The following is a 113,517-nucleotide window of genomic DNA, read 5'->3' on the forward strand; positions in this document are numbered from 1 at the left end:
AAAAGAATTCTACAAATATTTAATGGAAGAACTTTCTAGACAAAGGAATCCTAAAGTCTTGAGTCAACAGCAATTCATGCTAAATCGATTTATCAAAGTCAAGGCTTAAAGTGACAAATCCAGTAACTGAAAAGCAACTGAAAAAAGACTTTTTACCATTTAATCTCCAGCTGCCTGACACTCAATGTGGATAGATTGAGAGTTGAACTTCTTCAGCATCTCTCCTTTATTTCATTTGGATAAACTTCTGAAAATAATTAGTCCTCCATCCTTTTCATCAAAGTCAATATCCATTATCTAACGAAAGTCACTGGCCCTTCATCAAGATCTCTTGATGGCTTGATCCTAGATCCTAAACTGAGGGTATTCTGACTCATTGAAGGAGAATTGCAAACAGGTTCCAAAGTCCCTAGAAAGGATGATTATAAATAAAAGTTTACTATCCGTAATCAAATCTTTTTAAATGACTAAAAATATATATTCTCAAAGAAAGAAATATTAAAAAAAATCCATAGAACAGAGGCCACTTTCTAAAAAGAATCGTTTCCTAAAATTAGCATCTTACATCAACTAAACAATTTCGTGACTAAGAGAAAAGAAAGGGCCTAACAAAAATAAAAAAATGACAATAAATTGTCAAACTTGCCAAGAAATAAGAGTCGAAAAGAATTCTACAAATCTTTAATGGAAGAACTTTCTAGATAAAAGAATCCTAAAGTCTTGAGTCAACAGCAATTCATGCTAAATTGATTTATCAAAGTAAAGGCTTAAAGTGACAAATCCAGTAACTAAAAAGCAACTTAAAAAAGGCTATTTACCATTTAATCTCCAGCTGCCTGACACTCAATGTGGATGGATTGAGAGTTGAACTTCTTCAGCATCTCAGTTTTATTCCATTTAGATAAACGTCTGAAAATAATTAGTCCTCCATACTTTTTATCAAAGTCAATCTCCATTATTCAACAAAAGTTACTGGCCCTTCGTCAAGATCTCTTGATGGCTTGATCCAAGATCCTAAACTGAGGGTTTTCTGTCTTATTGAAGGAGAATTGCAAACATGTTCCAAAGTCCCTAGAAAGGATGATGATAATTAAAAGTTTACTATTCGTAATCAAATCTTTTTAAATGACTAAAAATATATATTCTCAAAGAAAGGAATATTCAAAAAAATCCTTAGAACAGAGGCCCATTTCTGAAAAGAATCGTTTCCTAAAATTAGCATCTTAAATCAATTAAACAATTTCGGGACTAAGAGAAAAGAAAGGGTCTCAAAAAATTATCATAATGATAATAAATTGTCAAACTTGCCAAGAAAAAAGAATTCAAAAGAATTCTACAAATCTTTAATGGAAGAACTTTCTAGATAAAAGAATCCTAAAGTCTTGAGGCTACAGCAATTCATGCAAAATCGATTTATCAAAGTCAAGGCTTAAAGTGACAAATCCAGTAACTGAAAAGCAACTGAAAAAAGACTATTTACCATTTAATCTCCAGCTGCCTGACACTCAATGTGAATAGACAGAAAGTTGAACTTCTTCAGCATCTCATTTTTATTCCATTTGGATAAATTTCTGAAAATAATTAGTCCTCCATCCTTTTAATCAAAGTCAATATCCATTATCTAACGAAAGTTACTGGCCCTTCCTCAAGATCTCTTGATGGCTTGATCCAAGATCCTAAACCAAGGGTATTCTGACTCATTGAAGGAGAAATGCAAACAGGTTCCAAAGTCCCTAGAAAGGATGATAATAATTAAAGGTTTACTATCCGTAATCATATCTTTTTAAATGACTAAAAATACAAATTCTGAAAGAAAGAAATATTCAAAAAAACCCTTAGAACAGAGGCCCCTTACTAAAATGAATCGTTTCCTAAAATTACCATCTTACATCAACTAAAAAATTTCGTGACTAACAGAAAAGACAGGGTCTCACAAAAATAAAAATGAGAATAAATTGTCAAACTTGCCAAGAAAAAAGAATTCAAAAGAATTCTACAAATCTTTAATGGAAGAACTTTCTAGACAAAAGAATCCTAAAGTCTTGAGGCTACAGCAATTCATGCTAAATCGATTTATCAAAGTCAAGGCTTAAAGAGACAAATCCAGTAACTGAAAAGCAACTGAAAAAAGACTATTTACCATTTAATCTCCAGCTGCCTGACACTCAATGTGAATAGACAGAAAGTTGAACTTCTTCAGCATCTCACTTTTATTCCATTTGGATAAACTGCTGACAATAATTAGTCCTCCATCCTTTTCATCAAAGTCAATCTCCATTATCTAACGAAAGTCACTGGCCCTTCGTCAAGATCTCTTCATGGCTTGATCCAAGATCCTAAACTGAGGGTATTCTGACTCATTCAAAGAGAATTGCAAACAGGTTCCAAAGTCCCTAGAAAGGATGATAATAATTAAAGGTTTACTATCCGTAATCAAATCATTTTAAATGACTAAAAATAAAAATTCTGAAAGAAAGAAATATTCAAAAATATCCTTAGAACAGAGGCCCCTTTCTGAAAAGAATCGTTTCCTAATATTGGCATCTTACATCAACTAAACAATTTCGTGACTAAGAGAAAAGAAAGGGTCTCACAAAAATAAAAAATGAGAATAAATTGTCAACCTTGCCAAGAAAAAAGAATTCAAAAGAATTCTACAAATCTTTAATGGAAGAACTTTCTAGACAAAAGAATCCTAAAGTCTTGATTCAACAGCAATTCATGCAAAATCGATTTATCAAAGTCAAGGCTTAAAGTGACAAATCCAGTAACTGAAAAGCAACTGAAAAAAGACTATTTACCATTTAATCTCCAGCTGCCTGACACTCAATGTGAATAGACAGAAAGTTGAACTTCTTCAGCATCTCACTTTTATTCCATTTGGATAAACTTCTGAAAATAATTAGTCCTCCATCCTTTTAATCAAAGTCAATATCCATTATCTAGCGGAAGTCACTGGCCCTTCGTCAAGATCTCTTGATGGCTTGATCCAAGATCCTAAACCAAGGGTATTCTGACTCATTGAAGGAGAAATGCAAACAGGTTCCAAAGTCCCTAGAAAGGATGATAATAATTAAAGGTTTACTATCCGTAATCATATCTTTTTAAATGACTAAAAATACAAATTCTGAAAGAAAGAAATATTCAAAAAAACTCTTAGAACAAAGGCCCCTTACTAAAATGAATCGTTTCCTAAAATTAGCATCTTACATCAACTAAAAAATTTCGTGACTAACAGAAAAGACAGGGTCTCACAAAAATAAAAAATGAGAATAAATTGTCAAACTTGCCAAGAAAAAAGAATTCAAAAGAATTCTACAAATCTTTAATGGAAGAACTTTCTAGATAAAAGAATCCTAAAGTCTTGAGGCTACAGCAATTCATGCTAAATCGATTTATCAAAGTCAAGGCTTAAAGTGACAAATCCAGTAACCGAAAAGCAACTGAAAAAAGACTATTTACCATTTAATCTCCAGCTGCCTGAAACTCAATGTGAATAGACAGAAAGTTGACCTTCTTCAGCATCTCACTTTTATTCCATTCGGATAAACTGCTGACAATAATTAGTCCTCCATTCTTTTCATCAAAGTCAATCTCCATTATCTAACGAAAGTCACTGGCCCTTCGTCAAGATCTCTTGATGGCTTGATCCAAGATCCTAAACTGAGGGTTTTCTGTCTTATTGAAGGAGAATTGCAAACATGTTCCAAAGTCCCTAGAAAGGATGATAATAATTAAAGGTTTACTATCCGTAATCAAATCATTTTAAATGACTAAAAATAAAAATTCTGAAAGGAAGAAATATTCAAAATAATCCTTAGAACAGAGGCCCATTTCTGAAAAGAATCGTTTCCTAATATTGGCATCTTACATCAACTAAACAATTTCGTGACTAACAGAAAAGACAGGGTCTCACAAAAAAAAATGAGAATAAATTGTCAAACTTGCCAAGAAAAAAGAATTCAAAAGAATTCTACAAATCTTTAATGGAAGAACTTTCTAGATAAAAGAATCCTAAAGTCTTGAGGCTACAGCAATTCATGCTAAATCGATTTATCAAAGTCAAGGCTTAAAGTGACAAATCCAGTAACTGAAAAGCAACTGAAAAAAGACTATTTACCATTTAATCTCCAGCTGCCTGACACTCAATGTGGATGGATTGAGAGTTGAACTTCTTCAGCATCTCACTTTTATTCCATTTGGATAAACTTCTGAAAATAATTAGTCCTCCATCCTTTTCATCAAAGTCAATATCCATTATCTAACGAAAGTCACTGGCCCTTCGTCAAGATCTCATGATGGCTTGATCCAAGATCCTAAACTGAGGGTATTCTGTCTTATTGAAGGAGAATTGCAAACATGTTCCAAAGTCCCTAGAAAGGATGATAATAATCAAAAGTTTACTATCCGTAATCAAATCTTTTTATATGATTAAAAAAAATATATTCTGAAAGAAAGAAATATTCAAAAAAATCCTTAGCACAGAGGCCCCTTTCTAAAAAGAATCGTTTTTTAATATTAACATCTTACATCAACTAAACAATTTCGTGACTAAGAGAAAAGATAGGGTCCCACTAAAATAAAAAAATGACAATGAATTGTGAAACATGGCAAGAAATAAGAATTGAAAAGAATTATACAAATCTTTAATGGAAGAATTTTCTAGATAAAAGAATCCTAAAGTCTTGAGTCAACAGCAATTCATGCTAAATCAATTTATCAAAGTCAAGGCTTAAAGTGACAAATCCAGTAACTAAAAACCTATTAAAAAAGACTATTTACCACTTCATCTATAGCTGCTTTACACCCAATGTAAAAAGACAGAAAGTTGAATTTTTTCAGCATCGCACTTTTATTCCATTTGGAAAAAATTCTGAAAAGAATTAGTACTCCTTCCTTTTCATCAAAGTCAATCTCCATTATGTAACGACAGTTACTGACTCATTGTCACCATCTCATGATGCCTTGATCCAAGATCTTTAACTGCGGGTATTCTGATTTATTTAAGGAGAATTGCCAATAGGTTCCAATGTCCCTAAGAACGAATAAAATATATTAAAGTTTGTTATCCGTAATCAAATCTTTTTAAATGACCAAAGATATATCTCCAAAGAAAAGAAATATTCAAAGAATCCTTAGAACAGAGGCCCCTTTCTAAATAGAATTGTTTCCTAATATTAGTATCTTACATCAAGTAAACAATTTCTTGAATAAGAGAAAAAAAGGGTCTCACAAAAATATCACAAATACAATATATGGTGAAACTTGCCATGAAACAAGAATTAAAAAAAAACTTACAAAACTTTAATGGAAAAATCTTCCAGAAATAAGAGTCTTAAAGTCTAGAGTTAACAGCAATTGATAATAAATCGATTTATAGGAGTCAATGTAACTTTTAAGCTTATGACAAGAAAAGTTACAGAGAAACAACTTAAAAAAGACAATTTACCATTTCATCTCCAGCTGCTTGACACTTGATGAGAATGGGCTGAGCGTTTAATTTCTTCAGCATCTCTCTAATATTCCATTTGGATATAATCCTGAATTGAATTAGTCCTCCTCCCTTCATTTCATCAAACTCAATCTCCATCATCTAGCGACAGTCAGTCACTTTTTGTTTCAATTTTATGATGTCTTGATCCAAGATCACAAACAGGGGATATATTAACTCATTGTGAGGGAACTTCAAAGATGTTGCAAAGTCTCTTGAAAGAAAATGTAATATTTAAAAATTTTTCAAAAATAAATCCTCTTTTATTAAAATTAATACTTATAATAAAAAGTCCTACAAGTAGAGGCCTATATCTGATTTAAAGTCTTATTCAAGAATGAGGAACTCCCAGTAAATCAATGGCTTCACAAATATATGCCACCACCATTAATTTTTCAATTAAAGCTGGTTACCAAAAAAGGGTGAAAAATGCAGATTATGCCAAATAAAGTGCCATTTCATGGCTCTTTATAGGTGTCTGAACCCTCTTGAGGGTATCTAAACCCTCTTGAATGTCTAAACCCTCCAACAACCCCCTTAGAACCACCCACTGAAATTTTCTGTAAAAAATTATTGCTGGACATGCAATCATCCCTGTAAGCTCATCCATGGAGGCAGTTTGTTGTCATTGTAAAAATTTCTGAATAACTGCTTATAACTCCAGACAGCCCCAAGCATTGTGCTGCAGAGCTTGATTCTTATTGGTTTCTGTTGGCCAACCAACAATTAATGAAAACAGTCAAATACACCACCATCTGCTATTGATTTCTTAATTCATGACAATCACCAAGTTTGCAGGGTAAGCATTCAAAAATGGAATTCTCTGTCAACAATTATTGTTGGACATGCAGTCACCCTCAAGAGTTCATCCATGGAGGCAGTTCCTTCCCATTGTGAAAATATCTTCATGAGAAGGCCTGATGTTTGCCCAAAATTTTCAAACCAAAATTGTAATATTGGTTTCAAACCAAAGTTGTTAGGTTTATAAATCTTTGTAAGATTTCCACAAAGGGGTCAGGAAATTTCAGCCCACAATACATTGCAGGCTTTCTGCCAACGGGGATGCCATTGCGGGGAAGATTTAGAGGGATATGTTCCCCATGTTCTTGGCATGATGTATTTTGTATTTTGGTATCGAAATGTTTGGAGAGGGAAAATATTTTGGCAAAGTTTCCCTGTGATGTGATTCATGATTTTGAAAGGAGGTTTACATAACCAAAGTTGGTCATGGATCTCGTTATCGGTAAAATGGGCATTCTCTTTTAATTTTCCAATGGTTAAACAGCAGAGCTTTCCTCAAAATCTTTTGCTATGATTGTTAAAGTTTCCTTTGCCCCCCCCCCCCCCTCCCACTTTCCAACCTGCGTTGGGGCCATGTTTACTGGGCAAATCATTTCATATCTTTTGCTAAATAATGTCGTGAAATCTGTTACTTTTAGCACTGAATTTTTTTCAATGACATGGTTGGCCGTGTCACAAGGGGCATCTTGTGTGGAAGCACGTTGTTGAGCAAAAGTTGTTTGGTTGAAACAACTGGCGCTTAATAGGAGAAACAGCTTAACAGTGTTTTGTATCTGTGCACATTGCATGAAGCTTTCACATTTTTGTATGTTTCACCAAAGGAAACGGAAAATAAAAATTCTTTCTTCAGTCTTATCACCATATTTCTATGGATAAAGGATGGCAATCCAGAAAAACAAGGCTACTTTGCAGCCTTGATACAGCAACTCGAAGGGAACACTTAATACACCTTTTCAATATCCGCGCGCTTAAGTTGCATGAAGAGACTTCAGCGAGAATTCGGGTGAAAAAGTTGCCACAGACCTTTGTTTACATATAGATATGACATTTACTAGCCAATAATCACAGCATGAATTTACATCAAAAGTATTCAAAATTTTGTGGTTTGATTCCTATACATCCTCTGTAGTCATTATTCTCGAAAATAGCTTTTTTAAGAGCTTTTGTCAGGTGTCGTGCTCTCAGAGGCTATGCAGGTTTAGGCCGGTTTCAAAAATGGTCAATGGAAATTGCGACATCTTTGGAGAAAACAGATTTGCAACATTCATGAAGTGTTTACAAAGAATGATTGCTAGTGCTTACATCCATTTCACCTCTTCACCTCTCCGACTTTCAAGTGAATTGATTAGAAGTTTTAACAGGTACAAGATGGCTACCTCAATGCAAAATAGACCAGCAGCAACATTAATGCATATTTGGGACATGCTGAAACAATTTTCCTTGATTTTTTCTCTTTGCATATCCAAAGCTTATATGGCGCATCAGAGATTCTTTGCGATGGTCTGCATGAAGATTTTAAAAGGCAGTACTTGCTACTGTTTCCACAACTGGGGCCTTGTTTTCATAAGCGATGAGTGCTGTTGCAGCTAACTCGTGTTTACTTCCTATAATTTTGAATCCTCTCAGGTGCAAATTTTGTCAGGTGCAAAAAAAATCTACCTTACTGGTGCAAATTTTGAGCAAAAAATTGTTTTAAAGTTTGCAGGACAATTTTGGAGTGATAATTTTGTTGTAAAATGTCTAATGCCATCGAAATTCACCAAGAGAAACAAAATATATTTGCCATTGATTGAATGAAGATTTATTTCCTTGGCCTAGACCAATTCCTTCACACACTTTGTGTCGATAGACAGAACAAATGTGGAGATATAGAAATTGTCCTTTCCATTCTCAGTAAATACACTCATTAAAGACAAATTATCAAGCTTATTGAAGCACCGAAGCACCATCTACCATTATTCCAATGTGCAAAAACGCACAATGTCCCGTGTATTTAGTTTCTTTTACAAAACAGTGACACAGCCCCTTTAACCCCAATGGTGTTGCTAAAAATCCCTTGTTAAATTAAAGTTTAATTTTCCTCATTGCAGACTTAAACCAACATGCCAACACTCCTCCAATATATTGCAGGAGTTTCCCTATATTTTCACTCAAAAATGACCCCCTGCACGCTACCATCATATTCGAGAAAAACTCCCCGAGTTTTTAGCATTTTTGAATTTCTTGTTAGAGAGATATTGAACTAAGGGCCTACTATCTCTACCTTAAGAAACATGCACTAACTGAAAATATTTGCCAAAAAATTAATTAAGTGGTATAAATATAAACAGACTCATTTTTTATAAACTGGCTATAAAAAACGTGTACTGGACAATCAGAAAAAATTAAGAAACTTAAGTACTAAAAGCAAAGAGAATATAAAATTTTGATAATACTGAGAACAAGGAAATCCCACATACAACATCAGAACGGAAGGGAATCTCTTGACGTGATAAAAAAGGTCATGAACATTTCATAACATCATTCACAACATCATAATTAAGAAACTCTTAAGATAGAATGAGTATTGAAATTTCCAGAACAATAAGAAACTGGAGTACTCAACATTGACCTTTGTTTCTTATAAAAAAATGAATGTATTTTTGTAACACATAAATATTTTCTACACTTTGAAACTTTTTCTAATACTACACTCTAACACTCTAATAAAGCTCCCTCGATCTCATAGGAGAATGTTGACATGTATGAACTAATGGTTGGTTCTAGACGTTTTAGAGTCTCCCTCTCCCCCTCCCCTTCACCGCTAAAGGTCATAGGTCATCCTTGCTTTTAGCACCCTCTTCTTTTCCAAACTTTCTTCGACGCTAAAAAATTGAGAATGCACAAATTTTTGTCTTGAATTCATGAATAAATAGCACATTCACTTGACAAAATTAATTCCAAAAGCTCGAAATAAAATTTCCGATTCAAGACAACAAACAGCGCGGGGCAGTGCTCTGCGACCGTTTCTGTGTTCCTCCAGGAAAAAATAGGAAAATTTTCCCTCTCGTTAACTTATAAACGTGAAAAAATATTTTAAAAGTTTCACAATAAATATTAAATCAAAAGTTATGCCTTCCTCATACCTTTAGAGTTGATAAAATTTTCAAAAACTCGTCGCCATTTTCTTCAAACCAGGCCATGCTCGATTTTCGCAGTGGTTGCCGGGATTTCCTCCTCCTCAGCTGTTAGATGAAATTGCCTCTTATTGATGGAAGATTTTAAAAAAATAAAATAAAAAAATAAACAGAATTTAAGGCGTGACAAAACAATCAATTTTTGATAGGATTTTCCTGCCCAAAAGCGTCTAAAGCAATTCATGGGACTTAATCCGTTTTACTTTTCAATTCTCATTATAGATTACATCTGGGCTCTTTGAATATGGCTTCAAAAATTGGTAAAAAAATAGGCATTAGGTGTGTCAGCATTGGTTCTTTTTGATGGGAGATTGGTCTACCCATTACTCGCCAAAAAGGCATTACATGAACGAATAAATGGGGCTTTATCGGTTTATTCTCATTACTTCTTAATTCTCATTATACATTTGGACCCTTTTAATGTGACTTCAAGTTTCATTAAAATGTAAGACAATAGGCTAAACAAAATTGTCTTATTTTGATGGGAGATCTGTCCAAAATCATTTTATTTTCCTTTTTACATTAAATACTGACATTTTCTGTCCAGGCTTCTTGCTGTTTTCCAGTTATCATCTTTACGTTATTATTATTTCGTATTATTTCCAGTTATTATTTCATCTTTACGTTCACTTTTTATAGCCTTAGTATTATTAGATATTGTAAATTAGGTTTGATTGGTAAATTTCTTTTGTTACTAGTATTTCAACATAGTTATTAGCTCTTATTTTATTCTTTTAAACAGGTCAGGTTGAAAAACATATGTATGAACCTTTAACCTGTATAAATATTATAAAATGAAAAATGAGATCATATTCTGCTATGATAACGACACATTGACAGTGCTATGATAACGATGCAGACAATTGACAGGGCCTGATCTTCTTTACATTTTTTGGAATTGATTCACTTAACAACTGCATTTCCTACAGAATGAGCTTGTTTTCTCCTTTGGACTTCAGTGGTTAATATTGCTAAAGGTATGCGGTACTGATTTTACATCTACACCGGTCAGGTGCTTTTGTTTTCTGACTGGCCTATTTCTATCTACAAGTTGGTATATATTTATATATACTTTCCATCTTGAACTTTTCGACCCTAATTCTGTTGTTTTCAGGGCCAACAAAAGCAGGAGGCCGGGCGCCATGCCCCCCCCCACTTTTCTGCAGAGCTGAAGAAAATTTTAGGCAAAAGTGGAAATAAATGTAGTATATCATTCTGCAAGTAACTGTGCCTAGTAATCCCTTAAATATGCCTTCAGCTTTACCTTTTTGCTATATCTTTACCATAGAAGAAATATTTAAAATTGAATATGGGAATTAGATCGAAGAAATCGGTCATTGTCATAGTTGTACAACGAGTAATAGCTTGACTTAGGGAATAAATCGAGAAACCTGATCCAGAATAACTTAGTGTCAGCACAAATTGACGAAGTTTTTTTCTTTTATATCGCCAAAACTTGGCTCACAAGGTCTATTTGTTAACCACAAATTTCTCAGGAATATTACAAAAAGAGAGAAATTGAAGGTAGAGAAACTGATGAAAAGAAAATTTTTTAGGATATGAGAATGAAAGAATGGGCAGATTTGTTCTTTAAAAGTTTAATCAAGAAAACTTCAAAGTTCGAATGTATCGATAATCCATTCCTACTAAAAAAGATAAAACCTAGACTTAATTATAAATTCTATCAAAACTCTTTTTGACCAGCGCAGTTTGAATGTTTTAAAATCCAGATTTTTTGTTTAAAAGCACCAAAATATTTAAGATCAGATGTTACAAAACAATATCCCAAGAGTACAAATTGCTTAATTTGCTTTTATTTTAAAGCATCTTTTAATTTTGTACTGCTAATAAATTATTCACCATAATTTTTCTAAATTGCTTTTAGGTCTTTCAATTTAGGAAATATTTCTTCAAAAAGAGTCGAGATCAGCTTTCATCCTCTGCTGATATTTTGCTTTTCCTGTTGTTAGAATTTGTCTTTCTTTTTTGTCTTTCTTTTTGTCCTTCGATTTCGATTAATTGTCTTTCGATTTCAACTTCCAATGTTAAAACGATATTCCTGCTATAATCATTTGGAGAGTAACAAACTGTAGGTTTATCGTAAGCGTAGAGAATGAAGCAAGAAAATTTTGCAGAATCGACAAAAACACTAAATAATTACAAAAACAATTTAATTCTACCACCAAGAAAACAGTAAGAAACAATAACTATTAATGTTTAGTTAATTGTAACTAGGAATACAATTTTATCTCCGAGATATACCATTGAGTTCTAAAAGAACCGTAAAAGAAAAATGTTCTACAATTAATTCAACATTCGTATCGTACTTTACCTAAACAACACCAAGCTAAAATTTAGCCACACATCATTAATGGAGTGCAGTGCCTAACTGTGTTCTAGAAGTGCAGGCCTAAGACGATTGGCTCCTGGTTTTTGGCATTTATCGCCGGTGAAAAATGCTTGCAGGAGGGGAAACGTTTGATAAATGAAGCCATTTCAAAGTAACATTTGAATTGACGATTTCATCGTAAACATGCAATTATGCTTTTTCAGCCATCACAGGTAACGCCTTTCAAGCGAACGCCATAAGTATTGAAAAAAAATGTTTTGATTCTCGCTAGCATAGACGTTTGTGTTTAGAAAACTGCTCCCTCCTTCGTCACCCCAAAGTGCCCCATATAATGTCTTATATTAATACTTCATTGCTAAATATTTAACAACTGGTGCAAAGCTACCCAACCAGACCCAATGTAGCTAACAAAATAAATAAATAAAGGGAAAAGCTCTAATAAAATAGTAAAACATAGAAAATATCGCACATTAAAATGTCTCACAAAGTTTACAAATTTACTCTAAAAACGTTTTCGTTCACAAAAATATTTATTCACATAATTTAAACATGATATCGGTTTCTCTCTACAGAAAATGATGCATTTTGACAAAAAGACGAGAGATGCCATGACTAAAATGCTGCAACATTGAAAATGTTGCAAGCACGGGGGTCCATTTACTGAAAATGTAATCAAATCTTATATTGATTAAAAATTTCAAACATTTTTGAAGTAGACAAATTAGCACTGCTAATTTGGTTTTTGTAACAGGGAATGTAACAACAAATTGCAGCTTTTGGTACATTTCCTAATGAGACCCAAAATTTGGAGAAAACTTTTAAAGTCGACTTGCAGCCCCTCATCTTATTTCATTCCCAGAAAATTTTTAAAAGAGTTTCATCCCATTATCTTGCGAAACATACTTTATAACTAGGCCGTTTTTCAGTTTTTTTTTAACTGCACTGATTTGTGAGGAAATTGCGGCCACCCAAAACTCAAATGACATCACTTTTACTGCCCCCTAAAACCCCCAATATTGAGCACAACATAGATGAGAAAGAAGCGTTTAACAATGGAACATACTGGGATAGTTACCAGGATAAGGAAGATAAGAAGGACTGTTTGCACAATTCAAAAATGGCTCATCCACCGTCTACCTACAGCTCTCGTCTTTGTAAGATGCATTCATTTTCTGCACAACAAAGATCATAAGATACCTATGCGATGTGCGTGGCTGATCTTGTCGCAGGCGATGCGAATATTCATGTTACCTCTAAGTATCTATTGGTATATTCTACTTTTAAAATTTTTTACCACATGTGACGCAACAGCTCCTCTTTGCCCACTCAAGCTTGCAATATCCCTGTGCTATGACGAGACCACAGTACTTGTAAACATCTTTACAGACGTCTGCAAGAGAAAAGACAATCTATGTATACAAGTATGATATTTGGTGTATAGAACAGGACGGTTCTAAGTTGCTGCTCCGAGTTTCACGCCTAATGCAGTCAACAGCGTACAGCTCTGCCTATAAGGTATCTGGCACTTTATGACAGACCAGTAAACAGTAATTTTCATAAGTATACAAGCAAACAAAAAAGGCCTAAAGTTAAAAATATACAGTGAAGCATTATTAATTTAGAATACACATAATCAGGATCAGAAACACGTGCAATCATTTTCTTAAATTTACATCAAACTTTGTGATACTTCCAAATAAGATAAAATCTATATTTGTTTATGCTCAGAAACACCAAAAATTGTCTTGAACATTTCTGGTTGAATTTTCATTATTAGATAAGTCTCCTTATAAAACTTACGTTTAACGCATCTAATTCGATTGCAAGGTTCTGATCTCCGTGGTGTTCGCTTTGTAATGTGTCGGCAATGCTCATCTTTGGTAATTTTTGAACCAGCCATGAACATGCATTTGACGACTCGCTTCCTAAAGCCACTATTCCCACATGTAGAAGAGCACTGGAATTGAACAAATCTTCTTTCAGTTCAAACAAAAAACACTAGCATGGGATCATAATGTTATGATTTTAATCATATCCACAACATATTGCCATCATTATGGATGCATTTTCTTAAGAAGTAAGGTATTTATAAACTTCAAGATGATGCAAGAAATATCGATGTAGTTTCGAACCTTTCCTTAAGGGACACGGTTGCCAAATTTTCCAAAGGCAATTTTCCTTTAACGATTTTTGCGAAGATTTTCCTGTATCTGGCTACTCCCGTAAAGGAAGACAGGGACAAAAAAGCAGAACGTCTGGCGGAAGATTAAACCAATTCTCTGAGACATTACCATGTTAGTTTCAAGAGACAAAAACGAATGGTAAAGTCTACTTACTTCTTCCCAAGGGCCAACTTTCCAGTTTGTGGCACATCGTTTAGTTTTGCACTCCCTTGTTTTAGCTGGTTTTTTCTTAGGATCACAGTTTTCTGCTGAAACCTCTTTGCCTCCAAATGTCAGGCATTGCATCTGTAAACTTCCCATAGCATAGAAAGGCCTGACACATTCGCCGTCGCAGCTTTCCAGCTCTTTAGTAACCCAGACCCCGGTGTCTAAAAAATTAAAATAAAGGTTTAATAATAAGTAATTTCAGCAGTTTGACCGTTATTGTGTCGAGTTCAAATCCGCTTTGGAACGATAAATTTTTTTTGTAGATCTTCTCTAACTTTCCGCGGGTAATACGCATCATATTGCGGGTAAGACGCATCATTCTGCGGGTAATACGCAACATTCTTTTTATTAAAACGATCAGTTTGACTGAATTCTATACGAAAGATAGAGCTTACACTTTTATGCTTCTACAGCAGTAAAAAAATCAAGGCTTTTTATAGGATTTAATAATGCAAAAACTAGAAAACTCACAAGGCGATTTTGGCGGTGCGTGATGGTGTAGTTTGATTTCGGCCATCGATTTTCCTGAGGGATTTTGAACTTTGCATCCAACGGTGTACACAGACTTGGAAACCTTCATTGTGAGTGCAGCATAGACCCTGCCAACAACCTTATTTCCTTTGTTGACAATGCTACGTTTTTCTGACAATGAAACATCGCCTGCATTTGACTTTATTTTATGCATATTTGTTAACCATTCAATCTTTGGCATCGGATATCCTTCAGCGACACACATGAGTTTTACGGTTTCGCCTGAAATGGATACGAGGTATTAAAGACATCGAAAAGCCTTATAGATTTTCACTAAAAATTGATATGTTTTGTTTTTGGAGGGCTCAAGGGCTTAGAAACGCCAAGATGACAAAGCAAAGCAACGGGAAAGATGAGCCTGACAAAGCAATGCATTCAAGGATTTAGAGTACAAAAAACTATATACGGTGCATTTACGGAATGTCATCGTATACGAAGAGGAATGTTAAGTTCAATAATTATTTTTATACCTTGTATGACATCAACACTTTTCACTTTGGCTGGATCAAGCAAAATATTGACATGTCCATCATTGTCACCAATGTCTTTAGTATCCAGGGATTTAACAGCAGGGGGTTCTGCAAGTATTGAGAAATGGGAGTTTGAAAGTATTTCACATTTATTCTCTTCAGATACTCCAGATTAAAGAACTATCAATCATTACTCGCATAAAATAAATTAGAAAATCACGAAAAAATTTTCAGAAGTTATAAATGCCACAAGTAATAGTCTTAGAGATAGCACTCAATCTTTTACGAAAAGAGACAAAAATTTGCCAGTTTTTTTAGCGTTTTTTCAGCCCAATCTCCAGTTAATTCCCGTTGTTTTCTTGAACTGCTTACACTCTACTTTTTCATAAACTTCCAAATCATAAACAGCCAATACTAAATATCTGAGAGGCATTTTACAACAACAAACGCTTTTTCACCGGCAACAGACTAATGAAAGCAAAAATTTAAGGAAAATCAAGCTACATAGCTTTCTATCAGATGAAGCCATTGGTAGAGATAAGAACAGGCGCAGCCTTATAGTAACTCAAATTAAATTGGCTAAAGGCTAAAAACTTTTCTGTGATCTAATTGATTTTCGAAATTCTAGAGTTGTGCTTGGCTGTTTGTTAAAATTCTGAATATGCCATGCACATTTTCATTGATGTTGATTCCTTCCTGAATACGTTGGTACCAAATGCAACATCCTATACAAATTTGTTCCTAAATTTGATTCCTTCTGAAATATGTATATGCAAAATGCACAGATCCAGTGACACTTCAGCACGAAAAAGACGCAAATATTTTCTTGTTATTATTATTTTTTTGCTCTTACCAACAACAACAAGTTCTGAAGTGGCTTGATCTGATCCAAGGTCACTTTCAACCATGCATGTGTAGTTACCAGCATCGGCATAAGAAACGTCTTTAAGCAAAAGAATCTTGTTTTCTTCAACCTGAATAATGAAATCATGCATAAGTGTATAAATATTTAAACTGCCTTTTTTAATAACAGTTTTTTAAGTATAATTATCAATGAAAATCTCCCAATAACGGACATTTTCTAATACTGGACACCTCTTTATACCGGATACCTCCCAACAACGGACACTTCCGGAAATAGCTGAAACTCGAAAAATAACAAATAAATCTGGCTTAACATTTTTTTTTGTAAAAGTGGAGTGTTGAGGTAGTCAGTGCCTTGTTTAAGAAGCCTTCAGACACCGAGCAGCTCTTTATAGCGGATACTGCCTTTGCCCTAACAGATGTCCACCATATGATGCCTCTAACATGATTAAGCAAAGTAATAAGTTTTAGCACAAAACGTAGTATTTTAGATTGAAATTCTTAATAATCAATTCATAATGAACAGATTCATAGATTGTTTCATAGTTATTCTTCTATCGACAAGCAGCTGAATACAATAGCAGTACTCATTTGTAGGTACTATCATTTAGAACAGAACGGCAATATGCTGGTGGAAAACTGTTAATTAATATCTGCATGATGAAAAGGGAAACAGATTGGGGTTTTGTGTCAATGATTCGTAGTGGCAACGAACGCTGGCATTTATTCTAGCCTGTATCTAGAAACTTTTCACGGCAAAAACTTTCAGAAAGAAAGCCAAAAGTTCGTAATTGAACTACAAGCAGAAAACCTTACCATAAGGCTTCGGTCGACTTCTTTTCCATTCTTGTTCCAGCTGACGACTGGAGAAGGTGTTCCTTTAACTTGACAAAAGATCATCAACACTGAATGATGGCGAATGTAAATTGACTGACCAACAATAGCTTTCAATGTCGTTGCCGAGTGCTTAAGAACAACCCCTTTGCCTTTCACTATCCGTGGTGCATCTAGAAGTTAAACAAGAACTTTTATTTGCACAGCATATCTGTGAAACAGTACGTAATCAAAGGTATTGGTGGGGAAAATAGGATCGTTCTCAAACGCAGATCAGAGCTTCACAGCCAACTATTGGACGCGTCCTGTATACAACAAACAGGTGCAACTCTGCCTATACTGCAGCTCTAGCAGACGATATAACTTATAGCAGTATCAAGTAACGAAGGCAAAAAGTTGGTTCCAGCTCAGTCCGGATAGGACATTCTGAATGATCCCGTGTCATACATGTCAAGAGGCTTTTTACACTATTTTTTCTCAATCACTAGTCGCTTACAAACCTGGCCAAAACTCGTATAACTGCTTCAGAAATGCAATCCATTTATCATTTAACATTGATATAAAGAGAGGGGGGGGGGGAAGGATTGATATGTCCCCATTTTTCTTGGAAACAACTAATAGCATGCCAGATTTTTAAATCAGTGTCAGTTTTTGACCACGATTGTAGGGTTAGGGGAATGCTTTTCTGCTAATATGACATTCAACAAAACATCTATCCGGATTTGCTATGTCTACCGACAAAATTGGAGACAACAGAAAATATTTTACCTCCGACAATCAAGTTAAATGTTGCACTGTTTTTGCCAGCCATGTTCTCAGCAACACAGCGATATGTGCCTGCGTCCTTCATCGTCACTGCTTTTATAAAGAGCTCATCTCCTTCGCTGTGATACTTGGTTCCATCAACGTTTATCTCTACCCCTTCTTTGAACCATCTGATCAACGGAAGTGGTGTCCCTTGCACTGTACAAATGATTGTGACACTCTTGTTTCTCGATACTACAATTCGGTTCGTTGAATCAACCGAAGGAGCACGAGCTCTGAAGTTTGTCGACAATTTCGCTGATGGTGGTTCTATAGAACATAATTTCTTGTTACTGATGTCGTTGTACGAAAATTGTAAACAATCCTTAAAACTAATATATCTAGCTAACAAATCTAGATTTGGCATAAATACTTGTATCTTTGCGTCTAAATATTCAACAAAAAAGGTTTACGTAAAGGACTAGAAAACACTTGCTCAACTGAGGCTTCATTTTCTGTAGGCACGCACACATAAGCAAGGAAAACTTACCAGCAACAAGCACGCGCAATTGCGCCGTATCCTGACCAGCCTTATTCTTAGCAATGCAGACATAGGTACCCGCATCAAACGAGCTAACATCGTGTATCCTAAGACTGTGGTCTGCTGTGATGCTGACACGGGGGTCGATGTTGTGATAGGCATTAAGACGCTTCCACAGAATGCTAGGGGTTGGTATACCTTTCACAGGGCATCTGACAATCAGCTGTACACCCCGTAGGACAGTAATTGTCTCACCAACTATAGCCTCAATAAGGTTGCTCTTTGATTTGATTTCGGTTCTGTTTCCACGACTGCCGACGATCCTTGGTGGGTCTAGAAAAGGGACACTTTGTAAATACTCTAAAGGAGACGAAAATTGCAGCAAAGAAAGAATAGAATTGAACAAATACATAAAAACAGGATTTGTAAACAAACTTCGTAAACGTTCTTAGAATCATACTTGTAGCTGGATGTACTCATATTTAGGCCAACATTCAATTTCTGAATTATAATGAAACAGTGTTATTTTATGGTCTTTACCATTATTATTTCTTTAGTAGTAGGCTCAGCTTATAAAAAGCAGGGCAGCTTCTAACCATCGTAATTGTGATCATCATTATGATCATAACGAGCTTGTTCTCAAGGCATCGTTTAGTGTACATCAACTGTTAGATTTGACCTACCTACAACTATCAAAGTTGCTTTGGCTTTCTTTGTACCAAATTTGTTCTTAGCAACACAAGTAAATGTCCCATCGTCTAATGCGGTAACAGATCGGATTTCAAGCATGCCATTGATCAATGACGTATAGCGACGATCCACATCAACAAGGTTGCCGTCTTTGTACCATTTGACTAGAGGCATTGGAATGCCATGTGCGAAACACTGTAGCACTACATTTGTCGTTGTTTTGACAACCGATCTTGCGCCAACTGGTATTGTTACAGAGTCCTCTGCCAAGGCAGATATTTCACTCTTAGCAAGTGATTGGATGTTTGGTACCAATCCTGTATAAGAATTGAGAAACGGGTTAGGTTGGTTCTCAGACAATTGGCTTTTTTATAGTAGCAAATGCCTCAACGACATATTAAGGCGGTTCTGGATACATTTTGAGGTAGGAATTTGTTCAGGAAATGAGACAATTAACCCTTGTAAGAGACACAGAGGGGGTGGGAATGAGCTTCCGTGTAAGAGAGATATGACATAGCTTTCGCAAGAAAATTGCAAACGCAGAAATGTCTTCTAAATGCAGAAATACTGCCAAAGGAATCCCCTCAAGGCTTTATGTAAAGAACAAGATTTCCCTAATCTAGATATTCCCGCACATCTCACTGAGAACTATTTTGACTACTTTCAATACCGTAAGAGCACTTGGGTGAACTTTCAAGGGACAGAAATATAGTGGTGACAAAGACAAAGGGCAGAGACAGTTGGTACTAACCGACAGAGATGTAGGTAGACGCTTCTTGGCGCCCGATGACGTTTTCCGCAATGCATGTGTACATGCCAGTGTCTTTTAAAGTCAGCTTGTTGATGACGTAGGTTGCTGCTTCACTGTCACTCTGCATCTTAGTCTGGTGCACAAGGCGCCCGTTGAAGAGCCACTTCACATTTGGCCTAGGCACACCACTTACGGGGCAGGCGATCTTAACCAAAACTCCTGCAGGCGCTTCAAGATGGCCTCCGATGACAATGCCAACATCATCCTTGCCCATGGTAGCGGTAACATTCTCCATCACGGGGGTTATCATCGGCTTCAAGGATTCTATTTCAAAACAGAAGAATATTCACCACGTTACGGACATCAAAAACTCACATTCCTAGTTTAAAGCAACGATATTTGGGAACAAGATAGAATAACAGTGACACCTAGAATGGCCAATCAGACATAAGACATTGAACAGAGTTGCCAAAAGTTTACAAAACTTTATGTTTTACATTACCGAGTATACAATCAAAGATACATACAAGGAAGTTCCTGCAGGAGATTTATCAAGGCATTCTGGCTGCAAGGCTGACAAACATTAATTCATTTGACTTTTACTCATATACGAGCAAGGTTTATTTTGATCAGCTGACATACCTACGACAGTCAGTCTTGTCGTTGCATGATCGCTGCCAAAAACATTGGATACAATGCACTTGAACAAGCCATTAAAGCTACTGTCAACCCGGGAAATCTTCAAGGTGAATCCCTCATTTAACACTTCGAAACCGTCACTGTCCATGCCATAATCGTTTGGACCGGACCATATTATAGCACCTTCCGGTTGTGCTTTGTGTGGACAGTTAATAGTCACTTCGGATCCTTCTAAAACCACAGCATCCTCGCCAATTGCTATGCTGGCTTGCAGTATTTGAGATTCGTCCCGAAGCCCGGAACTCTTTTCTATCATTGGTGCAACCGGATCTAAACGTGAAAAAACATTTCTATAAGTCCTGTCTGCCTTAAGCAAAAAAGCTATCTAGGAAATAAAAATATTCATTGAAAAGATTGACAAAAATTACATTAAAATATGACAAAGAAGAAATATTCTTCTTTGAAGGAAAGAAATATAGGTCATACTATAAATTAAATAGACAGATAATAGTTAATACGGACAACAGTATGACAAAATATACCTTAAGAATGATTTTATCATTTACGATTGATAAAATGTAGTGACTCACCAGTGACTTTAATGGTAATATTCCTTGCATATCCTCCACCCATATTCACGGCTAAACACACATATGTACCTTGCATTTCGCTGGTCAGATGCGGCAATACAAGCGTGCCGTTGCCTCGTATTTCAATGGGGTCGTATTCCGGGTTTAATGGTTTACCGTCCTTCGACCAAACAACCTCTGGTGGTGGGAAACCGGACACAGGGCAGTCGATGAAGACTTCAGTTCCTGGGAACGATGAAACATTGGCACTGCCAACTGATGCTTTTAAGACGCCTTGGCTCTTTAGAATATTGAAATTGTAAGACGCAGCTGGAACTTCTTCCGACATATGAGGTGCAACCGGTTCTGCAATGGATTCAATGGGTCTCATCATAAAAACTTTACAATTATCAACAACTCAATGTACAGTTAAACCTCCTTTTGCTATACCAATTGATAGTTCCAATGTTTTAGAGTAGAAAAATGCTCGATTAACACAAGATTCAAGATTCATCTATCAATCGTCAATTCACCCCTACAAAAATAGCTGATTTGCCCCCTTTCCCCCAAAAGATGTTAGACATACACATCAGCCATGCTAATTTAAAAAAATATAATTTAAATTCAAAAAGTGTAATAAGGAGAATAATCCAACATTATTTCAAAGGGGAGAAAGAAAGCTGCGAAGGTTATTGACAAAAACGCTGTTGGTGATCAAGAACAGGAATTGTAGTCATGTTCTATATATACATACATTTGTTCACTTGAGAGCTATACTATGAACTACTCTTTGGTGTAAAGAGACCAGGATGGTATAAAGTTGCAACTCGAAGTTTCACGCTTAATACGAACATAAGGCAACCAAATGAATGCTTAGCAAATAGCGTTGTTACGTGAAATAAAGCACACACGATGTTCAATTTGCAACAGAATGCTAATTCAGTAGCTTTGGTGTGATTCGAACTTACCGATGAGTTCAACAACAGACGAAATGTTCGAAACACCAGCTGAATTCTGGGCTACACAAGAATACAGACCACGGTCTTTAGCAGTTGGTTTCTTGATGGTCAGGGCACCACGTTTAAGGTCAACTTCAATGTCATCGTTTGGCTCAATCTGGGCACCATCCTTGTAAAAGGAAACTGATGGCGCTGGTATTCCTATAGCAGGGCAACTGAAACAGATTTAAACAGTTATTGATTGCAAATAAGGGTAGACTATTTGGATGGAAAAGACATTTAGTGAGATACAGAGCGATTCATGAAAATTCTGGAGCAAAAATCTGTTACGAACTTGTCTGCGAGGCCAAGCAAGCTACCCCTCAATCTTCTATTAAGAAAAAGATAAAGTGTTGATTGGAAATGTCAAACTATGATTTTAATCAGCTTTCTTTTGTTACCATTATCATTGTCGAGTTTTAATTTGTAAAGTTTTTGACAGGGCCCCCTTATAATCAATCATACAGCCATTTTTTGCATGGAAACTCACTTTATTGTAAATTCTGTACCAATGAAAGTCTTGAGGTCGTCGCCAATGTCGATATCAACTGATCCTTTGCCAGATATGGCCGTGATTATTTCAGTCTTTGAGTCTTTTTTGGCTGGGTCACGTTGAATTTCTGGTTTTCTTTGCTCTGAAAGATGCAAAATTATCTTTCATGTACCAGAAAATAGAGTATTAGCAATGTAGGCTCCACAAAAATAGACATTTCATTGAACTGAATTGAATGGGCACGGAACCGAGACCAAAAATTGAATAGCAGGAAAAGGAGGCGATTCGAAGAGAGCGAGGTAGAAGAAAAGACGTGGGAATCGTACGTCAAGAAAAATGACTGTTTTTACATGTAATCATCGTTCGATTTGATTTGAATGTTCACAGTGGATAACGGAGAATTTATTGTGTGGCTTCTGCCAACAATGGCAATGTAAAGTTGCTTGAACACGCCAGCAGGCAACAGTAACATACAACAATGGGTACAGAGGCAACTGGTGGGTACAATGGTCTGAAGGGTTTAAGAGTTTGGGATTTAGTGCCAATGGTCTGAAACAAACAACCATGCTTATAACAAAGAGGCCAGCGTTCAGCCGTAGGGACAGGATAACAGTTGGTTGTGTTCCAATTGCTAACAACTTTTTAAAGGGGGGTATTAGCAAAGATACGGTACATTAAAAAAACAATTAACAAAAACAACATACCCATAACGCTGACTTTGCTTTCCATCATCTGAGTACCAAAAGCATTAGTTGCTTCACAGACATATATACCACTATTTTCAACAGTTGCTGAATCCAACACGAGCGTTTCAACGTTCTCTGCAATCGGCTCGTTGTCTTTCTTCCATACAATTTCCGGTTTCGGATCTCCAGAGACCGGGCAGTTCAAAAGCAACTGCATACCGGCAAGGATGGAGTAGTTTTGCCCAATGCTTCCGGTTTTATTCTCTTCTTTGATGATTGTAGGGAAATACTCATCTTTGAGGTAAGTTAGGGCAGCTTGCTTTTCAACCGGTTTAACTTTAATTGCAGCACTTTCCGGCTCTATAAGTTAGGAAAATTGATCCATGCAAAAACCTGATTTAAGAATTGAACAACGAGCACGCAGGGCTTTTAAAAAAATTTGATTGTTTGTAAAAATATCCTTAGCTGGAAAACATAGTTGGCAAGCAGTTTGTTCTCTTACATTCGATACTTAACCTTACAAGGACTACATTATGTATAAATTACTTTAGAAAATCATACAGGTTACTTTACAAAATAACAAGGACGAAAACAAAACGAAGAAGAAGATCATGACTAGCCCAAAGCCATTACATGAAGAATAAAAAATACAAACTGAAACAAAAATGCTACTACAATAAGCTACTGACAAATACTGGAACCTTTGCTTTAGCAATTGCTGTCAGGTTACCAGAAAACTTAGCAACGATTTTTGTTTAAAGAAAGTAAAAAAAATGCAAGAAAGTACGATTCTAGCTAGAGGAACATCGCTAGTACAAGATATGTTATGTTCTGCTAGGGTGGTAAAATTCTGTATTTCACAAAAAAGTAATATTGAACTCACTGAAAACACCAACAAACATCGTTTCCAGTGCTTTCTTTCCGACACCGTTTGACGCTTCACAAGCATACGAAGTGTTATGGTCCATTTTCACAAATGGAATGCGCAGAACACTTCCTGACCCTTTGGTGACAACACCATCCTTGTCTGTCACTGGTCTTCCGCCCTTGAACCATTTGACATTTGGGGTTGGTACTCCGAAGAAGGGACATTTGATGTCAAGTTGACTACCGAATTTGATCTTGATGTTACCTCCGATGTCAATTCGGATCTTCTCATCTGTTATGATTTTATCCTTCTTTGTTGAATGTATCTTAGGCTCGGCAGGGTCTAAATAAAAAGGTTAGCCGTTCTAACTAATCAACACGTAAATCGGTACCAGACTTTTTTTCCTAGGCTATATTTCCAAACAAAAATACACGAGCAAGTGAGAGAAGGTAAAGGAAAGGATTAACTGGGATGTTAATGACGACAGGTGTGACAAAACAATTTCAAATCGTATGTAGCTAAACAGTGGCAAAACTGGGTGCATTTTACGCTTAACATTGTTTGCACATTTAGCTTAGTGGCAAGAAGAATAACAGTGAGTGGAGAGAATATCCTTTCGATACAATATTTATCATGATATTATTGCTACAAAATGTTTGCACATTCTACATTATAACCCCTGAAGGTAATATCAAAGTGTACAGTATTCAATAATATAATGATGATGACGCAATGAGTATGACGTAAGAGTGAGATATGAAGATGACGTAGGAGTGATGTAATGATTATGACGTAATGATCATGACGTAAGAATGATGTAATGATGATGAAGTAGTGACAATGACATAAGAGTGATGTAACGATGATGATGTGATGACCATCAGGTAACAATGACAAAACAAACTCCACGATAATGAGACGACAAACCTATGAACCGAACGTTGGACTGCATTTCTGATGATCCGAGAAATGTTTCTGCTCGGCAGGTGTAAATATAATCGCCGGCTTTTTGGTTTCGAATTGTAAGCACATTGTCGTCTATCCCGTAGATTTTGCTTGGCTTGATTTCTTTTTCCTCAAACAGCCATGTAATCTTAGGCTTCACTGACCCTTTCGTTGGGCACTCAATATGCACCGTTTTGCCTGACAAAACATCTCCAAACATACCAATGTCCAGTTTCACTTTCTTTGACACAGTTGGCGGGCGCAAATCAGAGCTTTCTGGTTTTTCTGGGGAGACTATAAGCTGATCGGGAAGAGCTGAGGAAGGAGAAACGACACTGTTGTTAGCCAGCATCTATCATACCTTAAGGCGTTTAGAAAAGCAAATTTGCAAGGAAAAGAGTTCTACGATCATGTGAAAGAGCTTACTTGCAACGTTCAAGATGCTTGACATTTTGTCCCTGCCGAATTCATTTTCAGCTACACATGTGTATCTCGCTGCATCTTCATAGGTAACTCCCTTAAACACTAACTCTCCAGCTTCCCCGAGGCGAATCTGTGTCGTTGGCTCCAACTCAACTGCGTCCTTATACCAAGTAACCTTAGGCTTCGGCTTTCCGATCGAGGGACAATTCAGAGTCAGCTCTTTGCCAGGCAGTGTAGTGATGTTGGTGCCTACATTGGCTTCAACTGTAGGCTCTGAAGGATTGACTTGGACTTTTTCTTCCAATTGCTCGGCTGCTGCTACCATCGCTCTACCCTTGCCTAAAATTAGATGCAGTAAAATTTCTAATACCGTTTATAAGGCACTCTCATAAAAATACAGTCAAAAAGCACAACGTGGGTTCCTAACGCACACAGTTAGATTTACTAGAAAGTCTAGAGAAACCTGTAACGACGAAACTAATGACTTTTTCTACTACAACCAGCGAAAAAGACTGATAGATATATTTCCCTATAGATTAACAAACTTGGCATTTTACGAGACAATTTTTCAACGGATGAACAAATTTCTTACAAAGATACTATTAGAACTTAAATTTTCTTTATTTCTAAATATTTACCTTCCACGATAATCAACTTGCCAAAAAGAATAACTGATAGCTCTTGGTAGGTAAGACAATACACGCATAAATGAACGATTTAAAATTAACGCCAACTACACAAATTCTAATTGTTGGTTTATACCCCCATACTGACCTAGGATTTTAAGCTCTGATGAGAATGTTTCTACTCCTCTGTTATTGATAGCAACACAGGCAAAATTCCCAGTGTCTTCCTCTGTAACCCCTTTGACCAAAAGGCTGCCATTTTCATAGATTGTGATACGGTCACCAGATACTAAATCGTTTCCATCTTTTGTCCAAATGATTCTTGGTTTTGGGACACCCGTGGCAACGCAATTAATCATGACATCACGGCCTTCATTTGCCTTCAGCTGGTCTCCTATGTTAATTGACAGTAGTGAACCTGCTTCTTTCGATGTTGGGGTGCTATGATCAGTGAAATGGTTTAATGATCTGGTGATGTCGGGACGTACGCTGACTGTAAGAAAACGTTTTGTCAAGGTTAATGTGTAGTATGAAACAAAACAATGTTTTAAACATTCTAGCAAGGTTATCGTGTGTTTTAAAACAAAGTTGAAACAATGTTTCAAGAATGGCTCACTGAAAGAATATGAGACTATGTAAACAAAAATAAACTGTATTCATAGACGCTATGATTCTATCACAAAAACATTAACCAAAATCGATGCTTATTCTGATGAAAGCCAGGAAAAATCGACCAATGAATCAATCACAATCAGGATGCGCCATCAAATACTATCACTGATTCATTATGACTGATATTCAATCGATCACTAAATCAGTTCGATCTATCACCTAAGTAATCAACGATAAATGATTGCATGCATTAACTTACACATGATCATGACATGAGTTGAAGCTTCATCCGTTCCTTTCATGTTTTCAGCAACACACTTATAGACGCCTTGGAGTGATGCATCTAGTTTGGGAATCAACAAATCATTGTTCTCTTTAACCGTTGCATAGACACCGTTTGAAACGATCTTTCCGTTGTTGTGATACCAAGTTATACGAGGTTTCGGTATGCCAGCAGAAACTCGGCATTTGATTTCAACAGTCAAGTCTTTGACGGCGAACAATTTATCACCAATTGTTATTTGTTTTGTTTTCGATACATCATCTCCAGTGACGTCACTATTACTCTTGTAGATGATTGGTCTTGTTGGAACTGATTGAAAGAGAGAGATTAAAGTTGTTGGGAACTTAAAGGTAATGTTTCCAGCTATAGCAAGTGACTCTGCAGGGGTTTTTAGAAACATGTGATTTTTCATGTCATCGCTCCAGTCATTACGGTCGTTCTGTTTATCTATCCTGCTGCGAGGTCAGCTTTTCATGTGAGCAGTTTCGCATCGCAAGAATACTAACCAATCGCAAATTGTTATTTTGATGTTACTTGACATGTTGGGTATACGCAGTCCTTTTATGTGGACACATTACCTTTAAACAGCATTGTCTTGAGACGGGACGGTTACTGGCACAAGAGATGGAGTAGCGGATAAGTTTCAATGTTACCTATACATTTCTAATTGAAAGCTATTCTAAAACATATTCACGTCAAAGACAATGCAGCAAATCTATAAAAATATGTTGATAAGGTTGGTAACATGGCTGTCTCCATTACAAACTTAAGGCTTTACCAAGATGCTCTTTTAGACGTAGGATAGCACAAATGCAATGACTTAAGCTCTAGCTTGTAAAGTTATTAAGCTTGCAGGTAATGAAATACTTTTACAAAAACTTGCAGAAACTAGCTGAAAGTCATTTTAATGTAGCAATTGGTATCATATGTAATTTTGCAAGGCCTTTGAAAGCGTACCTATGACGGTGAGATGGGTGCTTGAATTGGAAGTGCCAAACTTTGTTCTTGCGAAACATGAATATGTTCCAGTATCGTCTTTACCCACATTTGTAAGCAACAACTGCTCTCCTTCTACTGAAACATTTTCACCAGATTTGATTACATTGTTTCCTTTCATCCAAGTAATGACCGGTCTTAGGACACCACGAACTGGGCATGTAATGAATATGTTGTGTCCACTTGTGACTGTCAAATTGTGACCAATGACGACATGGAGATCTTCTTCGGCAGTGTATGACACAAGCTTACTAACCTTGTTTGAAGCCTTCACGATTTGGTTATGTGGAGCTAAGGTTAACAAAGGAAGAAATGTAGAAGAATTCTAAGCTTAAACAGTACAAGAATAACAGTAACATATTGAGATAAACTGCTGAGATGTTACAATGTAGCCAGTTGCCAAAAATCTATATCAAAAGAGTATTGGCCAAATAGGTTGCTCGCTGCAAGGCTTCGGGTGTTACATAAAAGCATTGGCTTCAATGAAAAGCTATAGAGACATGGAAAGAACAAAGAAGATCTGTGTCTATTAGAAGCCATCTGATAAAAGTAACAGGCAAGTAAAATACTAGTACAACTTTAGTGGAGCGCCATATAAAATCCTTTATACATATGTGGACAAAAGAATGACGTTAGTTGAGGCATCTTGGGTTAACGTCTTCAAGGACTTACAAATGAAGAAGCTTCTCTAGAGAACATACAAATCAGTAACACTTTCTCTTTGTACTGAAAGTTTACTTCTACATAAATCTTTACATTGGAGCTAAGGCTGAACGAACAACTAAATAATCACCTGCGATTCTTATCAAACTCTTCTCTGAATCATGGCCCTCTGAATTCCAGACTTTGCATTCATACACACCATTGTCGAAGAAACCAACGTTTTCTATTCTCAAAGCATTGCCTTCAACTAAATACACCCTTTTGCTAAAAACGACTTGTTGCGAGTCGACACTCCATATTACACCAGTGTCGTCAGTCCCATCGAATGGACAACGAATTGTCAATGTGTTACCAAGTAGAGATGTCACATTTGTGCCAATGTCTACTTGCACGTTTGTCTTCTCCAAAAATTTTTTCGTCGTTGGTACAGATGTTATGATAGGTGAGTTTGGTTCTAGAAATGATTAGACTGGGTGTGAACATTTTTAAGCAAGCATCAAAATTTCGTGAATATACCATGAGATGTGAATGTGGTATGTAGCATTATACGAGCTTAGGATTAAACTAAAGAACTTTCAATTTCTTTGAATAAAATGTTTTAACCAAAGTTGCATCACTAACTGGTACCAAATGCGCTCAAAACACTGAAAATATCAGATTCTTTTACAAGATGGCAGTTGCAGCCTTCTCATCTTCAAAGAGCAATGGAGGAGTCATTTTGAAATTTTTAGCGATAGTTCCACATAAAGCAATTTTTATAATTAGCAACTAATTAGCAAAAACAGTGGCTCGGCAAAGCCAAGATTTAATTGGAACTATCCGTTACAATTGCTTTAATGTGAATAAATCTAGGAATATTTGATATTCGTCCCCTTCAATGATTATGAGAATCTCCTGAATAAATAACAAGTAACACCGTGTACTTAAACCATCTATAATCTTACCAAGAACGGTTATTTCTGACGAGCTCATAGCCACTCCAGCTGGATTAATAGCATAGCACGTATATGTGCCCCTGTCTGATTCTTGAGCATTATCAATTGAAAGTACGGATCCTTTGGCGACACCACCCATCATTTTACTTGTGGGCAGATCAACCGACTTGCCATTCTTGTTCCAAACGACTTTTGGCGATGGCCAACCTGATACAGGACAAACCAGTTTTATATTCCTATCCCCAGATGTTTTGATGTCATTGCCAATCACAGCACTAACGGGCACAGCCTTCTTTCCAACTCTGACATCATTTCCGGTCGAGATTATTTTTGGTTGTGAAGAGCCTGTTAAACAAACCAATAGTAAATAAGCACAGGCCATTGAAATGAATGGTCATAAAGTACACCGTTTCGTTTTTACAGTCAGTTAAAATAAAAGAAACTTTGCAGCAAAATCTCATTGCCAACATCCTAGTCTGAAACCGAATGCTAACATAAATCGATGGGTGTGGCAATCACAGAGAGGTTGCAGGTTTTAACATATGACGTAACACTTCCATGAAATTCACACGATAAAAAACTTTACCTTGTAGTTCAATGCGAGAGGACATAGTCACTGCACCAAGAACATTTTCAGCCACACACGAGATGCTACCAGCCACTTTTCTAGTAACTCGAACAATCATCAACCCCCCACCAGATTTGTCGACCATCATATTGACCCCTTTAAGCTCTTCTATGGGTAGTCCCTCAAATTTCCAAGAAATGTCTGGCTTAGGAAGTCCTTTGGCAGGACAGTATACAGTTAAAGGTTTTCCCTCGAATACTTCCGCCTTTTGTCCAATGGTCACTGACTGGCTGTCCTCTTCTCCAGTCACTAAGATAGTTCCACGTCTGCCCTCTATTTTGGGACGGAAAGCGCCTACAATAATGAAATAACGAAAATCAGTTTGTCTGATGCAATCCAGAGTAAAAATCTTGATTACTTTTATGTGTGTGGTGTCGTTTCATCTGGGTTGATAATTGGCATTATGATAAAGTATCTTGCATTATCAGCTGATCATAGACAAAGATTGTCAATTCAAAACGAAAAGAAACAAATTTTATCATTTGCAAAATACAAGAAAGTCCATACGCAAGAAATCAATAGAATCTGGATCTCGTTTACACAATAACTAGCACAGTGTTTCGAGGCTTCTGGGCTGATAGCCTGCTCGAAAAGATTCAACGAAAAATCCAAACGATGTTGAAGATTTGTGATAAATGACCTCAGTAAGCTTTAAATTGATATATCTAAATATGTAACTGATTAAGTCTGGTTATAAGCAGTTCGTGTACTGCCTTTATGTTACGTAGAAATGGCTATGCCTTGGGAAAAAGACGATGGATATAAAAGGAAGGTTTTAAGAAATCTTGGAGAATAAAGAAGCAATATTTTAAAGGGTTTATCAACCATTTAGAAATCCTGTAAGTCTAAAAGGTTTCTTAACCACAAAGGCTTTACAAAGTTGACGTTGCCCTGCTTATGTAAGATTTTGGCTTTACAATTATCGAGGTAAGTTACCTGCAGGAAGAACAGTGATTTTTGAGCCAACCGACTCTTGCCCGGCCACGTTGGTTGCAACACAAGAATAGGTGTCTGATGCATCGCCCTTCATTTCTCGAATCACAAGAATGGAACCATCCTTCTTTGTGAACATGTTAATACTTGGAAACATAATTGGCACTCCTGAAAAATGATTGATAAAGCGTCTGACGAAAATAAAAGGCACTCTAGAACGTTGAGAAAAGTGGGGGGAGGGGGGGGGGGGGGTTAAACAGAGTAAAAAAACCTTCTCTGGTAATTCATTGGTTCATTTTTTGCAGTTTTGGCAAAAAGTGGGCGGTTAAAGTCACCAGCCCCCCCTGCTCTGCCGTGCCTAAATAAGGTGGGATGGGGAATGTTAAAAAATAGGCCATACGTAAGGGTAGGTACAGAGGGTCTGGAGTAGATGTACTAGGGAGGGGGGTCTAAGTAGATGCACCCAAAAAGTAATAAGGATCATTTGTCGAGTGATAGTAGACTAAAAAGATGTGATTGTCTGTTAAAAAGCATCGACCTCATTTATCAATTCGAAAGAGTCCTCCAGCTTAGGTCATCGTATTTTACTGACAAATATTTCAAATAAAGCGGTCTTTGTAATTTATTAAACATTGTATGATGTGATTCATGCTATCTCACTGACTGGAATAACAGCAATTACTGACCAGGATTTGATATCTTTGTACAAGAATGGGAAAAAACAACTTCTTAAGCTTGAAACATAACGGATAAAAATCGTGGTTCCATTGAGGTCGGACGGTTTTGAGTTACCATGGGTACAAAGACGCTATCTGTGTTATCTTTGTTAGGCCAAATATGTTCGTACGAAAGTCAAAGAAAACCAAACTGAAAATGCCTGACAACGGAATCAAGGTTGGTGGCAGTGTGAAATTAAAGATTTTCAAGGAAGGGAAAGCTTACAAATTTACAATTACTTTTCACAAAACATCGTTTTCCAAAAGGTTAGACATTTTTAGAACAGTCGCAATAAGTTCTAACAATGTTTTTAGTTTCCATAAAAAACCTAATCAAAAACCTTATCAAAAATCTTATCAGAAATTCAGGAGTGTCTTTACCACGATAGAAAAGGAATCATGAAAACACTGAACCAAGTTGTCATTGCTTGATGATTCATCACTAACTAAAACCTCAGAAAAAATTATAGAGTTCTGCTATCTCTCCTTCTAAATTCAATTTGGTTAGTATTTGGATAGGCTGAAGATTTGGAATAAAGCTGCCAGGCTTCCAAAATGACCTTGAAGGCTTCAAATACTGTTTGATCATCAGGGACGGATTTGAGCGGCAAATATTGGGGATGGGGGTGTTAGATAATTTTTGGATTGGGTGCCACGCCCTCTAGGTGACAGGAAATAATAAAATTCAGTTTTTAACTTTAAGATGAAGAAGTTAGATAACTTCTCCGCATCAATTTGGTACTACTGACTACAAAAAATACTTTTTACCAAATAAAAGCAGAATTTACCAAAGGACAAAAAAATATTGGGGGGGGGGTGTCTCACAATATTTCACCCCACACCCCCGGTAAATCCGTTCCTGTGCGAGGCAAGGCAATATTGTGCTAAATAAATCCCTATTACACAAAGAAACCTGCGTTTACATCTCATGTAATCACACATTAACCTTTGATCATGCAAACAAAAAAAAGCCGCTATATTCCCAAATTTTCCCTGCAAAGTCAATTCATATTAACCAACTGGAAATTCACCATACCTCTGCGATGCCATATTATCTTCGGCTGTGGTGAACCTGTGGCAGGACAAACCACCTCGATTTGGGCTCCATTTTCTGCCACCAAGGTGTCACCAATTGTGATATTCACAAACGGATATGCATCAGCTCGCCCATACACCTTCTTGCTACTTTTCTGGATCTTCGGGGCGACTTTAGCTGAGGAAGAATTGGGTAAATTTTGCATTAGAACATCAGAAGTCTTAAGCAGAACGCACTTAAAGAAATGTCAAATCAAACTTAAAATAAACGAGATATCTTTGATAATGACTAACACTAAAAGAATAGTATGCATATAAAACTGCATAATAAAACTACCATTTACTGAACTTAAGACTTAAGATAATTTTCAGGTAATTTAAAGCGCAATATAGGATGCTGTATAAGTCAAATTCCTATGGCTTTTTCAGATGTATTTCACAAAACTATATAGGGTGCAACACAACAGAAAAATACCACAAAACAACACAATAGTATAAAACAATGCAATACAACACAGCACAATGCAACGCATCGCAACAAAACACAACAGCACAAGAGAACATATGAAAACACAAGAGAACACAACAAAAGAGAACAAAATAGAAAACAACACAACACAACACAACACAACACAACACAACACAACACAACACAACACAACACAACACAACACAACACAATACAATACAACAAGCAACCAATGCCTACATACCAATAACTTTGATAGTTGAGCTTTCCGAATCAGAGCCGAGGTATGCCTCTCCAGTGCACACATAGGTTCCAGAGTGCCCAGTTTGTGCACTTTGAATTCGCAAATCCGAGCCATAATAACCGTATCTTCGTATTCCTCGTGTTGTTCCTACATTCATAGCTCTCCAACGCACCCGAAGACGGAAAGGATATGCTTGTACAGGACACAAGATGTTTACTTTCGTTGATTCAAACAATGTAGCATTTGTACCGATTGTTATGTTGACGACTCTATCATTGGGACCGAACTCAACTACCTTCCTTTCGCTGAAAATGGTTGGTTCACCAGCCTCTGGAATATGATAGACAAAAATGAATGTAGGTGTGGTAATTACAAATAAAAATCAAGAGGACTAGACAAGTTTCTGTTATGTCGAGTATTGAATCGATATTTTATCAAAATACAAATGCTTAAAGACTGAGCTTACATAAAGTATAACTACATTTTTATCGTACTGTATTCGTGAAATATGATCATATCTACGTCGGGAAACAGTTTCAGAAGGTCGTTATAAAAGGTGGATTCTATATGGAGTCATTATTCGCTTCAGTGCTAGCTTCAGGCAATTTAGACAGATCGTATGTAAGCAACTAAAGATAGGCCATCTTGTTACTACTCATTTTATTATCAAAATTGTGTAAAACAGTAGTAGAGTTAAACACCAGTTTAACTAGTATAGTTATATCTGTATCGTATTGTATATGCAAAATATATTCATTACTATACCAGGGAACAGTTTAAGGTGGTCACTATAAAGGGGTGGTACTTAAAAGGATAAATAAGTGTGCTTTGCGTTGTAGTTGCAGGTATGTTTGATAGGTTTTATTTAGGTAATTAAAGGTAGGCCGTCTTTATATTACTGTTTTTATACCGATGTTTTCAGCAGCGCTATATTTATATTTGAAGCTCCCAATGATGACTGGTTTTGTGAAGAAATCTGAAACATTTAATGTTCTTAAACATAGCCAGCCAAGTATATACAAAACTACAAGCAATTTTGCTTTCTACAATGCCTGCCAAAAGTAATTCTATTCTTTATTTCTTTTTCCCGAATACTTCTACTTCCACCCCCCCCCCCCCCTTCTTCTCCAGAACACGAAAACACATTCTCAATAACCTCTTCCCTTCTTTTATAGTAAACCAAATATGGGGGAGGGGGGGGGGATGGCTGGATTTGTCTTTGAAAACTGACGTTCATATTTCAAGGCTTGTAGCACGATTGTAGATAAGAACCTATAGAGCTCATCCTACCAAGCAAAACAGCAAAGTAACTTCACATTAACTTTGTTTAATAAATAATAATGATAACAGATAAATAAAAAAAACATGGAGAACAACACTCACTTATCAGTCTAACGTCTGTGGTTGCCTTGATAACGCCAAATCTGTTTTCAATGCGACATGAGTACTGCCCGGCATAAAATCTCTTCAAATTTGGTATCTCAAGCACTGTGACGTAATCTTTGTATGAGTAAATGTATGGCAGGTATCTGTCATTGTCAATTCTCTTTTCGCCATAAAACCACGTCGCCCTTGGCTCAGGTACACCAGCAAAAACGCATTTGATTAATACCCTTGTTCCCACAGCTGCAGATACTCTGTCGCCAATCATAGCATGTACCTCTATTTCTTTCTTGGGTTGCCAGTGATTGCCTGTTCCAACTTTTATTGCTGGTAAAACTGGGCCACCTATGAAATAACCAACAGAGCTTTCATAAACCAGAGTGGGCATACGCGAGTAAAACCTGTAACACCTTATTTTTTGAATACATTGCTGCATTGCTAACTCATGGAATAACAGCAGATAACAACGAACGCCTCGTGATATTGCTGCAAAAAGAATTATTTAAAAAAAGAATTTTTATTACTAAGCAAAAGTTCAGAAATCCGAATCCTATACAATTTATTTAAGTCACTTATGATTCATCATTAACAAGTGAAACAGCAACAAGTAAAACAAGAAACACACGAAAGGATTTGCATCACACGGTCCCGTTTTTGTATGACACACAATGTACTTCAAGGAAGCACAATCTCTGGTTATGGTGACAATGCCATTGGCTGTCTTAAGGTTATGGTGACAACGCGAGTTGTTGCCATTGGCTGTCTTAAGGTCACATAAAAAGTCAACAAAGGTCATGAAAAGGTCAAAAATACAATACCTGTTCCTCTTGATAATCGCCTTCGTCCTCTTACTTTTGGAGTGGCAATGACGTAAGGACTTCCCATAAAGTCTAAAAAACAAACAACGCTGGGTTATTAATCTTCTTTCAAATTGCAATCACGACATCAAGTGTAACAGTAAACTATGCAGATACATCACCAAGGCAAATCTATAGTTGTTAAATTCCCAGTCTAAAGTTAAACACACTGCTGTCAGAACTGATATCATCAAATTTTACGTCAGCACATTTGTCTTTTGAACAGATTCAAAAATAACCTTCCTAGATCAATCTGTATTTTTATTTGTTACTAAAACTTCTGAAGGTAGTTTTAAAGACTCATTGCTAACAATGGGCCTTTGCGAGCGTTGCAACGATCCAAACAATGGCAGTAAACTTTTACGGATCAACCAAAGTTGATTTCAGACTGTCTAAAAAATGCTTTATGGGATGCTTGCGTAGCGCAATGGCTCATTGTTAGCAATGAGTCTTTAAGGACACTGCTAAGCTTCGCTTATCGAGCATTGTCCTGGTCCTTCCTCTCGAGGTGACTGGACCATTGGCTATTAGGTCTAGACGTTCAATGCATACAGTTTTTCAAAAATTCATTGTGGGACGAAATTTGAAATAAGCGCATCTCCGTTACACACTAATTCTTTTAATGTGAAACAAATTTCAAATGTACCACACGACATGGTAGTCTTGTAATTATAGAATTATATTAAAACAGGAAATAAATGGTTTCATCTTGCAAGCTAGTCCCTCCTCATTGATATCTTAGATCTTTTCTATTACATTATATTTAAATCCAAAACGATAACGAAAGATATCGTCTTAATCCACTTTTCAGCATATCGCCACGCCCATGAATTCAACCAACACGACTAAACGGAAGGAAAGCTAAGGTTGCGGGAGATTCTGCATCGCGAGTTGCATTTCGAAGATAATTCAATGGAGCAATTTCCGTTGACTTGCACAATAGATGTACTAACATAGTCCCAGTACAGATTTCTATAATAAAAGGTGCCAGCAGGGGATCAGTGAAAAAGTTGCATTTACAAGATGGAACTAACATCCTTTTTTATACAACAGGGAGGCCAGGGCTCGTCCCTCTGTACATGAAAAGCTAAGTGACCCCCTGGTTTGTTACCAGTTTCGTCATATTTCCAATGTACTGCGCCGTTCTCTACATCTTACAAGGTTGTATCCAGGGGGTGTATTGCAATGGGGCTGAGCCACTTCGGTAATGCTATAAAGTGACCAGTTTCTTTCTTGTTTTAGGGAAACATTTATTAGAGCCCCTTTTGTGCCTTGGGTGCATCGACGGATTCCAAAAGAACAATTTGCTCAACTAAGTCCTATTTCTTTTGATAAATACCAACATATTACCCTTATTTATATTTAAAAGGTCCTGTAACACTGGTTTACATAACAAAATATTTTAACATGTGCCGCGGATTTTCTAAGCGTGTGCCACTATACTTAAGACATCTTTATGCACTACAGTGCCTTTCAAACGAATTCATTCAAATCCGCTGTAACAAGATTGCCGCAAAACAAAAGAATTGGCAACATTAAACCGCTTATAATACAGCCGGAGTTACTTTTAAAAGCGAACATTGCTATGATATGATGAGTTCAAGGTTACATCATTTCGTCTTATCGTTGATTCACAGACGAACGCTAATCTAATGAAAAAAGAGCCTAAGAATGGATCTCTTTCTTTGTATCTAATTATGATTTATATGAAGCGACTTTTACCAGTGCATTCATTCATTGCGTAATCCGTTGTTTGCCACTTTAGCTTGAATGTAAACTTAGCTAATATGTAGTGAAAGCTATATTTCACAGCACTGATTCGATATAATCATCTACTTATTAAGTATTAAAATTCCTTTTTCGTTATTTACAGTCTATGAGCCTCTTGTCTTGATGGTGAATCTCGTGACACGCCTCATAAATGGATATATAAATAGGTTGTAATAAATAAAAAGTAAGTGAGATAATGCTTACAAATACGCCATTCAGGGCAACAACTTCAATTAGATTATTACCAGATTTAAAGGGTGGTTCCGTATGGAGTTTTGTGGGGGCGCCATCCCAATAGCAAGTAACATACATTTAGAAAGAGAATAAAGTGTCGGAGAGTAAACCATTCAAGACATGAAGGCCCTGATCAAAATGAACAGGATCAAGAAGAACCATGGACCGGATCAAGAAGAAACACTAACGGCCCTGATCAAAATGGACCCGGATCAAGAAGGACCTTGGACCGGATTAAGAAGAACCACCAACGGCCCTGATCAAAATGGACCCGGATCAAGAAGAACCATGGACCGGATCAAGAAGAACCACTAACGGCCCTGATCAAAATGGACCCGGATCAAGAAGAACCATGGACTGTTTTAATTTCATAGGCAATTTACATTGTTCATACTCTGTTATTTCAATAATATTGCATTTCGTGAATCAAATAAAATTTAATGTCATTCATAGTTGAATTTTGAGGCAATTAGGCCAAGTTTAGAAATTTCTTGTAAGATTCATCAAAGTTATGAAATAGCACAAACCTTTATGAATAGAACTAGTTAACAAATATTGCATCTATTTTAATAAAATAAATTTTCTGGAGCCAAATGGGAGACATAGTGCAAAATCAGATGACTCTAAGCCCTCTGTTAACTCGATCGTTCTATTCTGAGGTAGCTCTGTCAATTGAGGTTTACTTAAAGATCACCTTAAGAAAAACCACATAACTTCACTTCTAGTTTAGATGTAGCAAAATTAATTGTTGCATACAATCAGAAAGAAGTTTGAAATATTTCTCTACTTAAAAAATTGTCAATTTAGTTCGATCACAGCGTGGCTTATAGTTAAATAGCCACTGTTGTCTGAGTAGGGGGCTAACGTGAAGTTTGAATTACTTGTTATAAATTTGAAATTTCTTAATGAGCAGGAATGTGTTGACTTTGAAAGAAAGCTTGCAGACAATGAAAAACCTCAATTACTGGCCTTTTCTGACTTTGAATTTATTGGCTACCAACGCATTTCGTCGATACTACCGTTGCGCTTCGGGTTGCAACTCACATTGGGCACCAATGCGAAGTTCATCTTTTTGCAGCAAGTTTGCATAAGGAATAGGTACCCGCAGTCCACCGCCTTTATACGCAAGGAAATTTGTCGACACCTCTTCAGGCAATGATAAAATACGCCCTTGGCTGCACAGGAATCGCTATGGGTGATTTTTCGAGCCGTATTCATCTCGAAACGCCCTGAAGCTACAGTTGTTAACAAATCATGTTTTTTAAAGGCCTGTCAACAATTCTTTCAATAGAATGGCTTAAGACAGAACTTCCTGGCCACCTTCAGGCAGCAACTTGGAAAGGGGCTTACACTGACGCATGCAGATTTTTGATCAATTATAATTCTTCCATAAAAACACGCACACTATCTTAAAACAATCACCGATATGGCGAACACAAAGAATCAGGATAGGCATCATGTTTTGCTGGATGTCATATTCTTAGGAAAGCGTTGCCTGTCCCTTGGCGACCTGTGATTCGTTGATAGCGTCAAAAAACTCTTCGACGTGTATGACATCAGATTTCTCGTATTACCCTGCCCGGATTCTTCAGTTTTGTCCACAGATATTTATACACCTCACAGATATCGCCCTAGCTTTGAAGATAAACTTGCCTCTGTTTGTTTCTGCCTAAGAATATTTTAAAGGTTGATTGTAGCGTGTTTGATTTGCAAAAATGGTTTAACACAGTCCCTAGATCCGGCCGTCATAATTGAAATACAGAAAGAAGCTGCGGCAGGTCGGTTGAAGTCACCAGAAACGCCTTTTACTGGCAAGTCTGGAAGGGGCCGTTTCAGGTTTTAACCACACCTAGACATATCAGGGTATTCACAAGTCTTTTTCACATTGTAACGACACGTTGATGACACGAACGAGCGGCTAGGTTGTTCGTAAACGTGCACGCACGTGGAAACTTTTCAGTGTCAACTGTCAACAGTTTTTATTTGGAAAATTCAAAGAACTCAGACAAACATTTGAAGCTCAATGGCTGCCTGTGTGGTTTTATCAGGAATGATAAATGTCTAGGTCATCTTAGAAAAGCTTAGACATGTGGTGATGATGATGATGATGATCAAAATCAATCATCCCCCTCTCCCCTACAGAACGATGTTGGTTTACTATCAAATGGGTTAGGATTTTAGGAAGCACTTTCTTTTGCGCTTCTTTTAAGATACTTCTCTAAATCATCAACATTGTTTCAGGGGGAAGGGGGCGGAAGGAGCATTTTTTTTTCATGAAAGGAATGAAAGATATCAAATGCAGCGTAAATTGCTGGGTGTTCCAAGTACTTTTGGTAGGCATTGTATTTTGGTAATTTGGCGACTTAAAGGCACAATGTCCGGATGAATTCCCATTGGTTGGTTTATACAATGGGCTATCATTACATGCACCAATCGGCTTTCAGAGAAGAAACAGGGCTGAAAACATCGTGGGACTCAAGTTGACGGTTCAAAGAATGATCATGGCAACTTGATTTGGGAGGAAACCACGATTGGGGCGAAGCCAGGCAAACTCATATCTTCTGGCTAAATGCTGTTTTATCTTCGGGCTAAAGTAGAATGATTTTTCAATCGTGTGATGAATAAATTGAGCCCCAAAAGGTCTAGCTGTGATTTTGTTGACTGTCGTTGCGACATCTAATGTCATGTAATGATGAAAAGTCCCTAAAAACCCCTCCAGGCAAAATTTCTTTCAGATTTTAAGAGCTGAGAAGCTTAGATTCTTTGATTAAAGGTTGGTCTAAATCCATTGCCTTTGGGTAGGCTTTGGCAGGCCCTTGGATTCTACATTTTGGATTGTTGGACCTTTTCAAGCCTGTTAAAAATATCAACTATAGACCATGTTTGTTGCGAAGCGACACATTACCTAAGGAAAAGATATCGTAGTAGCTTCCAACAATATTGGTAATAAGGAACTGATGTATTAATCACTATCGCTCCGGGCCAGTATTAAAATTAATAAGAATAGTATTGGAGTACTGCAGGTATACTTTTGCACATAGAAAGCCCCCGCCCATACAGCTAACAAAAAATAATGCGTATTATTGATTTCAGATCACTGCGCATGCTCTTTGACTCTATGGACGGGTGATCATTCAGGCACTGTTGAATACTTGTAGATTGTCTCCTTGAAATTTAGTATTCCTTGACTTGGCCACATCGAAATTAAGCCGCTAGCCGTGTTTAGAAATATTGTTACTGTTACAATGATAATAATTCATAGAGTATAATAATCCTTTTGGTGTCAACAGGATTTGTATGAGGATGTCTAGTTAAATCGATGATAAATATGGTACACGCACAGCAGCATACAGCATCTTAAGATCTGACAATAAAGCAAGATGGCGGAGAAAACAAGATGGCGGAGAAAGCAAGATAGCGGAGAAAGCAAGATGGCAGAGAAAGCAAGATAGCAGTGAAAGCAAGATAGCAGAGAAAGCAAGATAGCGGAGAAAGCAAGATAGCAGAGAAAGCAAATGCGTGATGACTGTTGCATGATCGTTAAAACCAAATAACATTAGCACTACAACCAAACTGACTTTATTTAAATCACTGAACAGGTTTTCAAAGCTTTGGTTTACTAGTAAAGAAAGAAGAACACTTTAAGATACCATGCGTGATGAGATGCTTAAAGCACGAGGAAAGGACCCTCTTATCAGCAACTATAGACGAAAACAAAAAGGACCTTCCTTGCCCTCAACTTTACATGAAATCTTTAGCTGTAAAGATAACCGAAAATAAGCTAGATTAGCATACTTCATAACTAGCTTTTGAAGAATCAATGATACTTTTGTAACATTAAGAGTTTTGCAACATCGAAATACGACAGACCGATTGATAAGTGTTCCAAAAACAGGGGAAAAGAATGGATTTAAAGGAAAAGATAATCTCGGGGAGAATGAGAAAATTTGAATGGTGTCTCAATAATTGCTTTATGTGTCATAAATCACAATGCTCAGTTTCTTGGAAACCTTTCGAAACCCAAAAAAATCCTGCTGAAGGGGCGAAACAGCAAAGTCATATGTAAACAAACCAGAAAATCGTTCTCAGATATTTTGCATCGTTAGGAACCAGAACTCAAAAACGGACATTTTGAAGTTATTTCAAAGCATCTTTGTTCGCTGGAGTTGCTTTTTCAACTTAATGGAGTTAACCTTATAATTTCAAATTACCGGTGAAAATCGTTTACTTAAAAGATAAAATTTTCAAACAATAAAAACAAGCGACATTAAGACAATTGAAGAACTTTCTCATGAAGTTTTTATCTCAGAGGGAGAGACATTTTATCTTGTTAACGACTGGCCAAATCTCCAAGTCAATTTTCTTTACCAGAAACTGTTTCCCTACAAAAGAGTGAAAATTGCCCTTTTGAGTCGGTATTTGTTTGCCATGGTGTTTAGATAGGAGAAACCAGGTGCGGAAATTCCACAACAGCCTGAATCAGGACCACTGAAAAGATATGTCGAGTCACTTTGAAAATAGCATATTGTTATGTTTTATGAATACCCATAACATCTGCAGAGAATCATGAATGACGTAAAATGATAAATCATCAATCCAAACTCAAAATTCCAGATAAAAATCCGATTTGCTAGAATTCACCACAGGGAAGAGGCGATGACGCTGTAGATGGTCAGGCGGGCTTCCTAAAAAGGATTCTCTCTGGAATACAAGAGAAATTTGAATGAATGGAACAGATACGAAAGCAAAACAACTGGGGAATGATAAGCTGGGGAAAACAGCCCCCTGAGATGAATGGTGTTGTGATGGAATGCGACGTCAAAAAGCTGGCAGATAATGGGACAAAGCCAAACCTAAGTATTACCAGGCGGGGTTGTTTAACATCAAACAAAAGCAAAACAACGATTTTTTTAATGAGAGACGTGGTCATATCTTATTTGGTTTTTGGCGACGAAGATAAGAGAAGTAAAGGAATAGAAAAAATCAGTGGGTAAAAGAGGACGTGCGGAGACAGGAAGGTTGTCGATATGAACGAATGTGGAAGGGTCCTTCTGCAATAGAACTATGTGAAAATGAATAGGAAATGCCGTGAACAAAAACGTAATAATTCAAGAACCTAAAGCCTGTCTCTTATCGATTAAGCACCTTGTGTTTAAAAGCATTTTGGTACAAAAACTGTTTTAATTTTAGAGACAAACCAAAGAAATTCAATAAAACATTATTTTTTTCTTTGAAAATATAGTAATCTTTACTATTCTACCTTATAAGAAACACAGTGACTTGAGACTTAGGAGTTTAGGCTTTAGAAATCCCTCAAAACCCTTTAAAGATCTTTATTTGTATTTGTTTCTACCTAGCATCCGAAGGTAGTTTTAGGACACTGAGAAGTTTATGCTTTTCGAGCAGTGTCCTGGTCCTTCCTCTCGATGTGACCACACCTCGTGATTCCTACGCCTGGAATTATAGAGAGCTGGTGACTCCCCTCATTCTGGGTGAAAGTTTGGTTAGAGACTCGAGCCACGGAACCTTGGGTCTGTAGTCAGCGCCTCTAACAACTGAGCCATCCTCGCACTTTAAAAATCTGCATAACGGACTTGAAGTTTCTGTGTTTGCCACACCAAAACATCTCCAAACGAAATGAAAATAGCAGATACTTTAGGATTTAAAAGTAAGAACCTAATGCAATTTATTTTGAGCCGTTATGTCCCAACAATCATCTTCCAAATAAGAACTAACGACCGAGGGTTGAATCACTCTACGAAAATCTCGTACATTTTTGGCAAAACTCTGTTTGTTTTTTTGAAAAATCTACGAAAAATCCTTAAAAAATCTTAAAAATTCAAATTTGTACTGGGCGAATTAACTGTAATACGAAAAGAGCACGATCGTACTACCCTCCAAAGACAAACCACCCCAATCATCCTTTTCTACTGTGAAGTTCCTTTCTTGTAGGAATGACCTGACAATGCTCGCCACCCAAATTTAAACAGGGATATTTAATCGCTCGTGGAAAAACTTCTTCACATACCGGCGTTTTGTCCTCGCGGAGAAATATGTGCAACAACGACGCGTAATCTCGAGCCCAGATGAAAATATTTGTGTGTTCATCTTGGTTTAAAAAGAGTTTTCTCAAACATTGGTAGATCGTTGGAATACAACAACAGGTTGCAAATATATTGGTTTTCATTCTTTTGTGAGCTATGTGTGAGAATGCCATGTTTATATATTCAATCGTATTGGCGAAATAAGCATTCCAGAACTACATGTGCTAAGGGAAATAGCCCGGAGCAAAGGCATAGCCCGATGGTGAATAATCAACCAGTTGCCGTTATTACTAAAGTCGTAAGAATCTTAAATATTTGCTTGCCTAAATGGCGCTGCCGGCAATGCAACCGCTAAGTATTGCTAAACAAAATAATAAAACGTACTCAATTAAGCATCAGGGAAGGCAAGAAGCTTGGGAGCTAACGCTCTACATTGGCTGGGTCGGATTTCGATGTATATTGAGTCAAGACTGTTCTCGGTTGCAAAGGAATCTTTGCCAAATTTACCAGTAGTTACTGTCTTCTACTGAAGTCATAATATTACCTTTTGCAGTCTGAAATGTCATACTTTAAGACTAATGACATTTGGATCCAAATGAGAGACACGATTCCTTTTTACAAATTCTTTCGCTTACTAAGGAACTTGCAAGACCGCACAAAGTAGCACCACGTAACGTCAGTATACATTTGTGATGAGAATATATTATTCTCGAGTCTCTGCTCATAATCTTACACTATTAAACAGGGCGCTGGTCATACTATATTTGTCAATTACATTGCCTATGGGTGGAGTTAAGAGATGGTCTTTAGGCAACGGTTAAGTCTTGATCTTCAAACAGAAGTGAGAACGGTGGCAATAAAGGATGATTTTTAGCTTCTCTCTAGTAAAAGGTTCTAGGAATCAGGAAGCTGTGTAGAAAAGGTTCTCAAAGATAATGTATAGGTTTTAGGCAAAGTGCCTGAGGTAAATTTTTAGACGATGGAAGTAGAATGGGGAAGTGCCGGGCACATGGGTTCGCCCCGTATGTGATTTGTATAACAGTCTCACATTTGGTACTGCATAAAACTATACATACTAGGGCTGTAATGAAGGCACTTAAAGAGGGAGAAAGAGGCAGTACATAATTGGACGATAGCCCGCGAAAATCCCCTGTTGGTTTGAAGAGATTACATCTTTACGGGGAGTTTTGCCTTTTATAAATGGGCATTTAACTGGATAACAAAAAATGGAGGAATGGAGGAGTGAGTGCGGGTTGCATGCCCCAGATGCGCTGAGACTTTGCAGCTGACAGTTATTGATGTATTGAACCAAATATTATTATCCTTTTTTGTTCCTAATTGGCTTAAACCAGCAATCAATGCCGCGCAATCATAGAAATATTCCAGTTAGTTTCACTGACGTATGGGGTACCGGGAAAAATTTGAGCTCAAAGTCTAGACAACAGAAATGGTAGGAAGAACGCTTAATTGGTTTATATCTGCATTCCAAAGAAATTTTCGAGCCAAAAAAGCAACACAACAAATTTCTTCTCTAAGATATAAGCTGTTTGTTTTCACAGAATAAACTGAATTCGAGGAAATATGTTTCTAGAAGAATAATGCAGTGAGCTATGCATTGTTGGCCGGCCTTGTCTTCGGCCGTAAAAGCCTGGAATTCTATTAGAAATTTTACGAGGGTTTTCTATAAGGCTTAATAAATGAATCCTTTCAAGGCGTACAAGTTTTAACACGGCTTCATGTAGTTCATTTTGTTCCGACTGATCAACTTGCGGTCAACGTTCTACTTCAGAATATCCAACCCTGAAAATTGCACCGGCCTTCTCTGCAATGGGGCGGAAACATTGCACGACAAAACAGAGTCATAATTCGACTGATAAAATTCTTGATTGTTATGAAAAAAAATTAGCCAGGATTTTGAAAATTCTTTTTTGTATCTTTTGAAAAAACTGGTACGATTAACTGGGCGCTGACCTTTCCGCTCGTGAGTAATAAAAATTGTGTGGAATATTCAAGGAATTTTCTTTAACAGTCTCGTAACAGCAACCTATGCTTTTTGTAGACTGCGCATACAAAATTGTTACTTTTGTGGAAATCTAAACCCCTATGTGAACCTAGCCAGCGCTTTCCCACGATTTTAACTCGTGTTTGCATACCAAAACAGAATGCTAGCGCCAAAAGTCGTACTTAATGCAATAATTTGGATTAAAACGATATAAGCAATGATTCGAGGCTTGTTCTTGGCTGACGCATGATAATAAGTACAAAATATCGAAAGCAAACTATGGATTGTAAATATTTGGAAAGGATGATACACTTTTTACTTTGCCTGCAATCGTCTTCCTAGATTAAAGACGGCATTATATCCTTCCTCAAACAACCTCCTGAGCGATATCCAAAATGTTAGAAGAGAAAATGGAAGTTGGCAATACGATTAAAAAGCTTTACTTTATAAAAAAGTTAAACATCGAGAAACGATTTGTCAAAAGTACCAGTAATAAATAGTGTAGTGAAAAAACAGAGGGTGCCTGAGGTTGGCACTTGGGAACCAACTTACAGTGGAAAAAGCTGTTTTTGATAAGAAAAAGCAAGTTACTGTATATAGGTTAAACCGATTTTCTTATTGAGGGCTAGCAGCTCTTCTAAACCACTTTATAAGGTTAATCCCAGAAAATAAGATAGAGAATAAATAATTTTTCATACCACATGGCTGATTGTGACATGGTTCCATCAGTTGTTGGACATCTTCGATGTTGCATTCAATGGATTGTGCTTCTGTTCCGTTTGCAAGTTTTTGCAAGCAGTCAACCTGTCTGTATCGTACACCATCTCCACATGTTCTTGAGCACTGGTAAAAGATACAGATCATCAAAATCAAGAACGAATTAAACGCTTTTACAGCCATTCTTGCCTCTATAACAGTTCCGGGTCTTCTACCCCTTAGCAGTGCTTCTGTCAAATATAAGATCGCCAGTCACAAAGGATGATGCAAATAGCTCCGAGGGGGTTGCTGAAACTGAGTTCGTAATGTTTTATAACACTTTATCGCCAGTCTATGCAAAGGCTTGTTGCTGCCACCCTCGATTAACGAGTTACTTCTGACTACGAACCAGACCAGTTCCTCTCCTTATATAAACTAAACGCGTCTGTATCGTGCCGGGTTTAACACGACTGCTTGAAGTGATCCGGATCCACTTTATCTTATCCGGTAGTGTTGAGGATGAACAAAATTCCTCAAAACCACAAAAAGCCTGCAACGATGACGGCTACGGCCACGCAAGGTAATCCACAACAAACATCTGATGAATATTATGGCAATTAAAAACAACCGTATTGGCTTTAAAGAGCAGTGAAATCGATTCTTTGTAAACAACTGGTCAGTAACTACAATCTAGCCATGTGATCGAGAAGCGGCAAAACGTGACTGGAATTGTACGATAACTTCTGTGTTTGAAGGCGCTCAAAGTATCGTATCGGAGCTAGCTATCTACACTATCTAATCCTAGGTGCACCTCAAACAGATAAAGGCGTGCTTTACTGCTGAGCCAAGTCAAAAAGGCTTCAAATCACATAACAATAGGAATGATTTTGAGTATTCGTGTGGAGATATGTCTGGATCTTGAGCTTATAAAAGCACGATAATAAGTGATTGTTGTTTTGGTTGCCTCAGCAAGCATGCTGGTCAATCAGTGCGCTGGCAAAGCAAACCCCAAGAGCTATTCTATTCTTAGAGAATGCTCTCTCTGTCCGAATAAGAATCGATATATACTGTAAGAATACGAAAAATGAGAATCAAGAATACCGATTTGCCAAAGAAATAAGAACAACGTAAGAATATGCTCGGCCTTCGAGGAAAAATTATTACACTCTTTTTTTAAAAAAACCAGTAAATTTAAGTTCAGGCTGAGTGGTTGAATATTCACCGAAAAAGCACCAATACATGGCTGAAAATCCGATTGTTCAAAAAATAGCATTTTGCATAAGCTCAGCCTCAGCTTATTCTTAATTTGTTCTTAACTTTTGGCCAATCTCTAGGCTCGTGTTCTTTTAAATTTTTTTTTACGAAATGTAAAGAGTGTATAAAAAAGAAGTGTTTTGACCCCATTCCCTCGTGTTAAAAAAGCAGGGTAGGTTTTTCTCAATGAATCAACCGCTATTAAAAACGTCATGCAAAATCTAAAATGTAAAAGTGTGGGCAAATCAATATTGAAAAAAGAACAACATTAAGAGGGCCAGAACAACAAAAAAGAAAGCATAGTAACTGGTCTCCCACAATCTTTTTTTAAATGGAAGGAGGTAGCTAACTAAGTTACTAAGAACAAAATCGGAAAGAATTAAGTGACGATTGTCTAAGGTGAACTCTGGAATGGAGTAGCAACTTTGAAGAGGGGCGCATGTCTGCTTAGAAGCAAGGTAGAGTAATGCCATCAGTAAATAAAAGTTCAATGTTTTATGAAAGTCAACGATCACCCTGACAAATCGCGGCTATTTTTGTATTCATACAGATGAAAGTTCTGCCCAAACACCTCCACCGAGCATGCCCCCCCCGGTATGATCTCCCCCCAGTAAGGTTGAAGAGTAGGAAAGAAGGAATATTGAGCTAGTTGGCAATATGAGTGTAAATAAAGGGGAAAACAAAAAGCTCATAAAACCAATATCAGAGCGAAGGGCAGATAGAACGTAACATGCAGTCAATATGAACATTTTTATGCTGTGTCCAGAGAGGTCTTTAGAGACGCAACTGTTTACATGAGATTCCTGTCGTCATTTGTGAAGCAATTTGCATTCTTCATTGCAAATAATGACTGCAGTTACATTAATTGTAATTAGCTATGAAAATTGCCCTCATAATAGGCATTTAAACGTAGCAAACAGGTCGTATAGAGAGATTGGTTCAGCAATTCTTCGGCTTAAGAGAATTTTACTGTTCTGTTGCGTATGGCTAAGCCTAGACAGAACGGCAATTACAGTTTCGAAAACCAGAGAAAGCAAGGGAATGTCAACATTCGAAATTACAATTTCAAAAAATCGTATGACTATCCGATTCAAATGGAAATGAAAAACCACTAACAGCATTCATACAAACAGAACGCATTGTGTGCAAACCATACACATGATATAAAATTTAAGATTATTAAATGAATGTATGAATGGATGGCGACGATGACCAACTAAGTGTGCTATACACAAAGCATGGTCTGGTCGCGGGTAGGGTAGGGCATTCCCTTTGTGAGGAGGAACGAGCCCTCCCGTTAGAAAACGGATAGGCGTGTAGATTACGAATGTGGTCGATTGTCAAAGCAAAGAGGCAAAGTGTCAAAAGGATGAATGATTTGAAATGTTTCAAAACTAACAGGCAAAGAAACCACATCGGTACTAAAATTGCCAATGAAAATTGGTCCATATTTTCCATTTTGGGTAGCACATTCTTTCGCTGAACAAGTCAGTTCCTCTTCAAGTCAGAAATATAATCTCTTGATTTTGCAAAGGAGTCATTGGAACCAGGGGCTAAAGGGGCACCTGCTTACAATGCTTAGAAAATTACCCTTTCGCCAAGAACATTGTGACCATTGGTGGCGTATCTGACCTTCAAGAATATGGGGTGGAGGGTCATCAAGAGTAAAGTTTACCGACGAAGACATCGATGAAGAAAATGTAGATACCATTTAGCCTACAGAAAGACGATTTTACCGACCAACTAAGGATTTTGTGGACCAATTGAAGATTAACCGACCAACTCATGATAAACTGGAGGCTGTCACACCCCCTACCTAGCTACGCCCCTAATGACCCTCCCTATCTGTAACCCCAACTTTGAAATGCTTCCAACGTCCCTGTTCTTGCGCAACCAGGAGGGTGATCCCTAGCGTGTAAAAAGTGTACCTTCCACTATGATGCATAATCATTTTGTGAAAGACCCAGAAACAAAGTTATCCAAGGAGCAATTTTTTTCTTTTGTGTTAAGATTATAAACTGGTCTAACACAACAAAAAACAGGCCAGACTGGTTATTTACTAAAATTGTTAGGAGATGCGATAGCCAGCAACAGAACTCAAATTAGATAGGCAGAGAATAATGGAAGGGCGTTGCTCAAATGTAATAAGTTGATTAAAGAACGCCTTGAAGAACACATTTGGAAACAAGAGACAGAAGAAGTGGGTGGCAACAAAACTTGAACGATCTCAGTTCTTTATGTTGTAATGAATGCAGTTTTGGCATCAAACTTTTGGAAGGAATGACAAAATTGTTTACAAACGAGAAGTTATACCATAGGTTTTGCAAACAGACGCACGGCGATCTTTAATGTGCAGATTCTGTAACACAAGTCACATCTAGTTTATAAACAAATGCGAACCTTCAAAGTGAATTAGTCTGCACATATGAGCTACTAAACCACTTGAGAACTTGCAGTAAACCAGCTTAGCTTCATGGTGAATTATACCAGATGTAAATCGCAATACGACTGAAATATGAAGACACTAGACTTCGAATCATACTATTTAGTTTAGACGATCGACGTTGAATCAAAAGATGACGAATGACAACAAGGTTGAGATCATCTCGTCCGTCTAATCCATTTTCAAATCATATCGACTAAAATCATTTCGTGGTTACCATAACGATTCATGTAACTAAGCTACATTTGTCCTACAGCATATATTAAAAAATTTGCTACAGAAATAATAAGTATGGGTTGTGGGATGCTAAAAGGTTTAAATAATAATGAAATTTCTGGAGATAGAATAGAAATGAGAACTACTGTTTACTGGTCTGTCATAAAGTGCTCAATGCCGTAAAGGCAGAGCTGTACACACTTCTTGTATAGAACAGGACGGTTCTAGGTTGCTATTTAATGCGAATATCAGGCAACTTTTCCAGATACAATGATGTGGTAAACTAAAATTATGATACCAATTTCCCAAAGGTTACTGATATGACAGGAATATGACAAACCTGTGAACTTATTTTGTCCCCCTATAGAATATCAAAAGTGACGCAGAGTCCAGAAAAGCTGTTAACCTTCCTCCAGACAAAATCATCCCAGAAGGCAAACCTTCCTCACAAAACAATAGAAAGTGGGCGTGGTTTGGGTGTGTCATAGGAGCTTCTATTGTTTTTTGTGGACCTTCCTCCAGTCGGTGGCCGTGCGACCGTAATGTTTTCATGAATCTGAAGTGACGTCATAAATTTGTTTAAATCTTAGAATTTTGACCCAATAACTTATAAGAACACGAAGAAATGCCTCTAAATTTGCAAAATCAGTCGAGTCTGTTGCAAATCGACTGAAGTGTGGGCTATTTCCCCATCAAACCTCTGTAATTTTGCCCTTATTCTAAAGCATTTATGAAGCGAGCTCTGCATATCGCCTCGATGAGTTAGTCAAAGAACTATACGTGATAAGGTATACTGTATTTCCTCTAATGAACGCCGCCCTCTGATAAACGCCGCCCTCTGATAAACGCCGCCCTCTATTGAACGCCTCATCCAAAATTTAGAGCTTGTACGATACGGTACTCAGATACATACTTTAAAACCTTATTAATAGTCAGATGGGAATAGATGGTACTACGGCACTGGCATGTCAAATCTAAAAGGAGGTAGATAAAATCAGAGCGAGGTGTATTGCAAGAAATGGGTTGCTATATATTTGAATAGCCGGCGCACTCACAAACTCGCTGAAATCCGACAAGATAACACGACAATCTTACTTTAAATCCATTACAAAAATACAACAGCCACAGTTGATACCGATAAACGGTTTCTGTAAAAATCAAATTTGTGGACGAAGAAAACATAAGCAGTTAGGAGAGTCCTGAATGCGTTTATGGTTTTATCCGTATTAAGGGATTGTCGCTATTGGCGACATTGTTTACTCTGATTGCATTAAGAGGCTAGGGTATGAGACTGAGGATGTACATATTCGGCTTAAATTAAGCACTCCAAAGACACATTTAGAACTCAAATATTGAATCACATTGGAGAGTTAACGGATGGAAAGGTAGTGTCTTAGCCTTATCAAAATAGACTGCAGACGTCTTTTGTCTGATTGAATGAAACAGGGATTTATACATATATTAACTAAAGAAAACATTCTTCCCTGCATTGATAATATTAGCATAATCCATGGATTGATATTAACAGATGTATCGGCAGAGGGTAGAATTGCTAAAACGAGCAACTGGAGTTTGAGAAACTAAATGATGTAGGGTATAGATGAACTGCAAGGGTGGCTTTCTTGTTAATGACTAAATGACTTAGTGGCCCTGTTTCTTGCTATTGTGTTATAATAGACTGCTTATGAGACCCCTGGTCATTTCAAAGCACCTAACCTCTGAGAGAAAGCTGTTTTGATATATAAGGAATAAGTGAACGAATGACTTTATTAGGCATGGAAATGAGAAAGAGAAAGTCGGATCATATGACAACAAAAGGTTTGCCAAACTTTCAGAAGTTTACCTCTAGAATCGGACCATAAGTTACTTCTAGAGAAGTTGATACCCTTGTCAAGACAATGGTGCGGGGATGGCTCAGTTGTTAGAGGCACTGAATAGATATTGATGTTAGAGGCGCTGACTACAGACCCAAGGGTCCGTGGTTCGAGTCCCTGGCATGACCAAACTTTCACCCAGAGTGAGGAGAGTCGCAAGCTCTCTGTAATTCAAGGCGCATGAATCACGAGGTGTGGTCACATCGAGAGGAAGGACCAAGACACTGCTCGATAAGCATAGCTTTTCAGTGTCTTAAAAACTACCTTCGGATGCTAGGTAGCAACAAATACAAATGCAAATGGGCGTTCTAAATAGCAGTCTTTATGCATGTGTTGGCATAAAAAGCTTTTGATAAACCAAGGTGAGGCTTAATCTTCAATGATTTAATAATGCTTAGCCATTGATGATTGAACATGCACAACTGACATAAGAGGCATAAGGAGCGTAAAACTAGAACTCAGTGGGAATATGCATAAATACAACACTCGTTGTGTACGGTCCCCAGATTAAGGTGGTTCGTTTTAATAGAGGATAAATGGAATAAGGAGGATAATGGGAACAATGTTAGCATAGGCCAAAGCTTAATAAAGGTCATTAAGAAAATCAGTAAATAACTTGTTATCGGATATTGGATATAACCTAAGGGATTTAAGTCTGATATTGTCAATTGCAGGAGTGGCGATTTCATTTTATACCTCGCAGTACTTAATAAAGTAGATCCTATAAAGGGCAGACATCAAAGATCGCCCTGTCTGAGAAAAGCTGTATATGCAAATAATGCGAGCGTTAAAATGAAGTTCTGCTTGCGTACAGTGGGTATCAGAACGATATGAATTCAAGTACAGCAACAGAAATAGAAAAGCGTAGCGGAGGAGTGGAGGAGAGTTTAGTTGAAAGAAAAAGGAAAGAAATGTTACTGCCCCTCAGCTGAATCATATGGCTGAATTTACGCCTCTGCGCTCCTCCGCATCTACGCTTCACCGTATCTCCGCTCCCCCATATCTCTGAATTTATTTGGCTCTGGTGACCAGGGTAATGCTTGCGATTACATCCTATGAGCCTAAAAGCGCTTGCAGCAATTCTAGATTACTAGACAACCCCCCTGCCAACTATTTCATCCAGTTTTTTGAATCGCTGTTACCAAAAATCTGAATTGACAACAATTTTTAAGATAAAATGGTTTATTTAATTCACTTGAATGTTCCATTCAAAAGGTCATTGTCAATTGTTTGGGTTAGCAAAGTCAAGGGTATCTCTTTAGAAACTGAAAGCCTTGGCAGGCACTCCTATATTGAGAGAACCAAGAAGGGTAGATTAAACTGATCTCTGTGCGTTGGTTTTATTTTTTCCCTAAACATGCACAAATGATGTACAGGAGCAGTGCTTGCTTTTCGATTTCTGGAAAATTTCGAAACAGGTGCATGTAGAGTCGTTATCCTCCTTCCCTTTGTGAGGATTTGAGGCTAGAGCAAGAGTTGTTGTTGTTGTGATTAGTGAGCGAGAGAGAAGATAGAGAGTTGAATAAGAGATATTGGTTGGATAGGTAGCAGAAGAGGCAATAAAGTTAAATAGGGGAAAACCGAATAAGTAGAGAAACTGCAATATTGTCAGTACTTGTTATCGTTCCTGCCTGTTTCGTTACATCTTCCTTGAAATGACCTTTCCCAGATTCTCTTTTTGGATCCGCCCCTGCTACAAACGTGTTGTTAAGGTCACTACAGAAAATGGCAAGTTTAAGCCGAGCAAATTCTTGCCAAGGCCTATTTCTTAAGTAACCTGTGTCGCTGGGGATATAGAAAGCGCGGAACATTTTTTAACTTTAGTTATAATTGGCCATATAAAAACACAGCGGAATATTACTTTATTTTGGTCGGCTACTGAAATTTCAAATTATGAAGGAATTCAACATATCTACGGGAAGCTCTTACAAGATTTCGTATTTTCAATTGCTGATTTGTGTGGTGAAATCCTTGATAGGCATACGAAATTGCACAAACAAACGTTGTTTAAGCAAATAGTTAAAGCACCTAAGATAAAAGAAATACACAACAAAGCAAGGATCAGAGCATGTTTAGAAATGAAACGACCGGTCGAATAAATATTCAGAGTTTAAGCCCGTGCGGTCGTTTCTACTTTTAGAAAAAACTGGCGACTAAAAGATTAAAGATCTTGAGACTTTTGTTCCTCTGAAACTAAACGAACTATGACAGCAAATGATTCCGAAAAATTTGACTTGCATACATGAAAACGAAAAACAAAATACAATGGATCAACAATATAGGACGAGGCTCTCTGGGAACTTTAGCGAAGACCTGCGCATTGGTACATGCCTAGCATACCAACTTTTAAATCGTTTGTTTTTAAGTGATCACTTGGTAGTAAATGTATTTCCAGGCTTCTAGAAGCAACTTGTGAATATAGCTTGTTTGGCAATCTCCCTAAATAACAGACAGGCCTGTAGACATCGAGAAAGGGGTGGCAGGTAGTGCGTGCTCCAAGAAAAAGAACAGAGCCACATATAGCAGCAATGAACTTTATTTCAGGTTAACGATTACCCTCTCTAGCAAGCAAAGACTATTTGCTTCTTCTCTGATTACTAATATTGCTAATTACAGTAGAGCTTTCTGCTTTTCAAAAAACTTTTACGCGCCAAATCTACTTGATAATATGGACTTAGTAATGATTGCAAAGGGATGATATGGTATAAATACTCATAATTACAAGCAGCTGATCAGAATGGCTCAACCCTTCAAGCTGAGCAACTGGTGTTATTCTAGATGTCACTGTTGAAATAATATGGCCCTTGGATGCAAGGGTCCTCGGATATTAGGATTGCCTCAATATGACTGCAAGGTAGGCCTGGTTGAAATACATACACGATTGTGGAGTATGGAATAGTAAGGGTGCACGCTTCAAACAAGTCAAAAACGCCATTGACATTCACATCCGAAAGAAAGCGAACGGGGAACCCTTTGCAGCCAGCGAGCAAGAACCTCAAATTTCGGCTTAGAAGACGTGATTAATTCGAAATGACTGGCAATGAGCAGGAAAATCTAACCTTTTGTAACACCTGGCCTACTATGAACAAATCGTGCAAGAAAAGGTAACCATTCCTAGTCAGCAGGTTATCCTTAGTGTTTTTCCTCATAAACGGTTTTTAGCAAAACCCTTTAAGCAAAACCCTTTAAGCAAGTCGTTATAAAATACACGCTTTTTTTAAAAGGAACCTACCTCAAGGACTAGTTCCAAAAGTTCCTTATTCGTAGACCTCAAATCACCAAATAGTAGTATCAAAAGTTCCTTAATAGTTCCTTAATTTGTTTTGACTAAATAAGCCTTTACACTAAACAGAGAGAGGGGCGAGACAGCATATGCAGAAACTACTCAATGAAGCACTTGACACACGAATAGCAAACAATCTATGCGAGTATTGGCTGCAAATGAATGGAACCAGCTTTTTAGTTCTTGATGCTTCCAGTTATAAAAAGTTTTCAAATCGAAAAATTGCTTATGGATTTCGTTTTTAGTTTGCTTTGAATATTTCGGCCTTCTACATGATATTCTAAGTAATATTCGCGATAAATGTCAACTAAAAGTAGAAGCAAGACTATCCTGTAACATTCGGTGGCCGCAAACCCAACTTATCCCTACAAAGTAAAGCATATAAAGAACATTCGTTGAGGAATGTCAATGAGCTCAAATAATTAACTCTTCTAATTAAGCCAATTTGACCTTTCAGTGACGAATCTCGCAGAATATGAACTGATCCAGTGCCGAAAGCGGTCCATAATATTTAAATATCCAACAATGATAATATGGGCATTCTGCCTAAGTAATATAAATATTGGTGAATATAATACAAATATTACTTAGATCTATGTTAGATTGCTACAAGATATGAGCCATTTATGCTGCATTGCATTCGAATTCCGGGCAGATTTTCCACAGCCAAATCATAATCGCCTAATCTTCTTGCACATGAGAGCCATAATCGCTGTATTAGCACCACACAGATACATTATTCGATATTCAACGAGCAACCCATTCTCGACCCTCGTATTCTAAGAGATTCTATTTAATGAGCTTGGAGCTGAATTAAGCTGCCTTCTTCAAGACCTCGCATGATCCTAAGGAAATTGCATATGATAACTTTGTGAATACATTCATACATAACTGACCCTCAGCCTCTAAACATTTTTGGGAAGCTGCCCGGCTGTATGACCTGTAAACCAACTTAAAGTAGATGAGTTCAATTCTGGTAATCCGGAATAGTTGTTCATGCGGGACTAACAACATACGACGGGTAGCCTCTGATTCCTGCTATCAATTTAAGGCCTATTTGGGCTGGGATTTGTCACTTAAAACTGCTCGATGTCTCTCATAAAAAACAACAAAGGAAAATTGCGGACCAAAATAAAGAGGGTTGGGGCGTAGCGAGCTCCTGAAGAATGAATGCAATATTACTTCTTGGTGACAGAGGTGGGTCAAAGATCAAATTGCTTCATTTCTAGGATAACTGTAACAGCTTGCATCTTTAAACGGACGATTTCATGGAAGAGTCAGGGCACATAAGGTTGGCATACGCCAAAATGAGAATTCTGGACTGTGTTTGTGTTAAGCAACCTGGGGACCTGTTAGCCATAACCAGAGGAGTTTCGCAACCTATAAAGCTGAGCGGTAGGGTAATGACCAATGTTAACATTGACATGAGGCAGGAGACTAAATACATCAAGAATTGTAATTTCCTCATTAATCCGTGATATGATATTAGATCTAGGGAGAAAATGCAATTTAATCCAAGAACATTGGGAACCAAAGGGCAAGCGAAAGCGCCTTATATCCTGGAATCTCTGAATTTTAATCCACGATTGACTGAATTTTAGCTCTGATGCCTACTAAAACCACTGGGTCATACAGAAAATACGAGCCATCAAATCTCGTTCACATTTCAACACTAGAGGACGATGTCGATGTTGAGATTCGAAATTATAGAAATGGGTTTAAAGGCAATCTGTCTCGTTGTGGATTGGTTAACGAGAACAATAGCTGGAACAATAGCCTAAACACGATTCCAGCACTCCGCCATATTCTTTACAGTGCGATAAATTAAAGGGGGACTGGAAACAATAAAAAATCCTTTTGTTCTTATAATCAATCAACGTCGTGACAGATTGCCTTTAAATACCAAAGCAGTTTGGATTCTTTTTCTAGCATTCTATGAATCCGAAAGCGTATCTGAGAGCGGAAAACTTCAATTTTTAGACCAATAACCCATCTTCCATTGCAATATAGAAGGTAAAGTACTTATTCTAAAAGTCAGACCATAACCCTGGTAGTTGAAAATATGAGATTTCGAAAGGGTGATGAAATGGGCAAGGCTGGGTTTCGGCAACAGGGCATCAAGGTATCCTTTGTCACAGCAACTTTTCCTGCTTATATAGAAGTGTCCACTATGTTTCTAAAGCAAAGATTTTCAAACAGACTTACTATTTCTTCCAGAGCTATTTAAATATATGTTCAATACTCAAATACCAATTATTATCATCCATCTATCAATGAACATAGAAGTTCCTTTTTCTTTAATTTATAGGACATATGAATTCGAAAAGTTGGAAATAATGAAAAATTAGAATCTTGAAATGAAACCACAAATATCATAAACTGGTTTCTCCTTTGATTGGCAAGAGTGACTAAATAGGACTACGGTGAAAAGAGATTTTAACATGTCTAGACACAGTCTGTAGAAACGAAGATGGTCGGGGTGAATCTGGCTCCCCTTTTTCCCATTGCCTTGCACCAAAATAGATTGTATGTAAATAACTCGACCTCGTGGGAATAAAAAACAAAATTCATAGAATTCTAAAACCCAATAGAATTTTAAGCTTAAGGTCTAATTTGTTTCTATAAACAAAATATAACAAAAACAACAATAGAAATCGACAAGAAAGCAGAAGAAAACATCAAACACCTAATAATTTGCAAAAAGAGCAGCAAACTAGGATTTAAAAACAGAGAAGAATTGGCATGCAAAACAAATCTATAAGAATGTTTTCATTTTTAGAATTGTTTGCCTTTTAGAAGTTGCTAAACACGGACATCGAAAATAAAGGATTAAAACTTTACAGGATGGATGTTTGTTATACACACAAAAATGAAAGCAAGGTTTTGTTTTGGTAGAAATAAAAACAAGCTGAGAGTAAAGAGTTGGTTTTAACTTGGCTGCTACAACCCTTCACTAGCTTTAACCTCCACCTCAAGCCCTTTAGGCACTTTGTAACTACAACACCTTTTTGGAATTTGAACTCCTCCAGGCAAAAAGAGCATTCTTAAAAATTATGATGATAGAAAATCTATCTTTCATAATCATTGGATTGGAAACACGTAGCTAGAAAATTGTGCTACTGTTACAAGGGGGGAGGGAGACGAGGGAAAATTCACCCATGCAAATAGCGTACCAGATTTCCACGTAAACAAAAGGAATTCAGGGGATTTTTGAATTAAACATTCATATCTAAACTAAACATAAAAGGTGTATCAAAGGTGTACGAAATGCAGGGGAGATGCAATTGACAATTGCAATGTACTAGTGTAGTGTACTAAGACATTGTGACAAGCATTTAAAAGCTAATTTCTACGATTTTTGCTTTTTTTTCTTTTTACCGTATATCATCTTGATTTCTTGAACAATAGAAACAGTTAACTAGGAAACAGGTAATCCAATTTCTCAGCAATTAATTTTCTACTTTTTAAATCCATCGTAAACATACAAAGAACAGTAAAGCTCTTGAACGGGGTATGCCATTAACACATTATCAGGTACATACTTTGGTATATCGTGCAGGGAGATTTTGAACTCCGAGTTTCACGATTAATGCGATCATTAGGTAACAGTCAATAACAATATATATAAAACCAACAGTTGCAGCTTATCGATTACTTTATACAGTGCATGAAAACCACAATGGTAATAGCAACAACCACTTAAAAGGGAACGAAACAACGTTTGAAAAAAAATGATATGAAGAACAGAAATGTGCCTAGCAACATCTTTATTTGGTAACAATATTGAGTTAAGAGAGCTAGGGCAATATAAAAAGAAAAATTCAATAGAGAGAAAGTAAAATTTCTATAAAAAGAAAGAAATTATTAATAAAACGATATATAATATACAGGATGTATAAGATAATCTCATGACAGACTTGCAATGGATTTTCATGAGTCAGAGTATGACTTTAATTAAAAAGCTAATCAAATTAATAAAAATGAATGGAGTTGTTTCAATGAAAAGTAAAAAAATGATGTTTTATAGATTAGATATTCAAACAAATTCCTCGGCCATTTGAAGTACAATAATTCAGATTATAAATTTAAACCAAAAGATTGAATTACTCTTAATACATTACTCATTGTATTGCAGGGGTTTGGCAAAACTATATGGCAGTAATGTAATTTAAAGGCGAATGAGGAAGGCTACTGGACCACACGTACACAAAATAGAACAGATCTAGTTATTTACCATAATAGAAAAGGTTGGTAGAATAACAGGCAGAGCAGGGCTGGGTGAAAGAGAACGATTCATTGCATTTTTGAAAGGGCATTAGCTTCGTAGGAGTTGTGTTGTTTTACGAAATCGGATTGTGGTGTGTATTTTACGATCACTGTTCAGGAAAGCTTTCTTTACAAAAACCAACAATGCCTGGACAACTGCCGTGCAAATCTCAGCCTAAACCGACTAAAAACAACATGAGGAAATCATTCACAGCATACGGACACCAGGAAAATAAAAAACTCGAGAGAAAGATAATGAATCCGCACGTGCAGTTCTAGTAAAAGCTGGGAGTAGTGGGTTTGTACGGAAGTAGCTAACTGCGTAAAAAGGTTGGATTGGACCACGCCCTAATGAAAAACAATCTATTACTTTAATTGAAAATTAATAAACCAAAGACAAACATGATTCATAGAAAAACACTACGTTTTATTATCGATTCAGAGAGATCATCGCGAAAATCAACTGTGTCTTTATCTATTCTGGTGTCGTCCTATTTTGGTACAGGTCCTTTGCTTCAGTGTCTCCTTCCTAGGGGTCTTCAGCTTTCTCCGTCATCAAAGGACAGAAAAAAACAAACAAGGGAATATTTTGAGTTGTGATCTAAAAGTTTGGGATGGAAGTGGGCGCTGTGAGGAAGGGAAATCGTTATTTTTAGCTTAGCGTGTAATTCTGCTGAGAGGAATGACGATGAATATGAAAATGATAGTAAAAGGATAAAATCATAACGACAGAAAAGGCCGCATGGATGACCATTAAGAGAAAAGGCTTAATGTCATTAAAATATATGCAGAGAATCAGGTCATAATCATAATCATAATGAAGAAAGACATCCCTAGCCATAGTACGAAATTGTGAAGTAGCTAACAAGAAAGGAAAATATGTTTGCTAATGACGTCACAACCAACACAACAGATTAGAATACTCAATGTAGTTTCTGGCTGTATTTGATGCAGTGACAAAGATTTCTAGAAAGATAACCAGAAAGCAGGAATGAAAACATACACACAAAAGATGTATTGATAAGTATAAGGGAGAAAGAGGTAATAAAAGGAAATCCAAGAGTCACAGCACTACGATGCTAAGATTGTCAAGGTATTCAAGATGCAAGCACAATGCACAAAGGGATGTATCGACAAGGGAAATCATTCTTGCTCCGTACTGGCTCATAAATAAGATCAAGATCAGAAGTGACAACAAATACCACGTGATAACCACGTGTACTAACGTGTAATAACCACGTGATTACATAACAGAAATAACACAGGTTTGTTAGAAGATTTCAAAACTAAGGATTGTGAGAATGCAGTCTAGGATCAGATTTATAGTTCAAGTAACACGGAGATTCACATCGTCTAGGACATTTGCACCCCAAATGAAAGATAATCTGTAGAAGGAATCTAGAAAATTCAATTTTACTTCAATGTTGCCTGGAAAACACGTCAACAGCTACTGGTTTGCGATTAAAATATTGGATTATTTATAATCTTGTTCAAATAGGCTCCTCTTAATGTCTAAAAAATAGAAACAAGTCGAAACATCGTGTTTTTATCCCAATAGCGTCACAGATTATGCCAAAATTCATCATGTGTATGGTTGAAGAATGTAAACTGAAAAACTGGAAAGGAAATATGTTGGTAGGATAAAAGACCAAATATCATATAAGATTGATAGCAGATATAATGAGTTTAATTTAAGAGCACACTTTTCTACCGCTAAATGACATCGCTTGTACACTCGGATCGTTTTCTCCTATGACAGAAACTACTTGAACAATAACTGTCTATAGGAAACACAATTAAATGATTAAGTGCCGTAGACGAAGTATGCAGTAATTTATTTGATCACGTATTTTTCAAGTTTGAAAATCATTTGTTAAGTAACACCACTTGATTTAAACGGTGAATTCTAGAAGTTGTTGAAGGATAGAGCAGGGTGGGGTGTGGTTGCTCCCGTTCAGATTGACGTAATCAAATAGGGTATTAGGGACATATAAAGCAACAAAAATGCATATAATACACGTTTGGGGCTTCAAAGACGCAGGCTACGATGAAATGAAAATATCAATCATGGTTGAAATTCTGATATAAAACTTTGGATGAAATGAAGCCGTTTCTTTGTAAAATTCACCCCCAGAGCATAAGGCAAATGGTCCTAAACAGTCGCCATTATAAGCAGCGGATCTGTTTTTACGGGCTTTTCAAAAGAATTACAAATATGTGACCATTTTCCCATTCCAAGTAATTTTTTTGCTTTAAATGATAGGTTGCCAATAAAAACGGCTCTAATTTATCTGTTTAAAAATAAACCGTAAAAGGGCTTTAAGAACGAAAGCGTTGCTATGGATCCGAAACTATTTAATCGGCTAAGCAGGGCAAAGAACACCCATTTTACCTTCTTTAAATTTTCATCGATTTTCCACAATTTTAAGCCTCTTAGCGCCGTTCTTTCCACATACAATGTTTCAACTGATGACGTAACTGTTGCTATCGGATACAAGATGTTTAAAAAAAACAAAAAATCTCTTTAGAAGCTCATTTCAATTTATCAAGGGATAATAGGACAGATTTTCATGATAGTTTACGCTGGAGGAGTATCTTAGGTTGAACAGAGTTTTTAATTTTGAATACAAGGCCCGAATTTAAGAGGCTTTGATGCTTGCATTTACTATTTTGAAAACTTGGTCTACGTCAAAAAATCTACAAAAATCAACAATTTTATTCCAAAAAGATCAAAAGGTCTTCCCGATTCTCAAGAGAACACATTTCGGCAAGTCTTAGCATTCCATTGGGCATGCTGGAAAGTCTGGGAAAAAAGTTCACAAAGGGAAAACACGATTCGAAATCTATAGAGAATTGGTTCTTTAGAAATATTTTGGAGAACAAACACTCTCCTGGGAATTTGTTTCGGACAAAAGGGAATTTAAATAAAAATGTAGGCAAAAAGAAACACCGCAATGCGACAAGAATGAACAAAAATTAATACACGTAAATTAGTGAAGACTAATATTTCACCCCGGCATACGGGGCTTTGTCAGAGCAAAAGAAGGGAAGCATCCAAAGTTGTGCCATTGCAAAATTATTTTGGCATCAAAGGTATGCCTGAACATGGAAAGGAGAAGTAAAGAGATTGACTAGAAAAGCAAGAAGAATATTTCTAAAATTAGCTTTAATGTGTTGAGTTAAACATGTATTGGCTATAAGATACCGTAGGAAAACAGAATTTAGGCAAAGAGGTTCAAAGTTCTAGCTTCTCAAAATCATGTAACAATAAATTTGGTTACATTTATAAACGAAAGTGTTTGCTATAAATTGAGCCATTACATGCTAAAAATCACTGAAGAACATTTCACAAAGTCCATAGTTTAAAACGATTTCGTGTTTAAGATCTTAGAAGGAAGATTGTATCAGTGGAGAGGTGGGAGATGGGAAAATGGTTTCATTGGCAACCTAGTCGCCGATTAAACTATCTGAGGATTAAAGTTGAGAGCCAGACACGCCTTGCAACGTTTGAGGGGTGTTCAGAAGTAGCATTAACCAAATGTCCACCTATTTCTTTCTGCACTGTTGTGTTAACCACTCCTTGAGAGTATTACTTAAATTAGACCACCTTCGCTTTGCCCAAGATTGCAGAAAAGGAAGAACACGACCCAGCAGTATGAATGGAAAAACAGCAACCCTTGAGAACAGGTTGCAAAGAGTACAGAAGTGAGAAGAATTTAACTCATACCATACGAATACCGCGTCGTCTGTCACCAAGGCATCGAGGCATATGCATTGCAACACCTCATTCTTGTGGGAATACCTAGCTGATCGGTATTAGTGTTTTGAGGCAAACCTTAGAGATTCCTAACTGAAAGGGATTATCATCAAAGGTTCTACAATTTTTGCACAATGTACCGATGACGCCCTCTGAGAACCTAATATCTTTTAGGCTGCATTCTTGCAAGGAATAAGTTGGTGTGTATTACCGTATGCCAGTTCTCATGAAGGACGCTGTTTGAACGTGCATTCAATGAACGTGATGAATATCAAGTCAATGAGTGTTATTGGCCAATTGTTGGTTGACCGATGACTAAAGGTCTAGTTAACTAAATCTTTTTTCAAAATAACTAGGCACTGATGTCTTACCTTAGACCAACCAAGATGGACTATAGTTGGGGCACAATCAATCTGGTTACATGCTCTCTCTTTTGGTTTAGCAACATAGCTGCATGGCTCATCATTTCCATCAATAGCCTTGTTTGGAATAACATCTTTACTACGGAAACTTCTGCATTCAAGAATGGGTTTTTGGGTCCCTCCTCCGCATGTTGCAGTACAGTTTGTCCAGCCTTTTTGGTGCCATCTGTAATGAAAGTGCACAGTGTCTTGAGAAAAAACAGTAAACAGAAATGCTTTAATACAAAATTAGCTATGAATTTATTCACGAATAACATTGATTCTCAACTTGAAAAAAGAGCATATTTCCTCGATATTTTCTTGACGGTATGTTTACTTGCAGTATATTAGTTTAGAAGCGAATGCTTTTTATGGTCATTTGATAATCTTTATAAACATAAGATAGTTGTATTTTATGATTAAATATTTAATTATAACTTTATATTCCAAACAATAAGACTAAAAGGTATATCAAAATGATAGAAAACGGTTTAAAAAGTAGAAAATGATAAAATTTTGTACATAAGCAGAAAGATAAAAATAATATTTTCATTAAAGCAAATTCAGCAAATTCATTCAACAACAGAACAATTCATTTTATCACAACGCTCACCAATGACTTACTGAAAAAATATATAAAAAATTGTAGAGAGAAGGTATTTCGTTGCAAAAATCTTATTTGTCATTCATTGCTCACACAAGTAGGCGACAAGTAAGTGCTCAAAGCTACTACTTGCGAGCTTCAGCTGGATCTTTAAGCACGTTGCCTCTTGTCCTCTTACGGCAACAAATGGGAGGTTGAAGAGGGCGTGAAAAGCACGAAACAGCCTCGTTTAACCATATTTTTGGCTGACGGCAAGTTTCCTTTTACCAGTGGCTACCTACACGTGCGAGCCATGACCAAGATCTATTGTGTCCGTGATTACTTTTACAAGTCGTTTGTCAACTTAGACATTTAGAGTAATAACATTCTATATGAATGATTACACTGTCAAAAACCTACTTTTGAATGTGTGTATAAAACAATTTAGTGGAAATTTAAATATAAATTGAATTTCAATTTTATCCAATATAGTGTAATTTGATATAGAAAAAACGTTCTCCGATGCTAGATAATTTTGTTGCAAATGCGTTAGCTTAACAAAACGCTTAAATGGATTAATCGGTTTTTCTCAGTAACCCATCAAATTCGGTGCCAAAATAATACGATAAAAATGGAAGCCGAAAAGTCACAGAGAAGTTTTTTTATTACATTACTGATGTTAAATTTCATCAGATATCCAAAGAGAGATTTTGGTTGATAAAACTTCATTGCCAAAACGATTAAGTGAACGTGTGAAAAAATTTAATTGGCTTTGAGGCTAGGCTTTTAGGTCAATAATTTAGGCCGTGGATTAGAAAAGGTTTTCTCCTAAGAACAAATTTAGCAGGTTATTTAAGATCTAATTCAATTGAATCTCGCAAAGACACTTTACAGAAAATTTATCATGCAATGTCAAAGACTGTTCAACTATTTAAATAGAGTAGAAACCCGCATTAAAGAACCTAGGTTTTTTTCTGGCAGCCTGAATAGGTTCTTAATTAACAGGCTGCTATTCTAAATTCCAGTCTAAAAGGTTCTTAACAAGGTTCTTATATACGTACAGGCCTTACACATAATACAAATGTTTTCCACCGCAAGAATTCTAGCGGACACACTTAAACCAGCTTTCTTTTTCATGTTAAATTTCAACCAATCAAATGTCTTTGTGTTGTTAGATTGCCCAATTAAAATTCAACATAGCATAACCTGATTTGCTCTAAGCTGGTTTATTTTGCCAGTGTGTATAGAGTGTAAAAATACCACTCTAAAGGCCCTTTTTTCTTTTATATACATATAAGAAACTTTCCAAAATTCAGCCTCTTTGGAGTTCTTAATTATGGGTTTTAAAAAATTAAATTTCAGCCTAAAGGTTCTTATAAAAACAGGTTCTTTTATCCGGGTTTCTACTGTACAAATTTATTGAAATTGTTAAAGTTATTCTGAGATAAGTGTTAATAGATGATTTTTGCATCATAGTAAGTCCTTGACAGAGGCAGAAATGCAGCTACTCTATGGGTTAGACATTTAAAATATTCTTTTAAAAAGTTCACGTATAATTTTGCACGATATAGGGAAAAGATTGGCCCCTTCAAGAAACAGAAAAATTTAATATATTGAGACCTAGCCAAACGATCCTCTTGAAGAAGTGACCAAACAATCCTGGAAGAAGTTTTTGAGAAAAAACAGCAACAAAAAATACCAAGTGCTGGCTTTACCTAAACGACATTAGGTTGCTCCACCATTAAAGCATTTTTAAAATGTTTAGGAGAAAGAAACGTCAGCAAAATGTGGAAATATACCCAATTTCGTAAGAATTGAGAAAGATGAGCACTCTTTCATCGCAGCTATCGTCTCCTGATGAAAAGGTTCAAAGCTCATCCGAATAAACCATTTTTTAATTCGGTAAAGCTTGCAAAACATTGTGGAGGAAAAATTGTCTCGCTTGTTTACTTGCTAACGGATAAATTGACGCCTAAAATTATTGATCTTTCTTCTCTCTATCCAAGATTCTAGCACCATCCAGCAACAGGTTAAAACAAATGGGATTGGGGACTAATGTAAGGCTATTTAGGCCTATGAGAAAATTGACATATTTTTCGAGCATCAATGCAATATTTGCTTTGAAAACCCAACAGTTGGACGAACGTTGGACGAAATACTCCCGGGCTTTTAGTGACGAGTGTGAAGAAGCTGTGTAGATAGGCTCGGCATAACTGACAAATATATAGACTTAAGTTTTAAGCAAACATTTGGAAAAGTAGTTATTTGCAAAAAGATTATATCCCAAATCTAATATAAGTAAGAAAAGTGGGATTCAGCTCAATATTGATAAAACATATTAACTTATCTAGTGTAGCCCACATTTCTTTAGGCATGTTTTTGATTTAGAAAATAATTCATTATGTAACCATTAAGTCATATTCATCTGTACAAACTCTAATGAAAATCTTACTTTTATAAAAATATTTTAATAAATTTATTACGTTCGGCAAATATATTACATTATTTAATCCGAAAGCAAAGAAGCTCTAATTTAGAGGTTCTTATAACTTAAAGTAAGCACATATCAACGACATATTGAACAAAGGAAAAAAGACTGGAGATTCAGAAGTATTTTAACTATGCAAGGTAAATCAGCAACGAAGGAGCTCGCTCACAATATTGAGACATCGTTATTGAGGGTCTCTATTTTGGAAAATAGCCCCAAATAGAGCAACAGAAGAATCTATTTCAAACTAAATATACACAGCAGAGCTGAGAATATGTATGATCAAGAAAAGATTACCATTAAGCCGAATTTTCTCGTATTAACAGAACAGTGCTTTTCATAAAAACAAGAAACTTTAGATAGCGAATGGGTACTTAAAAATTAGAAGACGATATGGCATTAGAAGATGAAGAAATGGGCCTCGTATCTTCACAAAGCTGTGAAGTGAGCCTACAACGTGACCTGTTGTTACAAAAAAGAGGAGATTTTTTGAATACTCAGCAGGAATCTGGACGATCAACCAAATTTATCCTCTCCCCATTTGATTTAATATTACCAAATTTATCCTACCAACATATTTCTTGTTAAATTTTACAGATTTCGTTTTTTAACCATACACATAATTAATTCTGACGTGATTTGTAACGCTACTGCATTCAGCGAATCCTTTTGGGGTAAAAACACGATGTTTCGACTTTTTCCAATTTTAAGACATTAGGAAGAGCCTATTTGAACAAGATTATACTTAATCCATTTTTTTTGCATAAACACACTTTTTATCACACTATGAGTATCTCAGACAGCAGAATACTTGCCTAGAAACATTTCAGAAGACTCTACAAGGTAATAACATAACTTGGCATCATACCTTGCTAAACAAAACTGCTCGTTCTGACAACTGGTAAGTTGTATCTCAGCTTTTCTGCTGTTCAGACATTTCTCTGCATCATGGAGTGTACCAGATTTCTCATCAACACAGCCAATAATTCTCTTTTCGGAACCTGTCAATAAAATGCATTAAATTATAGGCCAATATTTGAAAAATACATCAATTTCAACTTTATTCCAGTGTTACTGAGAATGTTCCTGGCTCTTCAAATTTTCCTGATTTTGTTAAATAAGTATACTTTTATAATTTATGCACAAATTATAATTAAGTTATAGCAATTTATGCACAAGTTATAATTAAGTTCAGTTATAATTTTATGCACAATTAAAAAACCACCCAAAGGCCTTTGAAGCAGCGCTCAGCTTTTACTTTTAGATGTAACCATTCACGAAATTAACATCTTTCTCATGAACCAAAAAATATTTCCCAGCCTCACAATGGATGATTTATGGAAATATGGGTATGCTGCATATATGCATTTTGTCAGATTCTCAAATTCTTGCATTGGATTATTTGTCAAAAACGATGGTTAAAAACAATCTAAACTAACATGGGACAAAACCATTGCAACAAAAATAACATGAAAAACTTGGTTACAGTTTATGATGTGACAAGTCATTCAAGAATTAAAAAATTGTTGGTTGGATTTTTATCAGCAGCAATGATCTTTAAAAATACGTGTCATTTCTACCAAAATGATTTTTTATCTCTAAAAAGCTAAGCTGTTTAATTGCTTTTGGCTGTTTTCCAACCTAACACCCGATGATTTGCCAAAAGGATGGTATGAATGTCAGAGAAAACTTCCAAAACAAATGGTGAACAGGTTAAAAAAAATTGATATAAGTCAGAGCAAAAAAATAAAACAAGAAAACATATTCAAAGGGCTTTTTCTATTCTTCAATTGGTAATAAATTGCAGACAACTAAATGTAAAAACTTTTATAAGTGTATCATTGGCTAATAGGTTTATCATTAGCTTTCTAGAGAAATCAGCTTAAAACATTGGAAATGGCTTGAATGTTGTAGAAAACCTAACCTAAGCTAAATTTGCTCAAAATAAAGTTTCAAATTTCAAGGCATTTAAAAATTTGATACCAGCAATTCAAGAGAGATAGAATTCTATCAAAAAATCGAAATGATAAAACTATTTGATTATTTCTGATTGACAAAGAATTTATAATCTAGAATTATCATGGTCTTTTGCCAAGCAACAATTGGTTTTTTCATTCAATTAGTGTGACCTAAACATTCTGAAGTGACAGCCATGTTATCAAAGAGCTGAAACTGATGACCTAGCTGGATATGAATTGTAAACAAGAACAAATTGATCTTATCTTTCTTTTGCTTATCTTGTTAAAAAGGAACAAGAAGCTACCTTTGCAAGATGCAAACCAAAATGAAAAAGAAAGTGCCCAATCAAAAAGAGTACATCTCAAATTGGATAGATCTTTTGATCAGAAACTAGATATTCATGATAAAGGATAAAAAGCCCACACATTTAGTGTCATGTCAACGGACATTTGTATAATTCTATGACATTAAAAGAACAAAAGACAGTCCTGATCTCCCTGAAGTTGGTCTAAATTCACCTGATGAATAAGGAATTAACACAAATAGGAAGGGTTTTTGAGATATTTGCTTATTAACAATATCAATGTTTGTATAGGATAAGAAATAAGAATAGCATACATCCTCAACAAAAGTAAAACAAATATCATAGAGGGACTATAAAAAAATAGGCCTTATGTTTGGTCAAACCCACCTTATTTGTATATCCTTTCTGAGATAAGAAAACTGCTATCTTATTTGATTACATAAAAATCTTATTTAAGCATGGAGAAATTAACTTTTTAATTATGCTTCTATATAAGAAGGTAAAAATAATATATTCAATATATAAATAACTGAAATTTCAATAGCTTTAAAAAATATTTCTCTTAAATAAAATCCTATCTGAGGGTAGGGCTAATAAAAGTTTGAGAGCGATTTTGTTGCAGGAATAAAATTTAACTTACAATATTGTTCTAGCACAAAGCAGATTTTTTCTCTAAATTGTCAGATGACATATAGATGATAGGATACAAGGGCACTATTCAGAATGAACAACAACTGGCTTAACAGTTCTTCTAGATCAAAAACAAATTAAAGACATTTGCTGATGTAAGAAATATTTTTTCTGCCTCCTAAAAAAGGCAAAGCCAAAAATTATTTCGGAGGGAACAAAAATGATTTTTATTGACAAAAAGGGTATTTCCACTTCTTAAAGCTGTGGTCATGAAATATAGAATCTTACATGCTGCCTTTATGTATTTTTATTCCAAAACTCACAATTTAGTGCCATATTTTGAGAGTTCAACTACTACAGAAATATTAGTATATTACATTGTTGAAAAAGGTTACAGGGTGAGAAATTATTTTTTCCTGGTAAAAATCAGCAGTCAATATATGAGCTGATGGACAAAGTATTTGTGGGGACAAAGTGCCCCCTATACCTACCTTTGGTGATGCCCCTGAAAGTAATAAGACCTGTCAACTCTCTTAATTTCACCAAGAGCCACCAGGTTTTGCTTTCTTTCCCCAAGTCTCCCAGTTTGTTAAAATTTCCTCCTGTTTATCTCTTATCTTTTAGCAGAGGCATTCTCATACATATTCTTTTAATAACACACAATACCTAACTATTTCCTGAGCCTCTATATTCTTAATTTTTTGTGTTTTTTAAGATTATTATTGAATTATTCTTAAGTTACACAAGGCAAAACCATCTTGCATTGTAGTGCTAATGACTCCAAGGCCAGATACGTCTTTTTCAAAACATAAAGCCTAAATCTCCCATTTGTTGTGCTTTCCAAAAAACTCAAATTTATTTGTTCATAAACAAAAAAACTTAATTGCTAATGAAGCTTGAGTCTCGCATTATTCATAAATTGTTTGAATTTTTAAGCCTCAATATTCTTATATATTATATTCTTATATGAAGGTGTGTATTAAAAATGATAATGAATTGCTTTTTGACAAAATTTTTGCCAATTTTTACAATTAACAAAAAATTAAAAAAATCATTATGAAGAAGATTCTTATTATGATTTTTGTCACAAACTGTTTGCCCAGCACAACGTTTTACAGGAATGGGGCTTAAACAATTGAGAAAATTCTGATGATCTTCCTGTATTGGTCTTTCCTAACAAAAAGTGGAAAATCTCTTACGTTGACAGGCCTGATCTGAAGAGTTATCAGACCAATATGTTTATCATCATGATATATTAATAACATTGCGATTGTCCTATTTAATCTTTTTCTATATTCTTATTTACAAAAATGCTTATTTACAAAAATTAATATTATTTACATGGAATCGTACATAACAATAATTCCTCTCACCTGAGTTGCATGTGCACTGTAAGTAATTTTCCTCATCGCCTTTGGAATCCTGTAATAACAAAATACAAAACTAAGTTATTTCTTTTCATCTTCTTAGCTCCTAGCTGCTACTTTAAGAGCACATCATAGGCCGAATTTTAAATCAAATTTCATCAAATATGCATCCTGGCTCCTTTCCTTCCCTCCGCCATTGCCGCTGAAAAAAGGAGGCAGCCTCTTTCCAGCCTGCAATTCCTGACATCAGCATCGGTCAGCAAATTCTCGAATGATTTCCTAGAGAGGCTTACGGTTTTGGATTGGGGCCCATTAAAAGGCTAAAAGGCAAGGGATATTAACATATAAACTAGTGGGTAATTTCCCCACCAGGCCCTCTAATTTCCCCACTAGTTGGCCCATGATTTCCAACAAGCAGATGTCCTTGTGTTGAAAATTGTTTTAAAAACTAGTTTGACATGTCTCTAACTCCTGCTTATCATGTCGTTGTCGTTTTATATTTGTGTCAAATTATGTGTATTATGTGTAACATCTTTCGTCTCATCGTAAATGTAGATCTCTGACTCTGTTTGATTTTCCTGCATTAAACCAAAGCGAAGCAATAAAATTCGCAGGAAAATTCTACGACGAATGCTTTGACAGTTTTGCTTGCGTCCTTCAAACCTGCCAAGACCTGAACGCTCATTTTTTATCTGGCCTATATGTAACTTTTCGCTACACGGGAGTAAGAACTGATGTGCAAGACTTTGAAACCTTACATACTATTCATTAGAAAGAGAGTACGGCACAAAGCAATACGACGACAAGAGCCAAATGAAATAAGCTAGATAGAATTTTGAAATGAATTGAATTTAACGAGTACTAATATTTCGCCCCGTCATAAAGGGCTTCATCAGAGTAGAAAAGCATACTCGTCTATTTGCTTTTTGTTTTGCCGTCAGTTGCGTCACGTTAAGAAAAATGCCCTTTAATGACAATTGCCTACCAGTGAAAATTTCTTAAAAGATCCAAGCACAAATAAGAGCTTGAAAAATTCCATACAAAATTTTATAAGTTTGCCTTACAAGGAGCTTGCTTTTAAAGCTTTTTCACATCTTTCGATAGAAAGTATTCTGCAAAACGATTTTGACAACAAAAACGTTGCGAATATGCCTCGCATGTTTAAATTTCCGATTTTTAGTTGAATATGCCATTTATCAAGGGTTAAAATCGTATTCCAAATTTGGGGCTCATTAACAATCTCTACTTCGTGCATGTGGCTAATTCGAAGGGAAGGGACAGGTTCAGAGATTCACGATACCTTGAAAAGCGAGACAGAATCAACTCTGATTGTAGCCATTTTGCACTGCTAGTTAAAGTTGCAATGTATCACCAACACTAACAATCATATGTTGGTTAGCCCCACTTATAATCATATTTTACTAACAGTCACAACTTTTGTAGAATTCTTGAAACGGCTTAGAAAAAGCAAACATTTTACAACAAACTGGTGCTTTTTCTCTCACACTCCGCAGAGCATGAGCGTCAGAATACTAAAATGTGTAACTATGACAACCAGAATCATCTAGCGTTGAGTTAACCCTAGGCTTAGTTGGATGCAGACACAATTCATGCATGACCCAGTAATCTAACAAGCAGTATACTTTGCAAATACGGGCCTAATATGAATCAACTCAACTGCGTCATATCACCTTAAAGCAATATGGCAAGAGTATCATTTTCTATGATAACTATTTCAGTGATGAAAACTTGTGGTCTTTAAAATGATCCATATCGTTTTAATTGTATAATCTTCGTCACGTAATAACTGCCTGAAAGGCATGTTTCTAGAACCATACTTGAAGGATTCCGTGTATAATCTTCGTCACGAAATAACTGCCTGAAAGGCATGTTTCTAGAACCATACTTGAAGGTTTTCGTGCAATCAAGTGCAATCAAGCCATTTCCGTACAACCAGACAGGGCCGCCAAGTAAGGAAAGGAAGAGAGGGAAAGTTGCCCTAGGGCTAGATCTAGAGGGCCTCATAAAGTAATGAATTCCATCTTCAAATTGGATTTAATCAAGTATAATAAAAGTATATCTGAAAATCATAAAACGTTTTAAACGTTTGCAAGAAAAGGACTGAATGAAATATTCGAAGGTTGCCAAGTCTCATGGTTTGGCCTTGAGGCTCACGGATATTCGTCTCTTCTCACAGTCTCACGACGGGAGTTACTTTTCTCACAGATTCCTTCCTGGGCCTCATTCTTCTTTCAATTCAGATCAAAAGCCTCAGTGGCTGCTGAACACATTCCATTCCACTGCATTGTTTATGACAATCACATGCCCAGACCTGTTGCGCGAATGATTGTCAAACAGGTTAATGTATCAGTATTTTACATTATTATTGTTCATTGCTTCGATTATGAAATAAAAAAAGCTTGTGGTGGCGCCAGGGGAGGGCTAGGGGGGCTACATCCCCTCCATCGGAAGCATCTAGCCCCCACATCGGAGGAAATTTTAGGTTATTGTCGGAGCACATTTGACAAAAGAACGTACGAAAACTGCTTATTTTAGTCATTTTAGCCCCCCTGTCGGAAGCTCAAGCCCCTCTGTCGGAAGATTTCTGGTGCCACCTCTGCTCTGAAGGGGGCTTATCCTTCTCACGTTGTCGAGAGGTCTCGGTGGCCCTGCAACCTGACATGTGTTTTAGATATGAAGGCCTTAAAGAAGTCATGAATTGTGTCATACTTAATTCCTTCTATCTAAAACATCTATCATCTTGTCAAACTTTCATACTCAACAATCAGCTTTGCTTTTACTGGCTACGTGCTTCATCTGTTATAGCAATGATGTTCTTAAATGTTTTATCTAGACCGTATCAGCCCTTTGGTTTTATCTGCGCACGTGCGTTTGTTTTAGTTCTTAAAACAGAAAAAAGGAGATATTAGATCAGATTTACTTGACGCTGTTGAGAATTTCTGTTGTCTGGAGGTGATAAGATCAAGGCTTTGACAGTATCAAAAAAGTTTTGGACGAAAGATTTTGCCCGTTGCTTGGAGAAGTGTTCGTCATTGGAACATTTGTTTCACTCAACTATGATCGATAAAGGATAGAGTTTTTCAAACAACTAGAAGACCAATGATTGATTCTTGCAGTACATTATTTTGGACAGCAAAACATTTTGATGCAGATACCAAAAACAAATAAAATATGAAACTGCCTAAAAAACTGATGATGACACGAGAAATTTTTTCTTCAAGAATCATCTAAGCTTGATAGAATTTTTGAAAAATGATAAAGAATTTGCCTGGTCGATAAATATTTCACTAAGGTTTTTAAGTATTTTGGTGTCTGCGCATGTCCGCGCATGTCCGCGCATGTCCGCGCATAGGATGGCGCATAGGATCACGTTTATTGTATCAACCAATGTAAATTACACTCTTTAGCCTCAATTTTTATATTAATCATATTTATGTAATCTTTTTGTTGTTAAGCGCCTATGAGCCCTGGAGAAATACGGCGCTATGAAAGTGCCTTTGGTATTGTTATTTTATCATCCCTGATACGTTGGACAGAAGCAAATATTTGGTTTATTTGAATTATCAGATTATCAAGATCTTTCAATATTTAGATATTCAGACAAATATTTTCATTGCATACCAATACATTTTTCCAATTTTGTAGGTTATACGTAACATCAATACCAATTTTTAACGATAGCAAACCAAGAAAAATTACGAAAAAACAATATCGAGTGAATATTGATTGGAGCGGCTCATTGCTTTCTTCATTGCTGACATTTAGACTAAAATACGGTTGTCTTTCTTTGCTCGAACTGTAGATATGCATTCCATAAGTAATTGATGAAAAAGATTTGAAACCAAGGCTGGACGTAGGGTCAATGAGATTTGGCCAAAATATGTGAAAAAGCAGTAAACAAAAGTCCAATCCTATTTACCGTTGATTAAACAAACTGTCATTAGCGAATGCTTCAGTGTATTAATCGAAGCTATAAACCTATCGCCAATGTACTTTGCCTAAGGGTGATTCGTTTGGAATTCATTCAAGGCTTGGTGTACTTTTGTGAATGGATAACCACATCTTAAAATTACAAACAAGTTTAGGAATTTTCCAGTATTGTGTATGTCTACCAGTAGGCTGTCGGGTACATTATGAGTTTTATTGCAAATACTTTCAGTAGTGAAGCACACATAGAAAAAAGCTCACTAATTGGTTCCCAAAACACTATTAAGAATATTTTACTTTGCAAGTTTTCATCACTTTCCTGAGATAAAATAAAAGTATCCATTGAACTTGTTCATGAAAAATTTGTAGATATATTGTTTTTAAAACATTTTGCAATGGGTCTAGCAAAAGATTTTACAAATGAACCGATTCTCTATTCGACCCCGTGTGCACGAGACGAGAGTACATCCGTTCCGGCACGAACCCGAAAGAGTACGGATAAGCCTTGCGTTATTTGGATCCAGGGATGTAAAATGACGGGTGTTTTTGGGAGGATAAAGGGTACACAATTCTTGACTGGCAATAAACCAATCATAGTTCTGTATTAAGCCTTTACTTAAAGAACCTTAACATTGGATGGTTCGGTCGTTTTTTCAGAATTGAGAGATTTCTCGGCATCGGCGTTATGTAATATCATTTTCTGATGCAAATTAGCATTGGAATTACGACTAAGATTTTCCAACTTCTCGCAAACTCTCCGGCTAATTTAATGAGTTTCAAAGATTGGGGTGTGACACCCCATTCCCACACCCCTTTGGTTTTCACGTGACTGTATGGATCCACGGGAAATGGTGGATCCATATAATTTTTGAACGACCGGGTATTATAAGCAGGGTCATAAGGAGTATACCGAGACCCCCAGTAACGCCACCTCAAAAAAATTCACGTCTCCAAGCAACAGAACAATTGCTTATTCCAAAAGTCCTTCCTACACAACGAACAAAAAAGGGAAAAGAGCTTGGTTTTAGTAGCGGTATAGCCAGGGATATTGGGATCGCAAATCAGCCCAACATTATTCAGGATCCTTTATTCCATACTTTCTATTTTTGAGCCAATTTTAGTCATACTCTATACTAGTGATAGAGTCAAGTTTCTTCCGTTTGTGCAAATTTATGTCGAAGCGCTTTTCAGACTAACTCAGGAAAGTCTGCAACCTTTTATGAAGGGTAAATGTTTTTGCTACGCAAAACATTAAGTCTTTTTTCCAGAAAAAAATTCTGTTTAAAGGTTTTGGGCGATTATTCAATTATATGCTTTTACAAATTACACCAAATTTTTCTCAAGTTACAAGACATAAACCTTTCAGTACCTAAAATATTGCTTAGAGGAGTTTCTCAATTTGAGAAACGGCTACTCACGTTTAATGTTAGTTTTTTCTAACATCGTCGGGCTTAGTCGAAAAATGTAACGGTATCATTGTATTTTAACCGCAAATAAGTTGGCTTGAAGTTGTCTGCACATACCGCCCGCCCGCATGATAAGGAGTAATGCAATTTATCAGGTATGTGAGCATTTCTGTTAAAACTTGGAAAGAATAGAAAAAATCTCGATTATGCAATGACCTAGGCAAGATAGGTTATCCAGTGACGTCAATTTCAACCCTTTTCTCCTGCATTGGTTTGTGGCAATGGGCGTATAAGGCCATTGTAACTCAACTCTTAAATTCAATGAAAAGGCTCTGATCGCTATTTGAAGAGAAAAAAGGCACTCACAAGACGAATGTGGCATCGATTTCCAGTACTCTGTACTCAAATTTACTTTCACATCCAGTAACAATTACTTTATGATATGCAGCTAACGAAGTTTTAAGCCAATACATTAAGGACATAACAGATGAATGAATGCTAACAAATGTTTAACATCAGTTTGGAAATGTCCAGTGTACTTTAGACTGGGTAGGATAAAAAAAGAGCTATCTAACTAATTGACGAGGTTAGAGGTGCAGCCAGATAAGTTTCTGCATTCTTAGTCAATTAAACCTAGCGCCTTTAAACTCGAATTTCCTACCTCGGATCGACACACAGACTTAAGTTAATCTTGGGAGGGTTCTTGGATTCACCTTTGAAGAGGTTAAGCAAAGTAAGATGGTGGTTCTATGCACAAATGCATGGCGCCTGTTGGCATTATCTACGATGTTCCACGACATTTTATGTTAGTTATAGCCATGCATGCTTAGTCTATGTTCCACTGAATTAAGCAAATGTATTGTGTAAATGCGTCTGTATACCTAAGCTGAAAACCCACAGCTGCTCGTCGTTCAAGGAATTGGGAGCAGCTCTATGTTGCTGATGTCGTCTCTAATAATCACTACGATGTTGTCCTGAGGACCTAGTGATGTCCAAGACCAATTTGCCAGGTAAGTGAGCCAGTCATTCATTTTTGGTGACAATTTGAAAATTTGACGATGACGCACCTCTAAATTGCAAAAAGCTTCCTCGTTTATTAAACGACTTTTTGCCAATGGGGTGGAGGTGTCAAACGTTCCCTATGGATGTAGCCCCAATGAAAGCGCATTACAAAAATTAAAACCCTATATGTCCCATGCTGTCATAACATGTCGCAAAGACAAAATCATTATATACGTAATTTTGCAAAAGACATTTACTTTTAAGGGCAGGACTACCAAGCTCGTGGGAAAATGATAAAATGATTTTCGTGGAATTCAAATAGAAACAATGCATAATTTTTTGTAAAGACTTTTCAAAACTGACTTGCAAAACACATGGGACAAATCGTGAATTTCTATTTCGCGCAGATTTTAAGGCGGCCAATTCGCGCATTTCATTTGATCATTTCACTATATTTGCAACGTGTAAATCTTTTCCGCCCTTTAAAGTATTTTCATTCTGATTTAAGCGCTAAAAGAAACGTTTTCTCCAAAAAGGTGCATGAACCATCAATTAGAGAGATCGAATTCATTTGAATCCAAACTTTTTACACCCCTCATAGAATGACAGGACAGATAAAAAGTAAGCTGATATTTTTGGTTACTCACGTGGCATTGTAAAGCTTTGGGCAAATGAAGCTAAACTAAAGTAGGAACAAGTTTACTCCAAGTACATTATATGGAATTAAAACCTCCGCCAATAAGCAATAAATAGCCTCTAAAAACCAAAATCTGCGGTCACTGTTAAAATTTATCACCCTGGCTAAACTCTGCCATGAGAAGTGATGGTGAGGCTAGCATTCTTTAAATAATTTGGCAAAACCAAAGCTTCAACGAAAATTCCAAGGAAAACGAATTGAAAAAAATGCAAAAATATTTAAATAACCTAACTCTCCATGCACTGGAAAAGCGCCCCATTGCAATGACAACCTTTGGCAAAAATTGCGAAAATTGTCAAGATTTGCAGAACTTCATTAAATCTTTAATTTCCAAATGCATAGTAGAAATTACACAAAATTCCAGGTAAATTTCAGAATTTGTTAACTATTCTTTCATCAAGCAAAGACATCCTTTTTAGCAATAGAAAAAGTCTGGAGCTGATATCGAAACAGATTTGTGCAAACTCTAGCGTAGACCTATGCAAACAAAAAAAGCTGGAAAATTGTTCGTTAAATCTCTTTGAAAAGGATTAATTTTTCACTTTGAAAGAGGCTTACCTGGTTATCCTTGCCAACAATCACGTTAATAAGTAGAACTAGCAAGAACACAGTCGACTTTATTCTGATCTCCATTGCTCTGCTTGTTCTGGATCAACTCTGTGAAAAATGAAAGACAAGCTCGTGAGGCTTACTGCAAGCTTTTGATTCGGAAACCTTGAACCCTCTTATTTAAACCATTGATTGGAATTCGACTCAACCAAAAGCTGTATGGCCACAGGGTGACTATAACATGAATCACCTGTTGATTACGTAATACTAATACGTTTGATTGGTTGATGATTTAAGCAGTGTCACAACCACTTGCGGTATAGCTTCACTAAATGTATTGCGGGGTCTTTAGCGGTATGTGAAAATGGTTATTCATAATAGAATGCTTGCTATTTTAGCCACTTCATTCAAGAGATCTTTGAGAATCAAAACACTCAGACTTATATGGTTGCTGGAATCAAATATCGAGAGATATGGAGTGGGCAGACGATGAAAAGATCTTTACAGAAGATTTGATTTTGGGCCAAGTAACCTGAAAGAGCACCCTAAAGCCTTGACCAAACAGGGCAACATTGTTAGGCAACATTCACAAATTCATAATGTTGCTCAAATGTTGTCCAGTTTGGCCACCGTGTCGGCCGACAAATTCATCAAGAAATTTGTTGCTCGAGTGTTTGAGCATGCTCAAACATTTTTCGGCAACATTTGTTGCTAAGCTTTATGTTGTCCAGTTTGGCCGCATTGTCGGGCAACAATTCACCGTAATTTCCAATCTGAGAAAATCCAACTTGCGCAGTGATGTATTGCAAAACAGTATGCTCTACTCGAATCAAATAAAATGGCCTGTCAAAATTTAAGCTTTCAAGTTGATTGTACCGAATGGGAAGAAAACCATGGAGTGGAAGAATAGTTTAGGAAGAATAAAAAGTCTCGTCTGAAACAAGTCCAAATGCAAGCTCTTTGAAAAAACAAATCAGCCAAATTCTACCCGCGTGCTCGACCATAGAGTGCCAAGCAACAAAGGTGTTGTGGTGTCAAAATCAGCTTCCAGTAGCTGCAGCTTGCTTTCTATCTGCCATACTTATCCAAATTTTTGCTCAAATCAAATATGGCGCGGAAAACCACATATCAGATCACATTTGGCACGCTGTTTTGACAACATCAGTAAAAGATGCTGCATGACAATGTTACCCAGTTTGTCCACCATGTTTCGGCGACAAAAAAATTAACAAAATTTCGAGCAACATTGTCGGGCAACAATGTTGCCCAGTTTGGCCAAGACTTTAAATACTTGAAATTGGACAAAATCATTTAAAGCAATTTCCAATTGGCTGAGAAACAGCCAATAAATGACCTAGATTTCATACTCGCTGGCATTTGCCTTTAAGCTATCCTGCAGCTAGAATAATGCAAAGATTTTCCTTTGTAAAAGGCCCTGCAATTAACATTATCGATCATAACTTTTTGTCGTTATGCCAATTGCAAGATTTTTAATGCCAAAGGAAAATCTTTGCACAAAGCAGATGGCAATATGACATTAGGAATTTCAAGCGAATTTCAAGAAGATAGTGCTAGTGTTAACAACCCTTGAGTAAAATTCTTGACTCTCATTGGCTAATTCTCAGCCAATTGGAAGCAGCTTCAACTGGTTGTCCATAGTTCAAGCACATCATATCACTTATCTACAGATATCAAATATATGTAAAGAAGTATTTATGAACATATTATTGTCATCGGGGTCATATCTTTCACTTGAAGCTAGGCAAACCCCCAGGCAACTTAACATGGATTTAACAGATCAATGGTTGTCAAGAAACACAAACCGACAAAATACAAGCTTTTTTAGATCTGGTGTGGGATTGTTGGATAAAGATCAAATGTGGCTTTTCCAATTCCTATTTTAAGTCAGTAATACCATCCCTACATTTATTTTACGAACGTGACAATTGACAGCACTTTGAATTAAGGCCTAAAGTTCCACCCTCGTTTGCCCAGTAGCGGCCATTTATCACTAATGAGTTCAAACGTAGCGACAAAATCTTTCCTTATTATCTCAATATTTCCTTTAACGAGTGATACATTCCTTGAGGCAACCATTTCTTTTCCTATAGCAGTTATTCAAAACTCTGTGTAATAAGCCCGGTGAAAACCGTCCCAGATGAGAAATTTCCAGAATGGGGAGTCTCCTTTCAAAAAATGGAATGATCCTGGTTTTTTTCTATTTCTACACCCCCCCCCCCCGGGCTGAGATAATTGTGTCTCTAGTCATTGTGAAGTTCCCTTTTTCACAAAACCCCATCCCCTGCTAGTCAAAAACAAATTTTAGAGTACCGGTTTTATGTCCAACCTGCTATTCCCTGTGAAAATAAAAACTGAAAGGACTAGACAAAATTATCTCAGCTTGTGGGGGATGTGTTTGTTAGTACCGCAGCCAAGTACTTGCAGTAATGATATTATAATTATATGGGGCTCCAGGAGTCTTTTTGTCCATAAGAGATAGTTGAAGATCATGAGATGGTTTTGCAAGCTCTACAGGAAGAAAGATTGAGCTACTTGAATTTCAGGGTTAGTCTCTACAGAGAGGAAGCTAGATTTATAAAAAGCAAAGCTCCTATTTTACGGAGAAAGCACACTTTAATTCAATATATCAAAATTTTGCTTATTAGAAACAATATCAGAAGTTTCTTGAGCAAGATTTTGAAAATCTTTTAGACAGTTTGAATGGCTTTGGAAAACTGTCTAAAAAAACTGGTTTTTTGAGGTATCAATCTCTCTACACAACTGTAACTTCACTCTAGTGTGCCAAAGTAAAAAAGAGGAATATACATTGATAAGAGAACCAATGTCTTTAAAGTAGCACTAAATCTAGCTCTAACCCAATCCAACCCAGCCAAGTCTGCGGCTATGTCACGTTGAGACTGCCTATATAAGGTACTGTACAAAAATCTTTTCTCCGACCTTCTTTGCACAAACTGTACAAGACAGAGAATTAAAATTACATCCAAGGGATTGAACAGGAGAAGAATAAAGTCTCTTGTCCTATCCCTAACCCTGACTCAAACTAAAGTGAAGGTACTGTCAGGCAATCCTTCCTTCAACCTTTTTGGCACAGAATGTGTAAAACAACGAATTAAAATTGCATCCAAGGGATTGAACAGGAGAGAAATAAATCCTCTTGCCATACCCGTTAGGCGCCATTCCTAGGGGCACAGATAAATGTTTTCTGCCAAAATCAACTTCAAGTATGCATAACTGATGAATCATTAAGTATTTTCTTTTCATAATCCCAACAATTTCTAAAATAAGAACCCATAGAGAGATGATCTTATAAGCTTTGGAATTAGAACGAAAAAAGTATGAGATGATTTTTTCTTTCATCAGATGCCTAAAAATTTTCTGTTAAGTCTTTAGGTAAAGCAGAAGAATTATGTCAAAAATTTGCTTGAACAAATACCTTTGAATTTCTGGCATTAAACATGCCGGCAAATTTTATGCAAGATTATGATAAATTAAAAGAGCCAACAAGTGGTTAGAGAGCTTTTTATGTCACAAAAGCATGTTTTATGTCTAACAAGATAAAACAAAACTTGTAAGTGAAATTGAGATATTTGAAAACGAGTAAACAAAAAGAGACATTTCGGAACGCACAGCAGTAAATTTTGCATTGATAAATTCAAATTTATGTAGCAACAAAGCAAAAGAAATGTGTTAATACGCGAAATCTGTCAGCCCATAGTTTTCATAAGTGCTGATGTTAAACAACGTGATTTGTCAGTCGTAAGAAAGAATTGGCGTCTCATATTTTGCGATTCAAAAATCTTTGCGATTGTCGACGTGGTGCTTGACCAATCTTGCACTTATGGTAATACTATGAAACTTATAAAATTTCAAAAATATCAATTTGTTATGAAAACCCTTTTTGGTGTTCGGCTGTTCTACAGAAATAGATCGCCTGTCAGTAAACGATCATCGATCAATTACTGTCCACTTGCTATGGTGCAAATTTCACAGTAGAGAATCTTCTCTTTGCGTTTTGACCCCATTAATTTTCATAAATTCTCTGCTTCCTTTCGGGAAACACAATAGATTTGTCACATAAAGGTCAGATTACTGTTGAAAGAAACTGGATGATTTATGCTAAGAAAGAACAGGATTAAAAAACTGGTTTTAGTAAGCATTTTGCTTGAAAAATGAACGCTTAAAGTTGTTATATACTTTGCTTATATGCCAATGAGGTAGTTAAGTAAATCGTTCGCTTAAACGAATCCTAGGCCAAATATTTGGTAGATGTAATCAAACTAGAACTTTCTTTAGAATTGAATAATTAGTTGCCAGTTTATATGTTTTACTGCATAAAATTTTGTGTTCTGTTTATTTTCGCCAAATTCACCAAAATCGATGGTTTGGATGATCTATTTCTCATAACTTTTCAATAACGATTGGAATAAGACATGGTTAGTTTTGTGGTTATTAAAAGAGACAAATAAATTGAGAGTTTTATGTAGAAAAAGATCAGACTAATAAAGATTGATAACTGAAAAAATAGACATTTTAATCTTCTAACGTTTTAAGATTATACAGAAAAATAAAGCCATTAAAAGATTATTTGTAAGGCAGAGCAAATGAAATGAATGAATTGAAACAAAACCAGGAAGAAATGGGAAAGTATTAAATTTTCCTTTTATTCTAAAAAGAGGATTTGGTAGATTTTATGAAAACTGTCGGAAATAGTAGCAAAAAAGAGAGGTGAAATTTTTTCACACGCTGTACAAAGTTTCTATTTCAAAAACACCAAAAGCATGAATTGTTCAATTTTTATAGCTTTTTCGAAGTTTTACAGATAAAGCAAAAAAACAGTCTTTACTTAAGAATAACACTTATGGCTTTTACTGTTATTAAAAAATTGTAAATATCCTAATTGTAAGGATCTTATCTTTGTAATCACTTCAGAACTTTTTTGGGGTTTCTTAAAAATTTCTAAACCGATTTACAGTTGCGGCTCTAGCTTTCGAAGTTTTGGCCCATGTTGGCTGACCAAGCATGTAATCGAGAAGACATACTTGTTATTGTGAAGATACTTCTGTCGTATGTAGAAGTGTAGCTCGACTTTGAAGAATTGGGAGGGGCGGATAAAGGGGCCATTTAGAGTCAAGTTTATAAACAAAGATATCAATGAAGAACAACTTGAGTGTTATTTCACCCACTGAAAGTGGTTTTTACAGACCAACTGAAGATTTACCGATCAACTCATAAGGAATTGGGAGTGTCAGCAGAACTGTCGAGAGGGGAGATAGCCGGGATGAATCAGAGGCTCTCAAGAAGGGACCGCTAAAAGTTTTGCTGATGCTAATGCTGTCTCTTGCCCCTGCCACACAACTCCTGCACAAGGCCCATGTTGTTTACAGAGTCAGGGTGTCACACCACCTTACACCCACCCCTCTCGCTAGCTACGCCCTTGGTCGTATTGATGTCATCCAATTTTATCGCAAGGCTAATCTACTGTTGATATGTAAAACTGGTCTATTACGTCAATACTTTGGTTTCAGTAACAAACAACCTCGATGAATAACACAAGGGGTGCTACTACAACTTTGAATGAGTTTTGAATAAAATCAGTTAGCTCAAAAGTAGAGTTTAACTTTGACAAATACAGAATATTGTTTACAAACTAAGGCACCTGCAATAGTAGGTCCGTTAACAGACGGCTCATGATACCGGACACCTACCCAGAACAGACGAATAATTTTGTCCCTAACTCTCTCCTACTGTACACGTAGCATCCAAACCGTTCATGCTTTCCTAAATCGACAGTAACTTTAATTCAACGTCTGTCTACTGTATAAATGTTTTGCTGTACTTAAGAAATTAGAAACTAGTGAATGATTCACCAACATTTCTGTTTGAGTCAATTGACCACTGCAAAGGTATTCCCCCCACGCCCAATGGCTGTCTTGGCCAATCCTGTTGGCTGTTTATTTTGTCCTCCGCCCCCTCTCATACAATCTAGTGACTTGCGCCACAAACTGAATGACAGCGTCCTCATGTTGGGTATCACGAAGGTCTTTTCGTATAAGTCAATTAGAGTCTTTTTTAGGTATGTTCTTCCTGGACGAAACAGTGTGGCGAAGAAGTTAACACAGCATGCAGGTGGTAAAAAGTCCTAACCACCTTCTCGTCTAGAGATTGTATAAAGATACATAGCATTTTCTAAAGAATCATTTAAAATTCTTGAACACGCCTACTGTTCAACTGGAGACATTGTCCTGTCTCACTACTTACTGACAATTAGTTTTGTTAAAACAGTAAATGAATATGTTATAATAGATATTCTTAAGCCTATACACTGCCTGAATACTTACTTTACTTTACGATGTAAGGTTAAAAGCACTAGTACTTCTGTCTTTCTTTCGTCTGTACACCCTTCGTCTGCAGTACAGACACCTCTATGCAATTTGTGAATACCGAGTCAAATAGGACCGCCCTGTGTTAATGCTGGACCCGTATTTTAGACGTGAACGATTTAAAAGCATGTGCAATATCCTAATATAAACCCTCTTAATTCATTTATGCCTTAATAGATTATTAATCTTTGTGATGTCTGGAATGCTTAAAGAATGTATTGCATGTGCAAATTTGCAATACGTAAATGTGTTGACTTGAACAAACATCGGGTGAATGCCAGAGGTTTGATGTAATATCAAAGCAAACAGCTATTGCTTTCGAGTGCATCACGTTTGTTTAGATCTGTGTTCTCAGTTATCCGATACTGTCCCAATAGCTTTTGCAAAAACATGATTCATTATACACATTATGGTTTTATTGAGACTTGAGTAGAATTTCTATGTGGTGATTATTCTGTTAGAAGATTGACACTCATACATAGTACCCCTGCCAAGAATCTTGCAACATTACTAGCGTCAAATTCAAAGACAAATGCAATCCATTCCCCTTCTTCTTCTTTAGGAACAATGCTAGGTTATTATAGATAAGGAAAAAGGATTTGGAGTACCTTTTTCTTGTAGCTAGTCTGATAATAATTTTCTAGACAATCGGAATTTTTCTGGGAAGAAGGGGAAGATGAAGTAGTAGTATTCGGGAAAAGAAATGAAAAATTTACAACGCAACTAGCTGGGTATTTTAAAACATTTTGGCAGGCATTGTAGGTCCGTCGGTCTGCGCCGTTCACAACAAATTTTTAGCTTCCGATAGTAGCTTCTGTGTAGTCCACATTCTGCTTTAAGAAGCTATCAGTAAAACTGAGAGCGGGTCTTTATTCCATTTAGGCAGGATATCATCGATAAAGTGAATAAAAAGAACTGGCCTTAGTTTTGAGCATTGAGGGAGTCTTACGTCAAATTTCAGCAAGAAAGTTCAGGAAAAAGTATTTTAATGTATTTAAAATGGATTAAATGAAGTTCTTTTTTGGCAATGGAAATTGGATATCAAGATGCAATTATTTGGGTTGTTTTTGTATGATTATTGTGTTTTGCATTACCGAGCTGTGAATTTAATAGCATTGAAGTTTGCGTTGTCCGTACATTTGACTTTAGCATCTTCGTTGCAGGTCTGTAGGGACATATGTGAGTACACTAACCAGCCCCCGGATTAGGCCCCAGATTACTTTTGAAGTTTAGATCACGTGTTTTTCAAAAGACCGTGAGGAGAATGGAGAGAGAGAGAGAGTGTAGGCAAGAATGGTTTAAAAGATTGTTGTAAAAGGTTTTAGTTCACGGACGAGATGTTTTGCTAAATGACGAATCATCTTTCTGGCCTTCATACCTGTTACACATATGGACCGAGGTAGCATTATCCCACTGCCCTTATTCGGGTTTTGGTGTTTTTTTCGTCGATAAATCATTAGTATGAATGGCGACAATCTGTAAGAAAAAATTTCTTTTCAAATTTCCTTGAAGCGTAAACCATGGTTAGTTAAGAAGGAGTCTGACGTTTCTGCTTGGCAGGTGAATCTAGCCGTAAGTTTTGTTAATCCAGATTGCATTTTTCTTTCTGCCATAAGTGAGTCTCTTCTAAAGCCAAAATCCTAAGGAAAGACTGGATAGACTTCGTCGAGGTCTGCCACATAAGATACCATTGACACTAGACCGTTTTGATGAGCTGTTTCAACAGTGGCTGATCATGGTCAAATTTGTCAGCAATTGATTAAGAGACATCGCATGCCAAAGCCGATAACCAGACAGATAACATGCAATGTGTTATACATACCAAAAAGAAAACACAAATAAGAAAAAGAAAGTAAAAAGAAAGTCAGTCTAGAAGTGAAATGAAAATGAGTGACAACCCAGTCCTTTCAAGGGTAAGAAACATCTGCTATTGCTGGTTCCAAGCTTGAATGGTATTTTGGCTATGTAGATCAGGCTCGCCAAATGGTGGTCATTAGCAGATTGCTCCAGGACCCGAGCAAAGAAATCCCAAGAAAAATTATAACAAAGTTTCATTATAAAAATTATATAAATTATAAGAAACATTATAAAATCAAACCTTGTAAAAGGCCGTCTATTGTTCTATATAAAGGAAGGTGACTGTGGCAGGAGGGGCAATTTTTCTCTCTAGTTACTCTGTCAAGAAGGCCCTTGATTCTAAGGAACATAAAAGAGCACATAGAAGAGTACCGTTGCACTTTATTGATCATCAATATTCTATGTGTACCAAGGACCAACATTCTTCTGCTCTGCAAAAAGGGGACGTGTGCTCGTGGATACTATAAATGCCTTTGCAATGGAAACCCGATATGACGAGCGCCCCGCATAAGAGAACTTCCCTTCATAATGATCTAGGCATTAAGCCCTTTAATACTACTTTACAAAAGTAAATAGAGCCAGTAGTGTAATGAGGGGGAAGCAAAAAGGGGCGAATGCCTCCAAATGGCAGAATTTTTTTAAAAAAAGGGCGTCTTCTGGCATTTCAAAGGATGTGAACTCCCATTTTTTCCTCGATAATCTTTCCTTTGACCCCCCCCCTAAATATTACCACCCTGGTGCCACTATTGTAACGCGCCCGTCGGATTGAGGAACACCTACTATAACGTCTACATCTTTGGCTCCCTTTACAGTTGGTTAATCGGGATTCTCTTGAACAGTGAATTCCGAGAAAGAACAGTGAAGACCGATTCCCAGATCAATTTTTATAAGATGCAGAATATACTTGGGTGTCATTTTGAGTGTGCATTTTGAAAAAGCTTGATCAGTGGTTATCCAAGAGTGTGTAGTGATTTTAATATTGTAAAATAGGCCATATTTGCACTCATTCATCGATCATGCCATCACCACGCTGGCACATGAAATCTGTAATCACACGGTGGAATGAGGAGCCTTTGTATCCAAAGCTATTCTCTCCAGTACAAAGTGCTCTAAAGTTTTCAGCAGTCTTTCGGACAACATCTGCTCTTAACTCCATTACAATTCTTCCAAGTGTTTGTCCATCAGCCGTAACATCGAAGAAACATTGTGGTTTTGCCATTTTTGAACAAAAGTATCGTATAAATCTAATTCCAGGGATAGCCAGCGTTGCTACTTGTGCATGTACGTCCCAAAGACTGCTTAAAATAAGATTCGGAGTAACACTAACGATGGAAAGTCGCAGGATATGAGAGGAACCATTGCAATTCTTGCCACAAAATAAATGTTCCTGTTAGTGTATTCTGATGAGGAACTTTGTCTGCTATGATTGTCAAAAGGGATGTTTCCTGACAATAGCTGGCTCAGAGGTCAATGCCCTTGAAGAAAAAACTTATGATTTGTCAGGCTGACAAACGTTCTTAAACACCAAGGGCGTAATCAGAATATGAATGAAAACTTTGAAATTTCGATGCTCTACTTCGCAAGGAAAGGGTGGGGGTGTGGTGGGGATAAAATTGGTTCTCAAACACAAAATCAGTACGTTCCCATCCGCCATCCCTTCAGCTTGTCCACAAGTTAGTGTAATTACTCAAGTACTTTATCATTCTAAACCAGAAATAGAGCTGAATTTTGTCATTAAAAAGAGCCATGACGCTTGAAGTATTGACAGTTTTTCACAACATTGGGATGAATCACCAGGAAAAGCGGTCCTTATTTTCTAGCCTTCTGTAAGCCATATTTATCCCGTTTATTCAATTATTGAAAGCTGATATTGGTGGGTTTAAAAACCCATAAATATCGTACATCCTCATCTTTAATTACATTTAGGCTCTGATGAAGCCTAAACTGTCCACCGAAAAATCTCTGTTTATCTCTATGCTTCAACTTCATCCTCTGTGGCTTAACACTATATGATATGCATCCTAGTTGCCACACATCTTTATAAATCTCATCTGCGATGTTGCAAATACAGGTTTATTTGTTTGGCATGTACAAATTTCCAGGTATATTAAGATATTATTAGTTTTAATAGAATAACACTTATTGAACTCCAGAGGGGTAATAGCTAAAATAAGGGGTACCTAGCTAAAGTGGGACCTTCTGCAAGGAAAAGGAGGCGCCCAGGTGAATAAATGCTTTAGTACATAGCCTTTTCAAAGGAAAATTTGCTGCGGGGGCAAGCCTTTGTTTATAAAAGGAGGAAAAAAGCCTTCTACAATAGAACGTCACTGGGGCTGGAGAGGCAAATACCCCCTAGGTAGTATGCTACAAAAGGCCCTGCTTTAGTCCTTACAGATCCATTGAAAGAAATAGTAGTACTTGTTCTTTTGGTGTCTCTGCCTAAGCTCTTCCCGCTTGTACTCTATTCAGCTCCCATAACACATGCTTCGACGCAGATTGGAAACTGTGGGTCCAAGATTAAATTAAGTACGCTTAACAAAAGATTTTCCAAAAATGCTCTGTTGTTTTGTGAAAACATTGGTAGATCAACATAGTCCTGATTCAGACTCAATGAGAAGGTTTCGCTACTTTGGAGGATAAAGTCACAAAGAAGTAGTGCTTTATATTATAGTAGAACCAGGGCCTTCGCAAACTGGAGGAACCAAAAAAGTAAAGAAAGTTTAATCCTTCCCCTCTTGCCCCAGTCGAACCAAACATGTCACTGACGCTGTTTTACTTGTGCACTTTGATTCAGTGGATTTGTTGCGAAAACAGGTTTATCTTTATAAGATATTTGAGTTGACTTAGTATTTCATTTAGCAAAAATGTGGGGAGGCTGACTTGAAGATGATTTCTCAAGAATAACACATCAGAGGCCGTTTTTTAGAGAAATGTATCAGATGAGCGCTCGGTTCCCAGACCATCAACACTTGATTCCAAAACTACATGAGCGCTTTAAGCTTAAGGCAATTCTGCAGCTACCACATTTCAGATGAAATAGCCAAATTTGCCTTCTGCAGATTTCACACAAGGTTGGGTTGTCTGGACCTACCTAGCAGCAAAACCGCAGTTTAGCTCTGTACAATTGCCTTTCAAAACGCGGTTAGTTCACATTTGGCACCAAAGCGTTCTATTTTTAGGAATACGTGTTTGAATGGACTTAGGAGGATTACGACTTTCTATTTAAAATGCAGAAAGCATTCCAAAAAGATGGTTCTGGTCACGTGTGGGTTTTAAACGAGTAAAGCAGAGTCGTTCCTGTATGTACATATGTATATACGGAATATTTAGCAATAAAAATTGACCGAACTCTGTTTTAATGTAACAGGGGGTAGTTGGGTAGTTTCAATCTCTTGGCATGGTGGAATAAGGCTATGACTGCATATTCAACATTGGTTAATGATTGGATGAAACGAAAATTTATTAGGAAATTTGTGAATTTATCATATAAATTTGGTCATATAAATTTGTCTTTATTTATCCTTCTCAATCTAAGTAACAGTAGCTTAAGACAGCAATAAGTTATGTCATTGTTATTGCAATATGGTTTGGGCAGTTAATTATCAGTTAAGGTTGTGGATTATGTAACGAGCTTCAAAGTCGAATTAATAGAGAATAGAACAAAGTGTTGTTGGTATCAGTGATAAATATTGTGCCCACATTAGGAAGAGAGGACTTATCGCAGTGACAATAGACAGGTTTGCAAAGCTTTGAACCAGGTGTTTGAGAAATCAGTCAATTTCGCTATATTTTATTCTGTTTTCACCTGTTTAAAGCTTAATAGCATATTTAGCAGTAAGGACATTAAGTTAACTCCCACTAGAATGAAAAACCGTAAAGACAGATTTACTCTTAATAACATAATGAAACTTTGTGGACAATGAAACTTTACGTTGATGATGTATCCGATCTTTGAAATAACTTCTAATTTGTCTTTTTATCAACGATTTATTCTAATTGAAATCATAGTGATTCATTGCCCCTGGTCCTTCCAAAGAAGTTTTACATGCGAAAGTGTAGATCGAGAAAAGGACATGCAATGGGATATTCTGATGAAAGGCATGTTGCCATAAAAAGGACCATGTTTACATATGGCCTAAGCTGGCTGAAAATAGCATCTGTTGCTTAGAAGCTTAATTAAAGACAAAAACCGCAACTATATCAATTCAATGAGTAGGAACTCGTATTGATAAAGAATTGCTTTCAAATTCTTATTAAGAAGTATTTTTGGATGCTGAATTGAACTTTGGTTAAAGTTCCTCGAAAGCCCCTTTAAGAATTGAACTTGCTATTTTTATATCAAAAATCAAACATTCTTGAAGAATTCTTGATTTTTGATACTTAAAGTCAGAAGCAATTACTTTAAAGGAAGAAATTTTGTGGAAGGAAAAATTCGCGAATTGAGAAAAGCGCGAAATTTTTGGAATTAACTTTCGCAAAAGAAGCAAAATTAGATCTTTTGCGAAAAGAAACTTTTGCGTTTTAAGGAAAGTCACTAATTCAACGCAAAATACATTTTTGTTCAATTTAGGCTTACTTCTAATTTCATTCCACTTTTTTCACTGATATAGCAACGAAACAATTGTTAAAATTCGTCACAAACCATGTGACGACTAGTCATCGATTCATTCCAAGAGGGCCAATAGAAAAGCTCTCTAGATATTTCGCCAGAATGACCAATCGCGAATTTCATACGTTCTGCGGCTCAAACTTTCGGGATATAAGGCTTAAAACACGAAACTTCCTTTTTGTCAAAGTAAGGAATACAAGACATGAGTAGTAAACAGAGTTAGGGAAAGTAACAATCAAGACTTTTTTCGTGCCTGACTAATTGGGTATCTTCAGCACGACTTCTAATCACCGCTGATTTGGTGTCTTGGAATATAGCTTTTAGGAGTTTTGGGAATTGATGGAAAGGAATCGGGAATCGGGCCTAAAAACATAGCGGGAATTCGGGAATCATGGAACCTGTTGGGTATCCTGTAATAACAAACTGAGAAGCAACGAAGGAGAGAGTTGTTTATTTGTTGTCTAATTATTGTATTGAGCCTAAAACTCAGAGCTGCAACTTGCAACAGTCCAGTTCTTTGCACTAAAGCGTGGTTTATGATTGCTTCTTGTCACCGGGCATCCTTGTCGTTGAGTATGGCTGATACAAGAGTAGAAGCCATATTTTCAAAAATTCCCCAAAAACTAGAAAGTAAAATGTTTTCTGCGCCCAAAAAACAACACAACAAATATGAAAATGAAAATGAATTGCTTGTTAAGGGTTCTGTTGCTGAGCCCCTGTTTTAAACTATACCATTATTTTGTAACCGAATGATCAATTGCTAGATTTCATCCTGAAAACCACTTTGTGAGTTCGTTGCTACTATAGCTAAGAGAATCTCCATTTAACACCGACCAGAATTTTCGGAAGACTTATCACATCACTTATGAAAGTGGAAATTTTACATTAAGGTTGTGGGCGTGGTCCGGGAAAAACATTTTAGGTCCATGTGTAGAATTAAGTCTGGAAAAAGATAAAGCTACTGAAATAAACTGCTTCTAGGAGCAGATTCTAGGAAAAATCATGCTTATAACAGCTTGCACTTGAGTTGAAGACGATAGTGTATCATGGCTTTTTAATTATTTTCTATAGACTTGTTCTTTGTGCAAGAAAAAAGGTCCTAAAACCACGATCATAGCAGCTCTTCGACAGCGGTTTGGCACGTGATAGAAACTACTCGTACCAATCCTATTCATTATTCACTTGCATTGAAAGAGCAGTTTATTATGCATTGTTCAACCATAAACATTTTCTGTAAACATTCAGGTGCGAGGATGGCTCAGTTGGTAGAGGAGCTAAATGGCAGCGCCAGCCACTACGCTCTGGGGGGGGGGGGGGGGGAAGCAAAACAAAGTATTTTAGGCCACGCCTTTTTAGCACCAGAAAACGCCCTTTTACTAACAAGGAACGCTATTTTTACCTGAAGGGAACGCCCATGACTCACTTTTGGCTATGTAAAAGCAGTTTGAAAATCATAAGATTACATCATAAAAGTACGTTGCCAAAATATTTCCATAGCGGACACCTGACTGACCAGAAAAATTGCCCACTATAGAGGTGTCTGTGTAAGTTGCTGGTACAAGGATTTGAGCATAGGGAATTTTGATACGAATTTTGTTGGCCTTGTCTGTTGTTAAAAGCACTGACTAACGTTTCCTCGTCTCTACCTGGCATCGAATAGAAGCTTATGGCAGCACTTGAGTTTTTAAGGCAGCATGGGAAGAAACTAGAAAATTGACCTCAACATTATTGTGGCTTAGGAATCGTATCCCGCTTCACGTGTGCATTTTTAAGCGTAACCTGCATACAGGACCCACCCTGATTTAGAGGGCTCTTCACTTAATTTGGTTAATCTCTCTCAGAACCTTTATGATTGAAGACTGGCTTTCTAGAGACATTCTTTTTAAACTTTAAACAAGACTTCAAAATATGCGTAAACTAGATTTATGTTCTATTCCTTTTCATTTGCAGTATAAATATTTGTAGGGAACCTATTTGTGAATAGCATTACACCACACCCTTTGAGTACCATGGCAAACCTACCTAATCCATATCATTTTTCAAACAAGGACAACAGGTGCTAAAAGATATCTTTAATAAAATTATCCATGGAATTTACAAGGGGGATTTATAATAGTGATGAGCTCACGTAGAGATAGTGAGATCTCGAGATCTATAGGGAAGAAATTCAAACCTGAAAACATTTCAACGAGCAAATGAGCACTTGTTACTTGAAGGAGCCTGGGTCCTGAACACATCTATTGGGTGCAAATTCCTAACACATCTCTTGGGTACTGGAGGTGTTCTATCCAACATAGCACCATCAACATTCTTATATTTACAACTTGATTTTTTATATTCCTTTTCTTCTCCTGGCATTTACAACACGTGATAGTGGCACATCCCTCTTACCTCCCCCTTACTGCAACCTAAATACTCTGTCAAAATTCTTGGAAATAGACACGTTTTGCTTCCGTGTTGCTCAGTACAAAAGGACACCGACCTTCGCCTTCCCAAATTGAGTATTGGCTTCAATACACACTCCTCACCTATAGTTGTCTTGTCTGACAGGAATCAACTGGACAGGATCAAACCATTTCACATTACATTAACACTCAGGAAAAAGAAGAATCGCAATAGACAATGGAAAAAGTATTAGTGTAGTGGGCAAGGACATTTGGCAGGGGTTGTCTCACGGTTTTGCCACCTTAAAAGATTTAGTTATGTCATTAGCACTAGTTTTCGACTGGATAATGACTGAAAATCCCACCTTAGATTCGTCCTTCTTTAGATTCTGTTCCGGTCCAGATACTTGCACCCAATTCTTTAGGGGACGTCTAATCTGAAATGTAATTCAAAAGATCTTGATAGCAATGAGTCAATTAACTACAAAATTTTGTCGTGATAAAATTTCGGACCAATATTTTGACGAAATTTTCTTCGACGAAATTCAAAATAAGACGAAATTTGGTCACGACAAAATTTGGTCACGACAAAATTTTTCGAATTTAAGATTTTTGAGATTTTGTATAGAAAAACTCTTACATGAAGTTAGAAACAAAATCAATGCATCCTTTTTATCTTTTAAATGTCAACTACGTTCTTTTCTTTATTTACAACGTCTCCATAATTATCTTTACCGTCGGCATCATGATCATCATCACCATTATCAGTTCTTGAACGAACGTCCTTATCATCATTGTTCAATAAAAATAGTTCTAAGTTGCGTAGTGAGAGGGAGGCAAGAGAGGGAGTGCCTATCATGCTAAAAATATATTTGAAAAAGGGCGTTTTCTGGCGTTTTAAAGGGTGTGGACTCCAATTTTCCCTTGACCAACGCGCTTTCCTCCCCCACCCATCTTACCACCCTGTTACCCTTTCTAACTGTCTTTTGTCACCAGTTTCAATTTCACCTCTGTCTTCTTTTACTCAACTGTACTATTTTTTTCATTCGTTCATGGTATTTGCATTTTTCAACCCAAATTTTGAACTCAACGGAAGCAAACCTTCCAGGCCAACATTTCCTGTTGGAGATTGTCTTATGCTTTCCGAATCTTACACTTATATTCATACTTTTACATGAACTGTCATACCATTTAGATATAGAGTAGAGACTCTCTGAATGCTTAAAGCATCTCTGTTGACCCCCCTTTTGCCCTTTTGCTTCAACTAAGTAAATAACCGCTTTAATTTGGTTTTTCTGACATGCTGCCCGGGGGTTGAGCCAAATTCTGAGTCGGTGCTCAAGCCCCCAAGTCTTCACTAGGTCGGTACCTATGAGATTGAGTATAAAGCAATCTGTATGATTCTACTTCTGACGATATTGGTAATATGTTGCTATATTTGTGTTAAAAATCCACGACAAATTTTGTCACGACGAAATTCTGAAAAGTTGTCCGAAATTTTTTGCGACGAAATTCATCCGCCGAAAATTAATCTGACGAAAATTTTTGTTGTTAATGTGTGCAAATGATCTGACTTTGTTGACAAGACGCTTTGTCTTCTAGAAGTATTTCAGAATCCCCCATTTAGATAATCAGTCTGCCATTCATGGCCAAGTTCCAAAAGATTCTAATATTACATCGCAACAGTTTTTCAATGCTAAAAACAGTACGTCTAAAACACCATACAAGTGATCGCCCTAAGGGTTTCGGAGTAGATTTTAATCCAAGAATATGTGCAAGCTACACAGTCAAATGATTAGCCTATCGGATACTGTCGTGTTTATAGCCTTAACGCAGACCAGTTCATTTCAGAATGATACAGAGTGTTAAACTATGAATTTGTAAGAATTCTCATTAATTGTGATAAACCATACATGAAATTCAAGGACATAGCTTTTGCAAAACCGTTTATTGCGAGGCAAGCAATCAAAGTTCATTCTAAAGTAAAAGAGAATATTTTGGAACCTATTTGGACCAGTATTGTAAAACTCAAAGAAGGCCGAGTTTTAGTATAGCATTGCAACTTCTTTGCTAAATTGTTGGGGAGACGAGCGAGTGAAAATCTTCAAATGAGTGAGGCAACCCTCCGTCCCGGAGTCAGAGAGCATGCGTAATAATGATTTATTTCCGTGCGCATGCTCTTTGACTCCATGACGGAGGATTGCCTCACTTATTAAAAAATTTCTCTTGCTCGTCTCCCCAACAATAAACAGTTCTCCTTGCTGTCCTTAGCTATGGGGTCAGTATCTGTCTAGACTCTTAAACACAAAACTTTGTGGTACTTTGCTACGAGAAAAAATCTTCAGAGAATTTAATTATAAGGACGACCGTTAACCGAATAAGAAGAGTCGTGGTGAAAATCAATATAAGACTTCCGAAGCACAAACGTCATTTCGGAAATTCTTGGCAAAGGCCTTTTGTTTTCTTGAGGAGATTTTCAAATTCAGTTACATTTCAATTACATAATTATTTGAGCTTATGAGAAGGGCTGTTGAGAATATGACGGTGTTAAGCACAAAAATTGACGAACAAAGACATTCATTAGTGTCTGGCAGAAAATTACTTTCTTTAATGGTTTTTTCGTTGTAGTTTTAGGGTAGGGACTTGGTTATCCCATATAAGGTGTTGGGGGTGGGAGACGGCTGTCGAAACACAATAGTTAGGTTTTGCAGGGCAAATTTAGGTGTTATTCAGATTCGCGTAATAAAATGCAACGAAAAATCCTACAAAGCAACATAAAGAAGTATAAGTTAATTTCATTTTGCGCGAATCTATGCATAAGAAAAAGCAGAATATATAGACTACAGCATAAGGCACCGCAGAGCTTTCAGAAAAGTTGGGGGGCCAAAAAAAATGCAGGGGCTAAAACAGAGTTAAAAGAGGCTTTAATGGTGGATTAATATTTTGCATTTTTCGCAAAAATTGGAGGGGGGGGGGGGGCTAAAGCCTCCACAGCCCCCTGCTCCGCGGTTCCTGAGCATATTATAATTTGACACATTTCAATATGACACGACACGGCAAAACAATATAAGAGCATCATCTGTTTGTTTTCAGGGACAAAAATGCTGTTGCTCATGCAAAGAATACATGTCCACTTGTTTCCTGAAATCAGGGGCGTATCTAGCGAGGGATTTATGGAGTGTGATACCTCGCAATTCTTGATGAGTTGGTCGGCAAAAGTCCGGGAAGTCAAGCTACGCCACTGCCTGAAGTATTTTCAGGGATATCCTAGGTGTCAAAGCCTCAGACGGTGAAAGAATGGTTAGTAAGGACCACTGCTCGACCATTTCCTCTGAAATGAGGCTCTGGTACCCAGGGTTTTTTAGGGTCTACAAAGGAGAAATTGAATCTTAGATACACAGTTTGGAATTTGCACTCATTTCACACATTCACCTTTCTGCTGCTTCATAGCCACCTCCACCCTCCAGACTGTACAACACAATTGTACTTCTGAAATGGCACCACATTTGCTTTATTATCTTCTTATAGGTTAAAGAGGATAAAAATGTTTTATTCTATTCTATGTTTTGGGAATACACGCTGTGAATTAGGCACAAATCGTGAATCTAGTTTAGTAGTTGATCGAAGAAAGGTTTGCTTGGCCAAAGAAGATACTAGCAGAAAACTGAAACTATAGTTTTGATATTTCGGAAATTATGTTTAGAACTTTTATCGACAGGTCCCATTAAAAATGAAAGAGCATTCCACTCCTCTCTTAAGATTTTTTCACGAAGTTGCAACATTAACAGCCAGTACTGTTTTACAACCAGTATGAAATATAAAAAACAATTACAGCGATACAAAATCGCTTCTTGCGTTATAATCATTTGTCTCAATGAATTTTCAATCGACATTAAAGTAATTTGGCGTCCTTGACGTCAAAATTTCCTCCTAAAATTGGCATCTTTCGTGAGAAAATATTTTTACCTTGCTCCAGCACTTCTTGGTTACCCAACAAACTTCAATGCGTAGGTAATGAATGAGAAGTCAAGCAAAGACAGATTCCTGTGGGCAACACATGAAGTGTTCACCCAAACGAATTCTTGTGGATGGCAAACAAGACTCTTACTAGAAAGGTGTTAATGCGATTTTGAAATAAGAGCGCGAAATTAATTTCATTCAAGTTGACAAATGAAGAAGGAAACCTCGAAGTAACCCTTTCATTGAAAAATAACAAGTGGTTAGACAATCCTGCCTTTGTTGGGAAAATACATTTTTGCTTGGTACAGCGGTTGGGACTGAAGTGGACCTGTTGTTTCTAACGAGCTTCGACATTCATTTGATTCTCGCTAATCCATCAATTTAAAAACTACCTTGAGAAAATCTAGAAGCAGAACTTATAGCCTCGCATGCTTAAGCTAAAGTTTCCAAGTCGAGGCTGGCTAAAATATTTTACAGTGACTTATATTTAATCTTATTTCACACCAACTGAAGAATATTTTTGCCAAGATCCTAATGAAATAGTTCATTATGTTAGTTCCTATAGAAGAGATTGATTATGATAAAACAAGATTGGCAAACAGCCAAATGAAGTCAAAGCTGTTTTGCCCGTATATTAACAATGATTTTTTTTTAAAATTGGCTCAAGTTTCAAACAGAAAGTAAAATCAGCTTATTTTAAATATCTTTTTTCTTGAACCACGAGAATTTAGTTGCTTTGTTTTCCTCTAATTAAAATCTGATAGCATGAGTATTTGAACTGTCTCAGAGGAGTTTTAGAACTCCTTTGTTGTCATTTAACCAGCAAACATTCTGGTGATATCAGAGTTCTACGTTCAAATATTTGAGATTCAGATTAATATAAATCAATTGACTGAAAAACAATATGCATACCAAGAAATTCAGAGTATGTTGTACATATAATGAGAAAAATTCTTCTTGAGCGTATGTAATTACATATCTTTCAGAAAAAGCATAAAAACAAAAAGCCGGGTTGACCCCCTCCCAGTTCATTTTTATGACACTTCATTGCCTCTTGTTTTTTATACACAGGGTGCTAATTTGGCTGTGCGATTGCAAAACATCCCTCTTCCAAATTTTATCTTGGCTTTTTTAGCAGAGATAGGGAACAAAGATGTTTAATAAGAGTCCTTACTGATAACAGTACTTCAGCACTGACAAAGTTTACACTGTATAAATATTTCTCTTATTATCATCATTATTATTAAGCTATATGCAAATGGAACTGCAAAGAAACATAAAGACAGAAAGTTGCAAACAAATGTTTTCTTAGGTTGTACCAATGTTTCTTCCGATTTGATGTCCCTTCGTGGTGTTTATGACTAGTTTTATCTTTAATACCAGGAAGCAAGGCTGATTCAAAAATTATCCTTGCTTTGCAGATTTGTCATTCTTCTAGCTTTTTTCATCGAGATCGTCACTATTTTGATACAAGAAATAAATACTGTCTTGTATCGTCCTTTTATCAAAACAATTCATTGTAAGATATTTTTATAAAGTTCTCTGCCTGATAGGGAAAGCTTTGACTATTCAAGGATCAGAAGCAAAGCATACTTCAGAGGCGAAATGAAGCATATACTTTTGTACATGTATTTATCTTTGAATACTGTTTAGGTCTCAACGATGTAATTTAATAGCTAAAAAATTAACATGGTTTAGGGGCAAACACTACGTAACTTTTCGAATTTTCAAATTTGTCACGTCTCCCTTTCTCATAGCAACCCACGTCTTCTTTAAGAAAAGGAGGCAGCAGTAGTTTTTCAATAAAGCAAAGACTACGCCTTTGTGAAATGCCTACTGGGAGTCTTCACCCCCTAAAATAATTTTTCATCTACGTTCTTTAACTTTTTTAATAAAAGAATCTAAAAGAATGAATAGCAGACTTCACTCTCTCTCTATTCTCCCTCCCTTTTAAAAGCATAGATCTGTTTTAACAACCCTGACCCTGTTAAATTTGAACCACAATTTTACTTGTGTGTTGCATAAGTAAAAGCAACTGAATCACTACAAAAGGGATAAATGACAAAAAAAAGATTCAGCTGTTAATGATAAAATGGATAAACATATGATTGATTGAATGAATTAGCCAATGAATGGATGAATAAAAGAAAGAGCCACACATTCAATGGATAAGAAAATTTCTTGTCAATTCATTTTAGAAGTAAGCTTGCTATCACTTTGTTTGCTGACCAGAACACAACATTGATTTATGAACTCGAAAACATTTTAATTGAATAGATCTAAATGTCGTTTGCAGCGGAAATTGGAAAAACTTAATGACAGATTTTTCATCCGAACTGAAAATGACGCAAGACTTAGAAATTTTTCTTCGCAAAGCTGATTTCTAAATCCATGATTGAAAACTTTTCTTTGAACTTATTTTCGTTACTCAAACAAGATAAGGATATTTGGTTGAACTATTTATCAGAAATTATAATGTTATTATCAAAAGTTTGTCATATGAGTGGCATTCAAAGAAATCTGGCTAACTTAAACGAAACTGTAAATGGTCACGACGATGGAAGTATTTTTTAAATTTCATAATTAGTTTAAATAACCTTTCAAAAAGCTATGCAAAGGTTCATTAGAAGAAGAAGAGGCTATTGGTCAAATCTGATTCTACCTTACAAACCACCCTGTACGGTGGCCCAAAGGTGCCACGGCAGAACTTTCTTTCTCACGGCAAAACTTACTTTCTCACGGCAAAACTTACTTTCTCACGGCAAAACTTACTTTCTCAAGGCAAAACTTACTTTCTCACGGCAAAACTTACTTTGTCACGGCAAAACTTACTTTCTCACGGCAAAACTTTCTTTCTCACGGAAAAACTTACTTTCTCACGGCAAAACTTTCTTTTTTCACGGCAAATCTTTTTTTTTCACGGCAAAACTTACTTTTTCACGGCAAAACTTACTTTCTCACGGCAAAACTCACTTTCTCACGGCAAAACGTACTTTCTCACGGCAAAACTCACTTTCTCACGGCAAAACTTTCTTTTTTCACGGCAAAACTTTCTTTTTTCACGGCAAAACTTTATTTCTCACGGCAAAACTTTACTTCTCACGGCAAAACTTTCTTTGAATTTAATTTATTACTTAAATTTAATTTATTTTGAAAATTTTATCTCGTGACATTGGATTCTCGTCGTCGTATTGCTTTGTTCCTTTTGCTTTTCTAACATAGGCGTAGAAGACAAGGGTCTGGGGAGATAAGGGGGCTGCAGCGGCAACTGTAGTTTCTCAACATTGAAAAGTTTCCAAAAAAGCGATAATCAGGCAGAAATCTACCATGAGTCAGTCAGGCAAAATTTCCATAAACAATTGATGTTGTTTGTTGGGCAACCACTTCGATTTTTTTATTCACCTTATATTATGCCCATGCTTATTATTTCATTTCTTTATTCATTGTTATTACTATTATTCGAAAAATTAAGTTCTCCGTCCCCCCCCCCCCAGTTCTCAGCAGAACTAATTTTGCATTGCGTCCAAATTCGATGAGAAAATGTTGGGGGAGGGGTAATATTTTGATACCGTGCTTTTTGTGATGTAATCCTATGATATTCAAACTGCCAATTTTCAAACAAAAGTTAGTCATAGGCGTTAACTTCGGACAAAACTGGAGTTTCTGTTGGTAAAAGGGCGTTTTCTGGTGGTTTAAAGGGTGTGGCTTAATTTTTTTTGGTTTGTCCCCCCCCCCCCCCAGAGCTTAGTGGCTGGCGCCGCCATTGCCTGACATGTCCACAAGCCATTCCTGTTTAAATTTAAGTCTGAATAAATTGTACCGAATACTGGACTCCGACAGCCAACAGAATCCAAACTCAAGATTGTGATCAGCTCAGCTGTCCATGCGATTCTGTTTCAAATAGCCTGGTATGTTGGATTATCTTGAGATTCCTAAATGATTAAGCTTTGAGGATTAAGAATTATTGGATCAACGCTCCCATTCCAAACACGACCAATCATGATTCAACTCTTGTTATATAACTTTCCTTAAAGATGGGTATTTATAATGTTTTAGGAGCTGTTCATTGAGAAATTTCCATGATTATATAGCTACTAACTTTAAAAGCAACAGTATATGAACTCCATACTTAAGAACTGATTAACAAAACACGTGTGTACGAAATGACAGGGGCGGGTTACATACGGGACTTAATGTACATACGGGATACTAATAATATAAACATTACAGTATTATAATTGGAAGCATACGCTGATCCTTGAAAGTTGGTCTTGAGGCGTATCTTTTAAGAAAATTATGCCGTGTAACGCATCTTTTTAAAATCGCAATCAAATATTTTCAATGACATCAGAAATGTAACAGTTCTGCCTAGCCCCACCTAATTTATGACTGTAGCTTGTGGAGAAGCTTCATGCAAAAGACCATTGTAAGATAGGGCACCTGACTCCGGAGAATGAAAACCATACAAAAAATCGCTTTGATCTTGACTCAAAGTATGTTCAGCCCCCTAAATACGCTTTAGCACCCACAATCTGTAATGTGCTCCACGGTCCCTGCCTGGTTTCTTATTCTTTCTCGCAGATGCCTATATCTGCATGTTTAATAAGGTGCTCTTGGATTTTTACGTGCAGAGAGAAACTGAGTTGAAAAGAAGATTGGCGCGTTAAACACCCTCCTGGTTTGACTAATAAGTCCCCAGTTAACCCCTTATGCACTTGAAGTGTCTAAAATTGAAAAGGAACTGGATATCACTCTAGGATAGAGCACATGAAGTAGCCAGGCGATGATGTTCGTTCTCGTCTGGGTCATTCTTGACGCGTGTCTTGGTTTTTCGTAATAGTAGATAACTCAATTAAATGAGCAATGTTATTAACACCTGACGCTTAAACTAGTCATTAAAATTCAATTAGGATCGCTGGCTAACACCTTCGAACACTTTTCTAGAATCAGATCACCTTTGATTGTTTTTATGTCCTTCAGGTATAGTACCAAAGTGATGACGTAAAATGTTTGAAGTTCTTGAAGTTTAACCCCATGACATGAAATGCATCATAAAATATATGAAATCAGTTAAAGGTATTACGAATTGGCTAAGATATTGCCAAATAACCACAGGATCTTTCCCCATCTAACCACTGTAATTTGGTCATGGTTCATAATTTTATGAACCAGGTCAGAATTACAGTGATCTGTTGGCAAACTTTAAACCTTCCATTGGCCATATCTCGCTTAATTGTGAACATATCTAACTGATTTTGCAAATTAAGAGGTATTTTATGCCGTTTTTCACATTATGTAGTCAAATTTGAGAAAGTACTAAAAAAGATTTTTGATGACGTCACACTTCGGTACTCCATTACGAGAGCTTTGAAGTGTAGATTGTAGACATTAAAAAGAATTATTGGATTTTAAAGATTATCATAGAAGATAGTCACAGATTACAGATTACAGACAGATTACAATAAGCAGTAAAACAAGATGCTTGGAAGGGAAAAAAGCGCGAATAATCCGATAAAATTCTTACATATCTGAGAAAAGCATAAATTTGGTCTAATTGAAACTGGAATTTTCAGATCTTAAAAAAACGGCTGCAAGCTTACACTGCCTCTTGTCCAATGCACCACAACGACTGTGGCCCCTTGTGCCAGTAACTCGTAATATAGACGCTGCATAGCTCAGAATTGTCTACATATACTTTTGAGATGCAGAAGAAACCTTCCTATTAAAAACTGCTTATTTTTCATACATTGAAAGGCATTAAAACAGAGAAAAGCATTAACTCACATTAAACGTGATAGTTTTCATTGCAAGCGTTAGACAAAGAAAGAAAATACTAAAAACTGCAAGGCATCTTACCAGCACACTGTTGATTCCACTCTCTCTTTATCTTTCGATTTTCAATTTCTAAAGTTTCTCTTCTTCTCTCTCAGATATTTTCTACAATTCCTTATTGGGGAAAGATAAATGAACTTGTTAAGAGCTACCATTTAAGAATGTTAAGAACTTTTTAAAAGCCTCTAGATGTACAATAACCAAATTTATTATACTCTTGGTCATGTGCAAAAGGTATACAAGAGGATTTTTATAGACATGATCTAACTCTAATTTCCGCTTTAGGTGTAGCAATACTGAAACACGGGTGTTAAGACAATTTTGCCAGATTTGTGGCTTCCTTTCTCGTTAGGCCAATGTTTGTAATGTCTTGATAACGGTTAATAACTGTGAACTGAATAAACATCAGAAAGTACCAACGATGAAGATAACCTTTAAATCTTGCCTTCAAAGCCTCAGGGTACTGCTAGCAGGAAAACGTTATTATTGGCGGTTTGTGGTCTAGGGTTGTGAATCAAAACATAGTTTTCTTATCAATTAAGCCTTGAAACAGAAATACTATGACTTTTATAGTGACTAAAAAGTGAGGCTTCTAGGAATAATATTATAGAAATTAACGATTATCTTCATCTGCTTTCATATAGAAAATCCTTAGGAACTTATCTATTGGGAACCATTAAAGAAATATGTAGCCCTCTAGCATGATCACAACTATGTTTAGACAATAACAGAAACTTCATAGGAAAAACGAATATTGCTTGTACCTGATCTAAGACATCCACTGTATCCAATATTACAATAAAAATTCCAAGATCAGCCGTAAGATAAAACTTGAATCCACATTGTTATCGTATTTGGCAATTAAGTATTAGAATAGCTGGTCATGTGATGTGATTCATACACCTGTTAAAGTTACATTGAATGCCACACCCAGACAGAGGAACACAATCTTGCCCCAATTAAGGTGAATTGCAAAATGTATTTGATATTAGAAAAACCTCTATAAAGCATACACAGTTGTTTTCCATCTTATATTGCACAAATATAAGTTCACCTTCTTATATTACCAGGTGCCTTCCTTTGCCAAGTCAATCTTCAGCTGAGCTGTTGAAAATCGTTGAGCCAGTGGTGTCAATGGCCTTGACTGAGAGCAGTTGAACAACAAGGACATCTCTGTCTATCTTTCTAGGTCTTTTAAAGCCTCTGCAGATTCCCAATGATTAGTCATATTTTCGTGCATCAATAATGAAATCCAAATATGGTGCTTGCTTTGAAGCGACTTGGTCAGTGTTCTACCCCTGTGGCAACTTGTGGTTTACAGTCACTATCTATAATGGAAGACACGATTAGGCAACAGAGAATCAATTTCACTTTATCAACAGATATACTCATGCATTCATGTCAAGATACCTTGATTGAGTTTGCAGAATTATGAGTAACATATCTGAATTGTGCATTGGAGCTTTGTATAAAACAATTGCCTTTGATACTCTTGAAAACACACCCTATATTATCCAATGTACACGATTTGTAGTAATGTGGGCCTTTGTTTGTCATAAACTGCAAGCTAAATGAGGACTAAGCAAAATATACAGCTAGTGGTATGAAGCTGGAGGCAAATGAAAATCTTAAAAAGTTGAAAAAATAGCACGACACAGGAAGAAATGAAAAAACACTGATCAATGGGATTCGAAGAACTGCTGAAGCAAAGAAGGACTTAAGCAATTAAGGTTTTCCGATGCGACACAGCTTTTATATATATAAAGTGCAAAGTACCAAACTCTTTTGAGTGTAGCTCAAAACATTTACGAGAATTGGTGTGAAAATCGCGAATGGTCTCAGTTTTTCAGCAGTAAAAATCAAAGAGAAGTGATCTGGAAGACATCTGTTCCAAAAAGGAAACACTGAATTATTAGAACAATCAACAATAATGATTCAAACCATACTGACAGTAGCTATGCTTGTATCCTGTTTTGGAATCATAATTTCTAAAGCAGTACGTAATGTTGAGCAGGGACCGCGCACCAGTCTAAATGTGGGAGGGCTGAAAAGGGCGTGACAGAAAATTGTTTGAGGCCACGCCCATTAGAACGCCGGAAAACGCCCCTTTTTGAAAATACTGGTTTATTTCTACTGGGGTTTTATAAAAAATCTGGTTCAGAGAAGATATCAATAGCTATTAAGATAGATAAAATTAGCTTGGGGGTAATAAAACAGCGAGAAAAACACCTAGAAAATGAACAAAAAGGGTTCCCAGTCAAGAAAAACTGCTACTCCTTAGGAGTATACGATTCAATGTTGCATTAGAGCATAGTTAGAGTAAACTTTTCAAAAGGTTTCCTAACCTATTATTGCAAAAAAGTGTGGAGGGGCTATAGCCCCTGCTAGCCCAATGGCTGCGCGGCGTCTGATGTCGAGGGAGATCAATGCCTAAAGGGCCTTTTCATCCTCCTTCGGAGCCCGAGGTTTCAAAGTCGTCGCCTTTTCTTCTAATCGTGCGACCTTGTGGTCTTTTTCTTGGTGTTGGTTTTCCCGTTGTCCGCGTAATAAATGGCTGAATCACACTAAGCTACAACTCGTTTTTCAACACAATTCCAGATTCATTACTATAAGTTTCCGTATAAGTTATCTATTCCCCATCTTAAAGCTAGAAGCAGGGGTGTAGTGCCCAGGGGGCTGTGCCTCCCTTGTTAATTCCAAAAAGCAATCAATTTCTACTTTTACTTTTGGTTTTTGCTACATTTTTCTCAAGGGGCACCCTTGTTATTTTGATATAGCAGAGCCTGCAAAACCTTTAAGAACATCCTATCACAGACGCTAAGTTTTGAGTGGGAAGAAAGCAACTTGCCCGATTGCTTTAGAATCAGAGTGTCTTTAAGGTTTCTTTACTTACTCTTCAAGAAGGCTAGCATAAACATGAAGATAAATTTTCACAGTGAACAGCACGTTAGGCTATGGTTTACTAGCAACCTTCTAACGTGCATTATCAGACAATCAAAGGAGTATTGTAATGTTAACCTCTCCAATCTAACTTCATATTCTAACCTCATTGGAGCTTGATTCTAGGAAATTACGCCCTATGGCTATAAAACATCCGATCTTGTTTCACTTTATCTGTAAGAGTAGTTTCCGTTAGTGTTCGGACAGACACTCTACCTAGAATTACGTTACCAAAAACCTTAAGCATATTTGCTTCAAAGAAATGAATGATAAAATAGCGCACAGTGAATTCACCAGGATATTTTTTAATTTCAGTTTCAGCTTTCACTTTCATCCAATAATTTAGCCCCTCCCTTATACAATCCACCAAGTTTTAACTCTGTGGTGAATTAAAGGGGCCACACCCTTTGTTTCGCACGGGGCCCCGGACAGCTTTCTGTGCCACTACTTATGATGAAACTCTCCTGAACGATTTCCTTTAAAAACAGAAAGCAAATTGATGATATATGCGTAAAACTTGGGCCAAAGACCAAGCGAAGACTGCCACATTCAAATGAATGTTTTTCAACTGATTGGTCATACTCAATGGCGTTGCTTGACCTTCAAGAATGGGGGGGGGGGGGGATAAAATTTACCGACGAAGACATAGATAAAGATAAATTTAGGTGCTATTCCACCTACCTATAGACGATCTTACTGACAAACCAGGGAATTTTTCCACCAATCAAAAATTCACCGACAAACTCACAAAGAATTGGGGGAGGGGATGTTACACCCCCTCCCCCATTCAACCTACAACCTACCGCTTGCTACGCCCCTTGTCATACTGCTTCTTATACTTCTCCCTATGTACGCGATATAGCTCAACCAAGCCGTTATTGCATATATGTTTGGGAAAGGGGGAACGTCTAAGCACTGTAAAATGAATGCGGGCTGTGTTTTTCGGCATCTTGGATGTGGGCTTCGAGTCATATCTGTCGAGGTGAACATCAAATGTAATCAATTTACCTTGTTTACAAGCTCGTCTCCGATGGTTTTTCTAACTGAATAATGTTAAAGGCAGCTTGAGATAATTGTATCTTTTGGTTTGTAAGCTTTCTTTGCCGCCTGACACACAAAGTGACTCTTTCTATAGACTGTAGCTCTTTCTATGGGCATTTAGATAACGCTAGCAGACAGAGAGGTTTAAATCAGCTGTATTTGTGTGCATACATCATATAGATATTTGCTTAACCAACCGTGTGTTTATCTTTCCTTCTGGCATTTCCTCAATCTTTACTAACCTTTTGGCAGTTTATCTTGATGATATGATAGGAAATAACTGTTATTAGTAGAAACTTTCAACAGCTCCGAAACAATCTTCAACTTACCATGGTTTTTTTAAAGTAATCAGACAAATTTTATCGAGGCTCGAGGTTGAAGTGCTTTTAAATATTGTTCTTGTTTCTACGTTGACTCCCTGTTAATTGCTTCTAAGTCCACTCAATGTCAGTTTTCAGTGGCGTAGCTTGACCTTCAAGAATGGGAGGGGGGAGGGGGGAGGGGGGAAGGTGGTGGAGGGTCACGAATAGTAGGGTTTACCGACGAAGACATAGATAAAGAGAAATTTAGGTGCTATTTCATTTACGGATAGACGATTTTACCGACAAACCAGGGAATTTTTGCGTCAACTAAAAATTTTCCGACAAACTCATGAAGAATGGGGGGGGGGGAGATATCACTCTCCCGCTAGCTACGCCCCTGTCAGTTTTGCATCACATTTTTAGTAGAACGGTTGATTTACTAACAAAACCTGCTCTGTTTCAGAGATTATAAATTAAATTATGCACTATAAATTTCAAAAGGGCAAGACGTACCAACAATTTCTATCTTGTAAGAATTATTGTAGAGAGAAGCACGTAGGGAGATGTTTTTTTGAAAAGGTTTATAAAAGTGGGTTGGTGCATTTGCCCTAAAATACCATTTTTTCAGCAAAAATCCTGCTCTTCTCGATAATCGGCAAAATATCGCCATACAGGACCAACGCCACAAGGGGGCCAAGGGGTAATTGCCTTCGCACTATTTCGCTAAACAAAAGATTAAATCAGCTGAAATCATTTATCTAGGTGAACCTTAGATTACAATGAATAAATTGAACCAAAGTTAATGAGTAAAACAGCGTCGGCAAATTTTTTGTCACAGAATTTTGGCCAGAGGGGCAGGGGCGTGCCGAAGTAGGGGGTGTGGGGAGTGTCACCCCCCTTTTGTGTAGAAGCCGTCAAAGTTGACACAACTATAACAGTGGAAGGCTACCTCCGTTCGACAATGAAAGAAGAACGTTTAGACTATCTAATGGTAGCTGCATGTTCCAGTGGCGTTTTAGATCGTTTGAATCTTGATGAAGTTGCAGATAGCTGGTCAATTCTTAAAACTAGAAGAATAAAGATATAAATCTATACCATGCAGCACTATATGTTTTTGTATGTATCGATATTATTTAATGGTGTGAATATTTCCTGACCCTGACCTTCCAGAGGTCCAAATTATTTTTAATGCCTCTTTCGTTTAGAATCATTAGACTAAATAACATGGGAGTTTCGCAAGTACTCTGCTAAATTTCAATCCAGTTAAAAAAAATAAGATAAGTTCAGTTTGCAATTTTGTTATATCCAGTTTAGACATAAAGGAACCACTACGGTACTAGAGTGTAAAATTTGTGCGCTATGATTAACTATCTTTAATCAACCCTGTCGGTAAATTTCTCATGTTAAACCCCCCCCCCACTCAAAAGCCCTTCGGCACGCCACTGTGGAGGGGTAAGAGGAAACTTTTTACATCATTGCCCCCCCCCCCCAGTTTGGGATCAGTGGTGCAAGTCCTGACATAGCTACGACTTTGAATGAATGGGAGAAGCGAATAAGGTTAAGAAATACCACTAATGTAATACGAAATGACTCACAGATAATATAATAGTCTGTATTAACACCTATTATGTAACGTGTATAGCATCTCGAAAGTAAACACCCCTTCTATACGATCTATGGTTTAAGAGGAGAAAAATAGCTAAGGTTTGCTTCGGTTTTTGGACCACAGATGATCTGTTTGAAAATAATGGGCTTATTCACAACTGAATGAAAGAGAATTTACATGTGGCAACGATTTTGGGAGATTTATATATTTCGGTTAGAGTTAAGAGTTTTGTCCAATTCACGTTGCCCTTGGCGCTTCCAGCAAACACACAAACAAGAAGAAAAAACCTAAGTTGTTTCATAACGCAAAACCTATTTTAAAGTTCATGCGAATTGGATAGGGGACATAAACTCTTGCAAAGTGCCAATAAGGCAAACCAGAGGGGGTACTCGGGTGCAGATTTACACTCTGATAATTAAATCATTGATCGTGGAATGATTTAACAAGAAGAGCTCCAGCGTGTATCATATGAGTCGCCTTAATTATAATTTGTCGATTGTCAATATAGAAAAAAGAGCTTCAGTAGTTGGAGGCAGTTTTACAGTGGCCTGGGCAAGAGAGCTATTGACAGGGGCAGGTTCACAATGGCTTGAGGCAAGGATGCAGTGGCTTGAGGGTGAAGTCCCCAAAAGTACTAAATTTATCTGGAAATTTCGGAACATTTGCTAATTATTCCAGGATAGTAAGAGAATTTAAGCTTTAAGTCCTGCTTTGTCTTATATCTTATATCTTATATCTCCTTTGGATCGCTTTTTCGGAAGGAATAATATTCCAGAGTTTAACTCTCTGATTTATTATGGACTTTGCTTTAAGATTTGTTCTTGATGGCTGTGATAGATTGCCAGATATTGACAGGTAAGAACTGGCACCAGATCGCAGAGGAGTAGGCACTTTAGGAAGGTAAATGTTAAAAAAAAGAATTTCTTCAAACATTGGGGGGCATCTGCCCTTGACACCCCCTGTTCACCCCCTGTTCACCCCCTGTTCAGCCCCTGTTCGGATCTCCTTGAATTTTGCTAATGAAAAACATTAATTTTTACTGATTGGGAATATCTTCATGTCATATTTACTCTCCATGTTAGAATTTTGAGAAAAAAAAATTGCAAGCACAATTTAATCTTTAATCAATTAAGATCACAGGAACATATACTATGAATTGCAGGAAGGCCATTGTCTTATTCAATGTAGATAATATCAAAAATATTAAAAATAGCATACGGTGAGGTCTATTTTTGTCTCATACTCGCGCAAGCAGAATGAAGCGCCAAGAAGCTTGTGGAAAACCTCACAGAACATTCATCTCGGTGGAACCACATAATTTACGTCTTTTCTTTTTCATTTCAAATTTGGACAGACATTTTCAGGAAATGTCACCAAAGTCCTTCCTTTTTTATTCCACAAAACCGTTTTTAGCAAACAAAGGTAAAAAGTTTCGAGGGGATAGATTTTCATGAGTGACGGAAGAACTGCCTTATTTTATGAAAGCCTTGGTAGAATAAAGTAGATTCTTCCAATTTTTAATAACATTCCTCATATTTCCCTTCGACCAATGTCATAATTCTAAAAAAATATTAAAAAAGAAAGATTGTGGCTAAAAATTTATTCTAAAGTCAGGACTTTGTCTCACTGAAAAGTTACAGCTGGTAAAAATGAAAAATGTCAATTTAATATAAAAGCTGTCCAAAAAACTCTTATATAGGGCCTGAAGTAATATAGGGCCTAACAATTATCAGGTTTGCGGTAAAACCAAAATTGAAAATTTTTGTCATTCTCATAAATATTTTTTGGGAATTATGGACATTAAGCTGATATGTGTCCCTAGGATATCTGAGGGAAGTGTTCCTGTGCAAAGTCTGTTTTGATTTGAAGAAAAGACTGAATTCTCGACTGATTGAAAAAACATTCATTTTTATGAGAACCAGTGCATTGACTTTCATGCTGGCTGTTTTGACTTTTTCAAAATTTGGGGCTGCATTGTTCTCTTTTTGCTTTCGAATTTAAGATGTAAGCAGTGCAATTACTAGAATCACTTGAACATAAATGGAAAGGCCTTAATTGCCAACAAAGTGAGTGAGACAGGGACATCGTGGCAGTGGGGGCAGGGGGCCGCAGTCTGTGCTCCTCCAGACCCCTAACTTGAAAGTAGAGGGCCTGTGTAACCGAGAGCCAAATCGCGTACGAGGATTGAAGTGAATTCTTTGCATAATTATCACAGATCTATGAAGTCATCCAAGAGGAATCGCTAACCTTTTTGACTGCAGTATAATTTTGATCGAGGTATGATATAGATTTATTTGTTAGAAGAAAAGCTTTCAATATGCTCTCAGCTTTTTGATGTTGAAGATCTTTGTTGTGACACTTCATTGGTTCTGACCAAAACAGAGTGTTAAAGAGGCTGTGGGCCAATCTTGCTCATTTTACAGCGGTTGATGGGGTGTGAATCTATCGCAGCAATTGAAGTAAAATTGACTTGGCACCCAATCGTTTTGCTTTGAGTAAACATCGTATTGCATGGTAGAAGATGGCTATTTACTAATTTGGCTTGAATGTAATGTAAAGAAGGATTTTTGGGACAAGATCTGGTGGATACGATGGCGAAAAGCATGACTTTCGGACAAGTGATAAGAAATGGTAATCGTTAAGTAAACAAGACGATTTGCCTTCAAGCCGTAGAAAATGGTCTCTGCTTTTAAATGCAAGTTTTTGCTCACTTTTGTCATATGAATGTGAATGCCGCATAACTTTTTTCATAATTAATTTTGCTGCCATCAGGATCTGGTGGTAATTTTTGCATTCCTTTAAAATTATGCAATTAGCTGAAATTGTTAACTGTTCCAATCTTGTAAAACTTTAACCTCTTCATGCATCATGTTTTCTACCTCCTGTTTGGTTTCAGTGAATATTTCTTCGTTGATTTTTCATGTAAAATTTCAATGATTTCGTTGCATAAATTATTTACATAAACTAGACCCAGCCCTCTGTCTGGACAGAATATTTATCAATACTGCACAGTCCATAATTGTGGCAGCATTTGTGGAATTGGGTACAGGCTAGGGAAACGCTCGTACGCGATTTCGTTCTCGGTTCCACATATCCCCTACACATAAATGGAACTCAGGCTAGGGGACCGTGTTTTCATACTTTGATGGATTTTCGAAAAAATCATTGTTATATCGGAAAATTCTCAAACTCGAGCTGTGGATAAAAAGGTGAAGAGAAACGATCCTTTTAGCGACATGAATTACTTGATCTAAAGTATTTACTGTATTATCGAGGAGCAATTCACTTTTGCAAAGAAAACACTAGATTTCCACAAAAACGAAATGATTGCTCAGGAATTACCGATTTCTACCATAGAGTGATTCGCTGCACGGACTTTGTCAGTTAAAATCCGAATCTTCAAGGTTCAAAATTGGTTATGGAAATTTGCATTATTGGTCATAAATTATATCTTTATTTTGAGACTATTACCAGAATTGAAAATTTTGTCCCAGATTTGAAAATTTATGCAGCTTTGTTGCACAAAGTAAAACAAGGAAGAAATCGATCAATACCTTCTCTTTCCATCAGCGAATATTCATTTTAAAAATAATATTTTATTATTAAAATTTGCTACAAAGAGTTCAATTACCGGCGAACTTGACGTATTAAGATTATAAAAAACTTTTTTCTTCGGCGGCAACTATGGTGCCGCCTCAGGTAGTTACTTTATTTTGGTTTTGTTCTAATCTACCGACCTAAGGGAGGTGCAAAATGTCAGGGACGCACACACACACAC

The 113,517-nt window shown here is 36.7% G+C and overlaps 1 protein-coding gene and 1 long non-coding RNA gene across 4 annotated transcripts; both read right to left on the reverse strand.

Annotated features, from left to right (window-relative positions):
• Positions 1–2,808: 2,808 nt before the first annotated feature.
• LOC148957819 (uncharacterized) lies at positions 2,809–11,465 on the reverse strand. Its single transcript, XR_016145132.1, has 6 exons — positions 9,418–11,465; positions 5,450–5,705; positions 4,783–5,035; positions 4,121–4,373; positions 3,463–3,715; positions 2,809–3,054 (listed from the first exon to the last, which is right to left on the reverse strand). It is a non-coding gene; the product is annotated as an uncharacterized LOC148957819 (long non-coding RNA).
• A 140-nt stretch (positions 11,466–11,605) lies between these two features.
• On the reverse strand, positions 11,606–105,052 carry LOC135687432 (hemicentin-1). 3 transcript variants are annotated; one of them, XM_065203987.2, is made up of 38 exons: positions 104,905–105,052; positions 103,875–103,964; positions 94,424–94,495; positions 78,817–78,915; positions 71,212–71,260; positions 67,814–67,946; positions 63,845–64,061; positions 46,383–46,527; positions 35,596–35,667; positions 34,778–35,122; positions 33,395–33,724; positions 32,683–32,859; positions 30,934–31,098; positions 29,956–30,291; positions 29,379–29,714; positions 28,565–28,888; positions 27,733–28,062; positions 26,752–27,084; positions 26,029–26,373; positions 25,258–25,593; positions 24,814–25,146; positions 23,902–24,228; positions 23,037–23,378; positions 22,330–22,474; positions 21,810–22,015; positions 20,863–21,207; positions 20,276–20,602; positions 19,634–19,957; positions 18,876–19,199; positions 18,202–18,525; positions 17,676–17,981; positions 16,890–17,080; positions 16,063–16,183; positions 15,210–15,317; positions 14,680–14,961; positions 14,155–14,369; positions 13,619–13,775; positions 11,606–13,208 (listed from the first exon to the last, which is right to left on the reverse strand). In XM_065203987.2, exons 4-38 carry the CDS (start codon positions 78,889–78,891, stop codon positions 13,099–13,101), a joined length of 8,535 nt encoding a protein of 2,844 aa, XP_065060059.2. In that variant the 5' UTR covers positions 78,892–78,915; positions 94,424–94,495; positions 103,875–103,964; positions 104,905–105,052; the 3' UTR covers positions 11,606–13,098. The 3 variants fall into 3 exon arrangements, with proteins under 3 accessions (XP_065060059.2, XP_065060060.2, XP_088970712.1); XM_065203988.2 differs by lacking the exon at positions 94,424–94,495; XM_089114586.1 differs by lacking the exons at positions 94,424–94,495; positions 103,875–103,964; positions 104,905–105,052 and adding an exon at positions 85,167–85,184.
• Between the last annotated feature and the right edge of the window lie 8,465 nt (positions 105,053–113,517).

Source organism: Rhopilema esculentum, chromosome 20 (genome assembly GCF_057945365.1).
Source record: "Rhopilema esculentum isolate cy_ngs chromosome 20, ASM5794536v1, whole genome shotgun sequence".
NCBI classification, from domain to species: domain Eukaryota; kingdom Metazoa; phylum Cnidaria; class Scyphozoa; order Rhizostomeae; family Rhizostomatidae; genus Rhopilema; species Rhopilema esculentum.

Coding starts and splice junctions, on each gene's coding strand:
- LOC135687432 (XM_065203988.2), bottom strand. CDS start 78,891: ATGGAGATCAGAATAAAGTCGACTGTGTTCTTGCTAGTTCTACTTATT. Junction 35,123..35,595: donor GCGATTATCAAGAGGAACAG/GTATTGTATTTT, acceptor GTTATTTCATAG/GTGGCCCAGTTTTACCAGCA. Junction 20,603..20,862: donor TATTACCATTAAAGTCACTG/GTGAGTCACTAC, acceptor TTTCACGTTTAG/ATCCGGTTGCACCAATGATA.